The sequence below is a fragment of the Aquila chrysaetos genome, chromosome 7 (assembly GCF_900496995.4).
Source record: "Aquila chrysaetos chrysaetos chromosome 7, bAquChr1.4, whole genome shotgun sequence".
NCBI lineage: Eukaryota > Metazoa > Chordata > Aves > Accipitriformes > Accipitridae > Aquila > Aquila chrysaetos.
The window spans coordinates 38,332,329-38,465,044 of NC_044010.1; the positions used below are offsets into that span (position 1 = coordinate 38,332,329).

The 132,716-nt window shown below is 37.9% G+C and overlaps 1 protein-coding gene across 5 annotated transcripts; it reads right to left on the reverse strand.

Moving 5' to 3' along the window:
• Window positions 1-483: 483 nt before the first annotated feature.
• Window positions 484-105,181, reverse strand: USP9X (ubiquitin specific peptidase 9 X-linked). 5 transcript variants are annotated; one of them, XM_030020151.2, is made up of 46 exons: window positions 104,997-105,181; window positions 80,154-80,407; window positions 78,097-78,242; window positions 77,652-77,731; window positions 71,441-71,553; window positions 70,437-70,655; window positions 69,141-69,256; window positions 68,646-68,897; window positions 68,425-68,563; window positions 66,678-66,830; window positions 62,646-62,750; window positions 60,915-61,121; window positions 59,825-59,961; window positions 54,773-54,906; window positions 49,868-49,955; window positions 47,918-48,260; window positions 46,398-46,493; window positions 44,547-44,758; window positions 42,579-42,819; window positions 42,220-42,369; window positions 41,997-42,117; window positions 41,380-41,510; window positions 40,842-41,120; window positions 38,018-38,143; window positions 35,401-35,526; window positions 31,865-32,031; window positions 26,745-26,853; window positions 26,005-26,151; window positions 25,743-25,889; window positions 24,676-24,898; window positions 22,102-22,322; window positions 21,513-21,703; window positions 20,887-21,060; window positions 18,483-18,624; window positions 17,556-18,306; window positions 16,929-17,052; window positions 15,329-15,554; window positions 14,088-14,217; window positions 10,647-10,832; window positions 8,728-8,948; window positions 7,567-7,655; window positions 4,781-4,937; window positions 4,046-4,258; window positions 3,503-3,598; window positions 2,819-2,829; window positions 1,833-2,069 (listed from the first exon to the last, which is right to left on the reverse strand). In XM_030020151.2, coding segments are annotated over exons 2-46 (7,536 nt in total). In that variant the 5' UTR covers window positions 80,250-80,407; window positions 104,997-105,181; the 3' UTR covers window positions 1,833-2,068. The 5 variants fall into 5 exon arrangements, with proteins under 5 accessions (XP_029876010.1, XP_029876009.1, XP_040980832.1 ...); XM_041124899.1 differs by having other exon boundaries at window positions 1,988-2,069; window positions 2,819-2,826; XM_030020150.2 differs by lacking the exon at window positions 2,819-2,829 and having other exon boundaries at window positions 484-2,069; window positions 24,691-24,898; window positions 104,997-105,180.
• Between the last annotated feature and the right edge of the window lie 27,535 nt (window positions 105,182-132,716).

Below are 132,716 nucleotides of genomic sequence, written 5' to 3' on the forward strand. Positions count from 1 at the left end.
AAAAAACTATGAAAAAATCTGAATTAACTTGAGCACTAGGGAAAACATGGAAGCATAAAAGTGATCATCACTACACAGCATATTCAAAAATCTGTGTGTCTTCCTTACTATACTAAATGCATAAGAATGCACTTGTGACCGAATTTTCCTCTCTTCATTTCAAAACTACCGACCTTTAATTTGATAAGCAGCTTTGCTTCTATCAACTCATTTGTAAAAAACACCATCAAGCTTGTGCTCATTAAATATATATATGTATATATAAAAACATACAAAAAGTACAAGATAAATCACATTAAGAAACTTTTACAGTGTAATTGTCCTGATTATTTTATTCTTAAGGGCCAAATTTTTGTGCACAGAATCTCAATGTGACTGTTCCAGAATTCAGCATAGTGCCACTGCACAGAATTCACCTTTCTGTGCAGTCCATTAAAAAAAAAAACAAAACCCAAAAAACAACACACACCACAGGACAAAACATTCTTCTTAAATCAAATTCTATTTGTGAATTCAGCAAAATAATTTCTATAAAATAAAACAGCAAAATATTTAAATAGTATAGGGTGGGCTGTATCTGTTTTGCAGGGGTATTTGGTTTTTAGACAGGTTCCAAAAAAATTACACACATTCAAGTTACCAATTTTCATTTAAATACAGTATTTACTGATGCGTTTCTTGAAGTCTTTAAACAAATGTTTATTCTGGAATAGAGATACCTCAGAATTGTATTTGACTAACCAGTAGTTTCTTTTATAATTAAACCCTGCTTCTAATGTTAAGATTTCCTGTATAATGGATAAAGAGCTAAGACAATTCTCGCTTTCAAGTAGAACTGTGAACGAGCAGAAAACCAGCAAGTTAACTTGGTGCAGTGGCACTCACAAGTACTGTGTGATTTTGTTGACTTCCACTTCACTGGGATGCAGTAGAAGGAAAGTGTTAGAAGTTCATCTAATAAGCTCTACCAAAGAAACAAAACAAGCACACCAAATACAGTCTATTATGCTCCAGGCATCCTGGCATAGCAGATTTTTGCATATTTGTTTTAAATCTTTTAAATTCCTATTACTGAAAACTAAGTGTTCTTTATCCCACCCAGAGACAGAACTGTCAAACATCAGATGTGAGGAACATATGTGAAACTGAAAACCACTTGTTTGTCACATTTTCCCTCCCCATTTTATAGTCTAGGTGTAAGAAGAAAAAGTTCTGAGCAATACAGTTGTCACATTGGGACAACTGCTGTCACTTTTTTCCCCCCCCTCATTGGCTACACTAACTTGGTGTGAAGCCATGCTAAATGTTACAGCATAACTATAGCTTCAAAGTGATTAACCTAATACCAGAATGAAAAAGGCAATGAAAAAAGATCTAGAAACAATGTTACATCACCAATTTTCCACATCAACCAAATAATTAAAAGGTTACCAGCCATTACGTTGCTCATAGTAAAATCGACTCCAGTGGCAAAGAATTAACATGAAACTATTTTTGTGGTTGACATGGATAGGCTTTTTTGTAAAGGAGTTGATCCGACTGCCATGAGGCAGGCAACACTGGTTGCAGAGCGCAGCAGATATATCAAGAAATTATTTTTTTGTTTTTGTAGATCTGTGAGTCTCATCAAGACAAAAAAAAATGTTTCTTGCTCAAGAATTAACAGTCAAACATTAATATACTATATACACCTTTGCCATTTACACATTAGCATCAGGCCATTTATTACAAAACACTATACACTTTCCACTGCAGGCGGGTTATATATTGACAGCAATTTTCTGCAGATAAGACAGTGAATAGACTCTCCACTCCATGTTGATTAGGAATAGTTTTTCTAGTTTTAAATATTAGCCAGACACAGAGAAAGGTTGGACTGTAAGGCCTGGGTGCACAGTCTTGATGGAGCAAGTTAATTGATTATGTGCATTTCACTAATCTTTTGTCTGAGGCGGGGAAACTTCTTCACTGCCTTCATAATTTTCTTGTGCTCGTTGCCCAGTTCGCTGAGGGTTGTTCATATGATGTGCTGCCGGGCCTGTATATGGCTGTCCATGCACGTGGTTATTCTGTAATAAAGCATGAACATTTTAAAGGGACATTAAACTTGTTGGCTGTTTCCTGACTAGTTACTTGCTTTTCCCCTTTACATTCAGCTATTGAAAAGTATCCTCAAGCACACTGAACTTCTCGTGTAGTAATATCTATGTGAACACACATCATGGTTTCTTCAGTCCTCTGAATCACATCTTTCACTTACCTTTTTAATTTACAGAAGGTAAACAAACTCTGAACTTGTAAAGATAAAAGGATTAGTTAAAATAGTAATCTCAGCTTTTGAATAAGTTACATGCAAAGCAAAAGCAGCAAGAAAAAAAAAAGACGAAGAAAGGCTGCCTATGTGCTGCGAACATTAAACTGTGCACATATTTTATCAACAGATTCAACCAGCTTGAATTTTTTTCCTACGACAATGGAAAAACCATACCTGTATTTATGCAGCATACTTTAATGTTTAAGAGGGAAAACTTTAATGTTACAGAACTGAATGAAATATAAGACCAGTACTTTTCTGCAGATGCTCTGCCTCAATTTAAAAAGTCATACACACATCTGGCAAATGAAAACGTCTCATCTATCTACTGTTCTGCCAAGTTTAACAAACTGTGGAGAAACTAGGAATATAAGGATTGTGTGTGTTAGTGAGAAATGCCATCTCTTGCAAGGAAGTGAACACATCACACGGCTAATGGTGAGGTTACAATACGTGTCTGAACTCAGGAGCTCAGAAAGGAGTGGGAAAATCTGCATGACTTACCAACTGCTCTGCTGAAAACACCAAGTAAGGAAAGCAAGATGGAGGGAAAATGGGTTTGGGCAGGAAAGGAAATTAAATTAGCAGATTTGGAATATATAAAACGAATTGGAACAAAAAATGGCAAATAAGTGGTGGATCTACTAACTTAGTCAATTCAATAAAAAACCTGGTTAGGATTTCTTTCGGATCTGGCTTTCCACTGAAAGATATTAACAAAGCAGCCTTTTAGCATATAAGCAGATTTAGAGATCAGTGTTCATAGCATAAGTTGTATGTAACAGTCATGTGCATTTTTCTGAAAGCCTTTCAATTACCCAAACTGAAATTCAGGCCTTGAGGCTTGATTTTGTATTTAAAAACAAGAAAGCAACTCACAAAATATTATCAATGTCAACAAGTATGACAGAATCAAATTCAGTATGCACAAGACGGTGATGACATCTGTCCCCCTGCTCTTTCTATGGACAATTAATTCCTGATCTGGTAACATTAAAATTCTCACCTGAAACTCTGAGGGTGAAACTGTTCCTAGCAAAACAGAGCTGTATCTTTATCCTTATTCCTCTAAGTGTGATATTTGACAGTAACATGCTTCTGGCTAAATGCCTATAATTTAAGTTACCATAAATGCTAAAAAAAGCTAACCTGGAACTCTGAATAAATGGTTCAACTCTGAGCTTTTACCTGTTGATACTGAGAACCAGGTGAATGGGGATACAGTGGGGCATCTTCAGGTGGAGAAGACTCATGTTCATCTGGGGCATCAGGATCATCTGGTTCCTAAAGTTTGAAAAGAACTTTTAATTTACTTAGGTAAAAGATATTACAACTATTCTATCCAGAACCAATCCTACATGAAAGTGGTTGTTTCAGACATGCTCGGAGAAAAATTCCACCCCACCACGTGACCCGTAGCTTGTATTGTACTACATAAAAATACCCACTATCAGCGAATTACTGGAAAAAGAGACCCATTCATTATCTACCTTAAATGGTCAATTTCAATTCTATACTGCTAATTCTTTAAGTGACAGATGTCTACAGAAACAGTAATAAAAATAGGCACAGGAGCATGTAACTGAAGCCAACAAAAATAGAAAGCCATATTTGTAAAATACTTATAAAATGTGTTACCTCTATAATGACCGGAGACTGTTGCTAAGGTTAATTATTTTATAGAAGCACTTTACCCAAATTTTTTTACCAGCAGTCAAATTAATTCTTTACCTCCTCTGGGCAGAGTTCACAAGCTTTTGCAAGAGTCATTCTAGCACTGTGCGATCTCTCTAGGAAGTAGCCATTTGATGTTTCATTGCTTTGTATTGGTGGAGACCAATTATTATAGGTGTACTGGGGATTGCCAGTGTATGGTCTACGCTCAAGCTCATCTCCAAGCCATTCTACTGCCCAGGTCCATTTTCTCTTCAAATCTCCATTGCTCTGCCGATGGAAAATTAACAATTCAGAATTATTTTCTCTATTCTTCAAAATATTTCTATTTTTCCCTTCCTACACATCAGCTATCAGAGAACAGACCACCAACACATACGCTGCTGTTTATAAAAGACTCCCTGAAATATCCTGTTTTGCACAAAGAAAACTTCAAACTTGAAATGAAGTCTGTGGATTTGCAGCTGCACCACAGAATCACGAGTGCAAGCTTAACCAATTGCTCTCAATCTCATATATTGACCTTCTGATATAGGAACATTCAAATGAATTGTACCTGTAAGTTGTAATTTCATCAAAGTGATGAAAACTGAATAATGGTGCAATGGTGGTGGGGGTTTTTTTTTGTGTCTGTTGGTTTTTGATTGTTTGGTTGGGGTTTTTTTGTTGGTGGTTGTTTTTTTATGGTTGGTTTTTGTTTGTTTGGTTGGTTGGTTTGTGTTTTTGTTTTGTTTTGGTTTTTTTACACAGAACTGGAAAAAAAGCAGCAAGAAACAGAATGAAAGGTATCACCTGAAGGATCTGGTAGGCTACAGGACAGTTGCTGAAGAGAGCTACCATGCACTTTATACACTGGTAAGCTCTTTTCTGATAATGATTCTTAGAGCGCTGAATGGTGTCAAATAGTCCATCCCTGTCATCTGGGATTCCCTTAAGTGCATTGTGAATCCTACAAAAAAAAAAAAAAAAAAAAGAAAAACAACAAACAAACCAAAACCCCAAAACTTCAAGTGTTAGAGTTTTAGTATTTCAATTAAGGCTTCACTTACAATGTAATTACAAAAGGGATAGCTCATATTCTGACTTCTGCTTTTAGTAAAGAGTTTTGTTTTTTTTAAATCAGAAAACTAACTTGACACATCATACACATAACTTCTAATTTTAGCATGTTTGGTAATATTTAAACTCTCTGAATGAGATATACAAAACATGTAAGTATGATTAATTCTAATCACAGCAATCAACTTTAACTGGTTAATTTTTATTACTTATTTTTAAAATAAACTCCATTTATAAAATAGACCTGTTAACCCAATAGGTCCTTACAGAATTAGAACAGTTAAATCCTCAACAGAATGGTTACTTAAATTATAGTTATGCTTCTCAAAGGTACACTCTTTTAGATGCAGTTCCTCTGAAGAGGAATGAATGGTGCATGTTTGTGCATGGGGATAAGGGACTTGAGCATTCCCTGGAACTAAGCCCACTTTTTGTGCCTTCTGCTCTCAAACAAGGGGTAGAGGAATTAATTGCCACCCTGAAACTGTGCAAGAACCGAGAATTGACATACTTTTAACTTTGAAAAAAAAGTCAGAGGAGGGCATGGAACCTATACCGATGTCTCGAAGAGCTACAATCATTGCAGGAAAAGCAACTGCCCTCTTTCCTTACAGCCCCAGCAACAGTCAGCAAATAGACTCCAGGCAGCTGGCAACCTAGGCTCCATCTGTAAAGTGGTGATGAGCTTTACTTCAGCTGATTTAACTTAATGGTACTTGTAACACTATTATCTGAAACTTGGCACCTCAAACTTGGCACCTGAACTTCTCAAATCAAGAGAAATTTATGAGAGTGGATCTGATGCCAAAGAACAGCAGCAGCCATCTCACAGTACAAGAATACAAGGAGCACTGAAAGATGCACAGTGTTTAAGATCAGATGTTTGTTTTCTAAGAGTTAGAAGATATTACCATTTACTATGGACAGTTACACTATTTGTTGTTTTGTGGTGGTGTTCTTTGTTTTGTTTTGTTTTTTAACGAGAAGACAAAGATCATTAAAACTCTGTGATTATCACAGCAAAATCAAGAACAGGACAAAGACAAGTACTTCAAGCTACTGCCAGAAGTGGAAGCAAGGAAACAGAGGATGACTGCAGCTGGCCACTTAATACCCCTCTGCTGAAGCCTAACACAATTCCAATGTACACTGCTATTCCTGAGGCTGCAACCCTGAAGTGATGTACATCTCCAAGCATAGTGAAAGCCATACTACACCGTTCAACCTCCTTCTTACTCCATTATTTCAAACACTGCACTATCATCCCAAACAGCACTTCCATGATTTCTCACTTGCGTTTCCACCCTAAAATATATTATTCTACTTCACATCTACTAACGTATGCCCAACCTCCAGCGTTCTGTGGACTTAAAGGCTTCTTATGGAAGTATTTGTTTATCAGGAAGGAAATATAAACAAACTGCATTATATATGCATTACATATACATATATATGCAAAACTCAAAAGCTTATCTATAAAGGGTATTCTCGTCCCCTACTTAAGCTGTAATTCCTATAAAGAAAATGAAGAAAACCCTCCAACTCAGTCTTCATGTTTTGGAGTGTGGTAAGCCAGACCTCCATCTTCTCTTAGAGCATCTTCTAAAGTAAGGCTAGACAACTGATAAAATCCTAAGAGCGCAGCCTACTTCTACAGGTTAAGTACTAGTGTGCTCCAATACCCTTATTTGAGTAAGAGCACACTTGCCGTGTGCTCTTACTCAAAGTATCTTAAGTGTCATATTAGACACGGTTGCAAATGACTTATTAAATCCAATACTATCTATATTCACTTATTATGAAACAGTGACATTTTGAAATATTGACAGGTAGCATGCTGATGACACTTATTTTGTGTTACCTCACCTACTACTACTTCTATATAAAACTTCTGAAAAATTGACTGTTTTCTCAAATAGTCAGTATTTGCAATAATTACATTTTTTAAATCTCGACTTTCAAAAGCCTTATTCTGTAGACATACAAAAATCAGGTTTGAAACTGGATGAATATTTAATACATTGAAGTTAAAATTCTTTTGAAATGTGATCACATAGACAATATTTATGTATGATATATGCTTTTCTCCCAAGTTCACACTTTATGCATGTCTTGGTATCACTACTACGACTGACATGCTTTTCTTAGTAAGACCAGGCTATCATTGGACCCTCTTGAATGAGAAGTTTCTAAGAATCAATCTAAGCACCTCACAGTGAATATCAATGAGTTTAGCCTAAATGGCACATTCTCTTGTATGTGAAAAATCTTGGGTTTATAGGACTAAGTAGCAAGTTTCTCAATGGTAAGGAAGGTCAAGGTGAAAAATTGTAGATTTATCTCAAAAATTGAGATAAAAGTGAAGGAAAAAAAAAAAAAAAAGCAGCTGTATTCCTGTATTTTGATTTTATATATATTTAAAACAAACCTCTTGAAAGGCTTAGCAACAGAATCACTGGGAAAAAAAGCTGTACAAAACACAATAATCTTGAATTATAAAAAGACAGGTAAATACGAACCTGTGAGTTTGCCAAGAGTCCTCAATTAATAGGATTTGCAGAAGGAGATCCAAATAAGGTCGAAGCTCGTATGTATATGAATATGCAACCTTAAAAAGTAAAAATGCACAGACATAAGAAAGCATTTCTTGAAGCATGCAGATTACATGGTGCAATACAAGAACACAATTCATTTGAAGTGAAGTTTACTGTAATTTAAATGATATTTCAAGATACAATGCATACTTTAAAAAAAAAGTTAATTGTGTCAGGGTTTTGGGGGTGTTGTGGTTTTGTTGGGTTGGTTGTGGGGTTTTCTGTTTGTTTATTTAAACAAAGTAGGTTTTGTAAAGGACAAAATGTTTCCTCATGAGTTTCTAATACAATTGTTCTGAAGCCCCGAGCATGAGATGCTGAAGAAGCTACCTTAAAAAAATATCTTTAGAAAAGCAAAATTACAAAAGTATATTTTTCACTGATACTGCTACTTTTAGACAGTACATTCAAATGTTATCTTCAAAGGTTATAATAAAATGTAAAATATATGGCTAGCAGAATATCAGTAAAGTGATTTTTATCATGATTCCTTCTAGTGCGAAACAAAACGACATTGAAAAACGTGATGTTTACGTGGAAAAAAAACCGGGTGAATATAAAGATGAGTTAACAGAAGTAAAAAATTTTATTTGGAGTGGAAAAGCGTGGCTAACCTTACAGAGATTACAAAGGAAAACCAAAGATTCTTTCCTGAGTCTGAAGCCAAATATGTTCTGCAGACTTGTAAAATGAACCTTACGAACATACTCAAAATGAACACAAGCGAGATCTTGGGAAATGATTCTAACTTTCCATGCAACCTAAGAAGCTCTTTTATGGATAATGACAGAAAAGCTTTAGGAAACACTCTTGCAATATATAAAGACCACCTCAGTCTACTTACTTCCATCCTTAACATACTGTTCCTAACTCATAAAAGGTCAATTGCTTTCCTAAACTCATAAAAGGACTTCAACATGATGTTTAGACCTAAGAGTGTAAATACTGACAGAGGATGCCATCTTAAGGGAAGTTTATCTATCAAGCACCTGTTCCATATTTGATACAACATTCCTAGATATAAATATAGAATCTTGCATCATACACGTTTATATTCCCATCTTTCTTCTAGCTTTTTATTTTTACCTGCCAAAGAAGTTCACTGAGGACAGTGGAAGAAAACTGAGGATTCTCCCAACAGCAGAAACGAAGCAACTTGATGGTCTCTTCAGAGTTGCTGCAATCTTCAATAATTTTCTTCACATAACTAGTTCTCACAAATAAAATGTCTGCTACGTTCTGCTGAAGTGCCATTATAGGTTGAGATAAATTAGGATCACCATAAGGGTTGGCAAGTGGGGGATTACCTAGAATAAACAGTTATTACAGATGAAAAGGTACTGAAGTACTTTCAGTATAGACACAACAAAATATAAACTGGTTTAACTCATCAAAAAACAACAGATGGAGAAAAAAATCCAACCCCTAACAGCTGATTTTCTTTGGAAAATACTGTGGTATGAAATAACTAAGTTTTCTGATTGTGAAGCTTGACACTTGCTGCCTGAGAGAGCTACTTCTCCCTGTCAGATAAGATTATGCAGTGACAATCAAAGCAGAACAGCTGGAGACGTGTTCATATGCAAGAAGAGAAATTACTGAGAGTTTCCTCAGTGAAATCCTCTTATCTCCTGAATTTATCTACTTCACTGCTTGTGTAACACAGCCCAAATCTATCATATTTTAGGACACAAGGTCTATTTACTTCACCAGGCAATGGGAAAGAGTTCAGAAGAATACCTATGTCACAACAGTCCCGTCTGAATCTCTAGAGTGTAGAGAGAAGTAATATACTCTTGAAAGAATAAAAATTAATGTCTTATTTAGCAAGCTTCATTTTGTATAAGGAAAAACTTGCTCCTGATGTTTCTAAATTTAGCAGTGTTTTGAGCTATTGCTTGAAGACGCCCAGAAGTCCAAGGGAGAACTTTTCTAGCTTAATATGCTGAAGCAAAAAATAACATTACTCTGCAAACAGTAATCATAATCAGTAGTCAGAGTAATATTCATACAAAGTAAGTTTTGTTAGTACAATGTTATGAATACAGCAAATATACAATTATTTTTCATAGGCAGAATATCTTTTCAGTGTAAGCCTCAAATAATGCACTGGAAACAAAACCAAATCAGTATTGCCAAATGGTTCTGAAGCTTATTATACCACAGTAAAATTTTCAGTTCATTAATCTTACTATAGCACATTCTAGCCTATTGACTTTATAGCCTGACACATCAAGCTGTAATGAGTTTGCCATTAAATAGCTTCCCTACAAATTCCTAATTAGGTTTTCTAAAAGATGTTTAATAGAATGTGTACATATACAGGCTATAAAGTCCACGTAGCCAAATATTCTGTCAGCATTTCTCAAAAATAACTGCAATCTATTCAACTACTGGAGATATTAATGATTTATACTGTGGTTGACCAATTTCTAGCTGATTCTTTATCTTTTATAAATTAAAGTCCTAGCTTCTGTTTGTCATCTTGACTGTGAACAAGCACCAAACCATTTTCAAGAGCTATCCAAAACAATGCAAGATCTCTTTACTGATAAGCAGTATAACTTATTTCAGAGCCTGCTACAATGTTTTTCCTGTACAGATTACTTTTGTACTGGTAACATGAAAATAATCTATTATTTTATTGTCTATTCAGAATCAAAAGATCTTTATGCAACTCTTTACAATGAGCTTAAACTATTCTAAAATAACTACTATTTTGTAACCAACAAACTACTACTTTACTACTCAGTTGTTTTCCTATATCTTTAAGGAATAAGCCAAGAGGCATAAAATACAGAACAGACTTCTGTCTTGTGCTTTTTAGTATAGCAAATCAGTTTTACTTATGACAAAGATTTCTGTCTTTACTCAAAAGGAGTTGCTAAACATAAAAGGCAAACATTTTTTCAGCTAATCCATTTTACACTTAATAGCTAAATATGCACAAAAGACATTTACTGATATATTCAATTAATCTAAGGAAAACTTAAAATTCACTATACCATTGATAGAAGACTGCATCCGCGATGACACATTGCAACAGCGGATCAGTTGTGACACAACAGTGTATAGCTTCCCCAGTTCCGCATACTGGTATTTAATTGGAGGACCTGGACCTTCATCCAGAGCCACAAGCATGAAGGTTGCAGGAACATTTAGTTTCAGAAGTTGCGTCTTCTCTGCTACACCTTTACGGGGCAGGGATAAAAAAAAAATACATCTTGTTTCTGGCACTGATAATTTTTTTTTTTTTTTTTTTTTTTTAAAGAAAAATAACTACTGTTTACGTGATTTGTAACTTTTCAGTTGCTGGGTTTTATTATAACCATCATTTATGCTTTCTGAGGAAAAAAGATAATCAAATCAGTAAAGATGCACAAGAAAATTATGTTCAGCTGAAAAATCACATTGAAGGAGAGTTGTAAATGACTACAATTTCTTTACAGTGCTCATTAGCACTTTAGTAACCAGCATCTGTGTTAATAGCAAAGCCTCAGAGAAGTCCTTTGGACAAAGAATTAATCTTTTTATTGTGAGGCCCAGGATAGGATGAACACCCCCCACAGTATATTTCATTATTCTTCCATTGTTTCCTAGATATACAATTTACAAATCTGAGACATTTCCGACGGTGCCATACTATGCAGTAAGTGTAAATACGAGTGACAAAATCAATTAAAAAAAAAAAAAAAAAAACAGCAAACCAAGAAAGCCTCCAAAATCAACTAAAAACTCAACCAACCAAAAAATCCAAACATACAGCTAGTTTCACTGCAAGAATACCTTACACATGCTACACAAGTACTTACCAGTACATTCGTTATGTCCCTTCTGATCTTGTATTCTGTTTCTCAATTTGGTTAAAAGTCATGATTTTTCATACATTTCCAAGTTTTTTCTTATTCTGAAATACAACTGGACCTTACCTACCATCTTTCTGATAAGAAGGAGGAATCCAGATAGCCTTAATTAGAGCTCTTTTACATTATCTTTTTGATTGTTAGATAGTTTTGTAGTTACATGCTTTGTAGAACTGATCTCTCGCTTGCTTTGATGTGAACAATATACTATTTGATTTCTCAAAATGTCAGACAATTTAATCTTTTTCACAGAACCTGGAGTGCTGCAGGAATGATGTATTGTGGCTTTTGCTGAATGAATGCTCTACATCCATACAGAAGCATTCAGTTAACAGTAGCAAGACAAGCACAACTGCTTAATACTTCCATGTTTATCTTTGCAGGGTAGACTGTGAAAATGATCAGACCCACAAATAAAATTTAGTTATGCCTTCCCATCTGGCTTCTGAGTGCTTTCCTAGTCAGAGGCTTCAACTGCACTGACTGACCATGAAAAGCTAGTAAAGAAGAAAAGATAAGTTAGAGCAGAAGAATTGCGTCTTTCTTCTCTGTAATGACATTAAGTCCACTCTGGGGGTCATGGTGGAACCCTGCTGACAGAGAATGCTTTGGTAGACAAAGTATATGAAAGCAACATACGTTTTAGGTAAAATCAAATTAACGCAACTGCCTAAATTAATTTTACAGATAGGAAATTGAATTCCTTTGAAATTGTCTACCCACTTGAAAGAGCTTCTAGAACTCTGTGTGTCTGTGTCAATTTCGTGTGGAAATCCTGAAATAACTTCATTTGGACCGATACACTTGCTTAACACTTCAGCCACGAAGTAATCTAACAGAAACTCACATTTATAACTTGCCTGCATGAGCTGATCACCAGCAATGTATGAGCTGCTCAGTATTAGAGGCATTTTGTGAAATTTCCAGGGGAACTGGATCTCCTAGCTTCATACTACTTTACATAAAAGGATGAAAATATCTTGTATTAGAGTAAGAGGGAGAGTGTAATAGACTACCACTATGGAAGAATATTGTACCTTGTTTAGAACTTGCCATAGAGAAAGATGCTGCTTTCTCACTTCGGCTACCACATGTGAGAGACAAACGGGCCCCCGACAGAAGACCCTAATAACTGGGGAAGGTAAGAACGTAGAGCTCTCTGACAATTCACTAGATATGAACCTGTGACTACCCTCATCAACCTGAGAGTGCAAAAGCAATCCTTTATTCATTTGACTTGCATTTTGTTACTCTTAATTGCTCTTCCTCAGGGCAAACATATAAAGTAGCAATGGATTAACCCACCTGAGAAACAGTTTATTCGATCAATCATCTATTAATTTTCAGCATGCTGGTAATGCTATGAGAAAGCATGATTACAGCTGTTCATTTTAATGTGAATAGGACTGATCTCAGTTTAACGACAAAAATTATTTTTGTTTGGAATAATTACTTCCGATACTATTAGTATTATTTTATTATATTCTTAGTATACAGACTAGTGACTTTCTATGCAAAGAACCTACATAATCCAGAATTTAATACAGGTTTTTGTATACTTCTAAATCTATACTTATTTCTTATTTTCATAATGCTGGATACAATTAAGATCCTGAAGAAAAATGCGTGATGCTGAAAGTGCACAGCCAATATTTCACGTTCATCACCACAAAACTGATACCATCTCATCTCAGTTAGATGCTAAAAGTAAATATTCATTTGCAATCATACTCAACCGCTAATTTAATCTTTCACCAGAAAATTTAGGGCTCTAGTCTTTATGAAAAGAATCTTTATGAAGAGTCTCGAGCCTGGGAGAACTTTACTTAAGCCTTCCTATATTGCAAAAACACTGGCTTTTCTTGCTTGTTTAGTCTTGGAGGAACTACAACATCCGATGAATTTACAGTGGAATTTCCCGATTCTTGCATTCTTTTACCTCATATGTTGTCTATGGTGAGAGCATTCTGGCAAGCAATGATTTCTAAGAACATACACAGATTGAGCTATTTCCTCAGCCTCCCAAAGAGTCTTTAAAGGGAAGACAGATACAGTGTTTTGCATTTATACTGTGAACTTCAAAGGTAAACTAAAGAAATTGATATTGAAAGGGCACAGTTGGAATATATAGACAAAGCATGACCATTGTATTGACGTTTCCATAAAGAAGAATCATGCGTCTCTCTCTTTTTTTAACTTTTATCTTCCTCAACTTCTTCAGGCTCAAACCAGTTGACAGCCCCACATGCTTCTTGGGTCTCATGACCTCCCTGCAAATAAGCCCTGAACAAAGCATCATCTCTCTCTTGCCATTTTTTCACCCCCACACCCTTTCAGAAGGACACAGACTTATTGCTCCAAGCTTCTTGTGTTAACCTTCCAAGGATGGCAGGAAGACCAAAGCCCTGAACTCCAAACTGGAAAAGCACAGATGCTCTAGAGAGCATTTATATGACATTTAGTAATAATGACCTGCCTGAGGCTGAAAAACTGGATTCTCCTGCTGTTACCTGTGTAACGGGATCATTAATAAAAACCAGTTTATTACAGTGTCATCAGTAAAAGCGTCTGTAATTTGCTTACCTAGATTGGCATACATCACAAACAGATTGAAATACTGCTGCAAATGGCGCCCATGTTCAGATACTTCCCTTCTTAGAAGATTTAGTACCGCTCTCAGTAAGTGATCACTTAAACTTAAGTTATCATAAGCCTATAAGAAAAAAGTTATAATATTTGTGGCTGAACCTATCAAATATTTAGTTTATACTTTCTCTACTATGGCAGAAAACAGAATTGGTTAAAAGGTATGGGATTCATACAAGCTCCAGTACACCAGCAGCTGGTTAGTCTTCTGTATCTCACACACAGACAGACATACAGGGAATAAGACTCCCATCACTAAATACCATGTAAGTCCAAGAAATAATGCAAGTATAGAAGCTTTTAATTGAGCTTTTTCTCCAATAGCAGCTAGGCTTAAATACTCAGAAAAGCACATTGCAGTTCCACTGTGAACTTCATAGACTAAGACAGACAACCAAATCACCTCTACAGATATATCTCAAATACCTCATGAAACTGTCAAAGCATATGTAGCTTTAACTTAATACAAATTCTTCTGCTGGATATAGTAGTGAAAACATTCTGAGAAGGTAAGTGGAACAATACAAATAAAAAGTGTCTTACTGTAGACGTTAAAAACATGACAAAGCAAAGGCTCAAAAAGGTTGATCTTTTAAATTTTAATACAGTCCAAACAAAAACGTTGTTATGACAAGTATTATGTTAAGATTTTGGCTTTTTTTGTCAGTCAGTTCTAGGTGTATAAAATTAGGCAATTCACTGTCTACTCCTATGCAAAGTTAAAATTTTTTACAATTTCAGTGTTGCAGAATACAGGGGAAGAAGAAAACTTAGGGAACTCCTGCATGTTTCCACAGGGTTTGTTTAGGTTTTGTTTGTTTTGGGGTTTTTTGTTTGTTTTTTTAATTCTAAATGAAAAACAAGAGTTCATGCCCCTACACATTAATTTATTGTAAGGTCCTACTTTTAATTTGTAGATTTCACACTTGCAATTCAACTCAAAGTTCTCACTGTTTAAGTCTTCACAGTGATTTACAAATGGGGGGGGAAACTGAACCCCTCTGACAGCAACTCTCACACAAACTGGCTGCGTTACATCATGTTATGTAGCGCAAAATGGACTGTACAGCTATCCCGTCAACACCGACACATCTACTCCAGAATTTACTTTACATTAAATGCTTATAATGAAGAAGTAAGAGTAAGTTTCCAAAGTCTTTCATTAGAAAATTAAATACCTGACTGGAAGGTCCAGGAGAGGCAAAAGGTGAAGGACATGGTCCATCTTGCAATGAAAAATGTGCAATAAATACTATAAGTTTTGCAAATGCACCCCTCACTTCTGCACTAGGGCATTCCAAAAGATACTCAGAGAAGCGGTTTGAAACATTAAAAAGGACGTTGTGTGCAAACCAAAAGCGTACATTCTTGCTGTGACGAAGAAGGATGCATAATGCATCATACCTGAAATAGAAGATGACACAACTGAGAGATTATGACTAAACGTAGAAATCAATGAATTTTGGCAGATGTGTTCTTTTGCAGAATTAGAAGAAAATATATGTTAAAGGTGATCCCCAAACATTTTTGCTAACAAAATGCTTACAATCAGATAAATTGTAATTCCTGTAGTGACACTCTCTGTTACTAGCAATCACAAATTAAAAAGATAACTTCCATTAAAACCCTAAAATTTAGCCATAGCATTTTACTTCTATCACCCGTAAGAACTAAGACAGGATTACATCCCCTAACTGCCAAACTACTATTCAAAGCAGGTCCTAAATTGGCAGCCACCATTCCCTCTGTATTGGAACTGGGGGAGAGGGTGAGCAGTGAAGAACATGTAAGGTGGACTTCATGAGCTGTGTATAAAAGAGGTAACTAAATTTGTAACCTATCAGGAATTTATATTCTCATTTACAGATCTAAAAAAAAAAAAAACAAAAAACAAAACAAAAAAAAAACCAACAAAAAAAACCCAAAAAACAAACCAAAAAACCCAACCAAAATCCAAGGAGTAAAATATCTGTTCCAGAGAGGGTCTTGTATTACTCTGTCCTCCTTCCTGCAGCAATATTTGAACTTCTCTTAAAGTAACAGGAGTAACTCAGTTACTCTGAAAGTTGCTATTGGAGAAAAACTTGAGGTACATATTTGCCATGTATTACATAACTACTTACTAGTAGCTGGTAAGCTACCAGTCATCATGAATACTAGATTTTCTCTCTAGTTCTACCAGTAGTAACCCACAGTCCTCTCCACAACATAGAATAACCTAGCTTAAAGATTCAAATGCTGCGGTGCTATGAATAAGATTGTACTGTTTGTTATACTACAGATTTGAATTACAGGCCCCGTAGCAATGTACATCAACCACTCTAACAGAGTCTAAAAGACTATATATACACATATTTCAGAAAGATAATACAAATACAAGCTACAAAAATGGGTTGAAAAGAGCTTTGTTTAAAACTACTCAAACCATGAACAAACCATTCTGAATTAGTCAGAACACATAACCTATTAGTTTTGCGCTAGCGATAGATTCTACTCCTTTATTCTTTTTAAAAGACAGACAAAAGGTAGATTTAAGCTCTGTTTGAAAATGAACTTTGAAGCTGTTCAGCTCAGCAGCCTATTTTAAGGCTCAGTTTCTTCCCAGTATTTTCTGTTCAAATTTTTCCCCCTTTTCATGTGCACCTTGACCACATATTTGGGCGAGAGGGGAAAATAGGACAGACCAATAAAAGTTTTTATTGTCATATGTATATAACTGGATCTTTTAACAGACATTAAACTTCCAAAACTGTAATTGTTGTTAAAAGACAAAGATACCAATCACTAGCAGGGCCACGGACTATTTTCTTTGTATGAAATCCTGTGGTGAAGAGAAATCTAGCAGCAAGCTGAATACTAATCATAGTTATTTCTTCTGCTTCAGGCAACAGATGATCTTGTCCTAAAATAAAATCAAAATACTCACATGTAGACAAAGTAAAAGCAATTTACTTTTAATAATTTAACTGATTCCAGATTACTATTTTGTCTGACTTTGTGTTCCAATTTTAACAAGAAACTTGATCTATAATGTACCATTTGAAAATGTAAGCTTTAAGACAGGTACCTGGAGGCTAACGTATGTCTGATTTTTAGAAATTCAGCATCTTACCTTTGAGAACTGTCTTCGGCAGAACGGCCCACAAACTTAAGTATTTTAACATGACTTAGTACATAAGCTGAATAATAGTTGATAGTTTATCGAAGTATTTTTTGCTAAATATTCTGGCATGTTATCACTGATGAACAACTCAACAACAGATGTTTAACTGCAGAAGTCCAGAAAGACAGAGTATTCAAAGCAGAATACACAGAATTTTCACTGGCTAGACAAATTCTTCACAACACAAATCAAAACTCTTCTTGCAAGAAATTAATCCATAATTATTGCACTAACATACTAACCTGGAGGAGGATTTAAGTAGACACTATTACAAGTAAGCAACTTCTTTATGAACTGGAAATATTCTAGGCTGTATTGCATACGATTATGCATGAACTGCACATTCTGCTTCCGTACACTTCGTTCGATGGCTGATGGCATTTTAATCTGATGGGGCTTAGTGGTAATAGCGAGTTCTGAAATATATTTTATTAGTTCATTGTCTTTGTCTATTGTGTCCATACGTTCATAAAAAAGAATATAAGCATTCCACCACCTCTTCTGGCGTCTGTAGGACATACGCTTCATCATGTGATCAAATACTTCTCCCATGTATTCTCCACCAAAACACTGATTTTTCATTTCTTCATCATCATCCATTTTACACTCTGTCACATCTCCATCATCAAATTTATACCACCGATTTTTCTCACCATCTCCACCATTCCTCTGGATAATATAGGAGTAATAATGTCCACCACTGGCCTGTCCACTGTGTACAAGTACACCAACAAGCCTGTATTTTGTGCTCCCAGAGTGTTCATTTTCAGACTGTTCATTTTGTATTATCTGATTTTCAGGATTTACATCATCTCCTTCCAATTTAGCTACACCTGCCACCGTGTAAGGCTCCATGTCCAGCTCTCGTGGAAATTCAAAATAATCATTGAACTTGATTGCACATTCCCTTTCCCAGTCATAATCAAATCTTTTCAACTGGATTGCAAGAACTGGAGGCAACTTCTTAATCAACAAGCGTTTCACTGTATCAACCTAAAAAGGGACATGAACAGTTACCAGCTTTTAAGTTTCCATTCATATACTCTTAACAACAATTGAATTCAGTAATTCAAGGATAACTTTTTTTCCCTGAACATGAACTAAGACTGAACTTAGTATGGCTATAACATCACAGTTGTATACAAATTCAATATATAAGGCATCATTACCTTTTTGTTGCATTTTTCACAATGATATGCATTTGCACCTTCCAATAAATCTCCTTTGACGTACTGTTCCAAAGAATCAAGAAGGTTTTGGTGATTTCTTATATCTACGTTCAGAGTTGTGAAGGATTCCTCGCATTCGTACCTACCAATAAACACAACAGATGTGAGAAAAAGGTAGAAACATGTTCAACTTTTATGTTTTACAGGTGTTACACAGCACCTTATTGCAAAAGTTTTATTCAGCTTTTGATGTCAACTTCTTGCAAAAGGAGTTAAGCAGTAAAAAAACCCAACCGAACTCTTTTTTATTGCAGACTTCCTATAATTACATTACAGCATCTGCACATTGTATTTTTTGATCTGCCCTAACTATAGTTATTTTATGAAGATCGTAGAAATGACTTGTACGTCTCAAGTTCACTGAAAAGATCATGGAAGTTAAATCTTTTAGCACATCTTGTTTTTAAAGCAGCTAAAGTAGCGTGACAGACTCTTGGCTAACTTAAGCTAGTAGAGAAGCACAGATAGCAAAGTAGAGTAGTTTTTCCATTGCTGACCTTTACTGTCAGGAATCAGACTGATAAACACAAGTATTGTACCATTGTATATTGTATATATTGTATAAAGACAACAGTTCAAAACAGGTTTAAAAAAAAAAAAAAAAGACCTTACACACCTTAGAGGTGTGTAACACCTGTAAAACCTGAATAGCTGTCTTCATAAAATTACTTTGCATATTTATGACTCGCTCTGACTTACTGTGTTCTGATACAACCTTCAAACAAATTCCTAATGATGAACCAGCAATGTTTGAGAGACAATCAGTTAAGACATCTTGGAAACAATTTTATTTTTTTAAAAGATAAGGAAGTGATGAATACATTTTAAAAGTAGCACCTATTCCACCATAACTCTGTAGGGCTTGTTTCTCTGATATGCAATCAAGCATACAAAGGGTTTGTAACAGTGCATAAATTAATATTTAGAAACACTTCAACCAAAACAGTAATACTCATTCATCTATTAAATAGCTTACAAATTTAGAAAGGCTGTTAATCTGTCATACCCCAAACCAATAGCTTAGTTTATCATCACTTTTCTCCTCCCTAAACTACAACCAGGGTAACATTTTTATTAAGAAGTACAATTATGCAAATCCAGTAGAGTTCCAAAAAGACAGGTTATACTTCAGGATAGTACATAATATCAGGAATGAATGGTAACTCACGTTGCTTCACATCTGTAGCTTCCATTTAATTACCCATTGCATATAAAATAAAATCAGTGCTTTCATTTTATCTTGCAATATTTCAACTTACTTCTGGTCACATATTTTAACCCATGAAACTTAAGATGTTCCACTTAAAAGTTCTTCTAATTCACACATGAGCTCAACTGAAGTTGAAAGATTACCACAATAAAATCAGTTTGTAATCAGTGGTTTTTGCTCTATTTTTATTGCTAACTGAAGGATAACAGTAAATGGTCAACTTTCACAATAAAGAGAATTTGCAATGGTAATGTGCAGAGAGATCTATACTGTTTAAGAATCACACATGATTCTTCTGTAATGAACAGTAAGGCGGCCAACTGTTAGTGATACAAAATGTAACACAATAATAAAAAAAGCCAACCATTGAAAAAGAACAAGTTCGTCTTGAATCTCGTGCGCAATTTTAATCATCACGTCAAAACGAATATAGAAGAAAGTCTAGAGAAGTGCAACTGTAAAATGCCCAGTTCTACTGCTTCACTAAGCATTTGCCATTGATCGCCATCATCAAGACAGTGGGCTACAGACTTTCAGTCTGATTTGCTATGGGTGTTTTTTTACATATCCTATATGAAGCTTAATTTCAATGTTCACATTTTAAGTTAATTGAAACTACTCCAGAAATCTTAAGAAGAAGATAAACTTTCTACACCATCGTCCTTAATTACAGCTTACATAATGAGTCTGAACGGAGTTTTACTCATTGGAATTAAAGATTCATACCTGGGTCTGCTCTATCCACACACTACAGAAGACAGAAGACAGCAACAGCTGTTGGCCATATCTTAAAATTTTATACATTGCATTCGGTCCCTAAGTTGTTTTCACTTTAAACATGAAAAAGCTGTATCTTTTCCTCCCCTGATCAATACACAATGCTTCACATACAATCTGCTAAGTAGAAGCAATAATAATCAAGTATTTCAAGGCACTTGAAGACAAATTAATGTTAAGGCTGTAGAAAAAACAAGGTAGCAAATTCTATTAGCTTTAAAAAACAAACAAACAAACAAAACCAAAACCACCACCACCAAACCACACAAAAACCCCACTCTTAACTCTTTAGTCACTTTTATAAGGATAGAAACACAGGTTGTTTTTCTGTAAGAAAGAAGAATCTTAAACACTTACCGATGTGGGCATCCTTGACAAATCTTCTGATCAGCAAAGGACCCTCCTAAAACTTTACTTAACATTGCTGGATGGCCCAAAGCTTTTAAAGCTTCATCTAAACTGTCCACCAAGGAATTAAAAAACTCTAAAGCATCATGTTGTTCACGTAGATTTACAGGTTCACCCCAAAGTCTGAAAACAAAAAGCACATTCTTGTCAAATATTTTTTGTTTTGTTCTCCAACAATTTATTTTCTAAAAAAATATTATTCAAGCTATTAATCCCTCTTTCTTACTGAGAAAAACTATTTATTGGTTTGTGATGTAGTATTCCACCTGTTACTCTGTCCCTGACACACACTTACTGATAAGCAAAAACAAGCTTTTGTGTGTATAACTTCATACTTAATTCGAAGTCTCAACATCAAGGTCAAGAACTACCAGAATTCAAAATAACCATCTTGCTGTAAACTTTGATTTATTAACAGACTTCTACAGAATGGTGAAAAGATAGGATAACAGATACAGTGCTGTAGAAGTTCTGCTAATTTACACTTACATCACTACCATTTCTTCTACTACGATTAGTTTTGTTGCATTTCAGTGGTCCAGTGAACAGACATCAATACTAAATTTTCCATTTACCTAAATTGTTTCCAAAACCCTCTTGGTACATAGTACTGTAGTCTGGAAGCTGCTAGATGACCAAAAATTACTTGGAGATGCCTCAGAACTCCAATATTGTACTCTTTTCTATCTTCTGTTTTACTCAGTGCTGGTTTGTCTTCATACTGATGTGGATAACCAAACACATCATCTCGTGGGTCAACATTGCTCTGAAAAGCAGAAGAAAATTTGTCCAATTAACTTTGATATGTAGCTGTCTCATAGCTAGTTGTATCCCTTGTTTAATTTAACAATCTAAGGTGTTTCATGTTCTCATCTGAAGAAATAGATAATGTCTTTGTATGCATTAACAGAGTTCTGGTGGCAGAAGTGGTGTACAGTGCTTTCACGTAAAAATCCATGAGGAGGAAGTCTGCAAACCCTGCTACCTGGATCTTCTGAACTGCCTCTGTGTTAGCAAGCCTATTCAAGTAAGCAATATTATGCTATTTGCTTTCCACTGTTAGCAGTGGAAAGCAAAGCGATTAGCAACTTAAATTTGTTATAACCTTTTCATATAAAAGAATTCTATTTTAAAGATAAACAAGTTCTACATAATTAAATTTACCTCATTGTCCTGCTTTTCATCCCCAGACATGTCATCATCTACATCACTGCCTGTGCCTTCAATTGCAAGAATCCCATTCCTGATGGCTGGAATCATGTACAGCTGCTGAATGACAGAATTCATGTAACAAGTGGCACCAGCATTTTTTAGTCCTACAAATCCCTTTGGCGGTCGAGGCCCAACAGGTGGTAGATATTCCCATTCTGTAAGCGCTTCACAAGCTAAAAGAAAATAGCAGAATGTGATTAGGAAACTATTTTGTTATAAAAGAATCAGACCATCAATGCAGTACAAAGGGCAGTTGCATAAAATTAGTATTAGTTTGTATCATACTGCAGTTTAATAAAACAAATGTTCCACCAGAAAACTTAATTGCTAAAATTAACACAACTTCTATGAATGACAGTTCAATCTGTAATCTTAACATTACACCATTTTCTTCTATTGCATAACTAAAAAGGTGGCCAGACAAAAAAAATCAGTCTGCTTATGTATCAAACAGAAGTCTTCTCTCAATACCAGCAAGTTTCTTAGCTGAAGAATTCAGCTGAATGAATCTAGAATATATAACCAACTTATAAGCCTTTCACAAATTTATGCTTTTAAAATTACAATATTTCACTTTTGCCTCACTTTTCCTTGCCAGGATGGGAAACAGTTTTAGATAATGCTGTCTATACAACTTGTGATAGATTTTCTTCTCCTGAGTCTTCTCCCTCAGGCCTCTCGCATCTCTTCAGAGTACATTTACGACCACAGGTTTCCTATGCTAACCTGTTGTTCTGTAGTTTTAACAAAAAATTCTGATGTAAAAGAAAGTAAGAGCATGCATGTTTACAAGCAAGCTTTACTTGGTATATGAAACACACAGCATGCACAGTTCATACATGTGTTCTCTCTTCTGTCTGACATACCATGGAGATCTGGTGTTCTATCGTGCTTATCAAATACTTGAGTGGAAGGAAATGCCATAAAATCCTTCTAATGGTGAGGTGATAAGAAATACACTACTTCCCAATAGAAAAGGGTGAAGAAAAAAGGATGAGGTGGGGGGAAAACCATAAAGCCACCCTTTTCATTTGTTCATTTGAGATGGAACCAAACAGGAAAAGATTAAAAACCTCACATGACTCACTGATACCAACAACCGGGCAAGCAGCACTGCCATTGTGAGAGGTAGTGGACAATTCCACTATGGGATACTATTTCCAGTTACTTACAGTTTTGCTAAACTCTACTAGTTTAAACATTCTGTTAAATCACAGAATGGTTTGGGCTGGAAGGGACCTTTAAAGATCATCTAGTCCAAGCCCCCTGCCATGGGCACGGACACCTTTCACTGGACCAGGCTGCTCAAAGCCCCATCCAACCTGATCTCGAACACTTCCAACAGTGGGATGTCCACAACTTCTATGGGCAACCTGTTGCAGCGTCTCACCACCCTTAACGTAAAGAATTTCTTCCTTATGTCCTATCTAAATCTACCCTCTTTCAGTTTAAAATCATTGCCCCTTGTCCTGTCACTACAGGCCCTGGTAAAAAGCCTCTCTCCATCTTTCTTATAAGCCCCCTTTAAGTATTTAAAGGCTGCAGCAAGGTCTCCCCAGAGACCTCTTCTCCAGGCTGAACAACCCCAACTCTCCCAGCCTTTCTTCCCATAGGAGATTGTGTTTGCTTAATTTGTTTTTTCGGTCTGTCTGTCCACAGTCCCGTCCCCCATCCCCCCTCCTTTCCTGTTAGTATTACAGCCAAAATGGTTTAGCTATCCCATTTAGGGCTGCAGAAAATATGTTCCTGTTTGTTCATTTTTAAGAAAGTCTCACATGCTTTTTATTGATAACAAAATCTGTGTTAAGTATGAGCCTTTTACCATCCTTGTGAAAATTAGCCCAAGTTTCATTTGACTGCCAGTTTTTGAAACACTAACATTTGCAAGTTTTTGTACATTCTGCAATTGCTATAATCCTTCTCCAGTGAAGAGGAGAAATTAAGTGCAGAGCTGTGCTGAGACAAAGCCAAAACTAAAAACAAACATTTGAGAAAGGACTACGACAAGCAAAGAATGAGTACAGAACTAAAAACGGAAAGAGGACAGTGGACCTGTGTCTGTGTGTGGACAATAACGACAAATTAGGTGAGCAACCAAGAGACTGGCACTAAAACTAAGCCGAAGATACCTGATGAGGTTCTGGGATTGGTTAGGCAGAGCCTGAAACAATGAGACAAAAGTAGAAGATACAGACAGAATGAGGTTCCTGGGAGCTGGTAGGAACGAAGGGGAGTAGCCAGAGATCAGGGTAGGAAGGGTCAGACTGTGTAAGTGACTGGGGCTGGAACTTGGATGCAACCATGTAATGCAAGTCAGTACATTTACTGCATAAAGAAGAACAAATAAAGGCTGCACGGACAAACTTTTCTAGATTTTGACAGACTCATTTTGCAACATTAAAAGCAGCCACAAACAAACCACAAACTAAAAAACTCAGCATCTAGTTCAGTTGATAATATAAACAAAACCTATGTGTAATATATACATTAAAAAGTAGAAAATAGATAATTAAAAATATTACATACTAGTGATTGCTGTACCTATGTAATACATTTCAGTCAAGGTGTCTACTATCTGTTTGAGATTTCGCACACATCCAACTGCTAGTGCAACTAGTAGCTCAAAGCCAGCATTAATAGTAGCTGGTGAACTACAGACTGGTATGGCCTGCTCAGCAGGCAATTCTCCATTTCTCATGTATTGTAGATAAACATTGGATGCCGGAAAGATGAAATCATCTATCAACTCCTGAAAAACAAAACAAACAAACAAACAAAAAAAAAAAAAAAAAAAAAAAGACAATAAATCACCTATTACGACAGAAATGCATACTATTTTATAACAGAATAAGAGTTATTACACAAATGAATGCCTGAGAACCAGAGGAGTACTTAAAAAAAACCCAAGAGCTAAAATTGAGAGCAACACCACAACAAGCTTTTAAATTTAGAACAAAGTAACTCCATTCTAAAGTGGGTCCCTGCAAACCCATCCCCCTCAATTTAAAAATAAATCTGTATTATTCTTGATCAGTAAAAATTTTCTTTTGCCAAACCAGTATTATCTACAAAGCTCTTTATCTATTAGTGCTAAAAACCCCAATATTCCTACTGTATGATATCAGAGGTACAAAGAAAACACATCTGATTAAAGACACGCTCAGATGTCATGCATTTGTTCAAACCTGCCATAAACATTAACAGCACTAATTAAGAACATGTGGAGAAAAGACAATACAGGGGTAATGAAAGTGGTCCTGTACAGGACTATCCTGTATCTAAGCTCACTATCCTTGTGTGATGTTTGCCGAGTCTTGGAATAACAGCTTACAACGTCACAGCAACTCCATATGCAGCAGTTCCGAAGAACGAAAACATTAAGTACTCTTATGAATGAAATGTGTAATTTTTTCCTAAAAATTAGTTTTAAAGAAAACATTAAACTCCAATTAGAAGCCCTTGTCAGACAGTTAAATTGGGACCTTTTACGGTTACAGACCACAAGATGTGAAGCTTCTTTTTACCTATTTATAGTTAAAAAAAAAAAAAAAAAAAAATCAAGAAACTCCATAGGTCAAAAAACTTGAACTTACTTTAATGAGATTAGCTCCTCCTTTTTCACAACCAATATGGTATTTCTTCTCAGGTGTCTGGAATGCTAACAACTCTTTTGTTACTCCAAGGTGACCCTCTAAGATAGTTTCTTCAACACCTGTTTCCCCTGTTCTTTTTACTTCATCCTGCCATTTTAGAGAAAGTTAGTTAAATAATATACATCTACCAAGCTTAAAACTGTACTTCACAACAAAGCAGCAAAACGCTGATTATCAGAAATAAATTGGTCCTAAAACTTACCCTAATCCTCTTAAGCCAGTCAATTTCATTATTGAGAAGAACTTCAGCATTGGGTACATTAATATTACTGTTGTAAGCATAGTTAAGAAGATGTCTTAAGAGAGTGAAGTAGTCTCCAGAATGCTTAGCTCTCTCTCTTGCAGTACTCTGTGTAAACAAAAACCAAATGACATAGAATTCACAAAGACTTCTACTTACAGTACAACACTAACGTATTTTCCCTAAAACTGGCAGTAAATATGAAAGAGAAGTGTAAGGCAATTTTCAACCCTTTACAAGTTTATAATTGTATTTTGCTGTTAATGAATGACTTCTGGACTATTTTAGTAGCAATTTCCATACCTGAATGGGAACCAAACAGTGAAGTGATCAAATGTTCAAGAAAGCCATGAGCATGCAGAATTGAAAAGCCCTGGCAGGCTCAGTAAAAGGCGGCAGTAACTGTAGGTATCTATCTCATCTGCTAATGATTTTTACTTGAAGGTTAGCATTCACTGAAGACCAAATGCATATATTAAAGCTTATTGTTCATGTTCTTATCAGAAAATGCAAAAAAAGTCCCTTTCCTCCTCATCTAACTCAAAATGGAAATCGACTGTGCTGCTTACTTATAGGTCAAAAGGAATCTATATTTTAGTGACCATTATTAATAGCAATTTGCCTTTTCTTGCAGATATTTTGTCTTACTACTTTTTACAGAAATTCACATTGTACTGAAGCCTTTGCCACTAAAAACTTACCCCTAGAACAGTAAACAGCAGGGTAATGAAGAAAAGGAGAGGTCTCTGTCCCATGCAACACCTGGTAGCCATTAAAAAGAATTGTTCCTGTGCCATCTGACGAACAGTTCTGGAAATAATTTAATAGAAACATTAAATTTAATCTCCCTATCCAAACAGGACATTAAAAAAAAAAAAATCAAATTTGTGCTTATCTGCTTAATGCCATTTTCTAAAACTGCACATAATGTAAGAAATGGGAATACTTTAATTATTCACTACCTATCATACTGTTTCTCCTTGCAGTGAAATTTTAGACACATGAATTACTATTACAAAACCTGTTCCACAAATCAAATATTTAAAGGCAAAAGAAACTTATCAGCACCTAACCACTAAACCTTTGCAACTGCCAGCAAATATTGCATAATACAACAAGCAATTTGCAACCCTAAATAAATTTTTCTTTTTTTTCTAATGAAGCACCAGTTGTGCCTGAAAGACAAAGTAGAACCACCCTAGTAAAACTGCTCTTATGTATCACCACAGTAGTTTGCTGAGCATCTATGAAGTGATCAAAATTTATCATTAGTAAGAAATGAGAAAAGATGACCCCCTGAAAATTCAAGTGGCAAGAATTAAAGGAAATTTTCCATCTAAGAACTTAATCTAACCACTGGAATAATGTGGGAATGGATAAGCTTAAGGAAAAAAAAAAAAATTAAGGCAAACCCTACTCTTTCAAGTTGTAAGATTAATTGTCTAAGTACTGTATCTTGTAAAAACTGTTAGAAACAACTCTGCTTGGGTGGGGGAGAACACAAATGAATGCTGTGCTTTATGAAAGTATCTCAACATACAAGAAACTGAATTTTACAGTGTCTTTTTGGTGTGGCTGTCATTGTTTTCTGCCCATGAGGTCACTGTGGAAAGCACACGAAAGAATCCTGTTTCCTTCAGAGTTCTTTCATGTGTGGATAACTGTGCTTCAAAAAGACACACAAGAATGACCATGAGGTCAGAGCGAAGATGCACCTAGCTGAGCACCCCGTCTCTGGTATACACCTGGGAAAGTACAGAAGAAGGGGGAAGCACGCAGTGACTCTTCTCCAGAACATTCTCTCAGCTTCTAACAATTTGTGGTTCAGGAAGACTACCAAAAGCAGTATTTCATAGCCCTCACTGGACAAATTCATGAAAGAACCCATCAAACTATTTCCAAACCAAAGGTTTACACTGCTTAAATGTTATGCTCAAGAAGTTCTTACACAAAGAAACACTCTTCTCTATTTATTCTCTCTTTGCTACTTCTGATTTTAAAGGTCTCTGTGGTATTCTCCTCCCACCATTTATCTCTTCTCCAGTACGAAGTGCCCCAAGCTATTCAGCTGTTCCTCAGATGGAAGTAATTTCAGAGCTTTGATCTCCCTTGTCACCCTTCTCTGATCTTTGCAAGTTCTACTGCATTGCTTTGAGTTGCAGAAGACCATGGGGTGGTGGAAGTCTGTTTTGTTCTTAGTAATAACTGACATTTTATGGGATCTGATCGCTGAGCTGACGTTTTCATAAAAGTTCTCACAGAAATTTATTTTAAGATGCAACCCTTCAGCTGCTTGGGACACATCACATAGACACTCCTTAGGTTCACGCACTTAAAGGAAGAATGAAATAGATAAAGGTGGTATTTTCCAGAAGTGAGAAACGTGACCAAGGAAACACATACATCACACTGTTATGTCTCTAAGGACTATGCAGTATTTGAACACAAGTAGTATATTTTTGTGAGGCTATAACAATTTAAGAGCTCTTAAGGAACCATGGGAGGGATGCAGCTGCCTAAATGCAGGCATCTAGTGCCATGTTAGACACCATGACAACAGCATAGAGTTAGCAGATAGGACACGAGTTGCATGATGAACTCACACGCACCCAGTGAAACAGCTGGAGGCCAAACACCTCCATTAAGGCATGCAACCTGAATCACCTCCTATTGATAGCTCCAGGATACAGATTTCTGTTTAGTTAACAGCAGTCAGCCTCTTCAATGGGTGTAAGTGCCACTGCTTTACAGAAGCAGTAAGAATTTTTATTTATTTGGGCCACATATGTATGACCACTAAACACTTCGAGCCATCAGTGGAATACTTCTGGGTTCCAGGATCATTTAGGACTAACTGTTCAGCTATATACTGTTGACTAAGCAAGTCTTGTATTCAGGGGTCACCACTATAAAATCAATTACCTTGGAGAGTAAGAACTGCTCTAGTATTTAGTGTTAAACATTTTGCATTCTGTTTCTCAATTTATAGGTAGCATGGTTATGCTATGAGGAAACAGCAGAAGTTCTATACATTCTCAACCCCTGAAAGAAACAAACCCCCCCAATCCATCTGATCTTTTCCAGAAAGATCCTATTTGTGAGATCTGAACTTGATCATCTTCCTTGTCTTTCATGGTGCACCAAAACCATTTTCTCACATGCTTATTTTTGCTCACATTGTTCTCTGATTGAGGGTAGGAGATTAGAGAACAATAGTTGAAACTGGAAGGATATTCAGAATTCTGTCTGGTATTTGCTAAGCTTTCTCTGCACTGCAAATACTAACTTGTTTCCACATTAATTCAGAAGAGGAACTTTTTTTAGCTTAGTTCAACTTTGCCTTCATTTTCAAAGCAGTCTTCCGTTTCTACTCATGTTTATGCTATTCTAACTATGATAGAATGCCACTGTTCATTATTACAAGTGACATTATCATATATATCAGAAGTTTTACAAGCATATGAGAGAAAAGAGCCCAATGGTTAGCTTGTTGTACTGACGGTATCAGGTGGAGAAATAAAGCAGAGATAAGGAGCTGAGCACCAGTCCACTTGGATAAGAGAAGCTCTTAAAAATTTTATCCCCTCTGACAAAAAAAACCCAAACAAACCCCATCTATTAATACTACTCTTATTTTTAAAGGGCAAAAAGCTAACATACCTGGGGAATTAAGCCACTGCTGTTCAGAATTGGGCTGACATGCCAACAAAACATGTGAAATGAGAAGCCCCAGCTTGGGAACACATCTAGTTTCTTCCAATATTTTAGGAAGAAAAGTACAGTAGTCAACTATTCACTAGGCATAACAATACGAAATAGCTGGGATTCAAATTCAGTCAACAAAGCTCAAATCAGCAAGAGTAACCATTGGAAGAGACTGGCAAAACTATGACAGATATTCCCATCTGTAAATCAAGACTGTAGGTTTTGCTAAAAAGACGTTCTACCTCCATCACAAGCTGTGTTGGATGGAACCCACCCAATGAAATTCAGAGACTAAACTGACTTATAGATTTAGACATTTCTGATTTGAACCAACAGTTCACTTCCTTAAGGAAATATGACCACAACAGAAAAATCCTCCCAAAGAGCATCTGCAGTTTTCAAAGACTGAAAGAGTGGTAACAAGTATTGATACCAAACACTAACTGAAATACAAACAAATGCTGGTGAACACTTGAGAAATGTCACTTAAATTCCAAATACAATGCCAGAAAGTCACATAACTACACTGAAATTTATTATAAAAATTATCACCCATTACTTGCGTTTGTACAATTAAAATCATGTAAAAAAGCCATAAATCTGATAAATCTTCGGACACACATCGGACTTACTGTCAAAATAGTAACTTGGTATCAACTGTTGACAGTTTTAAAAATAAAATTTAGTGATTTCTTACTTATCAGCCTTGAAAGTTACCAAAAATAGTGAAAGACAGCTTGTTTCATTTAATGTGTAAAATTACAACATACATTTGTCAGCATGTTTTGTTAAACTTCTGTAACTTAAGTGATAACAACAAGCTTCAGTGAAGCTGAAAATTCAACATTCTATACCACAGGTTGCAAACTAATAAAGCTTGTGGGATTCCGATAGTAACACTCCACAGTTTCACCAATGTGTGCAAATACTTCATTGTAAAGAGATACTCTGATGATAATATTGATGCTTTTTTTATGGTGAATATTCCTGAACATGAGACTTTTAAACCTGTTTTGTCTAGAACAGTAAAAAACCCCCAAAACATGGTGCTGAAATTCTGACCCCATTCATCTGAGCGCACCATAACCTAACTCCATTTAAAATGTACTGAAAAGCTTAGACAACTTCACTAATTTCTGATCTCTGTCCTTTCTCAAAGAGAAGTTAAAATATTCATGAAACAGCAGCAGAGATATCTTACAAAACTAGAATTAAATCTTTAGTAACAGTTCAAAGCACTGGTAACTAAGTTTAATAACAACATACAAAAACTTTCCACCTGGATGGCTTCTAAAAATACACACCCCAATACTTCACATAGTAATTTCAGATGGGCTAAAAGTCACAAGACGCGCATCATACAGATGCTGTATTGTGCAGATGCTGTCTAAGGAGATCTGTAGGAATAGCTTGGAGATAACAAGAGATCCCTGAACTCTATGGCAGGACTGCAGAGCAACTGAACCACATTGCTCTCGGCAGCTCCTTCTGGTTTTCCCTGTCCATCTGTCCCCCAACAGTGCGAACGGTTCCTCCAAGACGCTGCTACTGCATCAGGTGACAGCTTCAGTGTGACAGCTCTATGTAAACATGCGAGTCACATGAAGAGTCACAAATGTACCACTCCAATGCAAGAAAACCAGAGGCTTAAATGTTAATTTCCCCCTCTCCTCAAACTGCTAGTACTGTATCTTGTCTTTACTTACCAGAAAAAGTATAGGAAAGTTCTTCTATACCTAAGTCACTTATATATTCTAATGTAGCAAGTATTCACATAATTTCTGAAAAACATAAAGTACCTATTATTTTATTCTAAATAAGTTGTTCTAAAGCCATCAGTAGCACATTATAAGGCATCCATCTGGCTTGACAATATCCTCCTTATGAGTACAAAGCAGATGGGACTGACACAGCTACCACTTTAGGATAGATATCCAAATTACAGATTTATATTACTAAACAATAAATTCAGACAACCACGGGGGGGTGGGGAGGGTGGAAAATCACTTAAATAAGCAGTCACTGCTTTGCATTTAGGCTTTATATTAATTTTGACTTGTAAAATAACATATGTGATTAAAAAAAAAAAACAAACCACAAAACCATCAGAACTTACTTGCTGTGACAGTGCAATAGTAAATCAATGATAAAGGTCTGCCATGCCTTTTCTTTACTGAGCGCATCCAGTGCCGTTGGAATCAAAGCAAAACACAGGGTCATCACCTCCAATGCTTCACAGCAAACTTGTTCATCTTCCATGTCTGGTTCATTTCCTGCATTTGTCTGTAAAAATAAACAAGATAGCACAAAGTGGGTATAGAAAAAAATCCTGAGAAATCCAAGTGGCTCCAAGGTATATACACTAAATACAAACACAACCACAAATTTGTACACTAAGTGATTATCAGTGCCAAGTATTTTACGCACTCCGCTCAGATGTGATTCAAAGCACTGTGCGGGATGACCTGAACTTCCAGTACTGTGCTTCTCAAAGGAGGATTCCAAGCATGAACTTAAGGAGCCAGAAGTTAAATAGGAAGCTTGTAGGCAAAAGTTACATCAGTTAGTATTGTTGGGGGGGTTTGTTGGTTTGTATTTAGGTTTTGTTTGCTTGCATTTTTTCAATTTTTTAAATAAGATGTTTTTCTTTACTACTCAGAACCTGGAGTTTAAAGCTTTAGAAACAGTTACTATTTAAACAGAGAAAGGCTATAGTGCTGTATAATTCATCAAGAAGTCCAGTTTTACAAAGCTGTGATACACACAACTTATTCAACCAAAAGCTTCTCAATACTGCTAGAATTTATTCAGCACTTCACTACTTTTCAGAAACATGAAACAGCTGAACCAAATTTCAAACATAGCTGCTGTGGTGATTTTTGAAATAGGAAAGGATAATGTTTCTAATTGGTACATAGGTTACTCTTTCAATTAAACACTTGAATCAAGTGAGTTGATTTTGGTACATTTTTCCAAAATAAATACTTTTAGAATAAAAGCAAGCCCTCTCCTCCATCTAAGCCAAAATTAATTAGCTTGAAGAAGTTCTGAAAAAACTGAATGTGAGCAGGTTTCAATCTTAATTCATCAGTAATCATGGCTGCAGGTTAGCAACATCAACTAGAGGCTTAAAATAAGTGTTTTATATATGGAAAGGCATCAAGATTAAGTAGGCAGAAAGAAGGGATTACAATGCAGAAAAGATAACTAATTGTGAACAGCAGCAGAAGAGGGCAAAGTATGTCTCAGTCTGGCAACAGACATTATTTTGTCTTTGCACAAAAGCTAAAAATCACAGGCAGTCACTACCACTGCAGCGGGAGGATGTGGTAATTCTGACACATCTCAAGATATGAAAGTAAAAGTAGAATGCTTTCAACAAGTTCAGGACTGCACCTACTCTGCACTGAAGCCCTGTTTAGAAAAGAAAGTTATTTCTGCATGGCTGCTGGCATCTAGTAGAAAGGCAAAGTTCATTTTACACTCCACAAAGTACTTCCCTATACTCGGGCACCAAGAGCTGACGGGTCTGTACAAGCAGCATACTTGCAGTATTTCAGGTGGGTACGGGCCTTCTCGGAGCTAATAAGGAAATGGTGGTTTGACACCACTGAAAGTCGCACACAGTCTTCTTCAACCACTGAGAGGACTCCCATACCAGAATTTTTTGAGGCAGGAGGCAGAAAAGACTCCATAAAAGTTATGCTCCCAAAATAATTTATCTTGACTTTGAAGTTTAATTGAATTCATCAGTTGAGTTCAGAAGCTTCTTTAAGTGCTCAAAACATTCTTTCAGAAGTCATACTTGATGGGACTACACTGAAGTGCCTCTTAAAGATACATTTACCATAGTTGCCTTTGATGTTTTTAGGAATCCTGACATGTCATTCCTGATTCCGCAAAAATCAGTCTGCTCTTGTTCTTAAACTAACATTTAATGACAAATTTCTACCCCACAGACTTAGCAAAATGCTCCTATAACCTATGAGTTGAGAATCTAAGGTTTAGTGGTCAACTAAGAAAATAGGAAGCATTTTTCTTAAAATACTTTTTTCTCTAAGCCAGTGTTTGCCAGTCACTAGTATATTCAATCTTTATAAAACTACCATAGCAGTTACTTCCTCTCTTGTATAACCAAACACAATTCTCTTAAATTAAGAATGTGTCTTTTCTTGCATAGTATTCCTCTATTTCTGCGACACCTTCCTCTCTTCATGTTATTTTAACAAAGCGTACTTTATTCCCCCTTCTTAGCACTTCTGCAATTTCTTCCTCTTTTTAGTCTCCAATTTTTCCCTTCAATATTTATTTCCCTTTTGCCTAGCTTAAACCAAATGCAGCTGCCATTTATTACAACTGTCCATGTAAGTGTCAATAATTAAAAAACAAAAAAACCAAACAAAAAACCACCAACCCACACACAAAAAAAACTGTGAAGGATGACTGATAATGCACAGCTTAAATGTCACCGATTTTAAAACTTCAGTTATTTGAAGGTATTTTTACAGAAAACTGTACAATTTTCACCCACAAAAATATCAGAAAAGTACACTGAGGTATATTCTCCTTTAGGTGTATTTTCTCTAGTGCACTACTGCTCTTAAAACACTTAATGTATAGATAAGAGCACATCCTCATGTGCCTGGACTGTCATGCTAACTAAACCACATTTTATATGCAAGTTTATCACCTCAAAAACAATAACAACAAAAAAAAAACCTAAAACAACAAAAAAAAAACCCAACCAAAAAAAAACCCCAACTTATTTCGAAGAAGTCATTCTCATAGCAATAGAAGCAGATGCCACTATATCACTACACAAGCTAAATCAAAAGGTGTTGCATTTTGCTGAAGTAAACATTCTTCCTCTAAATAATCATTTAAGCACAACAGCTAACAGACTAAGAATAAAACCTCCCTACATCTTCCTTTCCCTTTTACTCTCAGGCAAGTATTGATGAGTACTAAACTTGATTTTGTAAGATTAACAAGAGAAGATGTTTAGAGAACAAAAAAATAGTTTTTTTTAAAATCACTGGCAAAATACAGGTTACTATTTCCTATAACTGTAAGCAACATTTGTTGAACACAAGGTGTGTGATAACACACTAATACGTAACGCCCAACTCCAAACTATTTTTGTAAACTACATGTGAAACCATGAAGATGTTTTACATAGCTACATAATAAAAGGAAAAAAGCCGTACAGAATTACCAGTGCTTCAGTGCTAATTTCAGATCAATTAGCTCTTGTTTCTCATTCTAGACTGCACATATGCTTTTAATCAACTTCTGTAGAATACACCTTTTAAGTTTGAAGATGACAAAAATTAGCATTGCAAGAAATGCTTATTCCTTATTTAGATACAGAATTTAACTGGGCTGAAAACATGTTACAGCAACTTACAGAACTAGTGCATTTTTGAACTGACACCAGATGCAAGTTACAATTAAGTAGTTAATGAGAAAAGGAATGTGAAATAGAAAATTAAACTCTGGTATGACAACTGACGTATACTAGACTCCAAATACATAATCACCAAGATACCTACCTAAAAGCTCGTTACACTCTAAGCCTGACCTGGTTGACACTGTCCCTTTTGTAAACAAAGGAACAGCTATATACAAAAGAAGTTGCTTAAGAATTCTTACCTTTTCATAGATTTTACTAATTTCCTCATTTGAGCTGAAAACCAGCTGAACTGACCCACAACCTGATGCCCAAACAATTTTCTGTACTGCCCTAATAACACAGATATCAGGGATGTATTTTGAAGCCTGAAAAGAAGAGAAATAAACAAAGCAACATTAAAACACAGTTGCAAATAACATTACAATGGATTCTAAATTTTCACAAATGTATTTTATAGAAAGTTTAAAATTTTAAATTTTAAAATTTAACAAAGAATTTTTTCCTAAATAGAAAAAAAAAAAGATGATGTATCTTGCAAAGCATTTGTATTTCACTTACGTAATATTTCATTTTTAAATAGAAAATAGCATTACAGAATCTTAAATCATAATGCTACAAGTACCAGGAATTACAAGAAAGTGAGCATTTTTGATAAATAAACAGCAACTATTTGATTCTGAGTAAGATTTAGCAGAAACTACCAACTTCAATGCTAAAACATTCTTGATTTTAGGGAAAAAAACAACAAACCACTAAGCATGCCTCTCGAAGACAGCTAGCCTCTTAAGTAATATAAGAGGCTGAAGTTATTTTAGGGTTTGTCCCCGCCATGATATTTATTGTGCTAGCTGATAGCTAGCTAGACAAACTAATGCTTATCAAGTATGTGATTAATATACAAAGGGTTTAAAATTAATAAGAACACAGATCATTTATCTTATGAATCATATAATCTTATGAATGCGGAATCACTCTTCAGTATTTTGGGCATGATCTGAGTTAACATCCAATAGTTTCTACTGATATACATACATTACAAAACATACTACAACTGCCATTATTCACAGTTTGCATCAACTTTCAAAAAAACCCCGAACCTATCTGGAGTCTACATTCAAAGTAGAACTGTCCAAAAAATAGGCAATCTTTAAAAGTAGATGGTATAAAGCTCTCAAAAATTTCAAATTTCATTTCTCTAATGCTCAGACTTAATAAAAAAAGGAGACTTTAAGCAGCTTAACTAATAAGCTAGCTGCATCAGGAAAGCTGAACAATGTGCATTCTTGCTACTGATATAGACATTAACAATAGTTACAATAATACTAGGTATTTCACCTTTGTCACAAGCAAAGCAACCTTACAGTAACAGCACCACAAGAAAAAATTGTCATACAGAAAAAAATCTTTTTTTTTTTCCTAATCTCATTGTAGTTTTAAAATCCTGAAGTATCAAAATTTTTTTAAAAGGTGAAAGATTTCTTTCCATGCTGTAGTCTTCTGTCTGGCCTATGAAAACCATGTCAGATTTATTTTTTTTTTAAATTGTGAGGTCATGTGAAAAGAGTCTTTGACCATCAAAACATTAAAAAAAAAAAAAAAATCTTTCAAAGGCAAACTACAATACATATGAAATTTAGATCTACAGCAGTTTTCATAATTTCAGAAAATTACAGACAATACTTTAACAGCAATATTGTTAAAGAAATTCAGATTTTGTTTGCTTTGATGTGCCTGGTCAAAGAAAAAAATATTATTAGAAATCCTCCAAAAAGGACAATGGCACAATTAAAAACCTTTCTTCATAACTCACCTCAAAAGACATTTCTTCTGTGGAAGGAATTTAATTAAATCAGAGTTCAACTGGCTAATTTTACACATACCATCACCTATGGATGCAACACCACCACTAATGGAAGGCAGATGGTTCAGTCTTCCAGTCTAGTACATTGTGCTTTCTTTAGACACGGCTCTTTGTTCAGAAGAACTAGTGTATTCTTCAACATTAAGATGATAATATGACACTACTTTTATTTAGATAGCTCAGAAATGTTTTGGAGATAGCTTTGCAGGGATTCTATACAGTACAGAAAACCAATATTCACTGCTTCCACACCGGAAACTGAGGGATCCCGATTCACCATGGAAGAGGAAGTTGCAGTAGTTCCAATTTTAGCTTCTGCTGAATTCAGGAGAATTCACTAATGTATTCAGTAACATGACTCATAATTCCAAATGTTTGGTCATACTATACAGATAAGACTTATATTTGCAAGGGACATTGTTTAACCCTACCAAGCTCCAACATCCAATTTCTCACTTATATCGTTAATGCATTTTCAATATATAAAGATACACTGGCAAGACTTTGAGACTTATCTTTTAGGATTTAAAAATCATGCTCAAATTTTAGAAACTCCCTCCCCTTTTCTGTGTTTCTCTTCAGGAAGAGAATGTTACTCAAAAACCAAAACATACAAGACCAAAAAAAAGAAAGTATCACAAAAATGTTTTCAAAATACCCATTAACTTCTTTAAATCTATTATGTCAAATTCCTGAAGTTCTGATCCAAGTGTAACAACATTCAAAATCCATTAAAGAGCTTGTACAGAACCTGCCTAGTTCACTTAAGCCTCTTTATGCTATTAGACACTTAATTTCATAATTGCATACGAAAACAATTAATTGCATACTTTTAATTAGTTAACAGGTTGTGAACCATATGAACATTACCTAAAATGTTTCATGACATTTTAGAAGGAAAATCCATGTCTTGCAAAGCAATAAATTTAAAGATTAAAAAAAAAAAAACAACCAAACCCAGGGAAAAAAGGTGATACAGAAAGGAATTCACTAACCTCATCAGATATTTGTTGTGCAAGACGTATTGCTACATTTCTTAGCATGCATTCTGAAGTTGGATTAGGAATGTTTTGTAGGGCATTTTGTAGCACCACTGCCTGGTCATGTGTAGCCTGGTTTATCTGTAAGAAAGTATTTCTTACACTTATTTTTACATGGAAAAAAGAGAAGAAGAAGATATGAAAATCTAAAGTTACCTGGAAAGGTATGGTAGAAGTAGGTAAGAACTTGGAAGGAAAACTACTTACAGAAACTGCAAACACCAAGAAAAATAAGCCCCCACATTTTCAAATAGATACCATCACATCTGAAGACACTGTATGCTACAGTGTATGATCATACAAGTAGTTATGAAGAGAGGCACTTGCTCAAAACTACTTCGGTTTGGGGGTTTGTTTATTGATCAGATTATTTCAAGTGAATGGAGTACTTAGAATTACAACGCCTCCTTCCCTTTCTGTTGATGTAGGAAAGAAAGGGTTTGCTAAAGCAATGGATATCCCTCTGAATTAGCTAATAGTGTCCAGACAGAACATGGTTGCAGTGTTCTTTATGGTTAACTACATTTTAAACATTTGAGTTAGAGCACTATTGAAGAATTCTGAATTCTCTCTCCTGTCCTTTATTATACTTTCACAACAGAAATAGCAGCAAGACAAGTTTTGATCTTTTCTGTATTGGTTTGAGCACACAGTTCCTTCTCCTTGGGCTGACAGAGCTTCATAGTTTTGACAGTTCAAATCTGAAATAGTTGGTTACTTCTCATAGACAAACTTGCTTGAATAGACTGTGTGCTGTGGTTACAAGTTAAAAACTTCTTGTACAAAAAGTTTCTTCATTTTCCAGTACCATTTAATCAAAAAAACTTGGCTCAAATGCTGCTCAAAAGACACACTGTGAAGTTGTTCTGCAACACCTGGTGCTGGTCATATCCCTTTGCTTTGTCAACTTCACTAAGACACTTGACTCAGAGAGCAAAATTACTCCCACTGAAGACTAACAGAGCTTACACAGACAATTAGCCATTAGAAGCGGGCTGTATGATCAAACACAATATATATGGAGGCAAATCAGGATCTATGTACCAGAATACTATGTTTAACAACATTATTGATCCAACTTTCTGTGAAAGCAAGGAAGAAAATAAAAATGTAAAAGGTCCTAGTGACAGCAGCAGACCAGTAACTGGAAGACTGCAGACACATAATCTTGGTTACCTCATTCTCTTAAGTACTGATGGAAAGCCAAGACAGACAGTTATGCTATGGTACTTGTGCTTTAGATAAGACAGATGAAAGGTATTTACAAATCTCACCTCCATCCTGAGGTGTAAGCTTATTGGTGCTGCAACAATAAAAAGTATCAAGACCACAATGACAGCAAGAATAACCGTGTTTTTTCCAACAAATCAGTTAATAATAAAGTTAGATGTTTCCAACACTAAACAGTGAATGTCAGCAGTCATGGACAAACATTACCACCTCCTAAGTGGTCAGCATAAATCTGTTTCAAACAGTACTTCAAGACTGTTGTTTCAAACAGTACTTCAAGACTGTTGTTTCAAACAGTACTTCAAGACTGTTGTTTCAAACAGTACTTCAAGACTCAACCACTGTTATCTGTGTTCCAAATGGCCTTTGGAATACTTGTCTTAAGAAAATAGGGCAGTAAAATTTATTCATTTTAAATAGGCAAAGGATAGGGTGGCAAACGTTTGTTTTAAGATGTTTCTATTATATTCTAACATAAGACATGAAAAGGGATCTTCACCTCTTTGTAATCATCAAGAGTTTTGATTCCCTTGACAAAGAATGAATTGGGTATCTTCCAACAGATGCAGCTAACCAAAACAGGTATTTATTTTTCAGACTTAAGGGGAATGTACTACTTTGCTTCAGACATGGATCTTAGCAAATATCCTGGAAGAAAGTGCCCTGAAGCGGGGCCCTCTATATGTTATTGAGTATAGGCTGATAGCTCTAGCAACTGTTCAGGATGGAACCTCACAAAGAAAATTAAAAAAACCCAGCTGGAACACCTGGAAGCAAGCATCCAAGGATAGCAGCAAATTTTAATTCTTAGGCTCTATGCTGTACACCTACTGTAAGAGGGCAAAAAGAAAATCTTGACCCACAACCTATTTGTCCAGATGTAGAAAAACTAACTAGCCATACTGAACATGCATAAAATCTACTACTATGGACATGTGAGATCACAGTTCAGAACACCTGTGTTACACTTCCTTTTTCCAACTCTGAGAAATCTTAGGGTAGGACACCTTTCAACTATCAACACGTAACTTTGCAATATACCTAGCTATTCTCTGCAAGAATTTTCTACAAGCAATGGACAAAATCACGAATCTAACAAGCCAAGGGCTTATTTTTGTGTAGAAAAAGGCATGGCTCAACGTCAGTTCTGTTGTTGTATGCTCTAATCACAAACAGGAGATCCAAGAAATTCAGAGGCACGTCCTTCAATAGATTCAACAGCCCAAAAGAATCAGAATTTGCATTTTGGGGATAGATGTATTTGAAAATGGGAAGTTACCTGTACTGACAGTCATGCAAACCATTGAAAATCATACATAGAGCAAGTGGATCTCACACCTAACTTTTCTACAGTCAGAAAGAAACAGGATTTGTTTAGTAAGTTGATCTCTTTTTTTAGAATCATCAGACAACATTATCTGGAAGTACTGTGAGTTCTTGACACGCAACTCACTCAGAGAGATTGTCAATGGAGAGTAGATAGATGTTGCTGCAGACACTATAAAAACCAGAGTACATTGCTATTTGCAGCAAGGAAGATTTATATTACCGGTGAAATTGTACTTGTGCCTTCCACAACTGGCTGACAAGCTTCTGCCACAGCTCGAACATGGCCATATCCAATTGCTGTTAGCAATAATTTGGCTATTTTTAGAGCATTAAGGTAGGCACCCCTTCGAGTTTCCATATCTGCATTTGGCAGGAAGTTATTTCTAGTCAGCATGCTCAATACAAGAGGCAAACCACCACTTTTTAAGAAGTTGTATTGGAAGTCACTGGCATCTTCTCCCAGAGGTGCACTGGCAGGCATTAACAAGGCATAAACTACCTGTAGAACAAAATACAGAATTAACTAACAGAAATGCACTAGCTTGAATATACATGATTGAACATGAGACTATGTTGGAATACCACTTAAGCAATGCTTTGACAGCACTGGCCATTCACCAGCTTATTCCAGTAAATTGTTAATATTTTCAATTATTAATTTCAAACCAGAATTTGATCTTAGGCTGCCATAATGTTACAGAAAGGATTGCCAAAGAGAGAGTTGAGGATTTTTAAAGAACAGGCAAAGCATCACAAACCTCTGTTAGATACAGCACTTGTGAGGCAGAAGGACCAAAGAATAGAGAATCAAGGGATGGACTAAGGCTGCTTTCCCCAAGCTTTGCATGATCCAAACAAATAGCTCTTAATTTCTCAACCGTAGTGTTATCTGCAATAAAAACACAACTTATAAACATTTTGTAACAAAACTACACCAGAACAAGCCAGTAGCATTTACAATTATAAATCTGAAAAATTTTAAGTCTATCAGAAAAGTTGCAAAAAATGTAACTGACAGACAAGATCAGGCTATGAAGTGTTCTGCAATGATTGTCAGTAGAAAAGTGATCCTGTTAAAGCAGTTCTACAAAACCACGTCAAAAATACAATGCTTCTCCCCATCTTCACTGCACTGAACTGCACTGTGGCACTGAACCCCAGTACCAACTGCAAAGTAAGCAACTTTGCATGACAGACAAGAAATAACTATTTGGGAAATGTATTTACAATTCTAATTAGGATAACAGTCATGAATTACAGTATCAAAAAAATACCAGAAAGTGGGAAATACTCCCTGATCTTCATTTTTATATAACAGGCAAGAAATTATTATACAGGGGATTACAAGATAAAACAGGATAAAATTAAGATTTACCTGGTGGCATAAGCTTCATAAGAACACGTGCTCCATCTCTAAGAGGTGGCATATTTAGGCTACTGCCCAAATCTGCAACTTGCCAAAGAAAAGAGATGTATCGAGGATGCAGTGACATGATCTTAAAGTAAGCAAAAAAAAAAAATCCCATAAAACTCATTATTTAAAGACAAAGTATAGGGGAAAAAATGCCTTTAAACTGTTAATTTCAGAATATGCTTACCACTCCAGGCAAACAGCTTTCAACTTCTGGATTTGGACCATCACTGTAGTGATTGCCATGGTTGCCCGGAGAACCAGTTGAAGAGTCAGAAGAACTATCTGGACTTGAGGGCATATTAGAATTTATCTGTGTAAGCTTAGCTGTAATTAGCTGAAAAACACAATCATAGTTTTAATACTATGCAAAAATGAAGATTCTTTACTACACAGGCATCTGATATAATGTTCATGGCATAATACAAGGAGGAGGAATGGAACTATTTCACAAGAGTAAGCGATCCCATGCATGGTATTCTTCAAGCATTTACAAAAGGGAAGCGACATCTGAATTGACATAAATAATCAATTTGCAACACTTACCGTTTTATCTTTGAGATTCAACTGCCCAATTAACTTTCTATCATCTGCAGGGTCCACCAGCTCACCACCAATGAACAGTTCTACTTTTGTGTGAGCACTATTGGCTTTAATACGATTGAGAATACAACGCCGTACTTGGCCAATTGTGTCGTTTGTATGAGACCAAATATCCAAATCTTCCACCTGTCGGCCTTGGTTTGGAAAACGAACTACCAGTGTGATATGTTTACCACGGAAAGCTCTGAAAATAAACCAACCAGATAAAGTTATTTTTGCCCTCAGGAAATAAATTATTTTTCCTGCTGTATTTTGTGTTGCAGATATTTCAACATCAAATCTTTACATATGGTGATATACTCCAGCATGACATTATGTGAAAGTCCCAGCAATTATGCAAACATAACATACACAGAAACTTTCAAGAAGCCACACTCTACACAAGTGCATTAAACATATGGTCAACTTTACAGTCAGGTTAGGAACACTGACAGAATTTTAAAAAGTCTGTTACGAAGTTCTAGATCTTTTCTCTGGCTTGTAATTTCCTTATCAAAATGTGCAAATAAAGCTCAATCAGACTGGCAACTGTGTTTTGCTCTTTAACAAAACAACTCAGTTTTAAATACACCAAGATCAGAAAAAGCCATCAGGTCACCAAGTCTTAATGCCTTCTGTCAAAAGCTGTTAAAAGTTTTATATGAGAATTCCAATTTTAAAAGTCAGAACGCTTTTAAAAAAATTTAAAGAGGTCCAAAAAAAGAAGCAGCGTTTTCACACTAGCAGTGATCACACTTCGCACAATGGCAGGGAAGTCATTAGGAAACATGTGCCCAGATAAGCCCAACAAACTAATCCAACGCAACAAAGGCAGGCAAAAATTCCTCATAAAATCTCCTTGCCAACAAGACCTGTGAAAAAGTTAGTCTAATCAAATAAGCAGCCCATATATAAAAGATGCACCCACAACCAACAAGAGAACTTAGTTAGGACTAATCAATCAATATATACAATAAAAATGCTGTAGAAGCACTGCAAATTACTGACGCATCACAAAGAAACAGCAACCTCTTCGATTTTCTTGACAAAAAGGGCATTTAAAATAAGGGGACAGAACCCCCACCATGCCTAAAAATATGTTAGCTGCATCATAAATCCATAGCAATCTCAGTGTATTTCTTATGTATTTTTGAGACTTTCTTCCCACAGAAGCAGCTACTAACACTGCAACATTTAAACAGTTTTCTGTTCTGCTTTCCTGTCAGGAAATAAAGTATTTTGTTTGTGAAAATATCTACACAACATTGGATTTAAGTATTTTCTTTTATTTTGTGCCAGAGTTAAAGAAGGAGCAGCTAGGATTTAAGCTAAGTTTTTACTCAAGGCAAGTATAGGAAGAATGAAGGTATACAGAAAATAAATACACTTCAAAGTGCTGTTAACTTCTTCCCCTTTTTATGAGGAATTTATACAGAATATTTCACTTAGAGATAACCCAAAATTTAAGCTTGCAAAGTAAGATTAGCATCTCTGTAAACAACTCTGGAAGATGAAGATATACATTAACAACATGGGTTTTGTATGACAGGACTATGAAAAACAAAGCAGCTTTGCCCATGCTAACTTAAAGAACAGTACTGCTTTTAAATAATTATCTGAAAAAGTGAAATACATCCAAAACAATCTAGCCACAGGGTATGTTGTGCTAGTTATAGAACAAAACACCAGAAACGAGTTTATTCTCAGGTCTGCTGTCCCTTTCATATATGCCTGTATTTGCCTGATCTTTCAATTTTATTTTTTTTTTTTTGCTACAGATCAGTTTCATGTATTAGCAAAGAAAATGGAATTTTGAAACTCTATAAATACATTCCCTGAATAGAAACCCTTTAGAATGTAAACAGCAAAAAGATATTCATAGTATTTTAGCTACCAGAAATCAAAATCACAGTAGTGCATTTTCACACATACCTTGACATAGGTAGAATAGTTCTCTCTTCGTGGTAATCACTGTCACATTCATTTATATACTCTCTTAAAACAGTCAACACTCTCACCATTCGTATTGCTTCTTGTCTTGCACAATTGATACTGTCTTTATCTCCATCCAACACACATAATGTATCATAGGAGGCTTTTAGACGATCAAAACAGGACTGAATGAAGTCTTCATGAATCACTACCTAATTACATCAAAAAATTGGTGCAATTACAAGAAATAGTAAAAACCATCTTTTCAGCAGAATAATCCAATGGTGTAAGCAAAAACCAAAACCAAACCAAACAAACAAACCTGCAACCAAAAAAAGGCAAAACAAAACCAGGTAAGTTACTCTACAAAGCTGTTTTATTCCACTTTAGAATAAACTCCCATTGACAAATAGCTCTATTTTAGGGTGCGCTTCAAAAATCTTGCAAGTCATCAGTAGTTGTATCTGTACAGTGCAAACTTGCAATTAAATAGAAAAAGTGAAAGTTTGCACAGAGAACACTAAATTGGACTTTCTTTTATTCATTTCCTCAGACTATGTTACAGGAATCTCTAGCTAACAATCTAGTACAGGTTAACTTGCTTTACACTAAGAGTGAACACAGAACATTTACAGACCACCAGAACAACTACCCCTGCCCCCCCAAAACACATAAGCCAGTTCCAGATACACACTCTTTTCCTGCATAAACTCAGAAATGGATTTTAAACTAGATTCAGTATAGTGACAGCTGCAGCAAATCTCTTCCTCCTGCCTGATACCTCACATCTCCTTGCTCCTGACCTAGATTGACATATAACCTATAGTACCACTGTAAAAAGTTTGCAGTGTCTCCAGGTAGTAGTCTGCAATAGAAACATTAAGAGTCATAGCTATGGCAGTAAACCACAGTCCAGTAGCCACTTTTCTTAGAGGCAGCTCAGGAGCAGAGGAGCTACCAGCACACTGAAACAAAATACTTGTGTGCATGTTAAGTAAATCCAACACTTCCTGGAAGTGTCAAGTCTAACCGTGTGCAGATGGACAGATCTACGCATGCTTAGTAAGCCCAGACCTATAGCAAGCAAGAAGCATACAGCCCACCTGTAAGATACAGTTTGAATGGCTGTAAATGCACTACCTAGAGCAGCTGTGCTCTATCTAGCAGACAAGCAGCTCTGAAGCCTATAAAAGTGTTTTTGAGGACAAGTATGAAAATTGGAGTTTCAAGAAATACAACTGGCAAACTACCAATTGGAGATTGTCTGGAGGACAATATTCCCCCCCAAATTTGTGAAATCCCAACAGTTCACTTCCTCTGACCTTTCAGAAACTCATTATCTCTTCTCTCTGTCCACTGAAACGCAGCTCCCAGCAAATATTAACGTAGGGAGATAATATTTGATTTGCTAGAGCTCAGCTTGACCATTATATGGAAACTCTGTGACCCTTTGTAAGGGACATGACATAAAAAAAGATCAGATTAGCTTGTGACAACACTCAACAGACCCATCCAGTGAACATACTAGCACAAGTAAGTACCACAATTGGAAGTTCAACAAAAGGCTTACTTAAGTACATGATATGAACTGTTCTCTGAGTAGAAAGAGCAAATACAACAGATCAATTTAACATGAAAAATTTATCAGAGTTCAGTCTGCAAATATCAGAAAAAACTCAATTCTGCATCTGACCAGAACCCGATGGCTGGACTCAGGAGTATACTCTCCAAAACATGAAAACTATGCTCTGTTTTCAAAGCTTTCAAATATAAAAATATCACAAAATTGAATTTTATGACTGTTTTTCTATCCTATTATATTCCAGTTTTCTTGTCACTTGTTTTTTTTACCTGATTAACTTGTAACCTTGGGCCAAGATTAGTGTAGATCTCTTTAAGAAGATCTATTGCTCTGTTTGCGATGTCATCATTTCCCTGAATCACAACCTAGCATAATAAAAAAAAAAAAAAAGAAAGGCATTAGAACATCTTAGAACTTTCTGGTATAAAATTTAAAAACAAAAAGACTACATGAATAACTTGACACAATAGTATGCCTAATTATTTTATGAGGTGAAAGTGACTAAAATGCTTAGTTAGAAAATACTATCAAAACAACTTACACTGAAATTAACTATATGAGTCAAAATTAAGAATTAACTAGTTTAAAGGAGTTCAGAGTTAGCAAAAAAGCCTATGCTTTATAAACAAAAGTAGTGTTTATATATTCATCTTTGCATTACATTTCCATTTTCACTAGTTTCACAGAACAAGACAACTGGTTTTTTCAGATGCTTGAACAATCTACATCAACAAAGATTTAAAAACAGAATTTTAAAGTATTTAAATAGCTGTGAGTGGGTGGAAGGGGGACAGGCAAATGAGTTCTGTTCCTAACCTGATAATCGAAATTTTAATTACTAGCCACCAGGCCTGAAAGCAGCCCTTACAGACAAGCCCTGCAGGATACTGAGCTGAAGCTTCATGAGTTCTGTCATGCTGCCATATGGCAGGGCAGATCCAAGTAAGTTGATTCCCACAACTAAAACATGCTAGCATTATGTGGGCACTTTGTACACAAACACCGTGTGAAAACTTATTTGTATAAAAATTGTGATCTACTTTGGTTTTAACTATTATCACCATGATTAAAATACCTAACCCTTCAACAAGCCACAACCAAAATTACTAAAGACTGCTGCTTTATATATGGAACATTTTACAAAACACAGCTACGGTAATCACGCCACAGTGCGCTACTGCGGGTTCTAATGCAGCTCTTGAAAACTAGAAATACTCTTGAAAAAATTAAGCCTCAAATTAGATACTGATGTTTGTCACCAACAGATTCGGCAAGCTTCAGAAAGCTACAGTCTTCCTTTTGAAAAGCTATAACCATGTTTAGGCAAAAGGTTGTGGATATAAGAGAAAGAATCAAACCAGTGATCACTTGGTCTAATCTAGAACAACTTCAGTTTGCCATACTAGAATGAATGACATGAACTAGCTTATGAAGTGGACAAAACAAAGTTTAATTCTACTGTGCGTGTGAGAGAGAGAGAAACCTACAGATAATTCACCTGAAATGATCCTTTCTTCTTCAACAGTATAGGCAAATTTTTAATCTCATGTGAATATATAAATATACTTGACGTTTCAAATAACTTTCCATTAAACATCAGTCTGCAAAGTTACCAACTTGCATACTTGCTGGGAAGACAGTGGAGTCAATATCCATGCATTTAGTTTGAAAAAGTAGCTTTTTGTCATTTCAGTCTACAACTAATAAATTACACGTTCCTAAAAATATAAAAAGAGACTGAGAAAGACTTAGCAGTTAACCTTTCAGATGTTTCCTCCAATTAACTCACCCTCCAAAGGTAGTCTAATCCTATTAATTCCAGATCATCCATCATATAGGCTCGTCTCTTTGCTACTAGCTTTCCTTCTCGACAGTTCACAGCTTTGAAGAAACGTTCAAAACATTTCATTCCATTTTCTGTTAATAGGGAAGGATCCAGCTGAAGCACATTATTTTCAAAGAAGTCCTTATTAATGTCAGGGTCTAAGTCTGGTTCATCCCCCATTAGTTTGGAATACCATTTAAAACAGGCTTCGCGATCACAAAGATAAACCGCATTTTCAGCTAAACACTTCCATATTTGCTTCGCCTGAGGGGCACAGAGCCACAGCTGACCATCCTTCAATAAAAATCTTGAGCAAAACAAAAAGACAATTAACAGCACTGTCTAACACATCTGAAGTTACAATTCAGTAACAAGTACAGGCAAAAAGGTGAATATGCATATTATACATTTATATATCATATGACCCTGAAAACATCATCAGTCCACTCATAATTAGTCCCATGATTTCTTAGTAAGTTTGAACGGATCAAGACCTTATAGTCCAAACAAAACAGGAATAAAATTTGGCAACAAATGTTTTAGACAAAAATACCAAGCACTGTTTACATATTATATACAAACAAATGCACATCTCCTAATGTAAACTCTTTAGTTTAAAAGTCAGGTCACAACGTAAGAGATGAAATTACTTCTGCAATCATTCACTATGCTTTAGCACTCACTTTAGCAAAATCACAAAATAAGGTATCAATTCTATGGAGTAGAGCCAGAAGCAGAAGTCAATGAAGTAGAAATTCTTCCTTTTATTTACATAAGTTTTTCATTTGTGTTAAATTATTAAGAACTTCAATTCTGAGAGCTAACACAGAATATTTCAGGAAGAACAAATGATATTCAAACTTCTTCAGAATAATTTTTCTGATTCAAAATTCTTTCTATGTAAAAGAAGTCAGGGACTAAGTTATGGTATTGCTTTTCAGAAATTGCTACCTACATACTCTACATTTGACAGCCATGGGACTTCATAAATTCCTTTACATTAACAACTAGTGAACTTAAATTTAAGGAAGTTACAATTTTTAACATGCAGGAGTGATAAATTAAGTCTGCTATCCATATGCTATTGTATAAAGTCATTAAACAGTCGTTTAACACTGCAGTTTAATTAATAAAAATTCTTGGTAAAATTTTAAAAAGTAAAAAAACCTCCCTTCGAAAACAAGTAAAAAAATACTTCAGAACTTGACAGTTTGACAGTTCATGTATTTTTACTTGTCTAAAAGAAGGTTAACACCAAGTAAGAAAAAGCTGAGAGAGACATAGCCTAAAAAGTGTCAACATACTGCAGCTCTGTGATAAGCAGAGATTCTTTTTCTTATTTTACTCAAACAGCAGCTGGTCAAAAGTCATCCAAATAATTTTTTTATTCCAACCTCTTTCTAAGGCTCAGTTGCTGACAACCTAACATCAGTGTCTGACAAAAGCGTATGTCAGTTTTATGATCATGGATTTAAATCTAGTGTGGTACAACAAAGAAGGACACATGGACATACACCTACATGGAATATTTTAAATTTTCAGCTAAGTTACTCCGATATGTATGTAACCGTATCCACATGCACACTGTATGCAAGTCAGTAGGGTTCTGCACACAGACAGAAAAAGCCCATACAAATCTTAGTGCAGAATCAGAGCCTTGGACTGCAAAGATCCTAATAAACTTTATTTGAATATTCCCATACTAGCATAGAAGCCCTCTGGCAAAAAAACCCAAAACCAAACCACAAACAAAATCAAAAACATTCGTGTATTTTTCCATCTGAGTTTTGAAAGAAGTTAACACACCAACTTAAAGCTAGATAAGAGAAAGAGATACCAAGGTGCTCTCTTTTTTTTTTTTTTCCCTTAAAATATTCTTACAGAAGTTAAACAAATGATCAAGTTAAAACTAACCGTAAGAAATTCAGTCGCTCCTGTACTTCCTGCACATGACTGTATCTGCTTCCTGGTCTTACAGTTTGAGGATCATATTCACCATGCTCTGCAAATATAAACAGTTTTATTAGACAATACATTCAGAAAAGACATGCTGACTCTAAAAGACAGGCTGTGTTTGAAGACTTGTTTATCTGAATATAATTAAAACCACTCAAAACCCAATAAATTTTCATTAAGGTGTATGAAAATAATTTTCAGCAGCCTGCTACCAGTTAAAACTTCATCCTAAATTAAAATAGGTATAGACAAAGACCACTGAGGTCTATAATCAAATCAACAAACAATTATGTGCAGATGCATGAGCTCATTACTCAGTATAATGGAAGTGTTACAGAACAATTAAGACCCTGCATTCTACTTATTTAAATCAACTTCCTTATTTCAAGTAGTCAGTTTGAAGTCAGAAGGCAGTTAAAATAAAAGTATACCAAGCATAATTCAGATTATCCAGTGTTTTTTCTGAGGATGCTTTAGTTTTGTTACAGAGCATCTTTTCCAAAATTTCAGTTTTCCATTTTTAGTTTTTTTCCTCTCCAGAGGAAATCATGACTCCACTTCTTTAACACCTTTATAAGTAGCTATGTACATGACATCACTTAGAGGAGGAAAGTATATGACAACTTTAATTACTGAAAGTTTCCAAATACAAAAAACAAATGCCTGTAATATCAACAAGCTTGAAACAGAAGTTGTTGAATAATTTGAAAGTAAGGCAAGAAGTCAAACTTTTGCCTGCATTTTATCAAATCTCAGATCTCAGCATAATGTTTTGTTTAACAAACAGCTGTTTGCTTCATAGTAACATGGTTTTGGTGTGGCTTTGTTTGGTGTTTGGTTTGGGGGGGGGGGCGGTGTTGGGGTTTGTTTCGTTTTGTTTTTTTTAATTAGAGATATAATCTAGATCTGTACTTGCACTACCTTGATCTGTACTAGTAATATTTCATGACAAATGTTCATTATGACAGCTCCATTATAGACTAATTAATCCCATATTTCTTATTTGCAAAGTTTTGCATTTAACTAAACAGATTGCGTTTAACTTAGATGACCCAGCTGTGGGAGACCGTATCACAACAACTTCCAGACTCATAGTAAAATTTATCCTCAGAACGGAAAATCAGTATTCTCCTATTATATCAAGGAGGGGGAAAAAAAAACCCAAAACCAAAACAAACAAGTCTAACAGCTGACGTGCATCATCAAAATTCAGAGAAAAAGAATTGTCATAAACACTGTTTTCTATATACAAGTGCAAAAGGTACATTAACTTAAAAATCACATAAAAGGGAAAACAGAAGACTAGTAGTTAACTGATGTCTACAGAACTGGAGACATTATGTTCACCAGAAATCCTTCAAAAATTTAAATTATAATCCTAATGAAGTAAGCACAAATAGGCAATTATCAAAAGAAGAAATGTGAAAAAAATTCTGAAGAAAGAATATAAAAGTAGTAGAACAAAAATTATCTAGTATTAGAAGTAGAAAACCTGAAAAATATGCTGTGGGTCTAACAGAAGAAACAATTACAGTAGATAAGCATATTGCAGAGAAATTAAAACTAATTACTTCAAGTGTTGGGTGTTATGGGTGGTTTTTTTGTTTGATTTTGTTTTGTTGGGGGGGAGGTGGTGGTGATGGTTGTTTGTTTTAACTATGGGGACTGTCTGGGCTTTTTTTTTCCTGAATAGAGATTAATTCACAGACACAGGTGTCACTAGTGGCAATGATAGAAGAATTCAGATATTAAAGGCCAGTCAGTTGCTCAAAGGCAGTATGTATGTACTTAAGAATTCTGAAAAACTCTGAACTACAAAAAAAATTCAGACGCCCGAAATATTCTCCATCTCGACTTCTTTCTACATTTGCCCGATTTATTTTCTATGCTGTGCATCCCACAGTAAGTCCAAGTGTGATCTTAAAAATTCTTTCTACATACAGGAGCAGAAAAATGAACATAGACATTGTAGATCAAAAAATGACTGGTTGAAAAGTATAATTAGTGATAAAGACACATAGATGATCATATGGCACAACTTCTACAAATAATTACATTTCATTACCACTTTGGATTTTTTTATTATTTCAAAAAAACAGAAGATAAAGGAGAACTGGCTAGCAATCTTTTAAAATTTTCAAAAGGTCTTCAATAAATAGTCAAAAAGATGAAACTGTGATGTCCTCCTTCAGGACTACACAATGCAATAGCAGTTGTCTCATCTCATGGAGAACTTAGCAGAGTTGGAAGAAAGGGTGATTTCAGTAGAAGAGAAAGTCATAGATCATGGAAAAAATTCTGAAACGTAGATTAGGCTTTTCTTTAACCTTAAAAAGGCAAACATATAAAAGGGAGTATGATGGAAAAGAACATGCATTACTGAATAACAGGAGAATAGGAACACTGTTCTCCATCACAGAGTGCAACTATGGAAGCCTTCAAGGAAAATAAAAATATGGCAAATTCAAAATGAATTAAAAAAAATAATCACAAATTACACAGTAATCATGGCGTTAACTGCCAAAAAGATCTGTGGGCAACTGGATTTTTTTTTTTTTCCCCCTATGGCATTTAACTTGTGTTGTCTGGATGTTTACCTTGAATTTTCTCTGTCTCATTCACCTTCTCCAGCTAAGCTTAATTCTACAGCTGTCCACTTCTTTCTGCCCTCACAATCATTATCTTCTTTCTTCTCCTTTCATTTATTCCCTTCCCTGACCCCCCCCCCACCCCACCCTGGCATCTTTTCTCCTCCTCCAGGAAGGCATGGAAGACAAACTTCACAGTGTTCTATGTTCTGCCCTATTTAGTATATAAAACTGAAACTGAAAGGAAAGTTGCACAGGAACTATGTATTACCGTCTTAGTATAGTATCTGGAACATTAGGAGAGGTTTTCTGGCTGCCCTTAATCGTGTAATAAAGCATCTAATTAAAAAAAGAAAGCCACACTATTGTTCATCTGGTTTTGTACTCTGATGCAAACAAGTAGAAGTTCTGCAGCAGCTTTGTCTCAAGAAAGCACAATTTAATTGCTTTGTAATTAGATTCAATTTAAACTCTTCGCACACTTGTAATTCCTACCGTGCTGAAGATGTTTATATTACTGCTTTACCGAGTCATTATAGCTGGGGAGGGGCAGGGCAATGGGACATGGTTTTTGGCACCAGGAAAGAATCATGCAAGACATCAGCCTAATTTTTCTGCCAAAGTCATCAACAATTTGACAGGTAAACAACATTGTCAAAAATGACCTTTTGGCTTCAGAGTTCAAAAATAACTGAAATGAATGAATAATAGTTCATATATTACCATTATGTGTAGACTATTTTTGGACAAAGACAACATTGCATTAGAATATAGTTGTTGATTATGTTTCCTTCCTAACCCTGAGGCCAAACCCCAGATTACATAACCAGCCGAAGTCCAAGAAAAAGAGACAATCATAGAATCACAGATTCTAAGCTATCCATATACTTAAGATGCAAAGTTTGTTATAAATGAAATTGCATTTTTGCGTCACTTCAGCAAAGTTGAAGAGCACTCCAACAGCTTACGGAAGTTACATGAAATAACTTGTTCTATTCCACCTTCCTGGAAAAAACTAAGCCCAAGACAGTATGGCCTGAGAGCAGAACAAAGCATTTAGTATTATTTTAACATCAATTTGTGCAATGCCATCATTAAGGAACTTAAATTAGTTAGTTTAACATGAGGGTTAACCCCCCTCATGTATTGTTGAACAGAGAAATATAGCTGCAGTATGCAGATTTAGCTTAAAGGTCGTTCTTGTTGACCTATACCTGGCTGAAGCTATCATCTTCATATAGCACCACTATTCACACAAGTCTTCAAGGACGTGTTTTGGATATTTTTTATCAACTACTCCAAAATTAAATGAATTCCAAAATTAAAGGTGTCCAGGCAACTTACTCGAGTGCTGGAACACACACACACTTTACAATGTGCAAATATCCTGTCCTCGCTGAACAATCTACATTGAATTCCTACGTAACGTTCTGCATCGGTTTTGAGATGTAACTGAAAGGCTGGTAGGGTGTTATGATGCTGGGGTAGAATAGTCCTTAGTTCCAGTCAGTAAAGTAGATGGGGGTGGGGGGAGCCATAAATTTCCTCCTCTCACTTCTGTTGGCTTAATTCTACATATAAACTAATGTGGTCCAGTGTAACAAGGAGTTTCCTGATCCATCACTCTCCTCCACTTCCCTATTTCTACCTCACCTCAGCAGCTAGAAAGCTAACCCACAATAAGAGTGTAAACTCATCAGGGAAAGGTTGAGTTTAGCCTGAAATATATAAATACTAACATGATGTGCTGCCAAAGTGCTGCTGCTAACAAATGCAGCGAGAAAGCAACTAAACAGAAATGGAAGTTGCATGGCAAAAAGAAATGGTATCCCTGTGGTTTAAAGTCCTTCTCCCTGACAAATTCCAAACACTGGCTTCAAATAGAGGTGATTAAAAAACTTCTCAAAGGAGCCTACAAAAACTCAAAACTAGAAGTGGGACAAAATCCAAGATTATTATTAGGACTTTCCGCAAAAATAACTACCCTAGCCTAAGTAGGGCAAGATCATGTTTATCAACCCACAGATAACCAAGAGCTACCACTTCCCCATATTCTGCTGTAAAACACACCACATTTTCAATTATGAAACAAAATGTCTACGTTTTAAGCTTTTCTTGCCTAATCAGACACCACAAAGGCTATTAACCCCACAGATGTTCGAAAAATTAAACAAATAAAATTAATAGTTATTTCATTATGAGAATTTGCTTTTAACTCCATTTTCAACTGGAGTTTTCATACACTCTATGAGACAATTTTTATTTTAAAACTTACCTTTAGCATACTGCCTCATGCTTTCCATATAGGCAGAGAGATTTTCTGCAACCAGTGTAACTAGGGCATGATTGTGCTGAAGTTGATTGATTAAGTCATGTCGGTAAAACACATGGGGACTTCGCTGAGTTTGACTGAAATTAAAATACAAGTGTTATAAGCAGAGAGTCTTGCACCTAACAGTTCAGAAATCAATTGAAGAAACTCATCTTTAATGCAAGTTCCAAATTTTCCTAAAACGTCTCCAATAGAAAGCATATTAAGTCTCTGACAATATTTTTCTTTTTTCTTCTGACACATCAACAGTTCTTACCAGTTATTAAAAGCAGTTAATTTATGAGGATTATACAGACACAGTATGTATGAAAAATATCAAAGCAATCTGAGCCACTCAGTATGCTGGAGGGAGCATATCTGCAGCAAGACAGGAATAGAAATACCTGCCCACAAACCACACAGTAAAGATAGAGACCTTCAACTGTAGTATAACTACAATACGCATAACCACAGTTTCTTCTACATCCATCTAATACTATTTTCTAAATTTAATATTAAAACAATAAGTAAAACTAGGTGACTTTTCAAAACGCAAGCTCATAATCTTAGAACTATAGTGAAAGAACGCTAGCCAATAATCACGCCAATTCTTTCAATACTTCAAAAAACTGCACAACTCTGCATTGTTTGTTTTTTCTAAAAGTAGCTATCTGAAAAAATGTTAGTACAAACATAGAAAAGCATAGGTATGCAGAGCATGTAGTCTAAGAAAAAACAGAAAAGTTCAAGTAAAAAAGTACCCCAAATAAATAAATAGATGACAATTTAAGTGTATTATCAAGATCTGACCAAAAATGCTGCTCTTAAACAATACTAGACATATTTAGATTACAAAAGTAAACTGCCGGAGAAAATACAGAGCTTGGGCCTGAAACCCACATGCCATGAATACTATCAAATTCTAGAACTTAGGGACTAATCACCTCTGCAGAACAGTCTCAAAATACCTCGACTTCTTTAGATCAGAGCACTGATCTCAGCTGCATAAACAATCCAAAATTGTGCTGCTCTTCGATGGTAAAGAGAAAAAGAGAGAAAAAAGAAGAAGAAAAAGCAGGGGGGGGATTCCTCATTGTATTGCCACTCAGCTGATCCCATAGCCTGCCCTGATGAAATATAAATGTGATTTTAGAACAGTTCTCCTTTCCTTCAAAACTTAAGAAAGTAAACCCCAGCATTAGCTGAATGGATTACAGGTAGGAATTTTCATCCTTCCTAGGAAACAGGGTCTCCATACTGTATGACCTACAGCACTCTACAGTAGTGCCACACCTTTTGAGAACAGCAGGGAAGGCAAGAAATCCCAGTTCCAGCATCAGCTGATAATGATCTTGCAGCTGATAACCACATTTCACTGTAGATGTAACAACAACAGATAAATTGATTCACTGGGCCAAAGATCACTGTCAGTCTGGGTTTAAAAGACAGAAGCCATCAACACCCTTCCAATAATTTTATTATCTGCAACCAACAGAATTTGGCCTGCTAAGCACAAAGATCTTCAGAAGATTAAATTTCGTAACGCAGCTTTCCCAAACAGCTTGAAAGAGGCACTTAAAACACAAATTGTGTTAAAAGAAGAAGAAAAAAAAAAAAAAGAAAAAAAGACCCAGAAATTTGTCAGAAAGAAAACAAAATGGATGGAAGCATGAAGGAAGAAAACATACAGGACTTCATACACCCAGAAAGAACACCCTCTGTTTTCACTTTGAGAAACTTTCCAATTACACTTCATTCCATCTCTGCCAACCCTCCTTGCTCAGCATAAACCAGCAGCAAAACCAGCAAAAGATTGGATGTCTCTGTTTTAGTGGCTACCCGAGAAGTTACCTCTAGATAGAGAAATGCACTTACAAAGGCTAACAGTAAATAAGAATATTGACTATTTGGGAAACACATATAATGAAACAACTAAAGGAACAAGCAGAAGCAACACAGGGTATTTTGCAGTATATCAAGCTACTGGAGTGTATATAATCATAATATAATGCATTTATATAAATCTTACAAAGTATAGCAAAAAGAAAGCTTTATCAGCAAAAGACTAAATAAATCTTCTGCGCTAGACATTTTTTACTTTTCTCCTTTCTCAAACACATGCGCAAACAGTAAATCTGGACACGCGAATTCATCTTGGTTAGCAACTACTTCTGAAAGTTGAGTAACTGTAATAACTATAGACTTATGAGCTATGAGTTGTGAGTTGTTACGTAGTATTTGTGAGCAACATTTAAGGAGTTATTTTGATCATCTGCTAGGATGGAGTCAAAGGCAAGACAACGGTCTTTAGGCACAGAAAAAAGCTGGTCTGACAAGACTTTCTAGAATAAAAGCAAACTCCACATGCAACTACAGAATTATTCCTTAAACATGAGGTTAGGCTGTATGATGATGTTGCCACTGGGACATGTTCCTTTAGTAATAACTGAGGAGCATGAAAAATTGAAGTTAACAGCAAAACTCATCTTTTCATTGTGTTTCTACTAAATGGCTATCAAAAGCCAATGTACAAGAAGAAAAACTAGCATTTTGAAATGGATGCTAAAGTACTTTGGAAATACTAAAAAGGACATTTCATAGTTAGAATGCATGCTTATTTGCTAGAAAAATATTGGCAAAGTGACAAAGGCAAAATTCCAAACAACTTAAATTAAATGGATTAAAAAAAAAAAATTTATCTGCACATATATAACATGCCCAACATAATACTGCACATGTAACTCGGCTTTTTAAGCTGAGAGTTCTGCTAGATGAACAAATGCTATGTACCATTAAAAGCAGACATTAAAATAAGAATTATTTTCTTGTGCTGTTGCAATTCTGGTTAAGCTAAACTTCCCAAAACATGTAGCATTTCTTTGTGGTTAGGGAGTTAAATTTTGCCAAAGCAATTGTATAACCAATTCGTCACTTTGCTCAACTGCATGAATAACTAGCAACAATTAAATCCTCCTCCTCAAAAGAATCTCTACAGTGCCAATGGCATAACATAATTTATACTTATTTTTGCCAAGAATCAGCAGTCTTAGCTGTTCTGGACCGAACTTTTAATTGCCAGTGCCAATAAACTGAACCACCCCAAAAGAGCAGTATATAGATTATGGGATTAAAGTTGCACACAGAAAGCTCTGTGAAATGTTTTTGAGGCAGTTGTCACAAACATCTGTTTTGATATATTTTCAATCTGAATTCTAGAAGTATGCTAGAGATTGAAGTTTTAAGTCAAATAAGGTACGCTGACAGGAACAGGTATTAGACGCATGCATTATAATTTCCAAACTCTATCAGTGTTAAGAGTTATCAGAAAACTCAGAGGACTGGAAAGACACTGATTACTTCAAAATGGTATTTTCACTCACTAGGTTTCCCAGTCACGTGGGCAGTAATACTACCTGACTAAAACAACTCCCTCAACGTTACCTTGCTAACAAAGGCTTCTCGACAGGAAGAGGTCTTTTGAAGTCCCTTGATTAAAACCTTTAATTCAAAGTTTACTTTTCTGCCATATGTGTTTTCAAATTCTGCATAAAAATGAGGTATTATTACATACTGCAATGCAGATTTCCATGAAATCTGAGGAATGGAAGAGATGGTCTGACAAAAAAAAGGAGAGAGATTCAAGCCATCTAACTGTACATATACCATACAGGGAACCTAAATTTCCACTATCGTAGGAAGTTAGGTTCCTCCCAAGATTAATTCAGAGCAGAAACCTCATCAGTGCCTTGAACGAGCTCTGCTTCAATAATTACTTAAAGCAAAGCCTCTTTGTTAAGGTCTTGTGCTAAAAAGCATTCAACTTGAACAAGTACCATGAATAACTAGGTAGCTACATTCACCTAGATCATACAGCGTGTAAAAGGTTAAGGACTCCAAGACACAGAAAACAGACTTATCTGCTAATAAGCAGGTAACTTTGTGACCTTGTTGGAAAAGCCACAAACAATCATTAATGTGAAACTGTAAAGGATTAAAGTGTCATGAAAATTGAGGAAGATGTTGCAAACTAAACGAATAAAGAAACCTCCAGAAGTCGGGAAAGCAATATTATCACAGGTCCTTAAAACGGTATTAGTAAGAATATAGCGTTGTGTAAACTGAAGGCTTAAGTTCTTCAACCTTCCCAGCCTTGATCCTTCTTGTAAGCAGACTGTAATAACAACACTGATTTGAATAGTTTACCTGCTTACAAAAATTTAAAACAAAGCAATTATGCAACACTGATAAGCAAAGACCATTTTTCTGGAGTTTGCAGAAATTCTTATGTGAATACAAAAACTGTTAGGGGCATAGAATCTCAAGTATTTCTGTAGTGAGAAAACATTTAAAATAATGAAAACAAGCATATATTTTAAGAAGTCCAAACAGACAATGGCTTTTCTTTTCTTCTTCCTTTTAAAAACAAACAAACAAAAAACCCACCCCACCCCAAAAAAACAACAACAATAAAAACCCATCAATAAAACAAACCCAACACATTTCTAATCTCTTCCATTCAGGAGAGAGAATCAGTAGAGTATTTTTCTCAGACAAAGTCACCTTTGATTTCAAGTATATAAGCTAGATGACCTGTATAAATTTACCATCAAAGAATAGGGATGGGTGGGTATGTTTGTGTGTGTGTGGATGTGTGTGCATACATACATATATGCACATAAAATATATTTATACTTTGTAAACTAATTCCATTGTTAGGCAGGGAAGTTCATGGATAATAAAAAAACAAACCCAGATTTTCCACCAATCAGTCTACTACTCTAAAAATTAACAAGAGGCATGTTTGAGGAAACAGTTAATGCTCTCTTGGTGAGCCTAGGTGTCTGAATTTCTAGAGACTATTTATACATACTAAAACAAACTCAAGAACATTTTCAAACACAGGTTAGGATTTTACCTATGCTTTCCCTGCCTCTCGTAAAAAAAATTTTTAAATTTGCCTCATTCCAACCCATTCAACTTTTAACAGACAAAATTTTATTTGCATTCCATTCTTACCTCAAGTTTTGTGGTGCTTCACCAAACAAACTGCAAATTTCTCTAATTTGTTTCAGTGCAGGAATGACCCATTTGTCATTTGTGCGAAGCTCTTCTATAAAGCGATCTATCCACTGGATCTTTTGTGTATCTCGGTCCTTGAAGAACAAGCGTTTATAATCAAAATCAAGTATATTGCAGAAACTATCATCATTCCCTAACTTTGTTTCCAAGATGGAACAGAACATGCAAAGCCACACAAATACCAGATCAGCTGAGTTCTGAAGCATACAAGCATAAGAAAAGTATCTGAGCAGAACTACATGTTGGCAGAAGCTATCATGTGTTACAAACTCTCTGCCTTCAAGCACTCAAGCATCCAGTACGTATTTAAGAAAACCTTTAGCTACATAGGATCATCCGTGTTTAAATAATTTGCTCCTTCCCTTCTTTCATTTATTTCTACTCACTGGTACTCAGAGTAAACTGCTGTAAAATATCAAGAAACAATGAGAACTGCTTCTTAACAACTAAGAAACAAAACCTGCCAGTGGCTATCAAGACAGATAATGGATTAATTTTGAACCACAATGAATTATTATTGTGGCAGACTTCCACAGAAGTTTGGGTGGGGAAGTAGAGCGTGTAAATGTTTTCACTGTCCTTTGCTAGGTCCTTTCTAATATTATACAAGACATAAGGACTTACCAAAAAAAAAAAAAAAAAACAAACCAAACCCCACCCCACCCAAACAAATTAGCATAATCAAGTTCAGAAAAAAGCAGACACAGGAGGGGGGCTGCTTTTCCTTTCTCCCTATTTACTTTGGCAGGGTTGTTTTCCAATTCCTCCGATGTGGTCATTACAGTATGTCACCAATTGCAACAAGACAGGCAAACTGATGTATTTCACTCTCTCCAATTAAAGCACGAACTGTGTTATTTAGAATAAGTCCCATAACATTTTAAAAGTACCTGGATGTTGGTAGAATAATACAAATCAATGATAAGGAACACTTTTGTTCAATTACCAAATCCCTTGAATTTTTCATGGGGCACGGAAGGAAACTGTCAGTGACTGATTTCACAATAGAAAATACCAGATTACTCACCTGTGAACAGCTATAATCTAAGATTTTAATATGGGCACTAAGAGCCTGGTCCATGATATCAACAGGTACATCGTCACTATGAGCCAAATTCCACAAAAGGTTCAGCACTTTGTGTGCCATCACACCATCCTTGTCATCCTCTGCAAGACGACGAATTAACTCAAGTAGTTTCTCACGCTGTTTCTTGCTTGCATTTGTCCAACTTGCCTAAGAAAATATTTTATTTGATATGAAAACCAGTCTTTTTTTTTTTAAATTCCACACATAACCTGCACTGTTAACAAATGATGCAACAATGAAGTGATGTAACTAACATTACATCAACATTAATTACATCACATTAATTTCTTTCATTAAAAATAGCACATTAGATCAATATATGTCAGACAATTGAACAGTTCTTCTAGTGTTTACAACTAAAGTATAATCAACTTGAGACTTAAAAAAAAAAATAATCTTTAAATAAAGATCACAGGTGTGCCTGTAAAAGTTAACATTACTATTGACAAGTTCACCAACAGTCAAAATAGAGTGGACTCAGCTGTTTCTTGCAATGCTTTCTCAAAACTCGTGTGCTTATACTTAGAAGACTTCTTAAATAACTTATAATCACTAAATGAGTAAAATTTTAATATCACTTGTGCCTCTGAATCTGACAGAAACAAACGTCCTCTGCATTAGGTTAACCTTTTTCTGAATAAGTTTCCAATATAAAATTACTTCATATCCATCTCCCAAGGTGAGACACAACTTGTGACTGTTTCCACATAGAATTTCTGAGCATTTAGTTCAGTATCTGGATTACAGATCATTAGACCCATATTCACCAAACTAGAGGACCCCCATTAATCAGAGCACAAACTGCATGTAAGCAAAACTGTGACTATAACACATTCATCTGAAAACAGGAAACAGAGTCTACAAAGCTAGCTTGCATTTTCTAGTACAGCAGATCAACTCCTAAAATGAAACGGTAAAACAAACCAGATAGCACCATTACTGGAAGCTACAAATGTTTATGTTAGCATACATAAAAAGCCAGTGAATGACATAAGCTTTCAGAAGTAAGTTGTTTTGTGATTTCAATCAAATTATTATGTTTATAAACATTCAACATTATCTTCCTGAGACTGTTTCATTCTGTATCAATGTTAACCAGAGAAAAATTATTACATAATAAAGAGGAAGTTGGGGGAGTGGGGAACAGAGGTCCTTGATCTCCTCTACTTAAAGATCAAAAGTAGCAATGACTGGTAAACTTGATGAAACCTACTCTAATACTAGGAGAAAAACATTATTTACTAAATCACCAACACTTAATATTTTGGAACAAATGCAAAAAAGTATTTAAGATAAATAACTTATTTTATTTGAAAAATTCAATATTGCTAGGATTGCTAAATGTCACTTTAATACTACAGCCTCAACAGACACGCACTACCTAAAAGCATTTAAACCAGAAAACAAAACTGTCAATTAAACTAGCATAACTAGCCTTTGCTTTAGACAGGAAGTAATTCGAAAATCTCACAATGAATGGTCATTAAAGAACAGCAAAATCTAGCACTTCTAATATTAAATATTGCAGACTTGCTACACATTAAGAAGCCTTCTAACACAAGGAAACTGGCCGTATCTAAAATAAGTAGAAAGTAGACATTTAAAGAGTTACAAATCTGTATCCAGCTTCACAGCCCATTTCCTGAATACAGTCAAAACGTGCATAGTTACCTTAAAACAGTCGAACAGGTGATCAAGCTGTTCAGGAGAGAAATCCCAAGCTAATTTTGCAAGGAGATCATGTACATTCTTTACAATGGCTTCATGTTTTCCTGCCTGTCAAGAACACAAAAAGATTCCACCAAAATTTGTAGCAATCCATATTAAGTCAAGCAGTAAGACATCCTACGTCATTTTTACAAGAAGACTGTTTGAGGTGGCCAACAAGAAAAGCTGATGCTGTGGGAGCAGTGTGGCAAACTGAATACTTACTTCACTGGGAAGTCACAAAATTTAGATTTCCCTTGTATGTCTAAGTATTTAAGTGTGCTCTGTGTGTGTGCATGCGAATATTTATTTAGAATATAAATACTGCAATATCACAATAGTTTTCTCTTTAACAAAATCATGCTGGGACAGTAGACAAAGTCTAAAAGGATATTTAAACTTACAAATCAGTATTTTTATGTAGTTTTTTGTTTTGTTTTTTTTAAGAAAGGACTCAAAATCCACTTCCTCAATGAACTTCATTGAGGTGTTTTAAGCTGTAGAAATATTTTTAATATTTCCATGTAGTTTCTCAGGCTGAAGTACTTCCTTTGTACTAGTGGATTCATAGACAACTAAAGCCTTCTATTACAAACAACTTGTTGGCAGACAACATTTTAAAGTCCAGCAGCTTATAAACTTACGAAGTCTAACAAACAAACAACTAAGGCAACATGTTGAGTTATATACTAGACACGGTTTTAAATGAGAGTTTGGTGTATATCACAATTTTGACATTTAAGGAGGAGGACAACAAGGAAAAAACAGCTAGCTCAATTTTAACTCTGGGCAAGAAGAAAATTTCCTTCCTACATGCCCAGGCTGGAAAATGCATCCCATACTTTAAATGTGCACTCAAACCCAAGAATTTTGGGCTATGTGAATCAATAGCTTATTTACTGTAGAAAAATTTCCTGTAATTATAGAATAAAAAATGTGAAACAAATACCTAGAAAACAAACTTTGATATAATTAATCTCGTACAGTATTAAAAATGCATGCATGAGAAGTTTTGAAATTCATTTCCTTCTAAAAGCTTGCATCAGTAGTTCACTTAAAAACAAAAAAAAAGAGACTAATAGCTTTGTTACATGCTCTGCTGTAAATTCTTTATAGTGTGCCATAAATTTTTCTTTTAAAAAAGTGAATTTAAGTAGGAACATTCGTTTTCATGTTATGAGTCAGATTATGAGAGGGGGAATTACTAAACCACTTATTCCACTTGATTTTGCAAAACATAATGTAATTTTTTTGCTCTTACCAGACCATTTCCTGGATAGAAAGAAAAACAGAGCATGCAAGGCAGAAAAAGCATCTACAATGTAACAAATAAGAGAAGTATGCACAGATGCGGGGGGGGGGGGGGGGGGGGGGGGGGGGGGGGGGTCGGAGCAAGAAGGCGGCATGTAACAATCTTGGGAGGTTTTTAAACAGACATGGGGAAGCCCTGAAGAACAGAAAAGGCTGGGGAAGCAGTACAAGACAGTAGGAGGAGGTGAGGAACCTGGCATGTGAACTGTCAGCTTGCTGTGCTGAGACAGGGAAGCGCCTGTAAAGTTCTAGTTAAATGCTCCAGAATGTAAGTCATGAGACTCCAACACTAATCTCTGCAATTTTATTTCTTGTCCAGCTGGATCTTTCCCTGCAACTCAACAGGCTGCAACTTAATGCTTGCCTTTAGAGACTTCCAACATTATTCCTTGAATCAAATATACTTCTGTATTGTGAGCACTGGCTTTGTACGACACGAAAACATTGCAAAAGCAGCATGATGATATTACTTTTCATAAACTACTCATTTTTATTCTTAGTTGCATACTGAGATTCTCAGGGCACTTCTATACTGTCAACTGTAAACTTGTGCATGCTCACCCTCTAAACCCAAGCAGCAACATAATGGCTTTAGCCTGAAAGCAAAACCACACCGTTGCTGCACTGAGCCAGAGCTAAAATAGCCTGCCTGTTATATAAAGCTACACAGTAAATCAACTCCTCACTACTGAATTTCATGCTCCAGCTGCTCTTGGAAGCAGTCATTTAATAATAACTTCTAAAAACTACTAAACACAGGGAGTAGTGAAGTTGGTGAAAATCATTCTGTATTAGCAGATTTTGGTATTCTTACCTTTTAGTCTATTTTAATTCCATGGCCAAGGCTACAGTGAAACCACCTACCTGAGTAAGACTTACTGAATTCAACTTTCACACAAAAAAAAATACAGGGCAAAACTACAGCAAGTACACTGCAGCAACTACCTAACTGAAAGCATAAGAAGTGAGCAGAGTAAGCTTGGTATTTGAGGGCATGGGAGATTTATTCCTAACGGGTTTTTTTGCAACTGTTGGGGTGGGCTATCCCTATCTTTTAAGGGTTGCACCACTTGTTCACTCTTTACTGGAAGGGTAAAAAGTTTGGCTTAAACTAGCTTACCCACATATCCCATTTCCAGGCACTATGAGTAACATAATTGCTTGGAAGACTTTTTTCCAAATTTCAGATTTATTTTTTTTTTCCTCCTTATAAAAGGTGAGCATCTAATATAGCTAATGCAAGCCTAGTAAACAGCAAACTAACTTCTCAAAGTCTTTTTTTCCCCCCACAGTCTTCTTACAGTCTGGAGAGGTCTACAGACCACAAGCTGAAAACTAACAGTATGATCACAGACCTTAATTCAAGTAATCTGTGTACTGCTCTGTTAAATGATGTAATTTTCTAAACAGGACTAGGGATAACGAGAAAATAAAAACTTTCTTGAGTTTCAGCCTGTGCATTTACTATCATGCTGGAATTGAAGTCTAGAGATTATGAAGTTAGTTCCAACACCAGAGATCTCAAGTCAACCCTCCACTACATCACCTGTAGTCCCAAGTGTTTTAAACATAACCTGAAAATAGCATGCCTGAAAATAGAGACACCTGGGTAAGTCCACTGAAACCCAACTGTTCGAGTTTCAGAAGAGCGTGAACACACATAAACTAGGGATATAGCACTACCCAATTCCCGTATTAACCCTTGTCATGATACAACCCCAGCTAACAACTAGGCACCATGCAGCTGCTCACTCACTCTCCACTCCACAGCGGGATGGGTAAAAGTGAAAAAACTCACAGGTTGAGATAAAGAGTTTCACAGGTAAATCTTTCGCTTTACCTACACAGCCTCAAATAAGCTACTATGAAGAAATTTAACTCTATATCCCTGCCAAAAACAGTACAGCCCTCTATCTTGGAAACTACATTTTAGCCTTCTCACACTTGAAAGACTGGCCTAAGGGCTTACAATTAAGTTGGAGTTTCACTACCCATTACTTATGAACAAGGATATATGTACTCATGCTTGTTTCTATCCTAAAATGACCTTTTATTTTCTGCCTGCTCAACAATTAATAATGATTTTGTCACTTCAGCTGCCCATTATGTGTGCTAAAGTCATGCAGCCCACAGCTAGGAAGCCCAGCTTCACTGATCATTTAAGTAAACAAGCCAATATTGCAAAACTTGTAGTTTTTCAAAAATAATCGTTACAACACAAAGGAAAGAATTTGCTGTTAAAAAACTTCCAGAACAGGCATTATTATAAGCCTTACTAACAGTGCTTTACCCAGGAAAAATTTATACAACTGTCATGAACTCGGAGATTAGCAATACACATTCTTAATGCATTTAAACATATTAAGTCATCATGTATCATGTTCTTTCATAATCTAGACTTCACTCAACATTGAGGCTTCCTTAATACTTAGAAAGGATAATCTTTGCACCATGTTCTAACCCGTTCCTTTAGACTTTACATACAGGTGTAGTTGACCCCTTCCAAAGACATTTGATAAGACAATTTTGAGATTCAGGACCCCAAAAACCAACACCATTTGATTTTAAGTTTTTTCTTTAGTTCTGTCTAACACCGAGAAAAAGAAGCACAGGTCATCTTCTCAATACACGACATATAACAAGATCCCTCCTGTGCAGTAGCAGACAAGCAGTTGAATTCTTTACCTGTGCAGCCCAAATGTTGTCAAGATCCTGCAAAGTGAGGGCTTTCTCTTTGATGACAAACCGGAGAATTTTCTCTAACTTCTCTACATACTGAGGTTGATGAAGACTATCTCTCAACACAATTGATAAAATATTATTCTGCTGGATCCATTCCTGAATATAAAAAGAAAGTAGTGCCATCTCAAATTATTGAAGTGCTGTCACTGATATTTAAGGTAAAAAGAAAAATTTCAACCTGTTACAGATTAATGACTTTGTATACAATATTCTAACTGGGAGACGTGAGAAAGGTACAGCTCAAGAGGAAGGTATTTATCTCTAATTTCCTCTTTAAAAAAAAAAAATCAGCTTTTTAAATAATCCAATATGCTAGTCACTGTGATATCTTAAGGGGAAATATTTTTTCAGGCATATTAAAAACATGAATTCAAAGCATAAAAATGTTCAAACAACTTCAAACGTAAAAAGCCAATGGGAAGAACACTTAACTCTTCTATTCAAGGAACAAAATTTTTCTCTTCCAATTCACAATCATTAAATATCAAAACCAAATTGTTTAAGACACTTCTAGCTTTACTGGTACGCCTACAACGTATCACATAAAAAGGCCATAAGGAAGGACTGAAATATAAAAAGGTTAGATTAAGTACTGCCACTTATAGGGTTTTTTAAAATGCGTCTAACTGAATTAGAGGCAAATATTCAAGCCATATTTAAGTAGATACAATTTTTTCAGCGGTGTCATTGACAGCAGTCAGACTAGTGTCATGTATTTTTTGTTCCGACTGAAGCAAAGCAGTGTGTGCTTTGAGCACTGAAAAAGAAAAACATACACAGCATCCTACCTTCCAACACTGTCCTTGATTACAGACTTACAACATTCAAGCTAGTCTCGTGAAATACTTAAATTTGGAAGTTTTTAAATAAAAACAGACGTCTTGTCTGAGATGCCAAACTATAGGAAGTATGTAAAAAAGAGATCTACTTCCTCCTACTGCATTTTTGAATTTTTAGTCAAACTGCAGTTGTTCTTTTTTGTCAGCAGTCCTTTTGTAGATTATAAACCTCACAACAGGTAGCCAGTCACAAAGATGGGGCAGAACAGTGCAAAAATCACTTAACAATTAAATTTCAAAGATGAAGAGAAAATTGTCCCTACTTTAACTTCATAAATACTCATTTTAATAGTTCCCTACATATGCACTCAAGCATGAAACAGTATTCAAAGTATGTAAAATTAAATAAATAAAAATGTGGTATCTAGAACTTTCTGTACCAAAGAATCCAGCTTCTGAAGTGTGAAAAGCAGAGCAGTCACTTAGAACTCTAATGAAAAAAAATTACTTGAAGCACAAAAACCAGACTGGATCCTTACTTAAATGAATATTTATTTTTTTAGGTACAGTGGCACTAAAGTTTCAAATTAATCACACCTCTTTCACCTAGGTTTGTTTGGTTTGGTTTTTTTAAACACTATATAAAAACTATATATTCAAGGTTCCATTTTTAAAGCATTTTTTTTAGCAGCACTGAAAATAATTCTCAACAGCACCTCTGAAACAAACACAGCAATTTTTCACAGAAAGACTACTACTGAAGTGACTTATTACCATCACATGATACCTACTGTTCATAACACTAGATAAGAAAATTGTGCAGGATCCGTAATATACAGCTACTTCTACAATTAAAGTAATAAGGAGGAAGAAAGTCTATTCAGTGAATTTCGGTGAAGAGGAGAACTTACTGCCATTCTTTCAGCTGTAAGCCATTCTTCCTCTTCAGGATTACCATGCCGATGAGTATAATATGACACACTGGATATTACTTTGTTAACTTCATTTAGTGCATTCATTTTACCATTGAAAGAAGAAATTTGTAACAACCTGTAAGAGAATTAAATGTAAGAAGTGTGGGAAAAAAAAAAAAAGTCAGCAGTAGCATATCATATTAGGAGTAGCATCTTACCTAAGTATCATTTTTAACCTAAATATTTCTAAGTTTTTTACAGTTTCTTCTTGTCCTGGAACTCTTGAAGCTAAGTTCTTTAAAGATTTGATTATCATTGACAGAGCATCATTTTTGGCTTCATTCTTTGCTTCTTTTTTCAGTTCATCATCTGTTAAATTTTCTAAAAATTGTGGAACCATTTCTATAATTGGAAGGAAATATTTCTTCACTGTATGTAATGTTAGAAATTCGTAACATTGTCCAAATGGCCTAAAAAGAAAGAAAAAAGGGCCAGAATCAGTAGTTGTGTAATATTAAGATAGTAAGGAGCAATTCACTCAAACTCAAGTCTATTTACAATCACATGAAATTCTGAAGGTAAACACAACTAGTTAAGAGATGGAGTGAGGGGAAGTGCTTCAAGAAAAGTGCTTCAAGCTTTGCACTAACATAATATTTTATACTTAGTCCAACTTTTCCAAATATGTAAACTATTATTTTTTAAATACTTACTTGATGAGAGCTGCAATTATCTGAACATTCAATGCTGATCCACTCATGAAGCGATCATGCAAGATTTGAAATCCATTTAACGTGCCAAACTTGTTGATAAGATCTACGAGCCAACCCTGCAATATAGTAAACAGTTATTTGCTGAAATTTACAAATTACCATCTAGAAATACTTTCAAGTACCTGTTAGTAACAAAACTTGCTTTAAAAACATCCTTACACAATGCACTGTTAGAAGGTAATAGAATTGACAGTGAACTTGCCTATGTAGTTGAAATATTCAGTTTTAAGAAAATGCTTCAAAATAGGCAACAAGATCTTTCCTGTTACCATATCAAAGAACAGATGCCATATATTTGTTATTCAAAGAAATTTATCAAATATACAGGAACAAAAATGACTATACTTCAGGTTCAGCTTTGGCTGCTAAGTTACTACAGAAAGCATGACGATTCTAGTTTTTTTTTCCTGGTCCTGGATGTGATAATGCTGCATAAAAAAGCAGTAAGAACGCAAAATAACATTCTTCTAAACGTGGTTAGCAATGCAAGGAAGTCCAAGGACACCGAGTTCTTTATCTTTGGTTCTTATGTATCAATAGCTAGCAGTTCTACTATAAAGAAAAAAAAGGAAGAAAGCAACAAAAATGTAATTCAGTTAGCTCCTGAAGTTGTACCAATGCCATTTGGAGCAAAATTCTGAAAAATTCAGACCCAAGAACCAAAACAATTATTAATCTGCACAGTCAGTTCAAAAAAAACAAACCCCAAAAGCCCCACCAAACTGCCCAAAAAACAAACCAAACCAAAAAATGAACAAAAAAACCCCCAAACCCAAAACCACACTGACACTAGCACCCTGTGTCCAATTAAAAACATTTCTCCCATCTTTGGGAACTATACGAAAAGGGAGAGAAAATTTCTGCTTTATCACATTATCTCCTCCTCAAAATATGTCACCTACAAAATCATGTGGAGTAAGAAGGTAAATCCATCAACTGGCAAATACAAGCTAGCTAATTAACACAGTAGGAATGGCATTCCAACAGTTGTGCCAGCTTACCACAGAAACACAGGACAGTTTGGTTGTGGACCAAAGACTGAAAGAGTTAGAAGGGGAAATTTAACTGATCATGTTTTAGTATATGAGTCAAAAGCAGCAGAACATCTTAGGGATATAGAGAATGAAGGGGGATTTTTCCCCCCCTCTAAAAACACTTTTCTATTGCTACTGTATAATTAGGTAACAAAAAATAATTAGGTAACATAAAAATACGGGTATGAAAATGCTCTCACACCTTTGGTGATCGTGGGTCAGGAGGACGGGCGTAAAGTTCATCTTCAGCGAGCTGGACTCCTGCAGGAACTGTTTCTGAGGGACGAGTACCATTGTATAGATGGAATTTGCAGTGAGGATTTAAGGCCATGGCAAGAAGTTCAAGAAGGGGAAACCAATCTTGGGACAGCTTGGCCACACAGAGTTCCACTAGTCGATGAGTGTTATTAATAATACATCTCTATTAAGAAAAAAATAACCAGCAAGAATGTGGCAGGTGACTCTACAATGAATATGAACTATAAACTCTGAACCATTTGTACCTAGCATGCAGAGTTGCATAAGAGTTTTACAATGTTGTATTTTAATTTGTACTTCCTCCAATAAAGGTTTTAAACAAACTTTAAACTATCTGTTTTCAGCTAAAAATTACATTTAGGAAAAAGATACATATTTTTGGTTATTTGAGACATTCATGAATCCCCACTGAACTACTAACTTTTCCTTCTTTCACCCATTTCTCTCACAGATTTTAATTTGCTTATGAAGATCTTTACAGTTCCTCATTTGGCATCTGACTAGCTATCCAACAGGTAGTTTTTATACTCACGCAGCTGCTACAAACATTCAGAAGTTAGCAGGCTGCTAAAAGCTTTTACTAAAAAAGTAAGTTTTCATGTCCTAGCATGCACGTAAAAATAAGCAGGTCTCTAGACATCTGGCCAAAGACAGCCTGCTTAACAAAAGAGCTGCGCTACTGAACATACAAAGTTCCACTGCCCCCAGATCATCTCTCATGTTTTATTTCCTTCCAAAAACACCAGAGGCAGTAAGATGAAACAATGATAGAAGGATAACTCCCCTCCCCCCGCCCCGAGCCATGTATACAAGAGTTTTCTCACTTCTCTGTTCAGGTGAATTTCAAAACTAAGATGCAGTCTCTGCAGTCTCCTCATAGTCACAAAGGCAATCTCATTCCTCGTTTATATTACTATGCTTTTTAGAAACAAAACTTTAAAAACTCACATGAATCTCAAACTTCCAGCCACTCACTGCCTCATCTGTAAGGATTTTTGTGAAAGATATTGTTAACCCATCTCGAAAAAATCGCTGGCATGCTTCACTTTTGACATCAAGGCCTATTTTAAAATAGAAAAGAAAAAAACCAAACTATTAGATATGCAATTTCATTAGTAGTTACATGAACTTTTAAATAGCGAAAGCAGTGATTTGGACTTCAAAGGTGGTGTTTAAAGTTTCAGAATTATTTTAAAAAGAGAAGTGTTGGATGAAGACAAACTTAAGTTAAGCTTGAATGGACAAAAACCTGACAGATGAATGTTCTAGTAAAGCCACCTCAAGAATTGCACTCCTTTAGATAATACTTAAATTGTTTTAAAAACATGTGATAGGGTTGGGTTTTTTTTTCATGCTTGTAACACTTCAAGATATAATAACAAAAATAAGTACAATAGTTATTTTCCATTCTTCCAGTATACATGCATTTATGTTCTTTCTTATTTAGCTGCTACCAGTAAAACTTAGTGAGTGAAGAGGAGAAAGGGTGAGACCTGCTGAGCTTCCCAGACACAATTAACCTGCAAAAATAAACATTAATCCTTCTGTCTCTCACCCTCACTTGAAATACAGTTTCTTGTAATTCCGCTGCCAGGATCCAACACACCTGGACCCCAACACTGTCATAAACCTTTGCAGCCACCATATGTCAAGTTAAAAACTAAAGAAGAGTGCTCCATACTTTTCTTTCAGCTATTTTAAAGCTCTGGAGTTATTTACAAGCCAGTATTTCAAGAAATCTGTGTTTCCCCATCAAAAGTTCAGTTGAAAATGAAAGCCATTGGGTATATTATAAAAAGAAAACTGTCTGCACAGTTTATTTACAGAACAAGTTTAATTTTCAATCAGGGAATCTTAGCATTCAACAAGCCTACAGCATCCAGATTCACAAAAATTATTGCCACCACTCCCCACAGCCTCCTTAATGAGACAACCTGACAGCAACTTCCACTGGTTTGGGAAGGATTCATTTGGGTTATCAAATTAAAGTTCCTCATAGTCACAAACAACTGTACAACAGAGGTTCCTTTCAAAAGTGGTCACAGAACATATGCCCTGCACGTTAGTACATACCACAAAGGCTTTCCAAACTCCTGTAACAGGCCCTGCTAGCCTATACACTTACAGTGGGTACAGCTCTTTAAGCAACTTCAGTAAAGCAGGGATCTTTGGAGAGCCCCTGTCACCACCTCAAAAACTACTCCAGTGTTCCCTCCTTTTATCACTACCAGAGGTACATGATATACACTATGTGGCCAAGTATAAAAAAACTCCATGTTATCTTTCTATGTAGCTTGCAGTCTGAATAGCTGACATCCCTACACTATATAGCAAGAAGTAAGACCAGTAATAAAAGGCTGCAAGCCACAGCAATGACAATATGACAAAAGAAGAGAGATGGACAGTGCCTAAAACTTAGGCATTTGCAGTAAACAAAGGACTTTGTTAAATTAACTCCTCACCCTGTACAAAACAGAGGACAGGGACGGCATCCAATGTGGTCAACCTGATCTAGGGGAAATGTTCCTTTCTGAGCCCAAATGTAACAGTGAACTTAATTCTTGAATACAATTTAAAGCAGGCACTCAAGTGATTTTAATGTTCCTCAGAGTACCAGTATACCACACTGAAATACCTCTCAAACTTTCAAGTACTTCTTGGACCATCTCCCCCCACAATGGTTGGCCAGCTTGAGTCAGCAGGACATTTCAAACCAAGTTCAGGAATACCAAAACAGAGTATGTTTCAAAATACATTGTCCTTTCTGTACTTCACTGAACTTGGAAAGAGAGGGAAGATGTAGAACCTTAGAAGATAGTTGTACAACTGCTGGATATACAATCACCTTCTACTGTCTCCCACAATGCTGCATACTGCTGAAACAATAGATGACACTTATGGAAGGAACCAATGCTAGGTGTCTACAAGGACCGGAGTACCATCAAAAGCAGGGTACAGGAGTCCTAGAAGACAGCAGGTTAGGACAGGAAGCAAGAGCAACTCAAAGACAGTGAAAAGAGAAATAGCAATTACACTAGACACCTGGCATCTACTGCTTGAATCAGATTCAGTATCACTAACTTTTAGATTAGACCATAAGCAGCCATTTTCCTCCCTGTTGTCCAAATTCTGAGAGCAAAGAAGGATAAGGAAAAATACAAGAGATAAGTAAGTGCATGCAGCCCTGAGCTAAGTATTTAGAGAAAAGTTGGGAGACCTGGATTATGCAGTGAGAAAAAAGTGAATATGAAAGGAAAAGGTGAATTGCAACATACAGTATACAGGAGCTGCAATTAAGGTATTGGAGGAAGAACAGAGGGCCATTTGATTTCTGTAACATGCTTAAACGTGGTCAGTTCGCCAGATAAACCACACAGAGTGTATTAACCCTGTCACAAGAGCAGAAGCTCTCTGGGTCCATGAAACTTGTCAGTCCAGATGCAAGCATATATGAACAAAAATGCATCTGAGGGGTATTCAACAGTATAGGATATGAGCACAAAGGCCTCAAGCAAAATCACTCAGCTCCTCTTCTCCAGGACTTTGGACACACAACTTTTGTAGCTGCAGCCCTAGAGCTGAGCTGGCTCCACACACTGGTGTGGCGCTGTGCCAGCAAAGCCCCCACCAGACCTGGAGCCTCAGGAAGTGCAGCACAGAAACCTTCCAGCAGCTTGCCAAGGGCTGGCTCAGACCCTGCAGAATTGACAGTGACCTGGAGCTAATAAGCTCTGGGGAAACCCACACTTGCCCATGGGCACAATGGATACACACGGTACTCACAGATTCTGGCAGGCTTTCAATAACTCTTAATCATCAGGAGTATGAGTGTCCTTCTACACCAAGATACTGCACTGACCCTGCTGTAACTCATTTCACTGAATTGGTTCTAGCCCACATACCTGGCTAAGAAACTTTGGAGCATGACGACACAAATCTGCTGTCCTTGCTTCAGACAGATGGCTAAAAATAACCATTTCAAGAAAATGCAGAAGATACAGCTTCAGTAAGGAACTCAAGGGTGATCCCATAGACATGCAGATGGATTATACAGAGAGAGATGGCCTTTAGAGAGGATGCTGGAAACAACTCCCATTATTGGGCTGCCTAGCTTTTGGATGCACGTGTGCTCATGCACACACACACTTTTTTTTTTTTTGAGGCTCTAGGGCCTGCCTCTCTACTCTTTCCCACTCTGTAAGCCTTTGTAATTCATCAAAAACAAAGATTTGGGATTAAGGTTGAAGGTTTAAGTTGTGCAGTGAAATCTCATTTCAGTTTAAGCTACAAATTCTAAAAGTTGTCTTGCGTCTTGCTTGCATTTCTCACATTGGAAAGTTCTGGCAGCATGTTAAAAATTGAATGTAAACGTTAGGAGCAATAAAACCCACAACAAAGGCGGAGCAGTGCAGAGTTGTTGAGGGGATTTTGAAAGAAAGAGTGGAGAATATTCTAGCCTATAAAAAACCAAAAACCTAAAACTAACAACTTTTTTTAGTTTTAAATTTATAGCATTATGACATTTATTTCTGGAGCAAATCTCATTACTCAAAACACTTCATAAGTATTCCAGAATTGTTGTAAAGATAAACATCAGTCTTGCTATTAAATGCTATTTTTCAAATAGATTTTCTTCTATTAGCAAGTAACTCCAGACTATCATTTGACAGTCTCATGGTTTGCTTAACAAAGAATAATACACTGATGCCTACACATAGAAAGATAATCTTCCATAAATAAATGCATCTGCCAGGAATAATATAAGACACAGTCTAGACAGGATTCATACTACTCTTGTCAAATTTGCTCCTTGCACTTGAAGGTGGTAATGATGACATTTAATTCTTACAAGTACTTTCAGTTCAGTTATGTCCCTTTCAATTTCAGTTCCTGAAAAGATTTAAAGAGGATGCAAATATCACTTTTATTTTATAAACAGGGTCACAAAGACAGCAGTTACCCCAGAGTCACTTGAGAATGCCAATGCCGATGGCCACTGGCACGGTTAGGAATAAAAGCTACTTGAGAATCCTAACCACTAGAAAATGGTGCTTGATAAAAAAATTTACTGGGCTCTTTTTAGGTTTTGTTGCTTCACGATTTAAATGAGTTACAGACTGCAATATAAAATTTATGTAGTTCAACAGCTGGTTATTTTTCAATTTCTCCTTTCAGTTCTCCCCCTTTGAAACAGAACTCCTCAGATTAAGAAAAATGCCCTTAGAAAGGTAGCAAGGTGTCCAACTTTAGATCTTACTGAGATAATGGAACACATTTTTGATCTGTTAAGAAATGTACACAACAGAATCATTTGTATTACTTCGCTATACATACACAGCTCTGAAACAGTGTCCGCCAAGTTTTGAGCTACCAAAATAGTGTCAGTTATACCAAGTGAGCACCCTATCATATTCCTCAAGCACTGGCAGTGATTTAAAAAAGAACCATCACGTAACTTCAAGTAGCGAGGAAAAAAAAAATATAGGATGTAACTGTAAAGATAACAGTTAATGAACAACTACTTCTAACAGCTTTCCTTATTTTCTCCTTAGCCAATAATCCTTGCATACGTACACACATAGGAATTCATCTAGAGGGCAAGAGGAAGAATAATTAGATAGCAATGCAGAAGCCCTTTTCAGAGTTGGACATCAACAACTTAATAAAAATTGAAGTGCATAAAGCATATGAATAGATTTCCACTGTTTTTCACAACTTCAAGAGGAAAAAGAGAAAACTTTTTGTTTGGGAACTTTCAACTAAGTCTGACACTTTGGAGAGGTATGCTGATGTTAGGAGTAGCCAAAAATCTCATTCTGCTCTTATTACTTCATTGCATTGACAGTTTTTTGTTGGGGTTTGTTGGTTGGGGTTTTTTGGGGGTTTTTTGGGGTTTTTTTGTTTTGGTTTTTTTTTTTTTTTTTTTTAAGAGATGACTTCACAGCTGGCAGTACATACATCTCCTCTCTCACAAATCACAAGCAGAGAATTTTTTTACTGCGCTGTTCCAACAGCCCAGACAAAAAGATGGCTGCATTTTCTTTCCGTAAGTTGGCATTTCTTTTGTCCCTGAAGAGATGCGATCACTTGAAAATTCTACACTCACCTTAGGATCCCTGCCAGACCTAGCTACATGCAAAGAAGCCAATTCCAAGTGCAACTACGGCTGAAATCAGTGTTGGCAACAACATGTCATTATCTTGTTTTGGATCACAAAGGTGCACCGTAACTTTTGTTTCTCCAGAGAGTGCTCCAGAGCAGAAAAGACTTACAGAAAACAATAAAGATAACCCAGAATATCATGACCACAATCAGGTTTTTATTCTTAAAACTGCCTAAGAATAACCTTTATTGACATGGAAGTGAAGTCAACTTGGTCCAGCTATGCAAAAGTAAGGAACGGGCACTTTGTATGTCACTATATTTAAAACACAACTAGCTGGTAAGTGTAGATACCCCAGAAAAATATTTTGATCTGACTTCTGGTATTACTCAAATACTGGGGCAACAAATACTGACCTGAATAGGAGACCAAAGCAACTTTCCAGGAGAATAGAACTTTCCAGAACACACAATGAACTTGTCAATCTGACTAGTACAATTTATCAAACACATACACAGTCCTGATATGGAACCCTCCTTCTTTTAGGCAAGTCAGACACAGCAAGCAATATGGTAGAACTATTAGTCTAAGTCACGCTGTTTAAAATTCTAACTTTTCTCTAATATTCTCAAAAGTACGTGCATGCCAAATTTGAAAAAAAAATTACAGCAAGACATTTGGAAAGCTAGGTTAATAACCTGTTTTTTAAAAAATAGAATTCTTTTGAGTTTTAGTATCTGTTATAAAGACCAAACCCACTAGGTCTGATATCAAAGTGAATACAGAAAACAGGTAGGACAGGAATGACAAGATTTTTATTGCTGTGAGCTTATTCAACTTCCCTACTCATGCTAAGGCACCTAATTTCTAACTACATTGATGACTTTCTAAAATTACTGATCTATGAAAGTTCTGCATACCACTCTGACACAATCTTCAGGACCAGGGTTGTAACAGAAACAATTAAAAAGTTTTAAGCCTCCACCAGGGATTCAAAAGAACAAGAAAAGACTTTACACACTGGCCCAATAATCATTAACTGTCTTTTCAGCTTACCTTTTTTACTTAGGTCGATAGCAGCTTCTAGAAGAACTTCTAATTCCCCTTTCGGCAATACAGGAACAACCCATCGAGGCCTATATTCAAAAACAAAACAAACCCCCCTGTATTTCAGTTGTGCTGCTTAAAAATCAAGAATCCTTGCCCTTTATAATGCTTTTAATATAGGGTAAGAATATACATTTTTAAAGGCCCTGATAAGCACTCCATTAAAAAAAAAAAAAAAAAAAAAACAAACAAAAAAAAAAAAAAAACCAAAAAAAAAACCCAAAAACCCACACACAAAAAACCCTCTGATTTGAGCCTCTCTCTCTTTGCAATTCTAACTCAATAAAAAAAGTATTTCAAGAAATCCAGTGAAACAAAGATGCAAGAATCCTGATTCCACTATCAAGGTATTTGCACAAATAATCTACACCCTCTGAAAAAAGTGTGAAAATACCTGTTAATCATGTCATCCAACTTTGCCAGGTCTGTGTGTGGAAATGCAGGCTCCTCATCTTCAAGCTGGGGTGGAGCATCTCCTTGGCCCTGCTCATCAGGCGGGGTAGCTGGGGAGTTCTCATTGGACGAATCAGGTGAAGAAGTCTAAAATTGGTATGGAAAATACTTTAAATACTGACTGCACTTACGTGCCACTTATTTTGGCATTTTTGCTTCACATTGTGTTTCAAAGAATCACTTGAAGTAAGTACCTGTCATCATAAAATATAACAAAACCATTTGATTTCAAATTTATTAACAAAAAATAGAGCATAAAATGTGCTGTATGCTTTTTATCTCAACAGTTTAAAAATTAAGCTACTTTCCCACTGAGGAAAGTGGGGGGTTTTTATAACAAACTTCTACTTTCAGCAGACCACTTATCTAGAAGGTGAAAATAAAAGACTATACAGATGCTCCAGTTTTTACAAGTCTTCTGCAGAAAATATGACTATTTTAGGTAGAAAGACAAACTTCAGCAACAGCACAGAAGAAAACCAACACGAAAAACATTTTTAGAAGAAGTTTGCTAAAAATGAGTAACACACTACTAAAGTTGGCTACTAACCAACCTCCAAGAACATGACTAGTTAAGCCCATTTTCATGGGCCATGCAAAACACAATGCATTTTGTAGATGCATGCTTATTCATATATAGAAATAGTATGAATTGACAATAATAAAGATTCAAATCAGAACAGCAAGATTTAGGAGGACAAGAGAGGACCAAAACCTCAAGAACATTTTTCATATGTTGTACAGGGTCTGGTTGGCATGGAGTTAATTTTCTTCACAGCACCCTGTATGGTGTTGGGTTTTGGATTTGTAACCAAAATAGTATTGATAACACACCAGTGTTTTGTCTGTTGCTGAATAGTGCTCTTGCACAGATTCAAGGCCTTGTGTTTTTCACTTTGCCCCCCACCAGTAAGTAGGCTGGAGGTGGGCAAGAGGCTGGGAGGGGACACAGCCAGGACAGCTGACCTGAGCTGACCAAAGAGATATTCCATACCATGTAATGCCAAGCTTGACCATAAAACAGGGGGGGAGTTTTTTTCCAAGGCAGCTGTTGCCTGGGGACTAGCTGGGCATCCATCAGCTGGTGGTGAGTGACTGCATTTGCATAACTTGTTTCCCCCATTATCCCTTCACTTATTAAACTGCCTTTATCTCAACCTACAGAATTTCCCACTTTTCCTTTCCGATTCTCTCCCCCATCCCACCGAGGTGGAGAGAGTGAGCAATAGGGTGGGGGCTTACCTGGCAGCCAGGGTCAGCCCACCACACATGTTCCAAAGAACAATTCATTCTCAGGAAGTAGCAACATTAAACCTTATGATATTAAACAAATATCATCTTCTAACTGAATTAAATGACAGGGTAGCTTTTATCTTAAATGGGTTTGGCTGCACTGTTTAAAAGCATCTTTTCTGTTATTTTTTCCCGAAAAAAAAAGAATCATCACATTATGATGTAGTATTTGAAAGTTTTTGCTTATTTTTTGAAATCAGGATAACCTGTTCGACAGAAACATGCCACATTGTTTAGGGAGTCTAGTACAATGAACAGAGACCTAGATGAAGCTGGTCTTAAAGAGCTGATACCCACTTATAAGCTTTTTTATCCAAAAAGTGCTTTTGCAGAACTGAGCATAAACCGAACTCTCAGAGTGTAGTTTTACCAATCTGTGGCAGGTTAAGTCTACAATGCAGTTCTGAGGAAGCTTCTGAAATTATTCCAAGAAGGCTTCTTATCCAAAATACGTAAGCTTGAAAGAACTATGCCGCTGCTTGAAAAGGGAGCATCTTTTGCAATGCAGTGCTCCCTAACTGTATCTACTTTGCCAATAGCACTACCTTCATCCCTCAAAATCTTTTTGTACTTCCAGACACACACAAAAAGATATCTAACTTAACTAGACATCTCTAGGAATACGCAAACTCAAATAATTCAGAAACACTATTTCTAAAGTACTAAACACTTTATTTTTAGACAATTTGATTGTTAATATCATACCTGATTCTGCTGGAGGGGAGGCTGGGACTGTCCATCAGGAGCCTGGCCCTGGCTATCATTCCCTCCTACCGGAGAGCCACGAGTCGTGGCTGTCATACTCGACACAGGGCAGATCTTTGCAATTTTGTCTGCTTATGTAGTTGTTGCGAGAGAAGAAATTATAGTCCACTTAGTAAAGTTGAAGTACCAGCATATGCTTGCCTTAAAAAGCTCCAACTCAAGAACATGCCATCTTGCAGAGACCATTGCATAAACTGAAAAAAAAAAAAAAGACAATATGCTATATTGACACATGCCTATAAAGTAATCCGTACCTGAAAAAGATCACTACAAAAACAAATACACTGCTATAAAGAATCTTTTATTTTAGACTTAGTGTTTCATTTTATTGAGTACAACTGACATCAAAGGAAGGTAACATTTGAAGTATTTAACACGATTTTAATGTTCTAAGTAAAAATTACACTGATAATTACCTCTATACCACTGAGAAACTGACATGCATCCAAAATGCAGCTGTTTACTCTGACTCTGTTGTGAATTGTTATAGTAGATTTTCAATTTGAATTCAAGGTGCTGATCAAGATCTATGTAGAAATGACCTGGTTAAGAGCATAAGCAGCCAAATTTGTCATCTTTTCTAATACTCTTCTCCTGACACTGTCTAACTGCAGATGTCTGAGAGGGAGATTGATTCTACCTCATCTAAGACTAATAGAGACCCTGCAGCCAAACTTCTTCTGTTAGCAAATCAGTATTTACCCAGGGCATTTGACCTGTATTCCATTCTTCCAGCACGTGCCTATGAAAACCTGGGTCCACTGGCCTTTCAGACCCACTACAAAACCCATCACATCCCCACCAACTATTTTAGTGGATTATATTAAGAAAATTCTGACATCAGATTTATTTGTTGATCCTGTAATCATGATATACCAACAGTTCAATAATCACTACATATTTCAACTTCATTGTGTTAAATACAGAAATAAAAAGTTGCGTTAAGTTATAACAGCAATTCCACTCTATACCACAGGGCACTGTATAACCACAGAAGACAAAAAGTAATTTTCTAGAGCAACTCAGAGTTCCAAGCACCACATAAACCAACAACAACAGTACTCAGGAAGTTCAAAAGGCATGTAGGGTGGTAGAAAGAATTCTATGAGCTTTCAGCAAGATTCATTTGGCAGTGCTAAGTTCCTGATTCAACCAGCAAAAGCTTCAAGTTAACCAGTTAGGAGTAAAATTTCTGCTGTAACATTATGCATATTTCTAAGTGTTTTATTATGACATCTCATCTCAAATTATTTTTCAATGCTGTTATCTTTCTCCAAGACGCTTTAAAATCCTTTCCTAAATCGTGCAAATTTGCAAGCCGTTATATATACAATAAAAATTTTGACTGAATACACTATTCCTCCCCTGTGCAGAATCCAATATTAACAGCACCAACAAATTTAGAGTTCTCCAATATTGTCACCAAAATAATGTTCACTTTTGAACAGAACTGTGTTCTTTGGATACAAGCAATTGTAATCCATCCCCACTCTTCAGAATTCATATTCATAGAGCTTAGTAAGTCTGCTAAGTTCAGAACAGAGGCATTACCAACTCAAATTTTCTTTAGGAAGAAACTGATTTTTTTAAATGCAATTTTTAAAATGAACTTATTTTAATTGGTGCTCTTTTTAAAATGCCCTCCTGAGTATTTACTTGTTTTCTATTGATGTTTAGAAAGATCACTAGGTAGAAAGTATTAGCAAGACTAAGTTTCCTGCCATATATATATATATATATAAACACACACACACACACACACACACAGAGCAGTCTACTGCAGTTCAGTGCAGTCAGTTCCCCTGCACTACCTGATTGAGGCTTCTAGATACTTGCATAAACCAACGAAATCAAACTTCCACCAACTTACATTGTACTTTTCAACAGTCCTAAGCCAACTATCACCACAATAAACCTTCCTTAATCACCACCATTCTTCCGTAACAGGTCTGGTTCACAATACAGCCACACAAAAACTTGTGTTGGCACAAGGAGTGAGGTAGCAAAGAAGCAGGAAAAAGGTGAAACAGCTCCTTTCAGCAGCAATCCTGGTCTGGGTTTGCGTAAACTGCAGAAAGAAGTGACCACTGGCAGCTGTGGTTCCACAATAACTTACATCAACTGCAACCTGCTTCAATCTCATCTCTTTCTTACTCTAATACTTTTGGCTGAACTATCATGAAGTTAGCCAGTTCACAGTACTAAAGGAAACAACAGCAACAAAACCTCACAAAGTTACAAAGACCATGATTATTTTTCAGCTTCTTTAATTACCTGAACTAGTGTACTGCAAGGCCAGAGCATACTCGTCCCAATGCCAGCCAGACAACCAGGACAAAACTGCAGCTCTCCTGTTAGACTTACTTACAGTAGCGTGGATTTACCCTCAGATTTTGCCTCTGCGCTTAGCTGAAGGGTCTGGGCAAAGCATGCTTGTAAATTCCTTTCTGCTCAAGGTAAGTGACATAATTTAACTAGAAGATATAAGAAAACTACTAATGAAATAACCAACTTATTCAAAATCTTGTAAATTCAGAGTAAAACAAAATCTGCATAACAAAATTATACAGAATTTTGTAGATACTAGTAAATACAGAATATTTACATAAAGGACTAACATATCTTTTTATTCCTCTTATTCAGTGACTGTTTGCTTAAGACTCTAATCACAATACTCTATGTATATTACTTAAATTACATTCCCAGAAAAGTGTATTTCAGGGCATCCAGAGAAGTTCACTTGGCTTGGACATGTGCATAAGATAAGTCCAACTTCTTAAGTGAGTTCATCGCTTCCCCCCCCCCAACTCCCCATTTGTGTGATGTCCTCAGAGATACAAAAGTAACTTCAAGTTATGCTGCACCTAAGTAGAAACACTCCATCTCCAATAAATGGTCTGACTGCTTCTTGTAGTATCTGCATACTCTAAATTGCAAGGATATCCTTGTTCAGGTATTTTCCTTCTAATTACAGAGTATACAAACATGTTTTTGTAAGCATAATTCATCATCCAATTTATGCATTTTAAACAGTATTAGAAGGGAGTAGTTTACCAGTCCTGTTTTCAGCCAGATTTAACCATTTATGTTTCAGTAAAAACATGAAACTGCACGCCCACAGAGAACACGCTACTTCTTTAATCTCTCTAGAACTGATTAACCATGGAATTTCAAATTCCCATCACTTCTTTAATTCAGACTATTCAATTTGAATTTTTCAGAGTTAAAACTCACCAAGGTACAGCTTGGCTCAGCTCAAGAATAGCCTTTACACCTATTTATAATTAATTGATTATTTATAAATAAATGTAAACTGATGCAGCAACACCTTGGTTTTGAGCAGACAGCCCAACAGAAACAATTCAAACTGCCTGTATCCAACTGGATACTGTATATTAATTTTTACATAGGTCTCATTTCTACTATATTTGATTTTGGATTCAGCACATTAAGCCATGTTAAAAAAAAAAAAACTATCGCCTTCACCCAAAGCTTTGAATGGATGTTTTGATACAGTGACAAGATGGAGACAGACACCTATTGAATGACAAACTCACTACTCCATTGTTAATCTGATGTACGAGGCTATGAAGACTGAGTCAAATCCCACTGCCATTTGCTTTTGATTGCCAACTGAGCAAATTCTGATTCGTCATGCTTTTGCCATCTCCTTATGTCACCCTGGATCCACCACTAAATTATAAGCGAAGGTCAGCTTTTGCTCCACCTGACTCCTTGTAATTTTAGCAACACCAAGAAAAGACAACTATAGTTTTTTTGACTCCGCATGCTCCCCATTTAGAAGACACCACCCGCTGCAAGTAGCATTCCAACAGAGCACCAGACGACTGTGCAGAGGACACCGGACACTGCACTGCCCTCCAGGATGGGCCTCTGCTTCCAGGCTCAAGCATTCAGTACAGCTGCACATCTGAGCCTCAGCTTCCAGCAACCAGCAACCTCACGCCTGTACGGCAGAAGAGGTTAATTTTGTTTGGGTAAGAAAAGAAATCAAGCACCTTTCCAAAAGCCAGGAAAAAAGCTTCAGACATAGGTTCCTGGGTAAGTGCTAGCTAAAAAGCAGGCGTACATATTACTCTGTTACAGGGTAACATGTAACAGCAAATACAAAGGATGGCATTTCAGCATATAATGATCAAGGAACATACATCATGTTCTAATACAGTTGACTTCTAGAACTGCTTTATCTGAGTTTCTCAAAGTCATCTCCTCAAAAGTAACTGAAATACCCCAATACATACAGCCTTTCTCCTAAATTAGCTACTTACAATATAGAGTCTCAGAAAAAAGCAAATGCAAGGTGACAGATGACAGTAGCAGACCTCAAAATACAATTTATTATTCATGCACATTACCTAAGCCCTATCTAGGGACACAGACCTCTTTTTCCTTTATTTAAAGTTTTCTGGTTATATGCAAGTGAGAATATATGCCACAAAAACTACTCTGCAGTGTGTAACAATGTATAGGATATATGAACAGACCAGGATACCAGTCTACTCAACATGTAACAACAGAGGTTTCTGAAAATCATACAACTATGCTAAGAAAAAACAAAATTCTTTTTTCTCCAACATTATTTATGGAATGACATTCCTATCTTAACAGGATCTCACAGAAGATGTGCTTTACTGCAAAAAAGCTTAACCGCAGCAATACATATTTTAGGTTGAAAAGTATCAGATTTGTTTCATATAGGATTCTGGGAACTGCTTTCTTAAAATCCTAATAAATACTGACTCATCACAAGTGTTATGACATGATTCTAGTCTAAAAATTCTAGACTTAGGAATCTAACCTTCTACCCTATTCCTTTATTTCAATCAAAACGCCTTCTCATCTAGAAACACCTCCCCCAAAACTGTAACACTGACCTAATTCAGTAGTTACAATCTATACACACCCCTACACATTCAAAACTTTCTTTTTCTTCTGTGCCTTATGTCTTTCAGGAAGGAGGAAATTATTTATATAAGCAGAATAGAAAAATGGTGGTCCCAGAAATTTGCTCATTAACACTGACATGCACTAAAATTGAAATGTACTCAATGATTAATGAAAAACTTGTCATGAAGCTACTATTGAGCAGAGCAAGAAGTGTCTAACTTTCAATGTTTAAAAAATACCTGATAAGCAGCCATCAGAGAAAAGGTTATTTCCAATAGTTTATATTACAATGAATTTAGATTCTTTCTCCTAGTAAGCTTCGTCTTCTTCGTCAGCTGTATCAGGCTCCAACACATGATTTCAAAGCAATAAATTTCTAAGTGATACAGTAAAAGACAGATTTTGAGTAACTGTAATTGTTATGAACCAAAACTATTGTCATTGAAGAATAGGTTACTTCAAGTAACCTTTTTCATTCCTCTTTCCACATCATACACCTGAAATTAAGACATCTGACAGCATAAGTTTCTGGAACTTTGGAACATCCATGCAAAGGTACAATTCTATTCGCCCACAATATCATGCGACAAAATAAAGAGGGATGCCCTGAAACATACTTGTTCTTCCAGGATTTTTTTTTTTTTTTTTTTTAACTTCAAAGTTTAGTGTTGAGACTAAGTGTAGCTAAGCTACATCTACTTCATGGTACACAACTTCACTTTGTACAAGATGCTCCTACACCTACCAGATTCACATGAATCTAAGCAAGCAGTAAAAGCACAGAAACTCAACTTCCAAAAGAAAGCATCACCGCTTATTGTCAGGTCAAGGGCAAAGCAGAGGGACCACAACTCTCAACCCCATAAATATGTCTCAAAGGAGACATCTAAATGCATTCAGATCTTCAAGTACCAGCTACGCAGCATTCTATGCTGAAGAGACCGCAGAGGAATGCTGCAGAAAATGCTAGTTTTAAGCAATGATGTTTCCTCCTCCTTGAGCAACAAATATGAATATTATCTGTATTACAGACTTACAGGTGTTACAGCCTGATTCTATTATCTTCGCCCATATTTTAGAGCACTGGGGAACTTATGCAGAGGTCTGGTTGAAAATTTAAAGTTCTAAGGAAATTCAAAGATTGAAGCCTTAATGTGAATGAGATTTGGGGAAAATGAAGGTCAACAACCTCAAAGAAATGAAAATGCCGTATTTACACCCTGTGTTAAGAGAACTAAAATACTCATATATGTGGCGTAATTCAAGAACAGGGATAGAGAATTCAGTATCTGTCCCATCACTTAAAAAAAACCCAAACAACCCCAAACAAAACAACTAGACATAGAAGGCTTAATGATACAAAGAGCAATTTTTTATTTTTTTTTTATTACAGCAAAACCACATGAATTATTTAATCTTTTGGGGAAAAAAAAAATCAAACAAGGAACCAACCTCAAAACTAAAATTAAAAAAAAAAATCATATCTAAGAACTTCAGTATGTATGTTTGTTTCAGACAGTCAGATTCAATCTCATGCTGCCAAGCAACACAATGGTATGCTTTTTTCCAATTATGCTACAGTTTATTTACGCAGGAGGCTGCCCTTCTGCAACCCAAAAAATGTGTTCTTGGCAATATAGCCAATTAGGATTGAGTTGATACTGCAGGTCCAAACTGCAACCTCAGTCCTTTACAGGCCCCAGTAGAACACTATAAGCAAGGACAAATCATGTTTTAATGTTTACACTTAAATAATGCTTTAGATTAAAAGGAATACACACCTTTGCAGTTGATTATCATCTATGGAGCAATTATTATTAAAACATGTCTACTTAGCACTATTTCAAGAAAATAATACGTCTAAAGTTTGCACCAAAGACTGATTAAATGCTCTTGGTTCCTTCTTTCTGATTATTAAATCTGTAGTTTGGTCACGGCCATATCAATACTTCAAGCTGTTCATCCAATTCTAAAATGTATGTAATAGTTACACCTCTCCAAGCTATACAGCAAAGTTCACTGTCCAGAACACTTTAAGAACCCTGTTTGTTCCTTAAAGCATTAATCCAAATGCTAATAATTGTGAGGTGTTACACTATTAGACCTTTTTTTAAAAGATCTGATCTTCATTTCAAAAAGGGATAATTACTTTTAATGTTACTTCATATTCAACTTGACTGCTCTGCCTTTTTGCTACAAAGTGTTATTACTGGATGCTCAAAAGTCAATGGGAAAAATCAAAATACATTCTCAGTATTAGGGGTAGCAAAAAATATAGGCTTAATTTTACTTAAGTAATGAAGGCTTTTCTCAGCAAGACATGAATTTTTACAGCAAAGCAGTAGGGAATAGAGGAAATTTAAAAATTTCTGAGCATTGAAGTATCAGTGGCTTCCTACTAGTTGCTGAAGCTCGCTATGAAAGGGAAATGAAAAGCTTTGGGAATGTACAGAATGGGATGTATTACGAAGTCTGAAAGAGAGAGACCAGACACCTAAGATTACACAGTAGTACTCATCTCTGTGTTTTCTCTGCATGAGGATGTGCACTATACAGCCTACAACTCTTGACAATTAATATTCTTCATAAGAGCAGACTTGTAAACTGTATTTCTGTACTAGCATTGAAATTCTTCTTTTTATTAGTTATAACAGTATCTAGTAGTGGTTCAGAAATCCACTCGACAGTGATAGCAACAGTTTCAGTTTCCTAGTGGAACGAGTCTTTAAAGCTGTTTCAGGAGAACATATAGGTTTGTATACTAACGCAGGTAGAAAACAACACCTCACTTCTCTTGCACTTGTAACAAAATTTAGTTTTGGATTAACATATTGCAATATACTAACAAAACAGAAAGATGTATCCCAAAATAATTTTTTTTCTTCATGCAATTCATTTAATACGTGGTCTCCAAATTTATTCTAATTGATTATCCTTAATTTTTAGATGTATTTCCTGGTACACACATATGATTATCATTCATAATTAATACACTGAAAACATCCTAGCAACCACCATATAAACCATGAAATAAATGTTAAACATCTCAGCCTCTTCTGCCATGATATTAAGTAATATTTCTGCTCTGAATCTAAACACAAAAGATGCATCAATGTCATAACAAAAAACTCAGTTTCCAATATTTATAATGTAATACATGACAACAACTTATGCTAAATATTTTAAAATCAGAAAACCCAGATAAGCTGCACTCAAAGAGTTTTATGATATGATCAAGAATCCAGAGAAATCTACAGACGTAACTTCTACTAGATCTTGAAAAACAGGATATAGTCCAAAATAGCACAGAAAGGAAGGGGGGGGAGGAGCAGGAAGAATGGAGAGAAGAAATCAAACTACCATCTCTGGACATAAACCCGTTTAGTGAAACTCATAGCCACTAATGCAACTTCCTACAGTCTAATAAATAAGATCAATTTAACATTTTTCTTCACCATAAAAGATGTTAGAGACTATTTCAATTTCTGTACTGCATTTTTAGATGCTTGTTTGACTAAATTTACAGTAAACAAAACAGGTTTAAAAAAAAAAAAACAACAACAAACTCCATTGATTGAAACCGGAATTATTAACATGATTTTAACAAACAGGGACAACATTCCTAGCCAAATGCTTCACGTATCAATTCTCAATCTCATACTATTCAATATTACCAATAACATAGAAAAAACTATAAAATTACTAATAAATTTTGCACATGGCACACAAACTAATGGAGTGATAAACAATGAGAACATATCACAGAGTAATCTGGATCATCTGATGAGCTTAGCACAATAAAAATGTGCATTAACGTAGCCAACTGTCAGGTCATTCACCTAGAAAAAAGGACATACAGAAAACTTCATATATATTGGGAAACATGACTAGAAGCATGGTTATTCTAGAAAAGCAACTGCACGTGAACACCACAATTGCACGTTTGTAGCAAGAATAAATCTCAGGACCATTGTCTTTTTAACAAAAGCATATAATTTTGGTTGCAGAACTGATAAGAAACTCGTGAATTACAGCCTTTTACATCTAGAAACAAAACTAAGCAGCAATAAAGATACCCTCCACACCAATTAGCTGCCCCAGCGAGATGAGAGTGCAACATGCTGAATCAAGTATCTGAACCCATTACAAGACTGGCCACAGGACAGAACACCAGAGACCACCACTTCCACAGCAGCCTAGTTGTTCTGGGGTTTCCAACTGCTATTTATCTTATGCCCTTGCAGTAAGGGAATAAAGGTGTCCTTTTCAGACTGCTATTACTACTCTCTTCAACTTTTGGGCCTACCAAAGGAGAAAAAGAACTGAGAAACCAGCAGGCAAGTACTGTATTTGTAACTGACATTTTCTTTTCAAAAAGCAGTAATTGCCAATCAAGCACATAAACAAAATTAGAAGAAGCAGTGATGACCTGCCTTTTCCCTACAACTTTTGAGAAGAGGTACACTATTTACCATACAACATAGTATTTCTTTTTCAGTTCTGAAGCCTGAAGTTATAAATATAGTAAGATATTATTTCATGCTAAGAGCTTTTAAGCTGTAGACTTTAAGAACAGAACCAATACATCTAAAATGTGTGTTTTGCAGATCTTTGGCTAGTCATGCAAGAAAACATTTCTTGGCTGTTTGAAATAGTACACAGAGCTAAGATGACCAGCTGATACCACTACCAACTATATATAGCTATACTTTCAATTAAAAATAATGTCTGTACACAGAAACCATCTTTAAACATAACTTTTAAAGCATAAATGAAAAAGAGTAATATATTCAGTAACACTATTCTTCATATCAAGCGAGAAGGCAGGATGCTGAATGCATTCCCAGCACACTGGATAACAATGAAGTAGTATTTCCATCCATTGCAATTCTCCCACTGAAAGGGGTTAGAAATTTTATCTTCCAACACAGGAGGAACTAAGTACTGTGACATTATTATGGTTTTGTGTTGGAAATTAAAGCAGACAGCAGATATAAAATATAGATAAAATACAAAACTAAATAGGGAGGAGGATCTAGGTTTAATAAGTTTGAAACAAAATCAGTAATAGTAGGGTGTAAAAAAATTACTACCAGCTATGCAGATGAAAGAACATCAGAAAGTCTTCAGCATTAAAAAACAAAGCCAAAAAAGCACTTCAGCAAAAAGCTCTTAAAAGGAGTTCAATCATGCCAGAGAAAGAGCAGTAAACATCATTTTTTAACCAAAGAGCTCAGCAAGAAAGTCAATTCATACAACCCAAGAAGTGTACTAGCTTCTATGTGGTAACGTTAAAACAAACAAATCAAATCTGATTTTGTTAACATATAACCTTTTACCTAACTCCGCTAATATAAGAAAATGGTCTATCACATTTATGTTTCTGTGTTAAGCAGTACCCATTTTTAAAGTACTAAAGCAAATTAAAACAAGGCCAAAAATTTGTTTGTAAAAAGCTGCCAGTCTCACTTTTGTTTTGATGAACATCATCAATACTACACTTTGCAGCAGCTTAAATCTACTTGATTTTGTTTGTGTTTGGACACTGCATCATTTCACAGCAAAGAATTTTTTTTTCCATTTTGTTCAGGTTTGCTATAAGAAGTCTGCAATATTCACACTCAGACTGACAAAAATAAACAAATGTTGTTGCATCTACACAAATCTTTTTTGTCCAAACTGCAAACTCCAGTTTCTTAACCAATTTAGAAGCTCCTTCAATTCCACCTTTAGGAACGGATATTCCTTTCTTCTTTCATGATCAAATCCTTGGACTTTTAACTTTGTAAAAGCTTTGGGGTTTGTATCTGATATTGTGAGGGTGGCAGTGAAACCATTGATACATATCCAGAACTTTAGTTCTGCAACTTCTGCAGGAAGCTTTTATTGTTATTTTAGGTTGCATTAGATAATTAGATAATTTATCTCTAAATTGGGTCCTAAGGTTAACTGGAGAAGAACATGAGTTTTGTAAATTCCAAGAAGTGTCCACAAAGTATCTCCCTTCTTTTGGAGGGTTGGACTCAAACCCTTAATAATTGTTAAGAACCTTTATCCTCTAGCTCTGCTGACCTTTGAAACTTCCTTGGAAGTTGTGTTCTTTTGCTGCAGGGCTCACAAAGAAATCTCAAAATTTTTTAGCACAATTTTGTAGGCAGGATTGATGAAGCTAAAAACTATGAAGTATCCGCCTCCTCCTTCAATAAATAGAATAGAATATTTAAGAACAGAATTATTTTTCAGCTAGGAAGGACCTACAATGATCATCTAAGTCCAACTGCCTAAGGATTACAGATAACATTAACTGCGAACAAAAATCTAAAAGCTTAATGAAAAAGGTTTAAATCAAAACACTCCCTTTGATCTGCTATACTGGAGCAATTTAATACTATTCACAACTTCAATTCCTCCTCGGGAACAGAACGGAAAAGGAAGTAACGCTTCAATGCTCTATCCTTAGAAGATCCCACCGAACCATACAAATGTCCAAATCATCATTTCTCATGTTCAGTGGCATCCCTAGCCTTGGCTCCCCCGAGATACATAAATACATCATGGCTTCTGTTATTTCTGATGAGGTTCATACATTCTACCAGGTTACCGGTAGGTGCTGAATGGCTTTTGCTACCTTCATTCTTTCTCAAATATTTGAAGGGAAGCGTAACAGCACCTTCCAGGTTCACTCCGCTTGTGGCTTTAAAATATGAAATTATTTATAGTACACTGCACTTAAGGCTTTGCGGAACTCAGCACTATAAATATTTGAAATATTGTCTAAAGCCATTCAGCCAATGAATTATGGATATTACTACAATGTTATTTCTACATTTTACTTGCACGCTATTCTTTGTTAAATCATGCTTATACATCGCACCTGACATATCACCGTAGAGTGCAGTACCCAATGCCACTACCAAAATTATACTATAAAGCTTCTGTTAGAAAAGTGAAGTTTAAAGGTAGCCTGCAAAAATCAGGCTAGCCCCTTCTGACTCCCTTCATGTTTTCTATGGAGAATTTAAGGGCTTCTCTAAACTGTGTTACACATTAAAGAAAATTATTATTTAATTAACTAATTATTATTAGTCTATACTCCTAATATCCTGTGACATTATCAACACATTATAGAAATTTTCCCTCAAAGTATAAAACTAACACAACTTATTGCTTAGTTAACTGTAAATAATTAAAGCATGGTACAGCATCTAAACCACGTATTAAGTTGAAAGCATTTTACTTTCTTGAATCATGACAAAATTAACTTTATGAAATACCTAGGTATTTTGAAATGCTTTAAATTCAAATAATCTAAGTATTCCCGTTACTGTACTAGCTTTAATTTCCCTTCTCTTTTTTTTAAACTCTACTTTTCACATAATGTTCAATCAAAAAGCACAAACTAAGCACAGGAACTCAAACACTACCATCATCATCATCAAGCATAATTTTAAATGTCTCAAATACAGAAGAAAGTGATATCAGCATCAAAATTCACGTTTCAATAAGCTTCTTCATAACCTCTTAACAAACTTAGCCAAACTTCCAACTAGTTTTCAATGTACCAACTGCCTAACTCAGCCTGGCGATCTTTGTACAGTTCAATGCTAGCTAACTGCAAGTAAACATTTTGCCATTTCCTGTTGCCTTACAACCATTTCAGTCAGAATACACTTGCTCTGAAAAATCAAGCTTGCACAAGCTCACTAGAGGTGTTATAAGCTGATAGTTAATTTTTTTTAAGACTGTCTGCCTTAAACATGCTCCATTCCAACTAAACTCATACAAGCCATCTGCCTAAGCAGACTGAATGCTCAAGAAATCACTGAAAATGATCTATCTGCTCCAAAGAACTTGTATAACAACTCCCCTTGAAAATCCTGGCCTCTCTGCAGGGAAATAAGAAGCGGCAACAGGAACAGCAGTTTTGTCTTCTGTCTTAATGCTCCTTCTGCCAACACGACGAAGGCTGTAGTTTGATATAAATGCAAAAAGGTAAACAGCAGAGGAAGTTGGATAGAAATAAGTAAGGAAGCCCCTGGAAAGTACATTAAGAACAAAGCAGGGTTGGAAACAGGAGAATTATTTCTGCTATACCCACTCCTCCACAGAACCAAAAGTGACTCCACTGTCCCAGAAACTTAATATTCCTGTATGTATAAAACCTATCAAAAAGCATGTCATAACCTTCTTTATTGAGAAATGCAGGAGACAATGATCAATTACTACCACACCCTAAGGACTGAGAATGGGTTTAAAAACTCTTTTGCAGTTCTGTCTGAAAACCAGGAAGTCATTCAAAAAAACCAACCCACCACACAAAAAAAAAACCAATCCAAAACACACATTACTACTAATCTCCCTGCAGTGAAAATGGTTAACTGCTGAATCCCATAAACCCCCTTGTTAGAGAGCACCTCCCATCGGTACACGAAATAGACTATAAAGATACCAGTTTTCAGCTGAATCCACCAACAGGCCAAGAGAGACAAGAGGGATGTTGTAACTGTTCTTTTTAAGGACAGTGCTTGAACTAGCACAAAGTGACAGCAACGGAACTCTCATAAGGTTGTTTCGCCACCACAGTGTGTATGTGGATCTTTTCTGCTTCCATCGTTGGAATCTCAGTGAGTGAGACACAGCAATCTTATTCCCCAGTGAGAGTATTATATCCTGGTAAATTTTAGAACAGAAGTTTCATTGTATTTCTGCATGTGGACAAGCCTTAGCTGAAGCTACAGCTTCACAGTCTGTTTGAAACCAGGTAAGTCTCCACTGTCAGAAGAGAAGGAGGGTGATCTTGCTCGCTTTCGTCCTAACCACCCTCTCACCACCAGTACTAGCCCTTGGGTCACCACATAGTCAGCCAGATCAAGAAGCCTATCTGGCTGAAAGGTAACTGGGGGAAAGGAATGAAAATAATTTTCGATTTCAGCTGCATCACATGCCATATGAACACTAACAATGGCACAAGAAACAGGAAGAGTACATAACCATGGATAGAACCAACTCTTTCAGCATCAGGGCAAATCTATTATGAAATACACCCTGAAAAAGGAGGAAAAAGGAAGGATACAGAATATGGATAATTATAGTTAGCACATATTTAGCTACGATAGCAGCCAAGGTTCTCATACATTAGAGCCGAGATGAGTCCTGACAACCCAAAAGTGTCATAAAGACCAAAATTCTTCTCAAGCATAATAGATATCACAGGAAAATGCACACAGAGAAAGCTGCTTAGTCTATGCTAAATGCCAGGAATGTCAGTTCACGAACAGCACAAGTTCAGTCATGAAAGAAAGAGTAAGTAGCCGGAGCTAATAAGGCTAAGTGTGAGAAGTCTAAGCAGGTGAAGGCAAAAAACTATCTTTGCCCTGGAAATTATGATAAAGCCAGTGGAATACTTTACAGATCACAGTAAGTCAGGAAAATTAATTTAGCAGTAACACTTTGAACAAGCGGACCACAAGTACATAAATCAGTGACAAAGCTACAGCAGGTAATGCAGATGATGTAGAACACAGAAGGTGGCAAAAACTTTACTCCTGCTGACAAAAAAAAGAAAGGCCAGAGTTATGAAACTGTAAACAAGACTGCATGATTCAAATTATTATCTGGAAATTCAGGTCAAAAAACTGGAATTAGAGAAGACAGAGTATGAGTATTGAGTACAACAGCTGTATCCACTGTGACAGTTAACATCTTGCTACTTTTTAGCAAAAGACATTTTCATATAACAAAATTTTGTGTCTGTGTGTGAGACACAGGCAGACAGAACATGCTCTCTAAAATTGTCAAAGGCTCAATTTGTCATTTTTCTCCTACATAATGTGGGATTTTCAGAGTGATCTGGTTTCCAGTGTAATTTCATTTCCATCAGACTAAGTCCCCTGGGTAAACAGTAATCAACTGAGGCACCAGGAAGAAAAATTGTCCATACCTTATTTGTTGCAGAAGTTAAATGATGTTTTACAAGAAAATAAATAGAACTGCACAAGTCAAAGGGAAATCTGTGGGTTATAAAGCAACTATATAGAACCCCGAGAAGTTAATTCTGTCTGTGTCTTGTTCATATACATTGCTGGAGAAATCACAGATTTTTCAGATTAACCTCTTCATCTTCCTCTCATTTTTCTGGGTACTGAGATAAAGACAAAACTGAGGAAGAGCGAGGGAGCACAACAGCAACTTAAGCCAGCATAAGCTGTGTCTGTAACACCTGAACATCTAAAAAAAAAAAATCTGTTGAAAAGTTATGACAGGAGGTACTTTTGAAGTTTACAGCCTCTGTGCCTCAATTCTTCATCAATAAAACAAAAGACAACACAAGCCTTTTTATGTACAGACTGATGTGAGAAATAATACATTAATGTTTGGGAAATGTACAGGCTGAGAGTAAAAAACACCTATCAAGTTTATTAACAGAGTAATAATTCTACTCTAATAAATATGGGATTTAGACTGATGTAACACATGAATTTACAGAATGAATTCCAAAGATGAAACACTGAATGACAACCCAATTCAATCCACCTTCCAGACTGAATGAGTCAATAGGAGGAAGAGTTCATAATCAAAGGGGGGGGGAGAACAACACCGGTTTAACAACAAGTTTCATTCTCGTATTTCCCCATTTTCCACTTTTATGTAAGCTTAGAGGAATCTTCTTAAATTACCCATAGCTCAAGTGAAAATATCCCCCTTAAATGGTAAAATGCTTAAATAGATCACGACTTGTGCGTTTTTTCCAAGGCTCTTTGCATCATTTGTTTTTCCACCACACACAATTTTTAAGTAACTTCACTGAGCCATCTAATAATTCAACTGAAAAAAGAATACTGGAAGCATTTTAAAAATCAACCTTTTAGTTCTGCTGAGAAATCCACTCTGAAATACTACAAACCCCAAGTTCTGATGAAATAATACATACTATAGCTGGGAAAAAAGTAATACTCCTATCCAAATTCAATTTATGTTTTAACTTGGGGTGGGGGGGAGAGAGAAATCAAATTTTTCACTTACATTTATCAGGCATCTGAGGAAAAATAAGGTACCTCAAACATCAACCTCATATTTACAAATTCAGCAAAGGAAAGAAAAAAGACAACTGACTATTAGCACCCTGTGACAAGTTGTTATCTGTAAAGATGACACTTTCTTCCCAGCAAGAAAGCCTCTCCAAAGTATACACCTATCCACACCAATTTTGGTGAAACACAACATTAGTTACTCAGAAGCATTAGCTACCCAGAAGTATGAGGAAAAAAAAAAAAGTCCAAAGGAAGATATCCACTAAAACAATTGGGCACTCTGAATTCATAAGTAACATTTTCAAGGAAAAACGGCATAAGAAAATACAGAATGAATTAGAAGATATTCAGGAAGGAAAAGAAAAAAGGTAAATGCATAGACACTAGCTTTATCAGATCAATGAAGTATCACCACAGTGTTTCTTTAAAGCAGACTACCACCACCAGACCAAAGCAGGCAAGTAAGAGCAAACTACCAAAAATTAAACAAAAAAACCCCTTATTTCTTATTAAGAGAAAACATCTTAAAAATCATGAGAAAGTATCTTAAGAGAAAACAAACATTTCCAGAGCTTGTGAAAGAAGCAAAGTTTTTTATACCTACTGTACTGGTCTACAGAAATGTACCCCAAGAATAATGTCTTCATAATTCCTATAGGTGCAAAAAACATTGCAGCTGAACTGTTTAAACATCAACATGGTTGTTAAGGCCCCCCCCCCCCCCCATTTCTGGCACAGAAGTTCTGCAAAAAGAACTTAAATTCGTCAAATACACTAGAGAAGCTGATTATGTTAAAGAGATATGGAATAAAGAATTCTAGTGGACAACTGTAATTTAGAAGTTAAAAGACACAGAATGATAAACTCACATTTAAAGCAAAATTTTGCTGTTAGAATAATTGAAAGTAGAACTAAAGGGTTAGTCTTCATTGTAAGCATGAACTACTACTATTTATCGTATTTTCAGACCCATGAAGAACCACAGTGGCTCATCAACACCGAAAACCCCTCAAACCGTATTTTAGATGTAGTATAGCATAAGCATATACTTATAAACATGAAACAGCTCTCACAGGAGAGATTTTGATTCTCTGCTCCCAACTGTTAGTTACTTGCTGCTGGTCTAGAATAACGGATACAACGTCCACAACATCTCGATCTTCCTGTGTGATACTCACACCAAAGTAAATACAAAGCATATAAACAAACAGCACATCAAGTATCGAGTACAATTTCAATTTTAGAAAAAGATGATCTTCTGAGGTACCAACTAAGGATCAATCAACACAGTGCATTTGAATCACCAAATCAACTCTCATTTTGGCTACTACTTGCCAACAACAAAACTAAACTAACATATTGGTAATTCACTATCCTCATCCAGCTGCCTCCAGGCACCATATCCAGAGTTGCTACTGGTTCTAAATATTCATTCCATTATCAGGAAAGCGATAGGAAGAAAAAGAAAATTCATGACAGGATGCATTATCAAACCCTCCTTCAGCTGGTCAAAAAATCTTAGGATGGTGCAGGTAAGTGAAAAATTTCAGTCATATACCTGCTAACCAGAGGCTGATACTGATCACATAGGGTTTTTTTCCATGACTGAAAACACATCAGCTTACAGCAAGGTTTCACTACCACTACGCTAACCTTGCTGCAGCCATTGCCACTGATGAAAATGAAGGTTTTCATTTCGCTTCAAAGCTTTTCGTTTTATGAAAAAAAAAATCTGTTTTCCCAATCCTTAAGCATGGAAGGAAAGGGAAAGGAATTAATAGCTTCTCAAACGCCATAAGGGGAATTCATGTTTCAAGTTACATCTTCACTAGACACGTTACAAACTGTCAACCACAGCAATCTGGCTAAACTGCTAGAAGAATAAGAACAGTAAGAATTTTCAGGCTATTCTGGAGGTTATCTTCCTGTCTAATTACCAGACCTATCATGAATAAACTCTGACACAGCAAGAGAGCTATAAAGCACTTAAGAAATCTGACATTACTACCTCACCAACTATCTTACTAAGGAAGATAGTCAGTATATCATCTTAAAAAAAAATATCCCATTGCACGTGTGTGTGCACGCAGATGTGCGCGTATACACACACACACACAATTATAAGCAGTCAGGAAAAGCACCTGGGATTTTAAGGTCCCACTGCGATTAATAAAGCACTGTCTGAAAGACGAGGTCAAGACACATGGAGGGCTATGAAAAAACGGAGCCTGAAACTGTAGAACAAGTCACTGGATTTTTCACCTTCAAGCTCCAGAGAATTTATGTCACAACTTAAAAAAAAAAAAAAACCAAAAAAAAAAAAAAAAAAAAAAAAAAAAAAAAAAAAAAAAAAAAAAAAGAAGAAATCCTCACAGCTAAAGGATTTGGGAAAATGCATTAAAAGAAAACCGTCAGAAATCACCAAACAATATTTTATTTCTAAATTAGAAATATACAAATTCTAATATAAAATATAATTTAAACTATAGATTAAGCTTTTAGTTTATCAAAATTTTGGTCTTTTACCAACCTATTCACCTAAAAATTAAGCTAAGCAGATCCACCTTTCTTATTTAACTTTCAAATTCATAGACTTGTTCTGTTAAAACTTATTCAAAACCACATTGAAGTACTTCATTGCTAAGACAGCAGAAAAATTAAAACACCAAAGGATGCGAGGCTCACTTACTGATACACCAGTATATTTTGACAACGATGTTCACTCTCATCTCGTATTAGAAAAATGTCCTGAGACACTTGTACCACAACAAAAAGTAAGAGACTTTTCTTCCCCTCACTGTCAATTTTCACTTCTGGACTAGAAAACTGAAGTTCCACCCACAGCCAATACAGGCCTGTCACCACTATTCCACACCACAGTGTTAGCGAGGACACTCTCCTCCAACCAAAAAAGTCTGTCTGATAACAGAGAGATCCTACCTGGCACACATCACTACTGTTTTTTCTTTACTGGACACATTTCTAAACAATCTCCTTTTTCTTCTTTCACCATTTCAGAGCATTGTAGCTAAGACCACCCTAACACAAAACAATACCTTTCCCTCTTCCCACTCCTAGTCCCGCTGAAGCTAGAGAAAAGGTTAAGCAGCAATCAGGTTACTTAAGGATTGAAGCCTATGGAATTTAAAACATACATTTTTGTGCCATTCCATGTTGCCATTCAGCTGTTACAAAAAAGCGTTATTTGTCTTAAACAAAGGCTCTTCTAAGGACTATTTTCCATTACTTGAGTTTTGCATATTTTACATGAAAGCTTAATGAAAAATTACCCCTGAAACTCCCTGCATGTACTTTTCATTATTTTGAAGCACTCACTTGAACAACACTTCTGTTAAAAAAATACGATGGCAGCCTTTTACATTTTATAGCAGAGAGGAGAAGAGGACATGAGCAAATGTTAAGGAGTCACATGTTTGTGTCTTGCCTTCAACATATTCTTGAATCTCAGCTTAAAAAAAAAAAAATTGGAAAAAAGGTTTCTTCTGTCATAGTTCTCCATTCACAGATGTACATCTTTAAGGAATGATGCAATGTGGAATTCTCCCCTCTTATGAGTGAATTCATGGCTAAACACTAACTACCAAACAGTATGATTTGCTAAGATGTCCATGCAAAGATCTGTATGAAAAAAAATCACATTCTTCTGTTGGCAGTTACATGTGTAAGGAAAACTAAATCACGAAACAAGGTTACATACTGGTTTTGTAAGCACATCAAGGATGCTACAAATAAGTTTCCCACGCTAACATTCCTGATAGCTATGCGTTACTTCTAAAGCAGTATTCATTTTAACTTCATGAAAAAAGTTGAAAATATTAGCAATCAAAACATGACTAGATTTTAAATCTACATCCAATGGATCTCTTTTGGAGGTGTACTAACACAAAGAAATTAACCAAAAGCAAGTAATCATTCTCAGCTAATACTAACCAATCCTTTAAGAAAACCATACATCCCTAATGTAAGCAAGGAGAAAGCAAGCCTGTGAACATACATGTATCCAAACAGGTTTTATTCTCAGCATTTTAAGTTTTATTTGAAAACACATCAACAGCTGGCAACCAAAAAGCTTTGATATCAAGCAAATTGAATTCAACTCTCAAAATGAGTAACTAATGGCTTCTTACAAAACGAAGCAAGTATCAGAAAATTCACAACAAAAAATGCAAAAGGAACTGGCTGTGCTGTAAAGCTCTCAAGAAAAAAAAGAAGCCAAAAGATTTTACACTTAGTCACAACTGGCTACTTGTGTACTTTGCTCCTCTCCTCTATTGTGGGGAAAGTTAACAACAGCTCTCCTGTAACCTTACCAACACTCAATATTTTAAATTATTTTACTAAACCAGATCTATAGAAAGTTCTCAAAGCACCAGTGGGCTCAAGTGGACACTGTAATGTCTCAAAAATGCAACAGCTGACATTTTGATGGTGCAAAGTCATGACAGAACGGCTTTCTGCCATTGTCTATCTATTCAAGACTCTAAACAAGATCCAAGTCAAAACATGGCTCTGTCATGAACTGCAGAGGGAACCTCTGTTAACCATATTCTCAAGTCATGCTACAGCCTTAAGTGTAACAGAGACAGCCAATACAACATAACTGTTTTAAAGACTACGAAACTGTAACTCATTATAACAGAGAACTTTAAGATGTTCCTACATTAATAAGAGAACAAAAACTCAATTTAATGTATGAAAAATGTCACTGCATTTTTCTAACCCGTGAATCCAAAATAGCTCAAACTTCCCAGGTAGAAAAATTCAAGTCTCACTGCATGCAAGCATATGCTTATGAAAGACCTCCTTTCCATCCCCTGCCTCTGCTATGGAAAGACTGTTTCTTTTAACTACCTTCTGCAATACAAAGGTTTACCAAACTGCTCTTCCTAAACATAACCAACTGCTTGGCAAGACAGCTAAGCAACTGACTTTCATCACTACTGGATATTGCAGAATAAGAACCTCTTAAGAAAAATGGAACAAAAGAAAGATTGTGGTGAATGTTCTAAACTCATAGTAAAGGGCAGGTATAGCAGTATAGCTTAATTTTTAATTCTTTTTTCATTAGGTTTGTGTCAGGGGGACAGTATGCATAACAAAGCTCAGTTATGTTAAAGAAAAAAAAGAAAGTTGTGTAGTTATATACCACAAACATCGTGTATGATATAAGACAAGTCTACAGCAACAGTACACAGCACTGTTAGCTTTGCAAAAGGCAAGGTACTACAACAAAAGACAGACATTAACAAGCTGTGTTCCCAAAACATACCCTCAAGTACAGCTTTAAATTTCGAACCCTGATTTTAAACAAGGGTGATATGGATAATAAAACCAGATGCAGCTACACAGAGTTTAAAGGAGACAGATCCATGTTATAAGAAAAACTTAAGATACTGGAACAAGAGAAACCATGTCCATATGTTCAGATTAATACTAGTGCAAACATCCAGGAAACAATTTTCTAAAGGCCACAAAAAAGCCTTCACATGTACAGCTTTTCAAGTAAACAGTAAACCCAGCAAAGTTTCTTACATCTTCAGACAACCACTTCACACTGGTCTCTGCAAGTGCTGGATAAGCAAGACTACTGGTTTGATTAAACAGTGTTTGTGATGAAAAGAAAAAGAATTAAAGTAAGTCTAATAGTTTCTGGGTTTTTGCAGGGTTTGGCTTGTTTTTTAAAAAAATAAATAAATCATGCTTTAAGTGAAAAACTGTTAAGACACACCGCCTTTGATTCCTTTACTTCACAAATGAGGCCATCCTGCTCAGGATGTTTTCAAAATATACCTACAGTTTTTAGATCTGTTAGGATATATAAAACAGTATTTCGGGGGGGGGGGGGGGAAAAAAAAAATTATATATATATATATACACACACACACACTCAAGAGTACTGCCTAACACAAAAGAGTTTGCCATTCAAATACCTGAAATAAGTTCGTAACTTACTTCTAAACCGGAGCAGGAAGGACAGAAATATTTCCCATGGAACTTCATGTATTTTCAATACACACCTGACAGAAACATAACTTTAAAGCCATTTAATAGTAATTTCTTCAAACCGATAAATAACTGAATTCCTATCCATTTTAACCCAGAGTTGTACTCATATTGGGACTAATTGCAATTTTAAGTGTAAGATGTCTTGGAACAAAGGTATTACAGATAGACTTTTAAGAAAGTAAAAGTATCTTATTTTATTGAATAGACACTAATCCACTATTTTTGTTTATCCTGAGTCTCGCTTGTAAGAATTCCAGAACAATAATAAAATGCATAAACCTAAAAGTGTGCATTTAGAACAGAGAGTAGTTGCACTGGTCTATTTCTGAGTACAAATGCACCACAATGTGGGAAATAAAACGTTTATGTAAGGGTGACAGTGTTCCACAGATACAGAAAGAGTAAACTGTTTTGCTACCGCTATCCTTATTGATTATCACCTCCAGATGTAGCCTTCCTGTCAATTCAATGGGCAGAAGTATCACAAGGGCAAATTCTGCAAGACATGAAGTAGCAGCCTGGAAAGATTAAGACAGAGGCTACCCAAAAGAAATACCATTAAGAAAACCTACATGAAAGAAAAGTACAAAAGGTATTGGGGAGAGAGGAGAAAGTTACTATGATACAATCTTACATTTATTTTTAGCTACATTCCCCCTTGCCCCCCCCCCCCAAACACAACATGCTGATACTTGAGTTTCTTCCACTGCAGTTTTATGATTATGTTTATGTTTTCCATTCAAAGTTATCATTACGCATCACCATTGTCCAGGGTATTGCAACAGAATAATCGATACATGTATTTTATATGCTTCCCCAAAATTATTGATATTAGCTACTGTACTTTGTTGGTTCAAAGAATAAACATTACTTCAACTCAAAGAATCAAAAGCATTATTTAAAAAAAACACAAAAAAAAACCCCAAGCAAACAAACAAAAACACCTCCAACACCCTCATGTATGACTTAGGCTTTGCTGAAATAAACATGTTACTTGATCAGGAATATTTATGGTGGGGACTTCTGCCGATTTCTCAAAGTAAAACCTTAAAATATCAAGAATAAAGTTAGCTGCCTAGAGATTTCAGTCACCCCTAAATCTTTCTTACTAGAGACACCATTTCTATTCCATAATCAATAAAGGTCAATCCTCCAAACACCCATCAATAGTCCCTTCCTAAACATAACAATTTTAATATCCATTCGTCAGGCATTTGAGAAGCCTGCTGAAAAACACAGGTTAGGTAGTCTGTCTGTCATAACAAGTGTTGCCACTAGTATACTTAACACGGCACATTAATAACTAAATTCAACAACTTTTTAAAAATACAGGTCCCAGCTCTGCAACTAGGTCAGCAAAAGTGGGCCTTGTGCTAGCTCTGAGCCTGTGACTTCAGAGGGTCTTTGGGCCGATACAAACGTCCAGAGATAGGAATACAACTGCAGAACTGGGAATGTAAATCAAGTTGCACAGACAACATGAAGACAGCTGAGACACCCAAAGTATGTCTACAGTGAGCCTGGGAGTCCTTTGAACATTTAATTAGAACGATTCTTTTCTAAAATAATTTTTTTTTTCCTGTACGGTTGTGTGTTATTGTACATCTTCAAAATACTTAACTGGGCTTCTGAGGGAGCCACCTGAAAATGAAATATGGCACCTTAAAAACCACCTCAACATTTTTGGATGCTTCTATGAGAACAAAATCACTTGAGAACAAAATAAATAATTTTCAAAGGCTGTTCTCTCTGTATACAAACAATGCCGCACAAAGTGGGAGAGCACACGTTAACAGAGCAATTACCAACACACCAAAAACCCCCAACAACCCATCCAACTGGTGAAATCCTCCGTTTTCTTGAGGACAATAACAGAGAATAACCGTGGCCAAACTGCACGCAACTACCCCTGCCGCACACCTTGGACGAGGGGAGAGGGTTATACTGCCTAAAATAAATCTCAACGGACAAGCCCTAAGACATAACTTCGAGAAGAAGCGGCAGGGTGAACTAGAAGAAGATGCGAAAAGCCACAAACGTGGAGGGGGGGGGGGGGGTTGTGCATCGAAATAGGGTTGCTGGAAGCCGAGGCTAGAGGAGTGGCCTACGTGTTAATAATGTTTACAGCGGGCGTGAACGAGCTGGTGCTGGTGGTTTTCATTGAGACTGTAGGAAAAGCGCCTCGGCAGGGCCTTATTTCCAGGCGTCGCCCGGGCCTACACGGCTCCAATCACTCCACCTCAGTAATGGCGTTCGGTGCGAAGGGAAGCGAGAACCAGGGGAGGCAAAGCTGGGTGCAGCGCTGCGGGGAGCCACCGGGCCCTCCTCGCCCGGCGGCACCGGGAGGGGAGGACACGGGGACGGCGGGAGGGGCCGCCCGGCGGCCGGCAGAGCCCCCCGAGGGGCGCGGAGCACTTCCACCCCCCGGCAGCCGGGGAGAGGATGAGGAGCCGTCAGCCATTTTCCCTTGCCCTCCAAAACACCAGCGATGCAGGGCCACACGCCGGGGGCTGCGAGGGAGGCGCTGCCGCCACCCGCCGCTCGTTATCCCCACACACCCCCCCCCCCCCCCCCCCACCACCCCCGCCCCGCGGGGCCCGGCTCGCCCCCTCCTCCCCGCCGCACCCCGCCGTCCCGCACCCCGACCCGGGGAGCCCCATCCCCCGGGGAGCGCCTCCCTCCGCTCCGCTCCGCACGACGGCGGCCGGCTGCAGCACAAACAGCTGCCCCCGAGCAGCCGGCTTCGCCTCGCCGCGTACACGGCCCCGGCCCCGGCCTCGGCTCCGGCCCCGCCCGGGCGCAGCGCTCCGCCACTCACCCCCGCACGGCTTCTCCTTGTCCCGCGGCTGCTGCTGCGACGGCCCGGTGCCCTCCTGGGTGCTGCCGAAGGAGCGCGGCCGGGGACCGCCTCATCCCAGGTAGCCAGCAGGGCAGAGTCTCATGCCAGGCCCCGCGATCCCGGGCGTGCGGCCGGCTGACTGAGGGGGCGGCTCCGCTTCCCCGGTCCCGTCTCCCCCCCCCCCCCCACCCACCCCCCCACCCTCCTTCCCCGGGCGGGCGCCGTGTACTGCGACGGAAAGAGGGAGGGCGAAGCTGCCGCCGCTGCCCGCGCTTCAGATCCCGGCCCAGGCCGCTCCGCTTCTCTCCGGCGCCGGCGGCACCGCCGGGGCGTTTTTCCTGCGTCACCAGCTCCTGCCCGGCGGCCCTGGGCTTACGGCTCCGGCTAGGGCTTGGCCGGGGCCTGCGCGCTCCGCTCCGCCCCGTCCGGGGACCGGGCGCACGCGGGGGAGGGGGCGCACACGCACCGCGCGGCCTCTGGCGGGGGCCCGGGGCTCGGCTGGGCGGCTGCGGGCGGGGGCAGGCGGGCGGGCAGGAAGGTGGCAGCGGAGGGGCCGGCCCGGGCGGCTGGAGCGCTTCTGCGCTGATGGGCTCCGTGCGTGCGGGGGGGGGGGGAAGGGAGGGCGGGGGGGGGGGGAGGGAGCGAGGCGAGGCGAGACGCGGCGGCGGCTCCGCGCGTTCCCGGCGGCGGCGGCAGCAGCGCACCTCCGTCTGGCGGGGCCTTGGGCAAGATGGCGGCGCCGGCAGAGCCTTACGCGCCCGGACCGCGCCGCAGGCCCCGACCTAGCGCAGCGGCGGCGGCACGGCTACCCGAACGGCGTGACGCGCTCCCCGCCCCCGTGTCGTCCCCGTTGCCCCCCCCCTCCCCCTCCCCGGGCTGTCACTCACGCCGCAGCGGCGAGGCCCAGGCCGCGGCCCGCCTGCCCCCACCCCTGTGTGTGCGGCGAGGGAGGGAGGGAGCGCGCGCGAGGGAGGCGGGCGGGGGGGGGGGGGGGGCCGGGGAGCCGAGGCGGAGGCGCGCGCGCGCGCGCGCGCGGCCGTTTCACGTCGGTTGGGCTCGAGCGGGTTCCATTGTGACCCGCCGGGCGAACCGCGCGGAGGGCCCGGATAATGACGTCAGCGCGGCCGCTGCTGCCGCCGCGCTGGGCCCCGTCGGCGCCGCGCGCGTCCCCTCGGGCCTGGCGGCGGCGGCGGCGGTCGGTGCCGCCCCGCCCTCGGGTCGCCGATGCGGGGAGGACGGGCGGACAAAGCCCGGGCGGAGGCGGCCTGGCTGCCCGCTCGCCGCCCGGAGCCAGGAGCAGCCTGGGCGGGCAGGTTGAGGGGGGGAGTGTGGATAGGCGGGGTTGTCCGGTGGGTGTGCGGCGGCTGCGGTTTTCGCACCGGGCAGCGCTGCGGCGGCGGCAGGGCCTTCGCTCGGACCTCGACCCCCTGTAGGCCTCGGGCCCGCCGTGTGGCAACGGGCTGTGGGCAGGGCCTCGGGGCTGGCATAGTCGCGCGCGGGAGTGACTTCATTCCTCAGCGAAACGCCGCCTCCCTCAGAACAGACACCTGGTTAGGGGACACCGCCGGTTTAAAAAAGCCAAGTGGATCTTTTGTTGCTGTTGTTTCCTCCTTTGATCCGTTTGCGTTTATGTGCACGAGTAGAGTATGAAGTCAGTAGAGCCCCGGTCTGTGTAGGTGCTTTATACGGCAATCGGGGAGACTGTAAACCTGAATTTAAAACCTGGGGAAAAACGGGAAAGCACACCTTATGGAAGGACAGAAGTTTGGCAGACCTGGGGAACTTGGTCTCGGAGACTACCTGAAACGGTGCTTAATGTCTTTTGTTTGTGTGTATTCCAAGGTCAAAGTCCCATTTTAACGACATCATTCAAGAATTTCGGAGCAGGAAGTGAAAAATACAGTATCCAGCTGAAAACACGGGAAGAATTTAGGTTGCATCGGTTGGAATTTGTTCAAGAGGCTAGGGCTAACAGCCTTAACTCTTGTGCAAAATGTTTATCTTGTGGACCGCGCAGTGACAAAGACTAAAATACCGGTTGCTCATTGCAGGAGCTGTGGGTGGGTGTTTTTCCGTAAAAAGCTAGAGCACAAAACCAAGCAGCGATACCTACTGTTACTTCCTATTTTAACAAAGTTAGAGTTAGTCCTTTTTTTGCTAATCACTAGGTTGTATTATTTGGGAAGGAAATCTGAAGTACGTCTCTGCATTAACCACTCGGTAAACAAAACGAAGGATGCAGCTGCTTCATGGCCATACAAATGCAGCAGTTTGTTTATTGGAAGAATAGTTTTACATCCATTTTCTTCACCAACAATAAAAACAAGCCATAATCATGGTGAAAATCTGTGTAAGTGTAAGCCTATTCACGTTTGGGTTAGAAGTAGCGTAATCGGAGAAAGAACAGCCCTTTTATCTCAGTGATTTTCATGCCTCTGAGCATGTTATTGTGGCCTCCTTTTTCCCTTTTTGTCCTTCATCAATTGCTTTGGGCTTTCCCTCCTGTTTGCAATTTATCCGGTTTGTTTTCCTGGGAAAGCATTTAAAATTACTGCACCTATAATGCATTTAACTCTCCTTGCCTGCCGCGGTATTCTCCCTCGAGCTCTTCTCTGTTTATGATGACTTACAGAGGCACAATGGCACCTCAAACAATTGTAGTTGTATATTTTTTGACACTTCTTATCCTTAAACTGCTGTGTTTATTGATGGTCATTTCTTTTTATTGTTAAGTAGACCCCCGTTTTAATGACAGGCCAAATACTGTGTTCCTTCCAAGCACTGTGGCTTTTTTGGCAGAGCCAAACGGTGACACATCAGTGGATTTTTATAATGTGGGCAATTGTCCACCAAGAAATTGACTGTCAGTTCACATAAAAGTCAACAAAACAAAACAAAAAAAGATGTGAACAATACTTGTGGAAACAATACTGGTAGAACTTGTAGCAAGTATTCCCTGTTGTGAAGAAGGGTTCCTTCAGCCAAGACAAGAAAGAGTAGAAGCTCTGATTAATTTAATTGAAACCTTAGGTTTGGAACAAACAGAACCAATTCTTCTTCAGCTTTCTGGGACCTTTGGTGATAGTTTTCTGATTTTAGATTCTACTTGAGGTACAGTTTGCGGAAGCATAATGAAATGTAAGAGGAGTTTTGCACTTGTATGGGAAAAAAAAATACACGACCATGTTTATTCTCTTACTTTTGTATTTTACCTCCTTCCTGTTTTAAAAGTATATTCTGAAGTGCTGTCACGGACCAGCAGTTGCTTGTAGCTGTGCTAATCAAAGGTCACGATAGGCTGAAGTAGGGAGCTATTTATGGCACCAAATAAAAGAAGATATTGGGACGGCAGTGGCACTTTGTGGTTACTGAACAAGCAAACTGCATGCCAGACTTCTGACTGGGGAATTCTTCCTGTTCCCCCAAACAAAAATCTATGCCCGTCCCTCTTCGCTCAGGCTTCCAGAGTTCTCTGGGGGCGTTGCCGTGGCTCATCTTGTACAACTCTGCTTTGCCTTTGGAAAAGATTGACGCTTCCCCCTCCCCCCAATACTGCAGATAAATGTTACCGGTTTATCTTTGGGCAGCAGCTATGGAAACAAAAGGATATGAGTGAGGTAAATTGCTGATTAGAGAATATCCATGGTATGAAGACAGAAGTCGGTAGGCACTCACAAAACTCACTAATTGTTCTGAAATAAGTGTCCGTGCAGAGAACTATGTCAGACTAGTTTATTCCTCAGTAGTCCTTATGGTTAATTCCCCTCTGTACACAGCCGTTGGTATGATTAGAAATGCTTTTGCAACATTTTTAATTCAGTGGAAAATGGGGGGAATGGAAGAGTTTCCCTTCAGGCTTCCCAGCTCACGCACTGCAGTCAGCCTATCAAACAAAAAGTGAAACCAGTTGCAAACTAGCTCATTACGTTGTTCATTGAACAACCCAAAAGAAATGAAAAAGGAAACATTGCAGTAAAGGAATAATTCAGAATTCAGAAAATGTCTAGGTTAATAGGTGCATTTATCGCCTGTTCTTAAACTCTGATTAATGCCACACTGCTCCATAGACAAAAATGAAACTTGCAGCGTTGCTGGTGCAAAGTAGTGCTATGGAGCTTTGCAACTGGGTAGCATAAAAGAGCAGTAACAGAAGAGACAAGGCAGAATTTTACCACAGACCCATGAAAGATCATTTTTTTTCCTTCTGGTTCAGCCCCTTAGAGGCTGCATTATGTAGTACCTACCAGCTCTCAGAAAATAAAATAAGCAACATAGCAGATAAGGAAAGTTTCTATCAAAAAGAAAAAACACTGCTTGAAAATCAAACAAGCTACTGCCTGGACATGAAGATTTGTTGTAAGGGATCATGTCAAGGATCAGTCCTGCAACATTTTCAGTATTTTTGGGCCCAATCCAGTAAATCACTTAAGCACGTGAGTAGTGCTATTGGTTTACATAATTTTTCGTTGACTTATTTAAGCCGGCATGTGCATGCCCGTAAGGAAAAGAGTACATTGCACTTGCCCAACTTTTTGGTGTATGCAGCATATATTTGGGTTAGTATTTTGGCAATAACGATGTGTGGGTATATGTCATTTTGTACAACATTGAATCATAGGATGTCATCCCTTTCAGAAAAGAACTCCTGTTTTTCACAATTGTCATTTCTAATGTAAAGCGTAATTGTATCATAGCAGTCACAGAACATTACATAGATGATGAAATGGTATTTTCATCCTGCAGATTCTGAGTCCCCAATACAACACGCGAGCGGTGGGCAGCGTCTGATATTTTCACGCTCGCGCTCGGCGCGTGTGGTGTTGTGTACCATGGGTTGGGTAAGGCATGACGAACACGAAAGATGATGCACAGAGATGTTCCCCACGGGAAATGGGTTTCACCAGGGTACCCCAGGGACCAGCTTTTTCCCTGGGGGCCAGGAGCATCGGGGGCTCCCCAGGGCGTCCAGGCATGCCCTGGCAGCCCGGGGCCCGTCCCACCACCCCAGCTGGGGGCACTGGGGCAGCCCCAGCCCCGGGCATGGGGAGCCTCCCTGCTTGGCTGGGCTGAAATGGGGTCCTGGGCAGGTGTGCGAGGAGACCCCCCGGGAGACTGCTGAGGGGCTCTGTTAGTGCCCTCAGGGCCCCGATAAATCTACATTTTCTAGCCGACATGGCAGGTGATTAGTGTATCTGATGGGAAAATGCCAAGCAGCTCAGTGAGAACTTTGCCCTCTGTACCCCTTAAATTGATAAGCAAAACCCAATAAAGTTATTCCAATAACAAATAAGATGGGTTTAGACTGTTTAGCATATCATTACTATATCTAGACACCATATATTTAGGCTTTTCTATATGGAGCAAAGCCAGAATCCAAATGCAATAAATTTTAAAATTTAGCTATTGTGTATGTATTCCAAAACTCAGATGTAATCTCTACCTTCCTATCCTGAGTTTCATAAACTCAGGGGTGGGGGGGTAAGGGGGGTGTGAGCCTGAGGTATCAGACAGTACTTGCTGTACATATAAATTAACATCAAAATTAGGAAAAAAAATTCCCACAGAAGTAATGTATCAAGAAGTTGCAAAAACTGTTCTGGAGTGATGCAATATCTCTTTTCTGTTACAAATAAAGGTTGAGTATGGACATTTCATTTTAGTTTCTCCTGAGACGGCTGCTTTAATTACCATTCCTCACAACAATAGAAGACTTCTCTTCATAGTCATAACTTTCCATCTTTCCACTTTTGATTTCTGGTTGGATGAGATGTTAATTAATGGTGATGTTGGAATGAGCGTAATGCCACTCTTGAAAGACTCATAGAAGCAGTTAAACCCAATTTATGCTCCATACTTAGAGGTACGAAAGAATGCATGCTTAGGTCGAAATCATAGAAATTCGATAAGAAAAAGATGTTGTGGGGACATGTGGTCTCTTATGGTGAAGAAAGAATGGTATCTGATTAGGAACAATTCTTACGGTAAGAAAAATATGGTGTGGCGTTTTCCTGTTATTCACTTAGTTGTTCAAATAAGGGTTAAATGAATAGCATAAACAGAAATTCTGTGTGTGTCTACCAAATATGACAGAGACTGGTTGTGAAAACTTCTGTTTACAGGCCCAAAAGTGTATCTCGTCCATCTTTTGGAGAGGGAGCAATTCAGAATACTTTATTTTTTCTGTCTAGTTGGTTCCTAGCCGATCTGTCCTCGGATAAACCATGTGGTGTCCATGTGAAAAGCATCCGTCTCATAGGATTTGGACAGAGTTCAACAAATTGATTTGACAACCATATGGTCCTCTTCATCCACATGAACCTTTAAGAAGTCTGACTTCCTTCCAGCCTTAGGAGCAGAGTGAGGGAAGAAGGGAACTGTTCTTAAAACTTGTCAATGTTATTCCTAAGCATGCTAGATGAGAACATTGTCAAAAAACTGCAAGAAATTCTGTAGATTCGTGGACTACTGCCATTTCCTCAGTTTTTCTGAATGCATCTCTGCACACAGACTGTTTGTCATTGCACCAGTATAAATTTGAAGCAGACTGTTGTTCACAAAATTATATCCATTACATATTATGTGATGGTCATTTTCACTTACATAGCGTTTCTAAACACAAGAGTTGCTATGTGCACAGTAGAACTAAAGCAGCTTGTTTTCCTATGGCTGAGCATCTTGTTCCCTTCCAACCCTGATTTCCCTCCAACCTTGAATTACATCCCTCACGCGCTAAAGTGCCTGGTTTATGTTAAATACGCTGGGCAGGTCAGGAGCTTAATTAGCTAATAGCAAGCAGGAGGTATAATAACTAAATTGTACTTGCCTTTCCAACAGTGGGCACTTCTTTGGCATTTCTTCCTCCTCGTGCTAACAGTCTTCCTAAAATTTGTAGGAATTAACGTCTCTTTGGAAGCCCTTATCCCTTGTTCAAAGTTTATTGATACTGGCTGAAAGGCTCGGGGGGAACTGATAGGCAGAGGGACAGCTAGACAACAGGATCATGTGAAACCGGTATCGTTAAGAAACCATGAAAAGTTTCAAAACGGTAGTTGGATAGAAGAAAGGTTCCTACTGCAGTTCTGGAACGGAAAAAAGACAGAGGTGTGATCAGAGAGAAAGAAACAATAGAAAAAGATTATTTAAGACTAAACCACAGAATTTGAAACAAACATGCTAACATGTTTTGAACCAAAGCACAGATCCATTTCCAATGTTGTATCAGTAGTTTTATCTGAGCTTTATAAAATAGCTTGTCAGAAAGGCTTAAATCTAAACATACGTACAGGAAGGAAGTTTGTTATTTTTTTAAAGCTAGTTTTCTTTTTGTTTCTTGGGATTGAAGATTTTTTTTTTTCAGTCTAAAGAGGGATTTAACAGTGCAGCATGCATTTTAGTAGGATTTTTGAATGTTTAGTTATGTGTTTGTCACTCCGCTTTCTTCTTTCTTGCCAGAAGTTTTTCTTGGCTATCTGTATTTTATTGCCAGTTACCTGCAAAAATAATCCCCATTGTCAAAAACTTCTGTAAAAAATCATTATATCTCTTTTCGTGAAACAGTATAGTAAGCAAATGTCATTTTACGTTGCTAATTTGTAAAGACTGAGTTTTGGAGCTGCAATTATATTGCTATTCCCTTATCTCACTCTGACAGGTCACTTCAGAACATAATGCAGATTAACTTTATGCCATGTTTTTTTCTTTATGTAGCCCTATAGCCTTTCTGAGAGATTACATGCATTAAAAATATGTTTGATAAATATGAAGTAACTCATACTAGGACTTTTGTAGTAGTAGTGTTATTTTAGCTGGGAGGTTAGTAGTAGTAATAATGTTTGAGCAATAGCACTGTCTTTGTAGCCAGAATGGTATAAGGCAATAAGCAAGCCAGAACTTGTAAGAAGAGGTAATATCTTTTATTAGATCTGAAAACAGGCTTGTATGCATCAAAGCTTGTCGGTTTTTACTAGACATATCAGTTGGTCTATTGAAACAATATATAAGTAGATCCTTTATCATCCAGAGGCAATCTGCTTTTTCTCAGCACACTAATTCTTTTCCATTTATTTTTATCCCATTATTTTGGGAAGGTAAATATAATTCAGGATCTAAATATATGGAAATAACGTCAAGGGACAAAAGCTAAAGTTTATGCTGTAAACAAAAGTTTATTTCTGTGGTTTGCCTTTTTTGAATATTAAGCAAAACACACTTTAAAAGTCCAAGTGACTTGTCACTAATTCTATCTTTTGCACTGCTCTCAATTACAAATTGAGACCAAATGGACAAACCTGATACCAACAAGTTACTTTTCTTTTTGAAATCTTAACTACTAGAGTTCTATAGTTCTTCTGCTTTTAAACTTATTACCGGTTATTTCCTAAGTTAAAATGAGAGTCAAATTTCAGATCATAATGTCCCTTTAATTGTTTGCCTTTCCTCGTGTTTATATTCTTACATGCACATGTAGTAATACATGTTTAGGCGTACTTCTATATTTTTAAATCTTTAACAGAAAATCTTGAAGTCTTTAACAGAAAATACAAAACAAACCAAAAATGAACAAAATAATGTATTTTAACTTCCTAGAGACAAAGTAGTTACTCCTTTATTTTCTGAAATGACAGAAAAAGTCTTAAATCATCCATGGGTTTTGCTGGGGTTTTTTCTTTTTTTCTGAATAAGACTTTTAGCAGATGAACCAAAATGCCAGCAGTTCTTAAGGATTACAATTTGTGACTATACATCATTACAAAAGACTAATTCCTTGCTCTTCTCAGGTGGAGAGTCCCACTGAAGTCCATGGATTAATGCCATTAGTAGTATTCATTTCACCGAGCAACAGTAGACTTTTGAAGTTTTCCTTGAACCTTAATTCAAGGAATGTTACAAGTATCAAAAACATATGGCTGAAAGACTGCGGCCCATTGCAGCTCAGCACGGCTCTAGCCCCTACTTAGCGGGCTAAATCCATCATAAGTCTGTCTCTATTTCAAAGGAGAGCGAGGCTCCTAACATGTTAAACAGTAGTCGTTTGGGCTGGATACGTCTCACTGGGCTGTGACCACCTACAAATGGGGCACCTCGTCGGACGCGGCCGCCTGGCGTCCCTCGGCAGCCCACGGGGAAAGTCGCGGCACGTGGCTCCCCTCGCCCCGCTCCGCCGCTGCCCTCCGCAGCCCCTTCCCTCTCTCCCACAGCCGCGGAGAAAGCGTGAGCGGCTGCGTAACTTTCAGCCCGCCAGCGTCAGGTGGTTAGGAAATTTGGGTTCTCAACAAGGGGGGGTGCGTGCCCAGAAGCCAGTTTTGCAGCGGTAAGCGAGCTGGGCAAGGAGCCCGCTAACGAGGGAGCGCCTGTGGTCGGGGCCGGGAGGAACCCCGCGACTCACGTTTCCCGTAGTCAGCACGCGGACCGCGAGGGTATTACAAACCGCGCGCGCCCGAGGAAGAGAAATGTGCTGTTCGGAGCATCTGAAGTATTCAGAGAGCAGATGTAATGAGTAATTCGTGTAGCGGGGTTGATGACAACCACTTATCTGTTTTACCAGACGTAGATGAGGTGCCTTGGCAGCTAGCGGGAGAGAAAGATAGGGTGAGAAAAGAGGTGCGATAATGGGAGTCTGAGCAGAAACAATTCTTTCCAGAGAATGGTTTCTTTAACTTATCCTAAACAATGGGATACACTGTCCAAATATTACCTACGTAGTACTTGAGAACACTCATTCTAATAGCAAACAGCTGCTTGGTTTAACCGCGTTTATGCCCTTTCCTTAGTGTCCATGGACATTTGTATGATTCGAGTTTTGGTCAGCTGTTCAGGAAATGGCTGATCTTCTAAGTGAGTATCTGTCCTGCACATGAGGATACTCACTGTTTGACTTCAGTCGAGCATTATTCCTTGTTTCCTTCCTTCAAAGGCTTAATTCATTGTATCAGGGAATAGAAATTACAAGATGACCATTGTTTCGTGTGTAGATTGAAAATTTGGGGTCCAAATTGTTCTTGGGAGCCACACATAAATTTATTTTTCTAAGAATTGCTTTAAAATTGTAAACTGGACTCAGGGAATGTGGGGCTTATCACTCTGCACACATTTTTCAGGTGTAGCATCTTGGAGTTGCCTTAAGGGTGCTGAATTTAGATGCCGATGGTGCTTGCAAGAACCAATACGTGACAGACTGGCTCAGTCTTACGCATGTGAAGAATCCATCAAGATTCCACTTGGGTTTTTTTCAGTTTCTACATGTGGCTGATACTTTTTTGTTCGCTTACTTTTAATCTTGAGCAAAGGTCATCCTTGAAAGCCATATAGATGCCCTCAATGGCAAAATTGAGTATCGAGTATTTTAAGTAAGTCATATTAGTACTTCTTACTATCTGGGATAAGTACCTGATTAATTCAAATCCATCTGAAAATGAGTTTTCTCAAACTCTGTTTCTTAATTTTCTGGAGGGAGTATTATTTTCTAACTCTATGATATCCTAGCTAAAGATCAAAAAGATAGCTCAGAAATTGAAGGTAACTATTGTAACACTACTGAATTTAACTTGGAGCACAGTTGCAGACTTCAGATTGACTTCATGCTATACGTAAGAACAGCAACAGAGCGGAGGAACAGCAACAGCAGCAGAGAAACAACAGGAAATGCATTGCTGCCTTTCTCACCTTTCTTTCGTGTGTTTGTGAAAGACCATCTAAATTACTTACTGATAATATTCACTCTTATATTGGCTGGATACAAAAAATATAAAGGAAGAATAAGTTGCCTATTTTCAATAAATATTGCTTGGATTCTCTCATCCCAAGTTCCAATTTGGCACACCAGAACACAACATGCTGAATTTTGAACATGCTAGAAAGCTCTGTTATTCTTGCTAAATCCCTTATTTCATTATCTGATTAAAGAAAAATACAAGCTAAAGGTTTTAGCTTTTATAAAAGCTTAAGGTTAATAAATATTACAATTGCCTAACTAACTGTTTCCCACATAGCTATAGTACACCAGCACATTTTCCTCTGTTCTGGAGCATATCTCTTAAGGAAGTTTCTCCCACTAAAACCTACTGTAGAGTAAAGGGGTGAAAAATGACTTGCTGTTGAGTGCATTACTCAGCTTCGATGAAAGTAAAGTTTTAAAACCAACTGTCTTGTAAACTAGGGAAAAAAGTATTATTGCTGCCTAAGTAAGCACTACACATACACTCAGGAAACGACTTCATATTAACAGGGGAATATTATTTAAAACAAATACAAAACAAAAGTGTATAATCAGCCTTGCAGCTTGTCACAAAGCACTTACTGCTTGATCAGCTCACGCAAGATGTGGAAAATTTCAAAGACAGTAAGCAAATTCTCCTCCCAGACTCACACCACACTAATTAGCTTTGACTTGCTGTTCCTTCTGTGTATACAGAGAACTTTTTTTGACTTCGTAGATATCCCTAGCACTGCAAGATTAAATAATGTGTAAATTCTGTTATTTTGTACAGTAAAAATGGGTGATGTATTTAACATAGGCAAATTATAGTTAAAAGATCTATCCCACAGTAATCAAAATATGAGTTATCAGTGTCAATTTTATGAGAAGTATCAAATAAATATATAAAAGTGTATAATGCAATGGTAAATACACAGCTGTTCACATAGGAGTAAATGTGAAAAGAAAATACACAGCCTTAAGTCCTTCCCTGTCATACATGTGTATGTAGTGTATTGTTAAGTGATTACTTACTGTGCGTGCTTAATTATAAATTAAGAAATAATTACATAGTGTGGCTTTTCTAGCACCTTAACAATGCACAGATATATTGATTATGGAATATCAGATAAAGTTGATAGAATATTTTGCTGCAGCTATGAGGCTTGTAGGAAGAGGAGATATATTTTAACATGCCAACTGTCATAGTTGAAGAATTCAGACAAGCTTTCAGACATACGAAGCCATTCTTCAGGACTGAAATAAAAGCAACAGATTTCAAAGATCTGGGGGTTGGACTGGATGATCTTTAAAGGTCTCTGCCAACCCAAACCATTCCTTGATTCTGAGAGTCTATGAGATAATTATGAACTGAGAATGATTGCTCAGAGTTTAGCTGGTTATGCACCAATTAGATCATCGCTTAAAAATAAAGGTGATTGGTACCTGTGAAGTATGGGGCATACTGCAGGAGAGGGGAAAATGCGTAAGAGATGGAGAAATTTCAGGCTTGCTAACTCCTGGGGGGAAAAAGAGAGATGTGTACTTTATAACCTGTATTGCATGGAGAGGTTAACATTGGAGAAGAGAGTTTATAAAATGTCAAAAATATATCTCTGTTAAGTCTCTGGCTTCTGGGATTGTGCAGAGTTATAAATGACCCCATAGTTCCCAGCCTCATCTTCAGGAGGTTTCTCCTGAGGGTCAGGATTGAAGGATTAGGATGAAATGACTCTTTTGTGAGAAATATTCACCCACTGGCAAGTAGGTGTTTCTTCCTCTATAGGTATTTTGGCTGAATTTTTCCTGGGGCACAATCGTTATTTACTTGCCTTTGCTTGCTATCATGCACTGGATGAAGTTTATTACATTCCTTGACACTCAGGGATAGGATCCAGGATTATTTTGCTGTAGTTGGTATTTCCTCTGCAGTCGTGATGGACAAGAGCTCCCGAGTTTTACATTGTATGATTAGATGCAGTCTAGACAAGACTGGTATACTTTAGACCGCAAGGAGTTTGCTTCTGATCATATGCTTGGTGGGACTGAAGAATGTTCAAGACTAGGACTGACAGCTCTCTCGATCTTTCCAGGTAAAATCTTCTTCTGTATGGAATGTAAGGTCTTCGTGATTTTCTGCATAGATTAAAAGGCAGAATTGTATGCGACAGTCAGAAGTGTATCACCAAAGGGAACCCCCACATAGTGCTCGAGTGTCTCTTCAAAATAATGCTTATTACTTTAAAGAGCTATTTCTGCGTGAGGATGAAAGAAAAACAAAGGGTTTGCTTAAAAAACCCTAAATTCCACCAGCTGCACTCCTGCTGTATTTTTGCCAGTGATAAAACACAGTGATGAGAAACAATATCTAACATGTAAAAAGTGCACATTTCTAATAAGAAATGAGATAATGCAGGAGAAAAGGTTGTATTAAATGACAAATGCAAAGGGTAAATATTGCTAATGAAACCAGCAAGAAGTTTGTTTTTTTTTTTATCCTGGAGAATTCACTCCAAAACCATAAAAGAAAATGCATCAGGTTTTGCCTTTTTATTAATAAAAGCATTAATGTGATGAACTTGCAGAAGACAAAATTACCTCATTTAAAATACAAAAGCTCAAAATGCAGGGTACTAGGAAGGAACACAGTAACAAACAAGCGAACAAAAAAGAAGTAATTTGTTCTAGTATCTCCTTGACTCTCACTGACATAGGAAAAGCTAAAAGAAAGAAAAGCATGAGTTATTAAGACTATCATTAATTGTTATATTATTTTGTGAGAAGGGGCACTTCAAGACAGTTGGGGGGGTCTTGTACTTTCCTTGTTTAGCACATCAGGGTGACAAAGTTAATTTCCACCTTTTTTGGCTTAATTTTATTTGACTTACTCTAAGGAACTCGGATACGTGCAATTGCTCTGTTAGTTCCTGGCTCCCTCAGATGTGTTTGAAACCCACAGCCCAAAGAGGTCAGGAAGGTATCTTGTTCCTGCAGGTACCGTGAATTATTGGGTAGAAGGGAGCGACCAGCTCGGCATCCTGCTGGGAGAGGGGAGCAGGTTGTCACGCCTGGCCCGGACGATGGCTGGTGATGGCTCGCACCCAGGCTCGCTGCAGGATTCCTCTTGCTCAGCCAGCAGCCAGGGAGGCGGCAGGTTTTTTAGGGCGAAGCAATGGGATGTCGGTAGCGGGAAGAGCGGAGCGTGTGATGGTGAGGACCATGGGCTACATTTGCATTATCCAGTCACGCAGCTCTACAGATGCTCCTGGGCTCTGCTACCTCGCCTGCCCCGTGCGGCACGTATCTTAGTCCACCCTGGAGCTCTCTTTCTGGGGTGAACAACTAGCTTCCCCCAAAACAAAACCTCTGTAGGACTCAGGGGTAGCGTGTTTCAGGAGCTGCTCACTCTGGCAGCAGGAGTGAGAGCCTACCAGGCTGAGCCCCTGCAGTCCCATGTAACCTTCTGTCGTGGTTTAACCCCAGCCAGCAACTGAGCACCACGCAGCCGCTCGCCCACTTCCCCCCCACCCAGTGGGATGGGGAGAGAATCGGGGAAAAAAAAGTAAAACTCATGGTTTGAGATAAAGACAGTTTAATAGGACAGAAAGGAAGGTGATGATGATGATAATCATAATAATAATAATAATAATTGGAATATACAAAACAAGTGATGCACAATACAATTGCTCACCACTTGCCAACTGATGCCCAGTTAGCTCCCGAGCAGTGATCCCCCCAAGGACAACTCCCCCCAGTTTATTATACTGGGCATGACATCACATGGTGTGGAATACCCCTTTGGCCAGTTTGGGTTAGCTGCCCTGGCTGTGTCCCCTCCCAACTTCTTGTGCCCCTCCAGCCTTCTTGCTGGCTGGGCAGTATGAGAAGCTGAAAAGTCCTTGACTTAGCCTAAACACTGCTTAGCAACAACTGAAAACACCAGTGTGTTATCAACATTATTCTCACGCTGAATCCAAAACACAGCACTGTACCAGCTACTAGGAAGAAAATTAACTCCATCGCAGCTGAAACCAGGACACCCCCCAGCTGCATCCAAGCAGGCCTTACCCAGGGTACACCACACGGACTTTTGGTGTAATTTTAAAAAAGCATTGCTCTGGGTGTTCGTGGCAACCCTCTTTTTGTCTGAATGCCACGGGGTGGGGAGGTGGCCGTGCTGGAGAGGGCTGTCCCTCCGGGCAGTCCCTGGGGGGGTCCCTTTAGGAGAGGGTGTACAGACCTGAGGTTATCTCAGTGAGAGGGAGGATCTAAAGATGAAGGACACAAACACAGAGGAGATCAAATTACATTAATTCCCCCCCGTTACTGTACAAATTGCACACTAAAACATGAAGACGACAGCTCATTGCCTCTGCATGCTGGGGTAGGGCTAGCAGTCTCCGGTTATCCTGGTCTGAAAGAGGGTGTACGTTGGATCTAAGAAGTTGCCTTAACAGATGGGATCTGGCTTGGAAAGGGGAATTGTATTACGTTATAAAAATATAAACATGTTTAATATTTTATGCCATGTTAGGAGTGCCTTCCAGTTTAAACAATAATTTAAGTGGTCCTCAACAAGTGTACAACAAGCAGATTGCGAAAATCAAAATCAAACAAAAATTATGATTAAAAAAATCACACACTGGATTCATTAATTGTCTCTAGGATGGCTGTTGTATACATGCAGCTGTTTCTCATCCTTAACTTAAAGGCTCGTTTAAAATGTAATGTTGGGAAAAGCAGCAAAATGAAGAAGAAATTATTAGAAAATAAAGGGTTTACTTCTTTCTTCTGTGTTGACAAGGAGGATACTGTATCAAGAGCATTGACTAAGACTTAAAAAATTAAGTTTCTGAGAGTCTAACTGCTAAGATCATTCACTCCCCAAAGCCTGTGGAAAGATTATTCAGCCATGACTAGACTCTGTTACTGGTACAGTCATATTTCCAAATCTTATCTGTGAGGAGCCGGCTCGACTAACGAGCATTTGCAGGAACTGGAATGTGGTACGGACACGGAAGAGTGACTCGGGTCTGCAGCGGTACTGCCACTGGGTTTTTCTGTCCATGGTGTCTCTCAGGCTCAGGTTGTCCTAGGTGATGGAGAGCTGGTGGCATAAGGAATATATCATGTGGATGATGCTGGTGATATTTTTCCTCTTTTTCATACAACCTAAAAACCATATTATTAGATCACAGGTGGTGAATGATTCCTAAACTGTTGTTAATCTAATGCAATTTAAAGGAATGATAAAAATGGTGTGATGGTGTTGCTTTACAGGTGCTCACTTGAGGTAGTAAACTTTGTCCGGTGCACATAGATTAGGGTGGACGATTTCAGGCTTATATTTCTTACATCCCAATTCTTAGAATTGACATCTTTTAAAATAAAATATTAAGATGCTGTGATTCTATAGACATGTCTTATTTAGTGGTTCTACTGAATCATTGCAGTAAATATTGATTTAGGTGACTAAGTCTCCTGAGATAAAATTAGGCACTGAGAAACACACTCTGGCTACAAAAACAAAATCAGATGTATTTAAAAGTTTAATAGTGCTTGTGTTAAGGATTTCGAATGGTTGTTTTCTGCTGCTTTACTGATTTTTTTTTTTATTCTGTGGGGAGGCTGGATGTTTTGGAAATCTTCGTGGGAAGCTTAGCACTGCAGTGATAACTGAGGTAAGTTAGTGGCTCTTCAGGAGTTCTTTTCAGCTCCTCTGATCTTTCATGGCCTGCAGAGGTGACTTCTTGGGTACAATCTTGAGGACGAAGCTTTGGGTTCTGCATTAGGATCGCACTGCCCATCACATTTCCCAGCCATGTCCAGAACACACTTGAGAACATCCTCTACACAAAAACGGGAAGAGATTCTTATAAACTTAGTTCTAGAGGGGTTACTTTTCATCCACTGACACAAAAAATGAGTGAATGTTTAAAAATTTCATAGGTGAGCACTTAAACACATTATTTGGCTTTGTTGAATAATTTTATTAGTAGTGGTTTATGTTCTCTCTTATGAGCAATACAAATATGATTTTTTTTGCTTATGAAAAAGGTCTTTTCTTCAAGAATAACAGTCCTTAGCATATGTTAGAAATGGGGTGACAAGTTAGGATAAGAACCAACAACTCCCAATTTCTATATGTAGTGAAATAACTCCTAACAAGTGTCTTTGCTTTTAGCCTACTTTTGTCTGCTTACAAAGAACTTTACTTGTCAAGAATTGTAGGTACCTACTCTTCAAGTGGAAAGAATAGCTGGCCTCCAGTCCCCCACAGGGAAAGCTGAAAATTGAAAAGATCTTTTAGAGAACCTAAGAATGGCTTTAGCTCCTTCAGCAGCTGAACGAGGATTTATAATAAAAGTGTGAACGCACGTGCTACAACTCACAGTGAAAAGCTGTCATGATACCACAATATTTGCAGTCTAAAAATCAGCTTTCTAGGCAGCCTCCTGCACTGTATAAATGCTTTTGATGTACAAGTAATTTCTGGCATAGCTCTTGATAATTCTTGACAAATATTTTAAAATTATAATGCAAATTAAATGTGTGTGCTGGAAGCTTTCTTTTCAGTACATAGCGTACAGCAGTATGGGCAGAAGCTGTCCCAAATGAGCTACAAAATCGTTAGCAAGGAACATTACGTGTCGTAGGCAGGTTTGTACCTGGCTGCCTCGACTCTGTCAACTTCCCTGTGTGCTCGGGTACTGTTGGTGATGGGGACATTTATAAATGCACTGGATAACAACTACTGCCAGTGCCAAATTCCTCAGCATGAACAGTAACAACTTCTGAGCTTCTTTATCGTCCAGAAGAAATAATCTCTACTTGGGAGACACAGTTTTGTACTTCTAAGGCAGTTTCAGCCGCTGGGTGCAAGTGCAAGCCATAGAGCTGAATATCAAACTTTCCCACCCAGAGTGCTGTGAAAGCCAGTACCCCAACACCACTCATCTTTCCAAGGAGATCTCATCGCCCAGTTCTTCTTCCACATTCTCCCCCTCCTCCAGTCCTGTTGGCTTCTTTTTGCACTTGCCCTCTTCTCTGACCTTCAATGACACAATTACATCTCCCATACCATTCATCATAACTTTATCTCCCTTTCTCCCCCCTGTCCCATCCCTTGCACCCGTCTGCCTCCACTACGTGTGGTTCACTGGGGGGATCCCTTTTGTCTCTTCGGTTTCCCTTTCTTCATTCCAGCTGCCCTGGAGCTTTAGTTTCTCATGTCCTTCTGGCCCCTCTTGCCGAGGGAGGGACTTTGCTGAAAAGGTCTGCCTCTTTGAAAGGACATGGGATAATAGCTGTTCTGACTCCTGCCTTATAGCATGCTTTAAGAATGCTATATTCTTAGGTCTGAGGCATTTAAAACATACATATTGTATATAGTCAGGAGTACGTCTAACCCCATTACGTGCTCATACCTTGTCTTCTGTCCTGACAGTTCGAACTGGGCAAAATTTCCATTTACCCGCATTGCATCATCCCCTGTGTTCTCTGCCTGGTCTAGCTGCAGTCTCTCCCTGGGCATGTGCACATGCAGCCAGAAGTTGTGGGAGCATAAACCAGTTTCCTGCTGTCCACCCCAGGGAGAAGAGAGGCAAAGCTGGGACCAGAGTGACTGCACAGAGGATTCAGTGAATTCCCAGCCTCCTGCCTTCCCACTCCTCCCCTCTTCCAGGGACTCTCCAACCATCTCTGTGTTTATTTCTTCCTTCCCTGTGGCATCTTATAGTCTCTGTTCCTCTTCTGCATGCCGGAGAGCATGTTATCTGCAGCGCTCCATTTTCTCTTCTGTTGCACTGAGCGTGCCTAGGCCCCTTCACAGCTCTTCAATGAAAAACGGTGCATTCATTGCTTCCCCTCGTTCACGCCATCCTTAACAGCAACAACAAAATCCTTTCCATCCCAGCCTTGCTCCTCTGTGCAGCTTTCAGCTTATTTTTAGTAGGCCTGTGTTTGTCATTTGTGAGATTGGCTGCGCAAACACTGTAGGTGTAAATTTAGTAAAAAGACATCTGTAAACATTACTGCACTCGGCACCATGATCTTTTTAAAATGTAAAGTTGGCTGTCCATATCACAGGTTTTGGGTTGTACCTAGCAAGGCTTTAATTTTAAGGTTAAGTTCCTAGATCCTTTTCCAGATGAGACACTAAAGACAAATACCTGTGAAGTTTCTGAAAGGAAAAGCAGAGGCATCTCAGACCAGTGTGCAGTCCCACTGTAATACTCAAACAGGATTTTTCAGAGCCAGATGAAAGCATGACAAATTGGTGAGGGGAAGGGTCAGTCAGTTACAGGGGAAAAAAAACCACAAAGTTTGCCCTCCTGGCTACCTTCTTGGACTGGCTAACATTCCTCCTCCGTAACAAATGTGCGGGCATCATCTTCCCCAGCTGGGAGGAGAAACAGCAAGAATGTGGGAGAAACGAGATGAAATCAAGAGCACGATGGAGGGATTTAGGAAATAAACCTCTCCTTTATGGAAGGATCTGGGCTACTTGTAGATCTCCATAAGGGAAGTGGTGGTAAGGGAACCAAAGGTACTACAGTAGGAGGGAAAGATATTAGGCGTGCTGAGGAGGCAGGACAGCAAGACACGGGATGCAGGCTCCATAAAAAGACTTGTGTGAGACATTGCTTGTCTATAAAGGCTTACATGACCTTTTACAATCCTTCAGCACAGACATCCCTGAATCCTCATTGATCAAGTCTCCTTACTCTTGTTTTTGTCCTCTTTCTATCTTTTCTGGGCTGTCTGTGATGCTTTGGTATTAGAGAAGGAAAGCAGCCCAGTTTATGACTTCCACCTTGCAGTTTTGCTGCTCAATATGTTTAATCTGCTACCGGTACTGACAGTGGGTCCTATCAACAGCCACAGGTGCCAGAAATGGCACGATAATGGTGAACAACTGTGGTGGTGTGGCAAAAAAAATGGGATTCCTGGAGTCTTTCTTCCATGCGCTCTTGAGAATCTCTGCATGGTCTCCTGACCAGCTACCTGCATGTGCTTGAGAGAGCACAGGTGAATCATGGGGAACAGTCACCAGGGTTAAAGACAACATATGGTGAAATAAAGTATGCCAGCTCCCAAGAAGTAGAGGCTAAGGAGGAGTGTACAGCAGACAGAGTTGTGCCGAAGAAGTTTCAGCTGCATTTGAGTCTATTCTACTTTCACAGTATATAATAGATAAGCGGGAAGGCAGGTTACAGTGGATATGCAGTCATCGTTAAAGCAAAGCTTGCAAGTTCAGCTTGCGTTCATCTTTAAACAAGTGAGGGCAGCAGATTTTTTGATAGCTGGGTTCGACTGTCTCACACATCTCTGTCTCACCCCTCCTCCCACTCCTGCGTCCTGAGAAAGACACCGCTGTGCACATCCGGAGGAGGCTGGGAAAGGAGAGAGTTGATCGTTAGGGTTTCTACATCCCTTATTGCCAGGCCCTCCAAAATCTGCCTTGACAGTCCCTCCCGAATACCCTTTCTCCAAGACGTCACGGGAAAGCTTTAGCTATGGATGGCAAACAGCCATGGGCATGCATGCAAACACACCAGGTTATGCCTACGCTGCAAGCTGAGCTAAAAGATCCTTTAGGTTGCAAATTCAGATGCTCAAGGGTTTGGCAACGTCAGAATCATGGTTGCCCTTGGCAATGCAAGCCTTGAAAAGTATCGTCAATTTTCTGTATATCCTCCTTGAGAGGCTCAGTTCTTTGTGGCAGGTCCGGCGTGTGATGTTCCTTGTGGCTCTGCACAGGTCCATCATACGCATCAAAGACTTATAAGTCTGCCGCATCTGTGAATGGGTTTTCTTACAGAAAGCAAAAGATACTTTTGTTAAGTCCACCGTTGCTGATTCCCCATTATCTTTAGAAATGTTTAAGCAACATAAATTTGAAGAGGGAAATGGTTAATATTAGTTAGACTGCTTGTGTTTCAGTATTTTGAAATGGCTGAGCTGTCTGTGGGTTTTTTTGTTTGGTTTTGTTGGGGTTGTTTTTGCCTTGAAAATGGACTTCTACTTTTAATCTGATGAAAAAACTGGAAAATGTTTGCCCAAATCATCAGCAACTGAAAATTAAGTTATAATGGACAATTTTATGCAATCATAATATAAATGTTCATACTACTTTGCATATATCTACAAATATATTTATTCATATTGTAAGCTAAATGAATGAAAGTGCCTACTGGAAAAAAGCTTGTAAACATGCAAGTAGCTCGTGAGATCTGCAGCAAGCTAGACCAGCGGAACAACAGAAGATTTTCTTAAACTTACTGGCAATTGGCCCTGAAATAAGAAGCTACAATCAATAGATTTTAGCAGTTTACACACCACGATAGAAAAATAAACAAAGCTTTGCTTGGCTATGTGCTCGATTTCCTTGTTTACCGCAAGGCTGTATCTTGAACAGTCACATTTCAGCTCTATTTTTAGGCAACATATATGGAGAGGAACCGCGATACCCAGAGCTCCTATGAGCTCTGCGTTTCCCAGGGAGACCTCAGGGAGCAGCTGATGTCTTGTTTGCTCTTCCAAAGAGGGTAGCTCCGAGCCCCCTCTTTCCTGCCACGTCCTTCTGAGAAAGGCAAAGGAGGACGTTTCTTCCTCGCATCCCTTGGGATGTGGCAGGGGCATCCTCGTGGGTGGGCAGCGCTGCCAGCACTGACTCCGCGCCACGCAACCCTATAAACGAGCCGCCGAGAGCTGCTGGATGAAGCAGAAATTGCATTTTGCAAAATAAGCCCGAAGTTTAATCATTCTTGAGGTAATGTACATAAGAAGGAAATGAAACTCCTCTCTAGAAGAGTGATGTATTTGCTTGTTGTCTGAGGAACTAAATATTGTGAAAAGGAAAATGGAGACTATAAAGTGTTGTATTAGTTTGTTGTGCAGCTCAGAGGGTAAACTTGCCTTTTACTAACTCTAGATGTAGTGACAGAAACCATCCCTTGGTGCAAGACTTAAAACCAAATTTAAAATGAACGAGTAGATGTGATTATACCATAAAATTCAGTCATACTGAAAATGAAAGCAAAACCCATGAAGGATTCACATGAATCCCTCAAGTGACATTAACCTCATGAAAAATCCGCTTGGCTATTGTCTGCAAGCGTTTCACGAGCGGGAGGATTTAACGCTGAGGAAGCACACGGTTTATTTAAACTTCCTCTCCAGCAGCTGTCGATGGGTTTGAAATTTCCCCATGTCCCCTCAGGGGCTCCCGGGTAAAGGTGATGATTTTGGTTCAGGACCTCAGGGGATGTGCACTCTCACCGCCCTGTTAAGAGAGGTGATCTGACTGCCAGGACTTTTATATGGCATAGCTAACACAAATAAATCAATTTAACAAACACTGCTTTTCCCTCTTCCCCTAGATGTGTTCACGGATGCCTGTGGCAGCACTTACAGAGGTCGGGCCGAGCAGCTGTCGCCATCATAATTTCCTATTTTCTGTCACACTTGACAAAACTGTAGTTTTCTCTCCTCTTGGAAAGACTAACGACTGATCTCTGGTCAAATTTACTAAGTAAATAAAACATTGGGTGGTGTCCCTGTGGACATTTAGGACTGTAAAAAGTGGCAAAGTAGGTTCGTTTGAGCTGCTCTAGACTGAGGGCAATCACTGCCATGGCATCCGTCTCTGCGCTGCCTAAAGGCAGTTAAAGTGCCTCTCTGAAGGGAACACATATTCTACCATCTACATTTGGACAGATGACTCTCACCCTTTAGCTTTTATTCCATTTGCCCCTTCAAAAATAGACAAAATAATTTTAATTTTATTTTTATGATTATTAACTATTAAGACTATATTATGATTTTAGTATGTTAAATATAATATGTACTAATACTATATAATATAATTGATATAATTATAAAATATAATTTAGTATCATTATTATCAATATCTGAAAACAGAGCTGGAATAATTTCTAGTACGCTCATCAGGAGAGAACCCATGTTTCAATGTTGAGTCTTTATAATGAAGATAAATTGCATTTAGATACGTTCATAGATGCTTCAGCTCGATCAAGGCTATTTGTTCATTTTTCTGTTTGAAATAGTAACACATTTCTGTTTGTACCTCTTACCTGTACACTGAGTAAATGTAATACAGATGTCCATGAAATCTTGGGAATTACGTAATAGTCAAAATTCAGTGACTACAGAGTTGCATTTGTTAAATTCTTTTTGCATTGTGGTTAATCATTTAAAGTGAATTCCTGGTCATCCTGAAATCACTGACAGCTTTTCAGTGGCTTCAATGGGGCTAGGGCATCAACAGAGATACATCCCAGATAGATGAAGCAAAACACCCCACAGTAAAATAAAACAATTACTTTGCTACTAGAAAAATGCTATCAACTACAATTAAAGTTAGTATGCTGTATGTAGAGGTAATTTCTGCAAAAATATGGGCAGCTCCTATCTATTTTTATACCTGTTTGGTTATAACAACATCTTATAACTGGTGTAGAGTCACAGCCGCAGTTTCCCTTTCTTGGTGCTGGTGTAGTTCAAAAGCTCTCTGGTTTTGTACGTGACAAGCCAAAGGCATATACATTCTAATCTTGTCCAAAAAGAAGATTGTACCAATTTATCTCAATCTTTTTTAAATTGAAGTAGTTAAATTGATACGTGCGTGTGTGTGTGCAGCTGATGGTGTTCATCTACACTTCTCTTTCAATTAATCTCTCTGGCAGTTGCAGCACATCCTGCCTACTAACCAGTCCTTGTGTGGGCTTGGGAGAAGTTCAAAGACTGTTAGTAGAAAAGGACTGGGCTGCAAGCAAAACAAAGCAGAACTGAAACTAAAGTCCCAATGTGTTTTGCTTATTGCTCAGACCTCCTTTGCAGTACGACGTCTCACTGTGCCCCAAATTAGGAGGCTTGCCAACAGGGACTGTTTGAAGCCGGTTTGATAGACCACATTTTCTAATGCTGTTTCAATACATTGCCCTTTCTAGAGCTGCAGTGCAGAAATAATTAGCATTTACCAAATTCTAGCAACAATTTGCCTTTATAGGACTCGAGCTTAATAACCAGCTTTAAACTTCTGCTGACAGTCCTTCTCACCTTTCTCCTTAGGATTCGACTTGACCAACATTTAAGCAGACAGATGCTGGCACTCCCATCACACTAAGTGGTTCTGCTCACCCCCAGCATCTTGTCCCTGTCCCTGAGCTCCCTGTTTCTTCAGGCTATTGTAAATATTTGTGCAGTTGCTCAAGGAACCGATATAGCTGGGGAACAAAAAAGAAAGAAAAAAGATTGCTTTCAACCATATCAGTCTCCTGGTGCTATTTTGCCATGTGGATATAGAACCAATTTTGCCAGCAGAGAGGAGGTAACATGGCTGAGTGTGATGGTTGGAGGCAAGGGGAGAGCAGAACATCTTTCAGTGGCTGTGCTGACTTGGAGTGTTTGTCAAACAGTACACCCTTCAGCTCAACCTTTTATTTCACGTGACGCCTCCTCCTAAGGAATTCTTCACAAATCACCGATATTGGTCACGTTGACTAAGTGCATCTAGTGGCATCTCACCCTGGGAGCTGAGCATGTCTGGGGCTGACTCTCAGCCTGGGATGCCATGTAGGAGTCCTGGCCACTGGGGTTCAACCCACAGTTAGCATCAAATATTCAGTGATAACAAACAGGCAGAAAGACTTTGCCGTGGCCTATCTGAAAGACAGGAGTAAAACAAAAGCTTATTTGTGCTTACATGTTCCTGTAATTAAACCACTAGCACACTGAAGTCTTAATCCAATTGAAAGTTCTTTGATTACAGCGTTTAAAAATGTGCCTTCATTATGAACTCAGTAGGCCCACTTAATTTGTAATTATAAACATTAATAAGCGGCATAGGAAAATCAGGGCAGCCTGGAGGATTTGGGGATGGTAACCGCTCCTGAGAAGAATACGGATGTGTTGCTCAGGAGTGGAGTTGATCAGAAGCTGCTACCAGGCAACCTGGGACCTCAGGGGAACCTCCTGGGATGAGGGGCAGGATCTACCTTACCTCATCTCATCTCGTCTCGTCTCATCTCATCTCGTCTCGTCTCGCCTCGTCTCATCTCATCTCCTTCGAGAGGGAGACGAGACTTGTGTGGGACTCCCCACCACCGTCTGCTCTGAGCACAGACAGAACTGCCCCACGGGAAGCAGAGAGGGGCCACGTGCTCTTTTCCTCAGGGCTGCCAGAGAACCAAGTGTTGGCAAATGACTTCCACAGCAAAATTTGGTTAGAAGTCTTTCAGACTGGCTTTATCACATGCATAGCTACAAGAGAAACTGGGCCATCTCACTTAAAGAAAGGCCCCAGCCCCTGGCTTTGTGTTGGTGCTCTTTGGGTCAGGGCAGAGAAGTCGTGATGGTCATGAAAATGACCGTGACAACAGAAGCCTCTCTAACTCAGCATGGTCTTTGTTCCCATACTTGCCTTTTTGTTGAAGCATTATTTGAGGACTCTGGGATAGGACTCAGGCTTGACTCAACTAAGCTCTGGCTCTTGCATGTAGTTTTCTCACCAGCTACTTTGCTGGTCCGTTATTGGTTCCAGATACCAAAGTAACAGGACAGGAAAAGGGACCACAGACTGGCGACCATTTCAAATTACACAAAGGAATCAAACGAATCTCCTTTTATAATGCCAAGGATGAAAAAGTCATGGTAAAGCAACAGTTACTTGAAAAGATTATGGATTAATTGTAAATTAGTATTAAGGGCACTCAGAAAGCCACAACCCATTTTGGTAGAAGAAAGTTCTAGTGATCACTGCTGTTTCGTGGCTGACCTGCTAGCTCTACTAAATTGCCGTTTTGAAGGCAGGTGGAATTTGAGACGATGGCCTAGGCAGGGTTTGTAGGCATCCATCTCCTGTCAGTGCAAGCTCTGAAGAAGAAAAGGCAGCAGACGAGCATGTCATAGTCCCAGGGTTTTGAACTCTACCTGTTATTTCTGTCTTCGAGAAGAAGGCTTCCCATGCTCCGTGGGAGCTCATCTAGCACATTAAAGGGCAGCACTGGCCTCCTTCAGAGGAAAGGCTCTAATATTTTAGAAGGCTGGGAAGCAGAAGTTCAAGGTAAGCGGTAAAGTTACTGCAGTTGAACATGTTATTTCCCATCACCTGAGGTAAGGTAGCTTGTTCTGAGCATGCTTCAATTGGAAGGTATTGTGCCTTGATAGAAAACCTCTCCCCGGAGGTTCAGCCAGGGCAGTCCCTGCCCTTTCCCATCCTTCTGGCCTCCCCAGTGCCTTCCTGCCCTCCCCATCAGCGCTCCTTTGACACTGATGTGAGCCAGACCAGGGAGCCAAAACGGCAGAGAGAAAATCCCGTCTTCTGAAGGGTGACTTCTAAGTGACTCCCAGCAGCGCCGGAGGAGCCGCAGTGTCAGCGAGGAGGAGGAGGAGGAGGAGGAAGGGTGGGAACGGGAGCTGGGCACAGCAGAGGGGGAGCGGGACAGCCTTTTCAGCTGCACCGAGCTGTTAGACAGGCTTCGCTGTAATGTCAAACCACACCTCGAGTTACACCATGCCACCGTTGGGTTTGGCTATGCGAGCTGCTGGGTTACCAGCAGCTACCTGATGGGCGGTAACGTGGCCTTTTGCCATTGCTCCATTTTATTGTCGTACTGTTGGTGCAATTGCCTTTTCATTCAAGGCTAGCAATACCTGCAGCCTTAAAGGAAGTGTTCCCATTGCCGGGTGAGTCCCATTAGCTGCAGGGGTAGACCTGACGAGCTTAGACCTCTGTGTGCAGGCCAGCCTGCAGCTGGGCTCTTGTCAAACGCGGTCAGGGATGCTCAACTAGAATTACAGAAATATAAAGCACACACTTTATAAGACTGGTCTCTTCTAACTTTAGACCTCTACAGGGTAGACGGCTACATTGATGCAGCTGGCACGGCTCCCTTTGGAGTCAACTGGAGAGAAGCAAGCCCTTTTAGGATGCAGTTCATCCCTTTCTGGTGTAGATATACACATCTGAAGGTGATAAATACTTCTCTGAAATTTTAAAGGGGCTAAATTCTCCATAGGCAACTATTTTTAAATGAGAGAACCGTGCCCTACGAGGGCCTGTTTCCTTCCAGCTGACACTAGAGAACCTTCAGTGGCTTGCTGGAGCGCACACTCGGCCAGAGGAATCCCACCATTTCTCTCCCAGGACCTGAAGGATGAGGAAACGTGAGCAACATATTTCTCCATGTTTGCAGAATCATAAACACATTCTCATCGCAAAGCAATAACAAAAAATTGCATCAGACTCGGAGGGAAAGGTAGTGATGAAAGAAGGAACTGCATTCCATTCTCCAAAGGACAAAGAACAAAAAGCTTTTGAAAGAAGAAGAAAATTGCCACAAATTCAGCTTTGTTCTGGACTGACACAGATATTTCTGTGCAGTGTGATGCTGACCACACAGCTGCTTCTTTGCAGCTAAGCCTTGACACCTGTAATGAAGTTTGTTTTGGTTTGTTTTGCCGTTAGCATCTTAAGATGCATTTTTTATTTAGAAAAGTGTTATTTGGCTCCCTTTAAAGCCAAAGGTAGATGCTGCTCGATTTTTATTCTGAACATTAATCTACATTTAGGGCTGTGTAAACCCTCAAGGCGATAATTGTTCAGAAATAGCACTGTACTGTTCAGTGTGGAAGCCCAGGCCTCTGTTATAGTGTTTTGCCAGCTATAAGAAACTTCCAACACACCTACGTCTCCTGGAGGTATAAAGAGGCAAAGTATTCTTTGCTGCCAGAAGAAACCCCTTGTGCAGACGCAGTTACACTAGCCACACAGCCCTTCCATTGACAGCACTCATTTCCTCCAAGGGGGGGTGGTTCTGCTATAGCAGTGAGAAATGAAGGTTTGTCAATTTAGCAGAATCCGCGGTAGGAATGTTTTGTCAACAGAGTGCACAGGTTAGACTTTTGTACAGCTGCAGTACCAGAAGCGGTACCTATTGTGCTTGACCTTGAGGTCTGTACGTTTTATTTCTTTCAGCAAA

Excerpts from the sequence above, each read along its gene's own strand:
- USP9X (XM_030020149.2), bottom strand. The coding sequence starts at position 80,249 with ATGACAGCCACGACTCGTGGCTCTCCGGTAGGAGGGAATGATAGCCAG. Across the intron at positions 22,323-24,675 it reads CATAGGTACAGCAATCACTA|CTTGTGAAGCGCTTACAGAA; the intron begins GTATGTAATATT and ends ATTTTCTTTTAG. Across the intron at positions 17,053-17,555 it reads CTACTTAAATCCTCCTCCAG|GACAAGATCATCTGTTGCCT; the intron begins GTTAGTATGTTA and ends ATTTTATTTTAG.